General features: G+C 41.6%; 6 protein-coding genes across 10 annotated transcripts in view; 2 read left to right on the top strand and 4 right to left on the bottom strand.

Annotated features, from left to right (window-relative positions):
- Nucleotides 1–4,204: 4,204 nt before the first annotated feature.
- On the bottom strand, nt 4,205–13,133 carry LOC149298054 (putative ATP-dependent RNA helicase ddx6). Its single transcript, XM_089487908.1, has 12 exons — nt 12,937–13,133; nt 12,382–12,445; nt 12,065–12,169; nt 11,840–11,969; nt 11,463–11,609; nt 10,477–10,571; nt 9,863–9,985; nt 7,087–7,215; nt 5,822–5,938; nt 5,149–5,212; nt 4,738–4,839; nt 4,205–4,377 (listed from the first exon to the last, which is right to left on the bottom strand). The coding sequence occupies exons 1-12, from the start codon at nt 13,131–13,133 to the stop codon at nt 4,205–4,207; spliced, it is 1,446 nt and encodes a 481-aa protein (XP_089344034.1).
- A 15,633-nt stretch (nt 13,134–28,766) lies between these two features.
- On the bottom strand, nt 28,767–35,642 carry LOC149298053 (centrosomal AT-AC splicing factor-like). Its single transcript, XM_089487906.1, has 6 exons — nt 35,523–35,642; nt 32,755–32,817; nt 30,775–30,805; nt 30,428–30,508; nt 29,977–30,109; nt 28,767–28,830 (listed from the first exon to the last, which is right to left on the bottom strand). Exons 1-6 carry the CDS (start codon nt 35,640–35,642, stop codon nt 28,767–28,769), a joined length of 492 nt encoding a protein of 163 aa, XP_089344032.1.
- A 30,663-nt stretch (nt 35,643–66,305) lies between these two features.
- Nucleotides 66,306–96,013, top strand: LOC149298052 (B-cell CLL/lymphoma 9-like protein). The gene is made up of 7 exons (XM_089487905.1): nt 66,306–66,417; nt 78,042–78,164; nt 78,577–78,781; nt 85,433–85,517; nt 89,562–91,704; nt 94,670–94,834; nt 95,100–96,013. Exons 1-7 carry the CDS (start codon nt 66,306–66,308, stop codon nt 96,011–96,013), a joined length of 3,747 nt encoding a protein of 1,248 aa, XP_089344031.1.
- A 9,302-nt stretch (nt 96,014–105,315) lies between these two features.
- On the bottom strand, nt 105,316–111,779 carry CXCR5 (C-X-C motif chemokine receptor 5). The gene is made up of 2 exons (XM_089487904.1): nt 111,723–111,779; nt 105,316–106,377 (listed from the first exon to the last, which is right to left on the bottom strand). The coding sequence occupies exons 1-2, from the start codon at nt 111,777–111,779 to the stop codon at nt 105,316–105,318; spliced, it is 1,119 nt and encodes a 372-aa protein (XP_089344030.1).
- Nucleotides 111,780–131,130: 19,351 nt separating this feature from the next.
- Nucleotides 131,131–134,092, bottom strand: RPS25 (ribosomal protein S25). The gene is made up of 5 exons (XM_089487989.1): nt 134,066–134,092; nt 133,068–133,163; nt 132,051–132,234; nt 131,271–131,369; nt 131,131–131,182 (listed from the first exon to the last, which is right to left on the bottom strand). The coding sequence occupies exons 1-4, from the start codon at nt 134,066–134,068 to the stop codon at nt 131,275–131,277; spliced, it is 378 nt and encodes a 125-aa protein (XP_089344115.1). The 5' UTR covers nt 134,069–134,092; the 3' UTR covers nt 131,131–131,182; nt 131,271–131,274.
- Nucleotides 134,093–139,486: 5,394 nt separating this feature from the next.
- The window catches only part of LOC149298049 (trafficking protein particle complex subunit 4), a 6,680-nt gene continuing 1,987 nt past the window's right edge, over nt 139,487–144,179 (top strand). For 2 of the 5 annotated variants that reach the window (XM_089487953.1, XM_089487952.1), the window contains exons 1-3: nt 139,487–139,661; nt 142,906–143,080; nt 143,318–143,421. In XM_089487953.1, the coding sequence (XP_089344079.1) occupies nt 139,487–139,661; nt 142,906–143,080; nt 143,318–143,421 (454 nt within the window). Of the gene's footprint in view, nt 139,662–142,905; nt 143,081–143,314; nt 143,422–144,179 lie in introns of all 5 variants that reach the window. The other 3 variants (XM_089487954.1, XM_089487955.1, XM_089487956.1) reach the window with 3 other exon arrangements.

Genomic DNA, 144,179 nt, shown 5'->3' with positions numbered 1-144,179 from the left:
ATACACCAATGTCAGCTAAGTGTCAGGAAGCTTGAAGATGTCTCAACTCTTACTGCTAAAGTGATGGGCGAATTGAATAGGAATAAATTGTGAATGCTATTTACATATTTATACTAAGCTATGTATATACAGTTGTTACAGATCTGGGGTAGGGCGACTTTAAAGTTAGAGATTTAAAGTTGAGATCTACTTCCCAACCACAAAACTTTTCAAATAGCAAGCTGATCTAATGACCCATAAAACAAAGAACAAACACAGAAGACAATGTTTCCAGTGGGCTTTTATTAAGTTAAAATTAACAAAGTGAAACAAAAACATCCAGATTTTACCACTTCTCTTCAATATTTGTGACTCGTTTCATAACCAAAGCCGACAGCAAAACAAAAAATGGAATTCTGCCCACTGGGCCATTTTCATTAATAATGCCAATTATTTCTGTCAGCTTAATTGTGCCATTTCAGTACAGCATATGAACATTCTACCCATCATACATTTGTCCTTCAAACATCCCCAAAACTGTGGCAAACCTAAGCTGTCAAGTAAATTGTATTTTATGGAAAACGGCATGTTTAACCCTTTTAAATGGGTGGTACTACCAAAAAGGTTAGAACCAAAACTTAAATTTCAGCAGGCGACTAAATCCTTTTGCGAACAGCAGAGCAGCAAAAGTCAGTGGCCTGCACCCACCCTAACCCACCCCCCCACAGGGCACAAGTTAGTATGCAACCCTTTACTTACAGACCTGCAACACATCTTAGGACTATTGCAAAGGCACTCCTCCTAAACCAATTTGAAATGTGTGGGAGCTGGAGCGTTCATTTAGTGCAGGGAAAGCATAACAATTGTTTTACCACAAATTTAAATAAAAAAAAACAAAAAAAAACTTGATGGTTGGTAGTACATTGGCACTTCTAATTTATCCTGCCCACACCATTTTATTACAAATGAAAAATAGCTAGGAGGAGGCATTTGATGTTCATCCTAACGTGTCTCATTCATCTACAGGCTGTAAACCCCACCCAATAAAATAAAAACAGAATGAGATGATTATCCTGTGCAGTGTCAGCAGGTAGAAACTTCTTTGCCATTAGGACACTGAACAGGAATACTAGAATATTTTAGGGCTCTGTAGTCATGTTCCAACTTTTAGTCATACAGAGCAGGTTTAACAAATCAAACAATGCAATGAAAAGATGCTCCCATCTCATCCTGGGAAAAAAAAATGAATTATCTTGTTTAAATACCCACATATAGGTTTCATCCCAAACACCAGATTCAAAGATAATTTGGCTCATGTCCAGGGCAGGCAATTGGATGTTTTGTGCCCGCAGAAAGGTGCACACAATGCCCTTTGGACTGCAAAACCTTCTGGTCAGTGAAAGGTTCGTTTCTCCTGGGATTGCTGCATTAACTTGGAAGACTACAACTTAAAGAACTTTTTTCTAAACGGGGTAAAAATATATTTAAAAATTAAAGTATTTTAGAGCATCTTTCCATCTGCTTTTTAAACCTTAACTTGCAATACTTGCACAGCACCATATTCCAGACAGCTTTTTCTTAAGAGCTATCAATTTATTCCTATAGTGCTCATTCACAACTCTCTCTGCTAGAAAAGTTTCTTCCTGCAGAAGAGTTTGGTATTTTAGGGAAAATTATTTTTTAAAGGATCATGGCTTTAGCACCAGCATAAAAACACTGCCCTTCAAAATGAAGAGTTGCTGCAGATGTAAAGGAGCAGTGGTGCAAGAGAACACGATGACATGTGCTCTGTAAATATGACAACTTTGGGTGGGGAAACGCATTTATTGCACCATGATCCCAAAGACAATAAAAAAAGCCTTCAGTAGTAGAGCAAATGTAACCCTCCATTAAATAGATCAAGTCATCCACCCAACAAAACAATAAAAATGCCAATTGTGCTCTAGCAACTCTGAAGTTTTAGGTGTTGTGAACATTTCCATCACACAGCAGCTGCTAGCGCCCTGTGCTCAGGATGTACCTGGATGCATACTTATAAACTTTGACTAGGTAAAATGTACGTGTTCCTTCTAGGAAAAATCCAATTGCAGTGCATAGCGTGGAAATTCTTTGCAATCCAGGTACAATTAAGTGTTTGGGGGGGAAAAAGGTAGGGAAGAGCGGGGGAAAAAAAAAAAAAGATGGCTTCTCACTCATTTTGCCTGTAGATAAGGCCAAGCATCAAGCACACTGGGAGAGGCACAGTTCAAAGCAACACTTTGCTAAACTGAAGTGGTATTCGTTTAATGAATGCTGGTCCAAAAGCATTACTATATCAATTTAGTGTTTCAAAAAAAAAAAAAAAAAAAAGCCAAACATTTTAGATTACCATTTTCCCCTCTTATTTCCAGTCCAATAAATTGGGGTGAACGGGGAAGTCAAAGTGCCAAAATATCCCCTCATTTTGCTTTAATCCAAAACAAGCAAACCACTTCATACAGGTCAGATACCTGAAATATCTGACGTAGCAAGTATTTCTTCAAAGTGCTGCTATAAGCTGAACCACTCTCATCTTTAGCTGCTGTCCTAACCCACCCCACAATCCCTCATCAAACCATCATTTAGGGATGAAAAAAGTGATAACCCCCAACCCACCCACACAACAAAACAAAAAAAGTAAAGTATTTACATTTTTATACACTTATTCACATCAAATTCTCTAGTATCATCCCCACACCCCTTCATGCGGATACTTTGTAAGGGCAGGAGACATGGCTTTGGAAAAGATCTGAAATTCAATGATGCTGCTGCAGGGCGGCACAAATATACAAACAGCTTTTAGTGTTCACCTGGGCAATGATCTGCGCCAGCAACAGCAATAAAAAAAGTCTGGAACTCACTTAAAAGCCTCCCAAAATATTCTGACATTGGTGCAGGGTTTTGTTTTTTGCTTGTTTAAATTTATGTACAGATTTATACTACAGGGTTGTGGGACCAACATAAGTTGATTTTTTTTCCAGATGGAAACAAAGGTGGAACAAACCAAAATGGAAGAATTGTAACTGGTAATTTTCCCCTTACTGTACCAGCTTTACATGGGTTAAATCTATAACCAATAAAATGAGGGGCAATTTTAAATAATGTTTTGTTCCTTATGTTAGCATTGGAAAGGTGATTTTGAACGGTCTTAGCGTAAGGCACTTTGCACAAGTAAAAAGTTTGGTTACAGGGAAAGCAAGAAAGAAAATCACAAAAAAAAAAACCATGGACTCCAAAATGCAATGAGGACACAATGGAAGTCTGACTAAAGCTGGCATTCAATTGTTTTAACTTTTCAGCCAGGGGACTGCAACAAAAACCAAAAAAAAACTGCTTGGCTTGTCTTCTGAACAGCAGGGAAACTATTCAAGCTACGGGTTTCCCTTAGACAATGGCTTAAAGGATTTCCAGTACATATATTATCCCCAGGTAATAAAAATGAAAAAGCCTTTTAAGTGCAACTATCTGAGCACGCAGTGCCACCATTGGGAGTAAATTGAAATAAAAGGATGGGTGGGGGAGATTTCCAGACTTGAAACTATGCTTTATGTTCCAGAAGAATTAAAAAAGAAAAAGGCAGTTGAGTGGGGAACAAACTCAAGAAAATGATGCATGACAGGTCAACATCTTCTCATCTTCATCATCGGGCAGCAGAACCTGTTGAAAGAAAGCATCTGAATAAAATCTGCATACAAACCAAACATCTACAGTTCCCACAATGAGCATTATAATCTATATAAATCAAATCAGTGCCCTAACCCCTTGTCTCATACGACTGCAACACAGAATTGCGTAATCCCTGAATGTTAAACATTGACATACGTCTATTAGAGTTTTGCTTTATTGGCAGAAGACATCTAAAGCAATATTTGGTGCTAGAAAACTATAAAAATGAAGTATATGCAAGCAATACCCAGCATTGCATGCGTTTCAATTTAAGGTTAAGGTATTCAAAAAAACCTTAGCGGAACGGTCACATTCTCCAATGGCTCGGACATTACGTGTTTGGTGTCTATGGCAGCCATCAGCGCTTGTATCACAACTAAAAGGTAAACACGATTAAAGAATGTTCTGGGATGGGGCATTTCTTAAGATCTATGTTTGAAAGGCACACTTAACCTTACTTTCTCACTAAACCAAATTATTAACTCTGAATGCTGCTATCAGAAGAAACTAGAATGAGGAGGACTGAATACTGACTTGAAAGTTAATGCTTATCTTCTCCCGATTCGCTGTGATATTCAGCCACATATAGGCTCTTGTCAATGCTGCTGGGGATCGGCTTAATCTCTGTTCCCAGCTGTTCCTCAATACTTTTAAGGTTGAATCTGTCATCATAGGTGATCAAATTTATGGCAAGGCCAAGGTGCCCAAAGCGACCTGAACAAAAAGAAAAAAAAAAAAAAAAAAAAGTTACCAGTTACAGCAAGAAAAGTTGCTTTCTCCTCCACAAGTGTGGTGTGATCACAAAAGACTATAATCTAAAAACTAGTATCAGAACGAGGGCAAAATTCAGTTTACAAAGTACTTACATCATTTTACAGAGGATTGTTTATATTATTGCATCAAAGACAAGCAAGTCAAATATTCTAGTGTATGGGCATTTTAAAAAACAGGCTATTAAACAGTGATTGGCGAACTGATTTTTCACCTTCCTCTTTACATGTACATACTAAGGCTGTAAGCGTCCGTAGCTTACTCTTTCTTCAGGTTACCATTACTAACTATGCTGGTGTTTACCTGATCTTCCTATACGATGTAGATAGGTCTCTGCCAGCTTTGGAAAGTCAAAGTTTATCACCACATTCACAGCTTGGATATCAATACCACGGGTAAACAAGTCTAAAGGGGGAGAGAATGTATATAAAAAGCTGGTTAAATAAAAATAAGTCATAAATTTATACAGAAGGGTGGAATACCTGACTATTTTTACATTTTCTTAGTCTGTTTTTCATACTACCCAAATTACATTAATTGTACAGACCAAAGGTTAAGAAGGCTGGGACGATGATATAAATTCTTAATATAAATACCCATTAATATACATCATACCATAACAAGGTATAATTTAAGACTTGAAGATTTGTAGTCATTGACTAAGCTTTACGTAAGGAATTTTAACAAAATGCAGAAAATTGGTGGCATTCTTACCAGTGCAAACAAGATTGCGGCATAAGCCATTTCGGAAATCGTGGAAAACTCTGTTCCTGTGCTCCTGCAAACAAAACACTCAAGACTCTTATTGGAATTTATACATTTGCCAAGAAATAGAATGTTATGTTATTAGCCCTCGCCGAGCATAAAGCAGACTATGCAGCTTGACTCCTCAAAACAAACTATGGCCGCCCAATCGCCTCAAGATTGTAAGCTTGCGAGCTCTCTCTACCCAACATATCGGTTTGTCTTAGTCTGTCAATTCACTTGTCAGACCACTTGAATATATGTATTGTATTAAGTGCTGCGTAAATTATTGGCGCTATATGAAGATAATAAATCTTACGGCATGTAGGAAGGAGATTGACAAGGAGTTAATTCAAACTCGTTTTTTCTATTACACGCCTTGAAATTGAAGTCAGACAAGTAGATATGGGACACTTTAAGATGTTATACTCAACAGAATATTGTAGGATAAGGTAACCATAAAATGCTCAATTAAGTGCAGATGAAACCATGTGTTAATGTATATTCTTACAGACGATGACCTCAAAAGGGACAACAGCATATCTTCTGATTATTGTGACGTTAAAACGTTAGTACTAAGATTCTAACACTGTTACATATGCATGCAAGTTACAGAATAAGCAGCATTGTGTATAATACCAACCTGCCTCATCTTTGCATGAATATAGAAGCAGGAATAGCCCAACTGGGAGATCTTCTTTGCCAGCAGTTCCACCCTTTGGGAGGAGTTGCAGAAAATTATGGATTGGTTTATCTGTAGCTAAAACAAAAAGTGCGGATTGTCAGCTTCTAAAGTTCCAGTGAGAAAACCCCTACAAACTTACAGTAAGTACCGACGCTCCAGTGTGAAACACATGAAACAACCCCTGAGCTAAAGCAGCATTTCCTCAACACTAGCTCCCGAGAACATATCCAAACAGCATTTAAACAGCCCTCACAATGTTTTATACTGTGCACTGCTAGAATTGGATATATATATCTATATAATAGTAGTAGTAGTAGTAGTAGTAGTAGTAGTAGTAAACACTCATCTACAGACACCAGACTGCTTGTTTTTCCCTCAGAAATATCATGGTGCTGCCACAACCACAGGGGATTCTGGGTAGGCGCATACAAATAAGGTTAATTATCACCTTTGATAATATAATCATAAACATTGGAATCAAGATTTTTCCAGTTATGTATTTAAGCCATACTTTGCTTAGAGGTGAAAGTAGCTATTTTAGTCAAATCACCCTAACCAGCGTTAAGGCTCCTAAAATCTAAAAAATTGCATGCAGAGTTTAAAAAGTGATGCGACATCCTCTGGTTCGTTAAGATTCCACTGGGGTCTTCAGACTCCAACAGCAAAATACATTCGGTGCACTGGCTATACACATGAGCACCTAGAAAACGCCAGCTTATTTGGTTTAGCTGGAAATATTCAAACTTAAACGTCAAAAATAAGTCTCGATTTAGCGATCCTGTCAGGGTGTATTAGTATGCCCTGATGGCTAAGCAGGAAGATCTCTGTCAATACACATGATGGTGCCTGTGTAGGTATTGCTCTAATAGACATTTGAATGCCAAAATGATTTTGGGCAGGCTCTTGATGCAGTAGGAGAAGACCTCAGGTCTGTAGACACTGCTAAGATATCAGGTGACCAAGAAAAACGTAGCGAGATACACGACATTATGGACCAAACAAGAAAAAAAACAAAAAAAAACAAAAAACATGCTGAAGGGTTTTGTGCTGAGTTGTAAGACTGCCACACATTTCACCTTCAAATATGCACAGAATTTACCATACTTTAAAAGCATTTTTAATTGCTAGATTATTCAAAATGTAAATCACAATTTAAGATCAACGTAAAAAAGCAGAGAATCTGCATAAAGCACGGGCGTCCCCAACATATTTAAAATGCTTACCCTGGAGAAAAGTGTGTTGAGGCAGTGAACCTTCTGCCTTTCTGTCACATAGGCGTAATATTGCGTTACCCCCTTCAATGTCAGCTCCTCCATCAGATTAATCTCATATGGTTTTTGCAAATGAGAAGACTAAAAAGGAAATGGATACATATTACTCATTGGAAACCAACTCCTTTTGAAACAAACAGACAATCTGTCTCCAAGACTAGGGGTGATCAAAAGTTTATAATAGGTCTGAATGTCACAACCCAGCAAAAAAGCAGTATTACCGTATTGGCTCAAATATAGGCCGCACTTTTTTCCCCACTTTAAGTCTTTAAAGTGGGGGTGCGGCCTATATTCGGGGTCTAGCACCCGACGCCCCAACATGCAGTCCCGGGCGCATCCTACTCTCCGAAATGCTCAGACAACCTCCCCCGCCAGCACTTCCCCCAGGGGGTGTCGGGTGACGGCACGGGAGGTTGTCTAAGCGCATCGTGCGGACGGTCACCGGCTGCGGAGGTTGTTTACCCGCATCGCCGCAGCCAGTGACCGTCCGCACGATGCGTTTTACCTCTGCCCCCCAAGACTTACCAGAGCAGACTCCCGGGTGTCTGCTCTGGTAAGTCGGGGGGGGGGGGGGGGGGGGGGGCGCAGAGTGGCAGCATGTTTTTATGGTGCTTTTTTAAAGAAAAAAACTCTTTAAAAAGCACCAAACTTTTAGGGTGCGGCCTATATACAGGGGCGGCCTATATCCGAGCCAATACGGTATTTTAGGTAACCTTGAGTAAAGTTCAGTTTAGAGGGGAATATATAATGACAGCCAGCTCAACAGATGTCTGGTTTAGTCCTTTCCAGACAGCCACTGAAATCTGAAGGATAACTTCCACAAGTACTGTATTGGCTCGGATATAGGCCGCACCCGAATATAGGCCACACCCTAAAAGTTAGTTGCTTTTTTAATGAAAAAAGTTTATGCCCCCCCCCCCCGGAGACATGCTGCCACTCTGTCCCAAAGATGTACCCCTCCCGAGATATGCTGCCACTCTGCCCCCCCTCCCCGAGATATGCTGCCACTCTACCCCCCCTCCCCGAGATATGCTGCCACTCTGTCCCCGGTGCAGACTCCACGGGGTCTTGCGGGGCCGGCAGGGGACATCTACACAACACGTTTTCAACTTCCGGTGCCGGCACTTCCGCCGTGGGAAGTACCGGCAAGGAAGATTGTTCGCGCAGCAACAACCTCCGCTGCCGGCACGTCTGCAAGATGTGCTTTAAAAATCTCCCTTGCCAAGACTCCCCACGTGGGAATCCCCTATAGACTTACCGGGACGTCCAAAAAACGCCCACTAAGAAACCCCTATGACCATCCCCGGTACGTCCAGCCCTTCGCGCAGCGTCAGGGACACATACCCGCCCGCTGCACGGTAGACCAGGCTGTCGGTATAAGCTGTTACAGTTGAAAGTGCCCGATCGCGCAGTTGCAAACGCGCGATCGGGCATTCCCTTCCGGGTTGCACCACTGCTGACGTAACCCGGAAGGCACCTGCATAGAGCTCACAGTGTGATCGGTGCAGGTGGATCGCGGGGAGGGGAGCGAGAAACCATGTCTCACTCCCCCTCCCGTCCTGAAAGAGGAGGAAAAAAAAAAAAGTCAATTTAAAAATTAATATAAATACAAAAAAAAAAAAGTGAGCTGTGATGTCATTGTGACATCACTGGCATGTTCAGGACGTCCCTACGAGGACCTCTAACCATTTGTGTAAAAATATATAAAAAAATAAATGTAAAAAAAAAAATAAAAATCCTTACTTCCCATTGCCCTAGCATAACATCTAGCCAGTATAACCCTTCTGCCCCCGTTCACAGCCCCCAAACCCGTTAAGCCATAGGCATACAAATTATACAAAATTTTACACCTAATAGTATGCTCCCTGGTGCTGGGAAAGTCTGGAAAATCTATATAAATTAGGTATTTCTGGAATCAGGACACCTGAATTAATAAACTTGGAGGGGATTTTCCATCACTTTACCTAATTTTGCGAGGATTCAGAGTGAAAATGTAAAAAGACATTAATTTTTCTAATCTTCGCTAGTTTTTACTAAATTTCTCATTCTAAATTTTCAGCTAATCATCCAACTATGGTATCAAAAGAAAGCTCTATCTCTCCTTGAAAAAACAATATATAGTTTACATGGGTACACTATTCACAGGAAAAGAGAATCATCGCTAAACCGACATACCCCAAAAATGGCAAAATTGCTCTGGGCTTTGAGGTAACAAAAAACCCTGGGATTGAAGGGGTTAAAGCACATCGTGCAGACATGCCGGCAGCGGAAGTTGTTTATGCTCGCATCACCGCTGCCATTGAACATCTGCACGATGCGCTTAGACAATCTCCCATGCCGGCACCCCCCCCTCCCCCCGTGGGAAGTGCCGGCAGGGGAGGCTGTCTCAGCGTATCCGAGAGTAGGATGCAGGTCCCCTGCACCACTGCAGGGGATCTGTATCCCAACCCCACTGCCTGCCCGGCGCTTCATGTCCCGGGGGTCGGGCGCTAGACCCCGAATATAGGCCACACCCCCACTTTAAAGACAAAGTGGGGGGGAAAAGCGCAGCCTATAGTCTAGCCAATACGGTATATGGGGAATCTTAAACTTTACCCAAAAACCTGAACCAATGAATGCACAAAATGGGAAGTAAGAACCCTTCCAAGTAGTGAAGTGAAACATGGATGATGTGATTTAAGATACTGGTGGCAAACATGGACCAGATTAAATTATAAGATGTACTTACCATAAATTTCTGAACGCTGAGGGGAAATGTGGCAGAGTAAAGAAGAATTTGCCTGTTTTTAGGTAGCGTCATAATGATATCCTCCATTATTTGCACAAAGTCTTGAGACAGCAGTTTGTCTGCCTGCATAAAGAGGAAGCTTGTTAAGGAGTCAAACTATAGACATCATATACACTTCAATACATATGATGTGGGCATGTGCATTACACTACCAGCCAAGCTCAGGAGTGTCTAATAAGACGCCTCCACACACACGAGCAGAAGAGCTCCAACTGATCCGAAGAAAGCCTCGTATGCCAGACCGAAAATGCACATTATCAGTTACAATTTGAGAATCTGCAACACGAGCACAGAACAATTGGACAGTACATTTGTTTCAGAAAGAGGATTTTAGCAACCAACTAATTTTAATGGTCTGAAAATCAAGATAACGCTGTATATACAAAGTTTAAAATGAGTTGCATTAGGTCACAAGAAGACAACTTAAATTGTTTTAATTACATGCATGACTTATGTTAAGTTTCATTTTTGCAGAATCCTATAACACCCTGCAACAGTGTTACTAAATGGTCATTAGTTTCTACAATCTCATTCAATAACAGAGATGGTATTACCTCATCCAAAACGATCATCTGGACGTGGTCTACTTTGGCTACACCTTTTTTTATGAGATCAAGAATCCTCCCAGGAGTAGCTATCACCACATGTACTACAAAAGAAAAGTCACCAAGTCAAACAGAGCAAATATGGAGATTCCAATTAGGGCAGCTTAAAAAAAAAAAAAAAATTATTTTGACCTGGGTGCAATAAAATCCTACAGGGACCAGAAATTGAGATCACACCAGGGATGCAGAACCTATTATCTTCATAGTCACGTTAGAAATATGGTTGGGCTTTCACAGAAGCATCATAGCATGGATGTTATGTGTTGTACTTTACAATGATGAATAATCGGTTATCCACCAGACAGGTAGACTGGGATGTTCGGTACCCATACATTTAACAGATTCGATCCTGTCCCAGAATATTAGGTTCTTGCTTCAGCCAATCAGTCGTTGCCGCTGCCTTTGATTTAGAAAATCCCTCAAGATCCACTCCAAGGACTTCTACGAACGTACACCCTTCCCTCCCTTATTGCGTTAGCTTACTTTTCCTAATGGCTGATCAATTCCCAACAGTATTTTTAACTCTTGTATAATACAAACCGCCCCCCCCAACTTCCTCTAGATTTTTAGCACATCTTGACAGGGCCCTCTTCACCTGTTTCTTTATGTCACCTTGTTATGTTATATACTAGTTTTATTTCTATCCTATATATAGTTCCATCAGATTCTGGAATACATTGTGGATCAAAAAAAAAAAAGTTGAAAATTGCTGCTACCTATCAAACACGCCGCCCCATAGAGAATATCACTAAAGCTTAGTTTCTCTGTATCACTAAAATGACCTTAATGTAAATCTTAAAGACTCCAGTAAATCAGGTTTTGGGTGATTTAGCTGTGAACACAGGGGAGTCCCAGTCAGTTTACGGATACAGCCATCATGTATTACTGAATTGCTAGCAAAAAGAAAATTTTAAACACAAGCTACCAAAAAATACCTGTGTCATCTAGCCTCATTATATCATCACGTAGGTTTGTTCCCCCAGTTGTTGCCATGACTTTAACACCTCCCATGTGCTTGCTGACTTGGATGCAGATCTGACTGACTTGTAAAGCCAGTTCTCGTGTCGGTACAATCACCATTGCTATTAAAAAAAAAAAAAAACAGATTTGACATACATCTTACTATTTGGAAATTATATAACATTAATATGTTCAGGTGAACAGAATGACCCTGCTGTACACACAAGAAAACATGTGCTAGCCACATTTACAAAACCCTTCTGGTCATACAACATGCAGATGTCACATGCACAGAAATTTGCAACATTTACACTGGTAACAAGGACATTGAGTTTATCCAGACTCCTCTCACCTTGTATGCAGTCCTTCTTTAGATCTAGCCGTTCAAGTAACGGAATGAGGTAGGCTCCACTTTTGCCAGTTCCATTCTTAGCTCTAGCCAAAATATCTCTACCAGACAATGCAATGGGAATGCTCTCCTCCTAGAAAGGCATGCAAGTATTTTTGGTAATACATAAAAGCTTTCATCGCCAAACACATTTATGGACAAGTCTCTAAAGGCTGTATTTTAACTAACCTGAATTGGTGATGGTTTCTCCCATCCCATTTCAAAAATTCCCATGAGCAGCTCTCGTTTTAAACAATAGTCTTCAAACTCATTGCCTTTTGTGGAGGTGACGTCCTGCAGGAGACAGTCAATTAAGATGGCAATCTGCACAAGCAACTGTTTACAGGCACAAAACAATCATACGAGGCCAAGTGATTTTGCAGCTGTTCAAGAAAATAGAATAAAGCAAAAACTTTGAATGGAATTCCTCATCTGGTAGAAGATGAGGAATTCCTATGGAAGGCGGCTCATTACACTAAGATACAAATTCACGTATTGAATCTTACCGAAGTCTTTATTCTAAGATCTTTTGGAGGGAGTTTCAACGTTTTCTTCCAGTCATCACCAGGTCTGCAAGCAATTAACAAGTCTTAAACCTAGCTGCAAATAACTACTCAAGGTGACAATTTGACCGGCATAGAATTTACAGCCATAACAAAAACAGAGTTCTCTAGTATGCTTGAAAGTTCACCGTCATATTCAGTGAAGCGCTCCCTGAATTGTTGGCAATGTATAAATTATAGACTACAGGACATTTGTAAAATAAGGCACATAAGGCCAGAAGCAAAACAAAGTATGTAATTCAAGACTTGTTTTAACAAACATGTTACATATTCTAATAAACATTTATGGGTGCACAACTGCTGTTTTGTTTGGTTGTTTTTTTTGAACACTAGAATGCAAACATCCACCCTTTTTTATGAAGCAGGGAGAAAAATGAATGACAAAAAAATACCCAGGTGTTGATCCAGACCCCCCACTATATAGACACATAATTAACAAAGTCTTAACCTTAACATGCTACAGATGCACACATCGCTGGGCTCAGTGTAGATACTCACTTTATACCGCTGCTCATACTCTGTGCTTGCTGTTGACTTCCATTATTGATTGTGCTGGCATTTTTCAGCTGGTTTATTTGTTGCGTCTGTGTTCCCCCACCTGCAGTCCCTACGCTGGGTTTCACTGGGCCCCTCAGCTGCCCATTCTGGCTGGACAGACCCATTAAAACAGGGTTCTCTGTTCTGGCGGTGCTCATTTTGTTTTCCTTTAAATTGTCCCTTTGAAAGTTTCTTTCAACTTCAAAGTTTGAAAGTCAGTACAGAGACTGTAATAACAGTTTATTGAACTCTTCAAAATGAAGAGATAAAGTCTTGCTCAATATATGAGTCCTTATTGCAACACAAGCAAGTGCTTGTCCTTGTTTAAGTCTGAACTGTGAAATCACTTGCTTTGATGCATCAAATCAAATTTCCTTTATAAAAAAAAAAAAAAAAGCCTTGGACTAAAGACGATATATAGTTCTTTCAATGAAATCTAGAAGAGGAAAAAAAAACCAAAGTTAACATTGACAAGCTCAAGGAAGCAAGAACTGTAAAACCACAACACAAAATGCTATTCGATCACACAACTGACTTCTTCCTGCCAAGTACTGAAACCCAACCAACAAAAAGCAAATTAGCCAGATGTTGCAGTTAACAGCCAGCTACAAACGATGATGTATAAAACAGATTAAAGCAGGGCTCAGCAAACCCAGGTGCCAGGTTGGCACAGCAGCTAGAAGGACAAGGGGTAAAAACTGGCCAGGGCTACCATTGTGAATGTGGCACAGTGAAGTGTGGCGAGGCACACAGCAGGGTCACACAATGTGCATTACCTCACCCGACTGGGGGCATCACAATTGAGGAAGGCACCCACATGGCAGGTCTTTGAGGTGGGGAGTAGTGTATGTATGGGTGTATACTGTAGTGTCAGTCAGCATGTATATGTATAGCGCTGGAGTCAGACTGTATAATGTGTCAGTGTGTAAATGTATCGCAAAAGAGCCAGTATGTCTACTGTATTATGGTGCCAAAGCGTGTGTTACAGTATGTTATTAGAATGAATGTTTGTCAGAATATAGTGTGTATTGGTGTTAGCATGTGTGTACATGAGTACCATGTTAGTGTTTGTGAGCATAAGACAGTAGCATGTGTATTATACTGTATAGTGTTAGCGTATGTAAGAATAATGGTATAAAATACCCCTTGTCATGTAGGGGTAAACTGCAGTATCATACAAATTGTTTTATGTGGTATTGCCCAATAAACTTCCTTTAACTGCAGGTCAGGGGGATAATATATGAAAATAAAAACATGACTGAGGACATTCTACATCATTGCAGGTTAAACAAGGTGCGCAAATATTTATTGCACACTAATACCCAAAGACTCCTGGATAGCAGTGATCCATATGAAAGAATGTTCGGTAGAAGAAGTATTCAGCTGGGTTTAAATCCTCATGAACAGGCCAAGCCACACCTTTTTTACTTGAGCAATTATTTTGAGTTTGAGCAATGAATGCAAGGGGAGCGTTGGGCCCCAATACTTCTCCTGCACAACATTTAGATGGGGAGGAGGAACTGCACAAGGGGGATTCTGTAATTGGGAGGACAAACTCATCAGGGACCATGTAGCTATCACATGCATTAAAGTACATCCCCAGTCATTACATGCACAATACATGCCAGCCAGTAACACAGACCCCCCCAAAACAAAATCTACAGAAACCAGTTTTCAGTGGAAAGTATTTATCACGCACCCGAACGATCAAGATGGCATTTTATCAACATAAGGCAGTGAAGCGTTTAGAGTTCATCCGCTAAACCGCCAACTCCCATCATACATAGCCTAGCCTGCTTTATTTTCCACCACGATATAAGTTCTATTGAACAACAAACTCAAGCTAGAGAATGTTTTGACCCCTCTGTTAAAAGCATCCATGTGTTCATGCGAGACAAGGTTTACGATAAAGATTTCTATTAACATGTAAAGAATGGCAATGCTGCACTAACACCTGAGACTCAATTCACTAATTTCTTGTGGGACTCCTTTTCCAGTAACATAAGCCAGTCAAACCAGTGCAGCTCCCAATTATAGTGTTTGGATTGTATACATTAACACACTGAGGACTAATAAACACGCTTTATTTACGCAGAGCACGGTCAGTAAGTGAAAAAGCCTCGGATTGGAAATCTTTTTTACAGAAAGGGAATTTAAGCGTTCGTGACAGGCATATGGCTGTTCTCAATTTAAAACAAGACCAAGGACAGATCAAGGCTCGACTCTTTACAACAGGATAAAACCTACGATGATTGCATCAAACAAGACATTCCCCAAAATTAAACTGGATGTAACTCAGTACGGGACCCAATAATGGTACCATTGTAGATTTTGCAGGAAAAAGCCCTTCTTGAAAAGCAGAGTGAGCCTCATCTACAGAGACAGAACAGCTATGATCAAAACTTTCTGTAAACTATCACATAAGCCATCAAGCCAGAGTATCATTTACCTCAAAATGGCAATACCCACAACACAGTCCTAACATCCGCTCTTATAAGCATGCGACCAATGCCTACAGAGAGCATTAAAGTAAACATACGCCACAGCAGAAGATCGGTGCTACCAAGACCATCCACATTTACTTCACAAGTGGAAAAGTTATGTTTCATGTAAAGCACATAAGTCTTACTTTCAAATAAAACCACTTAAATCCTTCAATGCAGCAAAACTAAGCGCATGGGTTATGTCTGCCAAACAATGACGGGGGAAGAAAACATCTTTCGAGAACTCGGGAAGCCAGACCATGTGACCTTAAGCTCCTGCCTGGTTTGTGAACACAAAGCTTCAAACACCACGTATGAAACCAGCTTCTAACTAGAACCTCAGAGCAGTAAGCTGGGGCCGCTAGCACTCAGGTTCACCAAGGTGCCTTCTAAACAAGTCCCTCTGGCATGTTGAGTTCGCTATTTGATATGATAGCAGTTTTAGCAGTCAGAAAAGGAATCATGAGGAGAGCGTATATTTTTATTTTCATATATGACAGATCCACTTTTAATCATTTTCCCTGTGTCTATTAAAACCTTGACATTAATAAACAGAGGGGCAAACACTCTAGTACCTAGGAAATACTATTATCAAAAACATCCCAGTCAACACTAATTTGAGTTCATAGCCAAATCACAAGATCTGCACATGCTGAAAAGACTATTTTAAAGAAAAGGCGTGAGCCAGTGGAAGGTTAAGCATAAAGATAAAGTATCCTACACTGCTTCCAAGTTTTTAGATTTGACAACTTCGGCCAGTGCCAAAAGCAGGCAAATTAATAAGGTCTCTGGCATTAGCGCTCAGGGACAGTAGCTGGCAAAAACAGATGGGGAGTGAGGCCGGAACACAAGGCACAGCACGAAAAATAGACTCCCTTCTACCACAGGACATGCAGTCATAGATGTGGCTAGGAACTCTCCAGGCACTAAGTTGGAGACCGGCAGGGCTTTGGATCGATACACAACTGGCAGGGATTCCACACGTGAAGTTTGCAAGATTCTCACCAAATCTTGGTGCGCAAGACTGCATGATGTCATACCTTTAGAGAGTAAAGCCATTAAATAAGGGAAAATACAGCCATAGCCTAAAAGAAAATGCATAACATTTATTACAGCATTTTGTTTCCCAACCATTACAATGAGCCATTTTGCACTCAATTCCTTTATCGGTGAACCAGAAGACAGACTCTGTACACCAACCCAGGCATTATTGTTCCGTTTAGTGTACATAACCATCCTGTTGAAAACGAAAATGTAAAAATATCAACATCATTCACAAAAAACAAACTGTCTGGAGGGGAGAGTAGGTTCTCACCCTATTGAGAGTGCGCCTTGCTTGATGTGGCATGTGAGCTTAATTATGCTTTGGCCAATTCATATAACCAAAACCTCTCATTTATATTATGTCTATGCATTTGTTGCCAACTTTATTAGGGTAAGAAAGGCAGACAGTTTGTTTTTTTGTATACAAACAGCCAATACACTTTTTTGTAGCATGCTTACACCTGTTTGGTAGGCCTCGTATTATACATTTGTATTATTTGAGCCTGAGACTAGCTTAGCGCACCGACATTTTTTCTTATCCATGAATTCACATTTGAACTGAAACATGAAGAATCAACATGTTATGTTATAGCATTACCCTATCTACCGATATACTGGACGTTTCAAAATCCGTTTCAGGCAACCAAACCGACCCTTGCTTTGGGAGGTGGTTAGCGCTGATGCTTTATACTGACGTTTCATATAGATTTGAGACCTAGGTAATTGAAGACATTTAACTGAATATATCTCCATCCCTTTAATTGAGACCCTCATCCCCGCTGTCTCTAGCAGCATTATGACTTAAATGGCTCGACATTCACGGCCAAACAATCTTAACTCCCGGAAAAAAATAAGGTTAAAAGGGGCTCCCCGAGGACTGCACCGCCTCGATAGTCACACTGGGGAGGTATGATCTGCACTAATTGAAGGCCGCATCCCCAGCTTTTGTTTACATTACGAATCTGAAACCGCTTTTATTTACGGCGACAGGGGGCAATAATCTGAGGCCTGGCTTCAGGTATACCGCCACATTTGAGGTAAAATACTATTGCTTATATACATTTTCTCTATAAACGTAACAAGGACACCAATATAAACATACATACAGGATGAGAACATAAATCACAGCGGGTACAGCCTTACAGACCCCGGCCGAGTTTATTACCTCACGAATAGCCCCGGTACAGTAACCTCTCCGTATATAAAGCTGCGTATGTCAGCACGGGCTCTGCGGCCTACACCCCACCCCGAAGCCTGAGCGATTTCGATGACACGACTAGGGGCTAGACCTCTATTACCGCCTAGCAGCGCAACCACGGACGGCTTAGGGGCGCGCTGTTGACTAATAACCCCAGAAGGAGAGAGATATAAGAAAGACAGAACACGATAAACCGATAACCCTTTTCCTTACCCCCCCACCCCCACAAAAAAATACCCATGAAGAGCCCCCATTAACGCACCACGCGGCCCTTCTGAATCCTCGACACCGCGTTGTCCGATTTTTTTGTCAGTCGTATCTCGCAGTTTGTTTTTCGTACAATGACTATATATATATATTTTTCTTTTTTGTTTCCTCTCCGTTCGTTTTCAGACTCGAAGCTCCAAGATGGCTTCCTTCCTCCTTTAAACCCTCCCCGTTCCGCGCGTGAGAATCCTTCCGCCAATAGATAGGTTCACTGCAATGGGCTCATATTATGCCTCGTTGCGCGCACTTTTTTCCTGAGATATACATCCGCTTCACGGAGACAAAAGCGGATAGTAAATATTGTTTATGTGGGTTCGCGCAGCATATGGGATTATGGTCCGTGTTCCTGTGGCTAGTTACCAGTACAATAAAAAAACATAAATGCAATAAGCGCTCCACCTCCAACCGTCAGTCTTCTCACGGCTCGGTTGGCAATGGCGGCCGGTTCTTAGCTACGCAGTTCTTTCGAGCGCTGTATTCCAGCATGCCGTGTCTTTTGTAGTGTCGGTTTTTTGGGGTTAAATAAACCGCTAAAGCGGGATTTGTTCTGTGGGGAATATATCGCTATGTTTTGCCTCACTGACTAAACTGGAGTATAAGGATTTAGCGGGTAAAATAACTGTTACAGCAAGTAGTGTAACCGACGAAAAGTGGGATTCACGTATGAAAACGTATTTGCTGGAGCTGCCCACTGTGGACATTTATTTGTTCCCTGATCAAAAGCCACACATTAATGATACTACTTGTCTAATAAATCCATTGTGCCATAAACATTAATTAGCCAGGGGGTCATCTGGTCGACTAAGACTGAGTCATTCTATTGTTTCTCAGATTAGAATTTGATGTGTTTGTCTACTAGATTAAGTGCATATAAAAGCACATCAAATAAACATTTGTTAAAAGCAGTTTTAAAGCAGAAAACCAATGTATTTCCATGTTATTTTCAAGGATTGCTAGCATTAAAAGGCTGTTGAATCTGCGTGGAATCAAATTGAATAGTTAAGAATACAACATGGTTTCCTACCCTTTGTATTATCAGGTTGTTGCCAGTTATTAACATCCCCGGGTTTTTGGCGCCATTAACTAGATTTCCATCTTGGTTACTTTGAGTTATGTTGCAAAAGGCATTGGTGGATGTGATTGTTATAAAGTTTTCTCAAATGCAGATCCATGATGCAGTCTTTCTTATATAATAACCAGGGCCGGACTGGGACAAAAATTAGGCCCGGGCATTTAAGACTGAGCAGCCCATTTTTATTTATTTATTTTTTGTTAAACCAAATTCTGACAAATGTAATATACCATTTCTTGTCTATTAGTTATATTTAAGCATGCTTTTGTTACTGTAATCAATTAGCATTACATAAATATATAATAAATTATAATGTAATGCAATACCTTTAATGAAAGATTCAAAACAGTAACTAATCTTTGACCATTTAGTTGGTACTCCTTGGGCCATTTAGTGTGGCACTCCTTGGGCCTTGGCTGGTCACAGACTCACAGCACAGCAGGGAAGAAACTCAGACCTCAGACTACCCCAACTGAATTGCGGCGCTCAGCCAATCCTCTAGGCGGAGCAATGTGACTAAAAAAAGTCATCATACACGGAACCCCTGAAGCCACAATTTAGTGCCACTAATCCTTTTTAATAAGATACGCAGGTTGAAATAGAGTAAATAACACAATACCTTTACTTTTGCTCTCACTGATTTCTGGGCCAGAAAACAGATGACTAAATACACACCAGGACAGGCTCTTCCACCCAGACACAAACAAGGACAGACTCTGCCACACCGACACCCAAACACACACACCAGGACAGGCTCTGCCACCCAGACACACAACAGGACAGGCTCTGCCACACCGACACCCAAACACACACACATCAGGACAGGCTCTGCCACCCAGACACACGCATCAGGACAGGCTCTGCCACATCGACATACACACCAGAACAGGCTCTGCCACACAGACATTTTCTTGGGCCCTGCTGCACGCTCCCTAGCATGCAATCACTCCCTCCGCTACCACACCAACAAAAAAATTGCCACACTGACTGCAGATTAGTGGAAGACTGTGATAGTCAGTACAGTCTTCCCCCCTCTCATCCTGACCATGACTTTGAGAGGTCCTCTCCCCTGAAATCATTCCCAGTCCCTTTGTTCCTCATTCACTAAGCCATAGCTCTCCTTTCCTTCCTCCCTGTGAACTATAGATCAAACACATATATTTGTAGGTATGCATAAATGATGTATGGAAACATAGCATAGCAGGTATAGATCAACAGAATCAACACAAAACCAAGCTTTGCAGGTATAGATCAATTGAAAATCACATTAACTCAGCATTGAAGGTATAGATCAAATAAACAGAATCAGACATACCTCTATTTGTAGGTATACAGACATACCTCTATTTGTAGGTATACAATAAAAATGTATGGAAACAGAGCGTACCAGATACAGATCAACGGAATAACACACACCCAGCTTTGCAGGTATAAATCAATTGGAATTCACATATAAACTCAGCATTACAGGCATAGATCACAGGTTGCACACCCCAAAGCCAGCCCTGGTGTCCACATTGCCCACATAGAACCTGATCAGCACCCAGATTACACACACCTTACAGCCCAGCCTGAGCCAACTTTGTCCCCTAATAGCCCAGTGTCTGGTTTGTCAGCAAACCCTTCATGTACTATCTTTGCATTTCCCCAAATCACTTAATCATTCATGACAGACATAAACACTTACACAGTTACTCACTCATTCACACAAATCATTCGTACACATTCACACTACCCCCTCTCCCCCTCCTCTTCTTATCTTCCCCTTCTCAATATGTACCCCCCTCGCCCTTCTCACTGCCTTCACCACTTCTCAATATGGTCCCCTCTCACTATCTATCCCCTCTCCCCCTTTCTCACTATCTAACCCCTCTCCCCCTTCTCACTGCCTCCCCCCTCTGCCCCTTCTCAATACCCCCCCTACTTACCTTGTTGCCGGAGTCCTGCTGTGGGGGCGCAAGGCGTCCGTCTTTCCACTCTGCCGCAGTGCGCGCTTCACAACATGAAACGCCGGCACCGCGACGGAGTCACGGCGAGTGAGGGGCGCCGAGTGGTTGCTGAAAACAAAAACAAACAAAAAACCCCGATGTTTTAATTTAAGTCCCAGGCAGGCGCCCCTGTTGCAGTGGCGCCCTGTACGGCCACACACCCCTAAGGCCGGCCCTGGTGGGGGCTGCCCGGTCCCCTAGAGTGGCGGGCCCGGTCGCAGTTGCTGCAGGCAGGTGCCCCTTATGCCCTGCGTTAATGCTTCCGTAATGGTCCTGACTGGGTCTATTTTAAGTTAAGGGCCTGGAGTTGCAGCTCCATCAGCCCCTACGTCAATCCGGCCCTGGGCCGCCCGGCCCACCGGGCATTGCCTGATGGCCAGTCCGGGCCTCATAATAACCTCTAGAATAATTCAATTATTAGCAATAGCAATTGTTTTAGTGGCCCCTGCCCCATATTTTAGAGAACTTTCTCGAACAATCTTGTTGTGGCCCCTGGTAAGTAACCCCTGAAACTTGTTCTACAGACAAAGAATGATGATAAAATAATTGAACGTAGAACTTAGGTTGACTGTATTATAAACATAATATAGAACCGGACGCGCGAGTCGGAGGAGGAGGTCCTCTCGGCAGGCGGCCTGGAGGAGAGATACCGAAACACTTGGTATCCCGCCATATTTGTTTGACATCTTTGTCTTATACCTATTAATGCTGTACATTAGCTCAACTGACAACTGCAATTTGCTTGGTCTGAAAACCTGATGCTGCACCTTCCCAAATCCTATCTACTACCCCTTTTTTTGTTATTTTTTGAGGAAAAAAGAAATATTATAAAACATTTTTAAATATAGAAGCTTTGTGAATTATTTCAGACTATCAGGTGAGGCAATGGACCCAGGATCTTTTTTTAACTTAAAAACTGAAGAAACATTTACCCTGTAGAAATCTTCAGAAAATGGGACACTCCGGGCATCATATGCACTTTAATGTATATGATAGCTGTGTGCCCCCTTTTAAATTTCCATGGTGAAAAAATCCTCCAGTATGCAGAGTCCTGCCATATGTATTTGCCATTTCCACTGCACCCCATCTTTTTGCTGTGCAGGAGGTATGTTCGGTCAAAAATCTCCTTGCATGTGAAATACTCACGTCCAGGCAGCTCCAGCACTGGCTCGGAAACTTTATGGGTAGGGGTCTCTGACTTTTGACTAAGACCAAGTGAGTACCGAGAGAGGGGGAAAGCTTGGTCCTCTGGCCTTAAGGCCGAGTAGGGTTAATGAAGCCCAGGGTATGATTTTAGAGCCCCTAGTATCTGGCTACCAGGGTCTCTCTGTCACGCCAACTTGTGTAGTACATACATGCTACCTGGTAGAGATGCTATGGCCAGTTTTAGCATGAGAGGGGTTAATTCAATTGTATAGGCATGTGCATACCGGGGAACTTCTTGGGGGACGCAGCCAGGACTGCACACTGACGTCAGCAGGCGGTCCCGCTGATGTCGGTGGGCGGTCCTACTGACGTCGGTGAGCAGTCCTGCTGATGTCGGGGGCGTTCACACTGATGGCAGCAGGAAACACCCTCATTTGCAGGAAAAAATGGGCGGGGACCTTGGTGTGTCAAGACCCCACTTCCGCGACCCAGAGGATTCGGGTCTTGACCCGGAGAACCGGAGGCGCAGTGCTCATCCGGCAATCTCCGGGTCAAACCCGGAGAGTTCCCAGGTATGGGCATGTGGTGCTAAAATGTCTTATAACATGAATTTGTCTTTTAAAACTGGGACTCCAACCAGGTTCCTCTGCAAGGTGCGAAATGTTACAGAGGAGGTGCCTCCAAGTCTAGCTACAATGTAAACTGGCTGAGTAATCCACTGAATTCTCTCATACATCGTGGATTCTTTTGATATGCTAAGTGACACCTAGCAGTCAGGAAACCATTTCTTCCAGGGTCACATCCAACACATACAATAATAGCCCATATATTCAAAATCATACCTCCTTTTGTGCATATCTAGAACGGGGAAAGCACACCCCTAAAAAAGAATACAAATATGGCTGGTACAACGTAATCTGGTTGGAAGAAATTTTTAAGTCCGTGATATTGAGTCATAAGTAGCAAGTGTGACATATCTATGGACTTCATAATTTACAAGAAATTAATAGATGTGGCTAGCACAGGAGGGAGAATAAATTATTTATTTTGACTGATATAGTTCCACAACACAAGGGGGGGGTTACTTATGGTTCCTATAGGTACACCTTCCCTACTTTTATACCACCTCTGGGCCGGCTTGGAAACTCGAGATGAACTGAAAAAAGTATAAATTTAATTGGAAATTGGTCAGTGTGCTTACTAGGGGCCAAGATCTAATTTTTAGCAAGTCGCCGTCTTTCCTTGTCGGAGCCCGACGGACAGAAAAACTGTTACTTTACAATTGAAGTTTATTTGGGTTTTCTGTTAATTTCTCCTTTTTATTTTTATCTGTTCGGTGTAAATAATCTGTTTATCATCTGTTTTTGTATGCACTGTGACTATTTTATGGTTCATAGTAAATATTCCTTTATTAAGTTCTGCCTTTGTCTGGTAAAGACTCACGTTACCTTATTACACCAATTTATTGGTAATTTGAAATCCCAGTGTCAAAGTATATTTTGTGGGTTTTTAGCTTAATTCGCTTGGGGGACCAAGGCACCCAGTGGCGTCGGCAGGAGGGGGCCCTACATCATGCCGTGCCCCCCCGTGTGCCCCCTAATTGAAACGCCGTCTTTTTTTTTGTAATAGACGCGGAGGAGAGAGAGAGAGGCGGCGAACGGTCGTTGAAGAATACGTTTTCAGCAACCGTCATATTCTGGCGCTCAGCAGTGAAGCCGCGCGCACCGCGGCACAACAGGGAGACAGAGGTCTCACGATCCTGCCACTGGACTTCTACAAGTAAGTGAACTTCAAAGGGGGGAGCGGGTACAAAGTGAGGAGGGGGTAGATAGGGAGTGAGAAGAGGTAGATAGGGTAGATAGGGAGTGAGAAGAGGTAGATAGGGAGTGAGAAGAGGTAGATAGGGAGTGAGAAGGGGTAGATAGGGAGGGAGATAGGGTAGATAAGGAGGGAGAGGGGGTAGATAGGGAGGGGGAGGGGGTAGATAGGGTAGATAGGGAGGGAGAGGGGGTAAATAGGGAGAAAGAGGGGATAGATAGAGAGGGTAGATAGGGAGGGGGAGAGGGTAGATAGGGAAGGGAGAGGGGGTAGATAGGGAGGAAGAGGGGGTAGATAGGGAGGGAGAGGGAGTAGATAGGATAGATAGATAGGGAGGGAGAGGGGTAGATAGGGGAGGGAGAGGGGGTAGATAGGGAGGGAGCAGGGGCAGATAGGGTAGAGAAGGGGCAGATAGGGTATATAGGGAGGGAGAGGGGGTACACAGGAAGAGAGAGGAGGTAGATAGGGAGAAAGGAGGGTGGCAAGAATATTGAAATAAAGAGTCAGAATGAGAGATAATTAATGGATTAATGTGTGGATGCATTAATGAATATGTGTAAATAATTTGTGTGAAAGAATAAATAATGGTGTGAATGAAAGTGAATTAGTGAGTGACTGTGAATCATAGGTGTATTATTGATTTGTCAAAAAAGCAAAGATGGTATAAGCAGGGTGTTTAAGCACTGGGGACAAAGATGGTGCACGCTCAGCTGTTTGGGGACAATGTTGACTCATGCTGGGCTGTTTGGTGACAAAGATGGCACGTCCTATGTATGTGTAATTTGGGTGCTGGTCAGGTTCTATGTGGGCAATATGGACGCCAGGGTTGGCTTTGGGGTGTGCGACCTGTGATCTATGCCTGTAATTTAGGGGGGGTTATCTATACCTCTAATGCAGAGTTTATATGTAATTTCCAATTGATATATACCTGCAAAGCTGGGTTTTGTGTTTAGGGCTGCAACTAACGATTATTTTAATAATCGATTAGTTGGCCAATTATTTTTTCGATTAATCAGATAAAAAAATCAATTTTTTTTAATTTAAAATAATGTAATAAAAAACGTACAATTTACACTTTCATCTCTTTATTGCAACGGCCTCTCTCTATTCACCTTCTTATTTTACTGACATAATAATAAAAGCTACAAGAACCCAAACACAGTGTTTCTCAAACTAGGTTTTAATACAAAGTTATTAGTAAATATTAATTCATATGTTAACTATTTTTCATATTTAATAAAAACTGAGAAAAAAGCCTTGTTTATATTTTCTTTTATTTACCAAACTGCCCCCAGTTATGCACATCTGACCCCCAGCTTGCCACTCTGCCTCCATATATGCCTTATACCTCTTATATGCCAGAGATTCCACTGTGCCCTCTGATACGCCTTATACTCCTTATATGCCAGTGATATGCAACTGAGCCCCCTGATATACCTTTTACCCCCAGATATGTCTTATGTCCCCCTGATATGCCTAATATCGATATGCCTTATACCCCCTATATGCCTTATAACTTCCAATATGCCACTCGCCCCCATTTATGCCTTATACCTCCCTATATGCCACTGTGCACCCTGATATGCCACTCTGCTCCCCATAAATGCCCTGCACCACCATGAAATTCATTATACTCCCTGATTCACCACTCTGCCTCCCCCAGATATGCCACTCTGAAATTCATTATACCCCCCATACACCACTCTAACTCCCCCAGATATGCCATTCTGCCTCCCTGAAATTCATTACACCCCCCATACACCACTATAACTCACCCATACACCACTCTGCCTCCTCCCCCCTCCCATACTCCACTCTGCCTCCCCCCATACTCCACTCTGCCTCCTCCCCCCCTCCCATACACCACACTGGCTCCTCACCCCTCCCATACACCACTCTGGCTCCTCCCCCTCCCATACACCACTCTGCCTCTCTCCCGACTCCCTGGTGTTTTGTGAACCTCCGTTGCTGACAGGCACTTTCACTGCAGCTTCATAGAAGCCTCCGTGTAAGTGAAGGACAGTAACGGAGGCTGTCTGTGCGATGCAGACCCCCACCGGCTGACAGAGAGGATGATCCTCTGCAGGAGACCTGTCAGCCGGTGGGGGTCTGCACGATGTGCACAGACAGCCTCCGTTACTGCCCTTCACTTACGCTGAGGCTTCTATGAAGCAACGGAGGTTCACAAAACACCAGGGAGTCGGGAGAGAGGTAGAGCAGAGTATGGGATGGGGGAGAGAGACGGAAGTGAGAGACCGGCCGACAGTGAGGGGAATCCAGGTCCCCTGCAGCGTTGCGGGGGATCTGGATTTTAGTGTTATAATCCGATCTCTGTTTGAGGTCGGATTATATAAGAAGAGGAGTTTTCCAGAGCATTTGCTCTGAAAAAAACCTCTTTTTATAATCGATAAAAATCGATTCGACTAATCGTTAATGAAAATCGTTGACAACGATTTTAATATTGTCGATTATTAACGATTAGTTGTTTCAGCCCTATTTGTGTTATTCTGTTTATCTGTATCTGCTATGTTTCCATACATTATTTATGCTTACCTGCAAATATAGGATTTGTATGTCTAATTCAGTTGATCAATACCTGGAGTGCTGTTTCCATGTGTTGTTTATTTGATCTATACCTTCAGTGCTGAGTTTACATGTGATTTCCAGTTGATCTATACCTGCAATGCTGGGTTTGTGTGTTCTGTTGGTTTATACCTGCAATGCTATTATTTATGTATACCTGCAAATACAAGGGGTTATTTTTATCTCATTCAGTTGCATGTGCTGTTTCCATGTGTTGTTTATTTGATCTATACCTGAACTACAGGGTGTAAGTAAAACAGCGGTATGGTTTAGTGATCAGATCACTCCTGACCAACTGTTGGTTTTAAAAAAATCCTGGCTCCTAACTTTTTTAGCTGGCGCCTAGATTCACAACAAATTTGTCAAGCCCTGAGTTATATCATTATAGTTAATTAAGGGTGGATATTTTCTTATCACTATTTCCAGTCTAGGGCAGACAGTGAATTTAACCCTTTTACCACCAGAGCCAAGTCACATGCGCGCTTGGAGTAGGGTGCGTTTGTGACACTCTCCACCTTTTTGTGTGGTATGCGGGGGCACATTCACATTCATGGGAGTTAGCACTAGAATCACTTTGCTTCTTTCTTTTGAGCCTTGCACTTTTTTATCTTCACTTACACTCACTGGCCTACAGCTAGTGGTGCGAAGAGAGAATCATTTTTATAACATTAGTCTTGGGCTGGTGCCATAAACGGCACCTTATCACCTCAAGCTTGGGGCATGTATGGGATATGATTTTAGTCACATTGAAAATGCCACAGTGGAGTCGGGATCCCAAAGACTTCTTTTTTGGGGGGGATTAAGCTTTTTGGCCACCCCTCACCCCCCTTGAAGACTTCAATGCAAAAGAAGCACACAAGGTTATATACTACTCAACCAGATGACCCACAACTGGGTCTCCCAACTCCCCCAGATAACAAATCTTCCAAACTCATGTATACAGACCTGTTTGACACTCTGAGCACACCCAGCCACAGTGATGCACACTCAAACAAACATACAGCTATCAGCCAGAAATGACACGCAGAACCCTCAGCCAGACAAAATAGCACTTAAACATACATTTCAGACATTTACAGCCTCCAGAGCCTGGAAGCGTCTTGACCTCCCATCCAGTTGCCCAAAATTTTATTGTCAGAGCAGAATTAACTTATTTTATCCGTGGCAAGTGGGAAGGATCATCTCACTAGTAAGTTAAAATTATCGTTGCTTGGCTCATACAGGTTATCTCGATTTTACCTTACGCTGCAAGTAGTTACTGATCTGCTTGTTTCTGCCTGTGAGCCTTTGGCGCAATACACACCAGCAGCTGCAGTACATTTTCCTATCCTGATTTAAATAATAGACTTTGTTTTTTCCTATCATGTTATCTCTGTTGGCATTTTTACTTTTTATAACTAATGAAAGTGACTGTACATGGATGTAAAGTTTTCAGAAGATCTCCCTTTTTTCATTTGGATTTGTGTTTTTGTGTGTCTGACCCTGAGTGCTGTGCATAATGTGAGTGTCTGAGTGCTGATTTGTTCTTGTGTCTGTGAGTTATGCCCATATGCAAGTGCTGGGAGTTCTTGTGAAAGCATCGAGTTGTCTGAGTGCTGAATCGAGTTTAACCATGATTCACCGAGCGCACCCCCCATTTTTCAGGAGGTGGTTGATTGTAGTTCTTTCTTGCTTTACCCAATACCCATAACAGTGGTAACAGTGATTTTGTCCCCCACCAAGACTATGACCCTTAGGCATGTTAAAAAGACAATGGCAGGATTGAACCCCTACCGCCACCAGTTTAAACCAAAGGCACCTAAGGAAAAGGCTAATGTGCTATCTTAGTGGAAGAGGTGGATAGATTATTTCACTGAGAAATATGTAGTCTGTTGTCTTTACTAAAGTCAAATCATATCATGTGAAGCTTGCTGAATTATTTTAAATTCTAGCTACCTTTGCCTATATATAAAATCCTCATAATAAACTTGTTTTTTACACATTAAAGAACATTTTATATCAACAGCAAAGTAATGACAAAGGAAACAATAGTCCATGCCACACACAAAGTTCATTATGCTGAATGACACATACTGACAAAATTAATTACAAGACAAATATTGTCAGTATATATGTACAGTATATACAAAAACAGCAGATCCAAGTTATATATATACAGGTATAAACATTCAAGTGACCGATTTCCTTTACATTTAGATTTCTTCATACTTTCTCCTTTTTGGACCCGTGTTCTCCTCCTCTTTCCTGTACTGATGTCTGTAAGAAAGACACAAAAATAGAACTTGCAGCTTATTCTGAAAGTGTGAATTTGTTTGGCAATGCATTGTAACACATAGACAAACACTTGTTTCAAGAAAGTGAAGAAAAAAAATGTTTACTGCAACCTTTCCTTTAAAGAATATTTTTATTGCTTTACTACTTATTTGAAAATTAAAATAATTTAGTACTGGACCTAGAATAGAAAAATCTAATTGCACACTGCTACTCGACGGCTCCCAGTGCATCAGCCCTCTCGGTGCCAGAAGTTTAACAGTATCAAACAAGACTTGAGCACAAGGCTCCTTTCATGTGTAGTGCATGCAGCAGAGGAGCCTCCAAAAAGTAAAAAAAAAAAAAAAAAAAGGGGGGGGCAGGCTGCATTGTTGTGAACAATGGTTCCCAGTGCAGGGGACAGTCTCTGGGAAACGTCATTCCCACTCCCCCACGTCGGAAGTCTTGAGTGATGATGCAAGACTTCCATTACGAATGGAACAGGATGCTCTATTCCTGTGTAGTGTGTGCTGCTGATCGGTCAGAGACTGATCAAGAGCCTCAGAAAAGTAAAAAAAAACAAAAAAAAAAAAACCACAAATATAATTAAAGTGCTGTCATGCAGGTGATCCACCCCCACCCCCTAATAAAATCAGTAAGATAAATCACAAAACACATAATTACAATAAGAAAATACCGTAGACCCACATTTTGTTTGGTGGTTTTTTTTTACATGGACTGATGACTCTTTGTGGATTACAACTCTCATCACCCCTAGCCAAGCAGGTAAGAGTGATAGGAGTTGTGGCTCATAAAAGCAGGTGCACCAGAAGCAAAAGGTTGGCATGAAAATGCATCTTTTGTTTAATCAAAATTTTGTGGTGTATGGTGTATTTAACACTTTATTTTCTGTGTGTCTACATTACCTTATACTGTGTAATGTTGCACTGTGAAATAAGTGTCACGTAGTGTGACCCGGAGATTTCAACAAAATCCTACGCACGTGGGGTATTTGTTTACTTTAGTTTTCTTTTCCAATTGTCATAAAACAGTATTAAAATAAACATCTATAGTTACATATATCTGAAACAATGAGCAGAAGAAATTACAATACATACATTAATCTGTGCCCTTTCATTCCTCCCCACTTACCGAGACTGCCACCGTCTCCCATTGTTCCACACTCTGCCAAAGGAAGGAAGCCAGGCTTCGTTTGTTTGAGCATTGTGGTCAAAGTTTGCCCCCACTCGGTTTGGTGGCAGTTTCTTCAACTTCATTATCTCCTCTGTAATGAAAATTGAATCAAATGATGCATTTAGAAATTACATCCCTCATCCCTGGTCATTCGAAAAATATTTTGTAATTTCCTTATCACAAAAACAAGGAGGTCCAACATTTTTACTGTACTTATTTTCAAGTATCACAAAAAGAAAAAAAAACGCACAATCTTCATAATTGACCTGAAATAAATATATTCCAAATGGAGTAAAATGTCACAAAAAGAAAATCAAGCTAGAAGAAACATTGTGGTCATAAAGCTAATGTATTTGAAAGCATAGTAAAGGAGCTTAGTGATTCCCCCGTATGTTCCCCGTTCACTTACTATGCTTGAGAAAGCCTGCATGTGATGGTCCGATTTCCTCTTGTTCCTTTTCATCAGGTAACATCCAAGGCGGGATGGCACCTAACAAGGTGAAGCAGATATAAACAAGACAAAGCAACAAGGACTCCATAACTACTATGATACTGTGTAACGGTTAAAAATACATATAATAATAATAATATCGAGGGCATGCAACATACTGGCACAGTTTAAGCCGTTAAACATCTTAAAAGAGCTGGCTTACGCAAGAGACCTCCCTATGGGTGTGCGCATGCAGAAAGTGATTGATTTCAATGGAAGAACTTTATTTTTACCATCACTACTTCAATATAATGTCTTCTCCTCACCTGTATGTATATTTCCCTCTAGGGACATCACCTGTAGGACACAGAGAGCCAAATCAACTTAGCACCTGTCAATGGAGACTTTTATTCCGCCAAACATATTCAGATGTTTCACATATCGTAGCAGCAAACTGATTACAGACCGTTATAACAAGCTTTTTACAAATTGCCAATAAGAATAAGGTATGGAGGGGGGGGGGATATTTCAATGAAGACAGAGAGAGATAGCTTTCCACGTCTAAATACAGAACTATTAATTACCTGCTGACCAATAAATGTCAGATGTGGTTGTACAATTTCAGGTGATGTTAAATGTACACCGCTGGGTCCAGGCTCTTCCGAATCCAGATCTACCATTTCCCTAATAAAAGTGATTCGTTTATTGTGGAAAGGTCAAATAGTTTATATCGTTTTTTGCTTAGCAGAATTTGTAAACCCTGGCATTTAAGTGAGCAGAATTGGGATCGACGCTAATGCAAACATACAATCTGATGTAGTTTATTCATGTTTGCTTATTTTACAACCTGTTTACTTAAAACACGCTCTATCGTTTTACTTGAATACTGATTGCTTTTCTACTGCTGATGTAATGAAGGGTACGCTTGCAGCCTGCCAGCAAAATTGTGAGCTCACCTACAAATCAAATTAATGGGAAGAATCCAACGTTATATGTTAAATGTAGGCCGATTTATCATTATAAATAATAAGTAAATGGAGAAACAACCCCCTTGAATTTATCTAAGATCTTATTGCAGACTTATGACTATACACTGCAAAATCACTCTCTGAAATGTAGGCTAGCCTTGGACTTAAATATTGTTACATAGAAACGCATACAACACAAGTTATATATCTTACCGGGACAGGACTTGCTCGCTGCTTCTCCTGGTCACCATCTCTTTTTCTTCAGTAGGATGTATTACAGGCTGGATGTGATTCAGGAAGTATTAACACTGTCTAGTTTTTTCCCTTTTCAAAAAGACAAAATCCCCCCCTCCCCCCCTTAACAGGACAATATTCCTGCTCTTGCTCATTACATTTATAGAGCACCACCAGATTCCTTAGCAGTACTGCTAAATGTGAGAATGAAAATGTAAATGTTAATATGGTCAGCTGGATGTACAGATGCAAGACACACCGGTACGCAGGGAGAGGGCTCGGTTCTTCTAATCTTATCTATTTGGGGTTTAAGCGGGATGAGATGGAGAGGGGGGCTGCTTGGGTAAGGAGGATGGGATTATAGTCAGGGTCACGCTATTTATTGTTTTATATAGCCCCATCATATATTTTTGAGTAAGGCAGCCAGTGAACAGACTGACGGAGGGGAGAGGTGTAAAGGGATGAGAGGAAAATAAGTCTGACAGCAGCGTTCATGGTGGATTGTAAAAGGGTGACGGCGGGAGATAACAAGGGCATGGAGAAGATTCTTGGTGGTATCTCGTGTTAGCAAGGGACAAATGCGGACAATGTTTTTAAGATGAGACAGCAGCTTATTTGAGAGAGTATCTGGAGGTAAGGGTCAAGAGTTTAAATTCAATTCTGGAGGGCATGGGAGTCAATGGTGGGATTGGCACAACTGGGCAGCAGAGAAAAAGAAATGGTATAAGAAATCTAATCTGTCATGATATGTCAAAGATCTTAGAAGTACAGTTAGCTTATAGGATGAGATGTGGTGGGAGCTCCCTAATGCACTCAAATAACTGTTTTGAATATATTTTCTTCTCTAATTTGAAAAGAAGACACTGACAGTAACAGCTTATTGCCATGATATGATGTTCCTTCTGTGAGGTACTCACCAAAACAAAGTATGTCTGTGAAACGTTTAACTTTGCACATTTCAGGGCAGAAATGCATATGAAGAAGTTGTGTAGTAGGGCTGATAGGATTTAATAAAGCGAGGCGCATCCATCTACCATCTATATTTTGTATACGTCTAGAATTAGCTTTGAGTGGATACAGCTCAGAGCAGCTCAGAAAACAAACCTCTAAAACGCTCTGAAGCATTTCAAGTCGTCTCTGTTCAGCTTCTCGGATCTTCGTTGCAACCTGATTGAGAGAATGCAGACATAAGCTCGGTCATAAAGCACCTTTCTACCACAAAAAACTGCCAATAAAATAATTATTTTTACCTCTTTAATTAGCGTATCCTCTGTTTCCTCATAGTTTTCCAGAGCTTTCACCACAGATGACTTGAACCTATGACAGAGATTGTGGGCACTTTTATGTAGGGTTCCCTGAGAATTCTCCTGCTCATCAGAGTGTAAATACTTAAAGGTACACTTCAGTCAGTTTGTGTGCATGAACGATCGGCGCTTCCACTGATTTTAATGCATTTCCTGTGCAAATCATCAGACCACAGATGAGACGAGGAGCTGCAGATTCTACCTTTTGTAGTTTGCTTAGTTTTATATATTTTTTTCTTTGTTGAGGCTGCCTGGGACATTAAACTGTCCCTTCAAAGAATACGGTGTTCTTGATTCCAATATTATTTGAGAAAATCTATCTAAACAAACCTTTTAATTAAAGCACAGTAACATCTCATCATGTAATAGAGATTATATATTTTATTCCTAGAACGGGATAGTGTCATTATTTATCATCTAGGAATAGAGATCCAAAATTATCATTTTGTACCCAGTCTTATGCGTTTCAAAGATGGAGGCTTCCCCATCATCTCAGGAGTATGATTCCTTGGTCTACATAGAATTAGCCACCTCTTGTTTCTTAAACTGTGCATCTGTTTCAATAGAGGAACCGTGTTTAACTATTATATACAGCTGAGAAACCAACTCGGCACAGAAAGTACTGTGATCAATGTAAAAACCAAGGAGTAGACCCAAAACAAGCCTGAAGCTTCAGTTGAGCGTAGCCTTAATTATAAAATCTACAATTCCTCATAATAGAAGCTGCCTTCAATGGTATTTCTTTAATCATTTTACATATATTTAATTACTTTTTTGTACTGAATTGCAGATTTGAAAATAGTTTATAACGCACCCTTGTTTAAATGAAATCCACCCTGCTCCTGATGCAAATTGCTCATAGAATATTAACTAACCCAAGAGATTCCAGGGTTGAATAATTCAATTACCCCAATTATAATCGGCTAAACCCAGCATGGCAATTGATAAACCCCAGTGAGAATCGCCTGTAAGAAAGGATGAATTATGTCCCCAGAATGTGTAAGACACTTTCTGAATGTTATCATACGGATTTAACCATGAATTCTGAGACATAACAAAAATGTGTAATAATTTGTCTTTCTGGACAATGGTGACAGGATGACTCAACTACAACATTAACCGTTACCTTTCATAGTCTTCCAATGTAAGAATAAATCGCAACTTTAATTTTGCTTCTGCCTGGTGTATCCACCAGAACTTGTTTACTGCTTTTGCATGTTCTGAACTGTAAAATATTAAGAATAGTAATAATAATAATTGTGATACACAGGTATGAACCAACCCATTTGTCCTTCGTGTCAACTGTAAAATATTTATCTATACATCAGTCTCACAAACAATATTACACGCTCCTTTGGGGGGGTACAAACGTTCCAATCTTAACCAGCAATGGAGTTCAAAATACACTGCAACACTTCAAATGGTTCCAGAGGCATCCATCAAGACACAGATAAATACAGTAAGCATGTTGTAATTTATATGAAATTATGTAAAATACAGCATCATATTTCCATGTCTACTGACAAATATAAAATTCATTATGTATTACATGTTTCCTTACAGGCAAGATTAAATAAATTAGAAGTTGAATTGTAAGTAATTAGAGAGGATCTTGCAACATAACACATCTTCAAAGTACTCAAAAGTTATGGAGTTGCACTATAGTCATTTGAAGTAGCTTTCACCAGAAATCACTGGAGATCTCGTGTTATGAGGTCATACGGTGACACCAGTATTCAGATCTTAAGCTGTAAGCACTTTGGGCTGGAGCTGCAAGATGGCAGCAGCTGATTGCTTGTTTAACTTGTTTTACCCTGGATAAAGGGACAGCCCAGTCCCTTTATTTGAAGCGTATATTGGTGTCCGTTTTGCATTACCCTTAAAAGTAGATAATGGTATTTATAGCATACAGAAAAAAATAACCACAAAAGATACTTGGTGCAAACCCTTTGATACCTTTGAAAGTGCTCTAAGAAGCTCCCATACAGCACAGTCACATTCCCATCACTTGTGTGTTTGTCGACTTCCTTGCCGCAGCAGTGACACCAGAATTTCTTCTCATGTTCCTGAGGATTAAACTTTACAACTGAAGCGGCTTTAATCATCTTCCGTGCAGCATCCACCTGATCAAACACCACAAAGGAATAAGAACATGTATATATTTTTTATAAGTGTTATTAAACAAACCAGAGTCCAACTGCCACCTCTGCAGGAAACATAATGGGTACGATCACATGGATTCTACTCCAAAGGTTCTGAAATGTAACAAATCTTACTTAATTTAGATGCCGATCTTTAACAAGTAAAGAATAAGCATGACAGATTAAGCTCAGTCTAAAAGCGATCCACTAGAACATTTTACCCTGAATTATAATATTCTTATTACTGCTTCTGCGCTTTAGGGCATCACAATGTGAACACACACACACACATATATATATATATATATATATATATACACACAAACACACACACGTCTTCTGAGAGAATGTAAACAAACACCAGATAGCACACAGAGCAGGTGATGAGCACGATGGTTTATATCATAAATGACAACAGAATATCCACCTTGCTGTCAAACTCCTTGAGGACATCTGCCAGGCGTTTCTGGTGTCCCTTCTCATAAACATGTTTCCTTCTGCCAGAGAAGACAGTCCGCCGACACAGCAAGCACTGATACACCGCCATGTTCCCATGGAACCCGAGCCATCCGCTCCCGGAAGTGTAACTACAACACGAATGACGTAATCACGCACGCGGACGTTACGCAGCCTGTCTCCTGTCATCTCCCTTTTCGCGTCGCCAGCGTGAGATGAGCGAATCGCGGTGTCAAGAGACTGTAAGACGTAGTCGATGCTGGCTGCTCCGGTGAAGACAAACAGGACAATATAATAATATTAATGAATGACTTAATGACCCCGGTGCATCCGCCGTTTATGTAACGTGCTGCCGTAGTTCACGTTTGGGCCACTTGCTTAACTTTCCCTTCTTTCCTAGTGCTAATGACGGGAAAGCGTCAGGGTAAACCCTTCACATCTGGGTTTAATTGTCCCTCAGGGACCGTGCTGGGAGAACCTGGGTTTGTAAACAGATAAGCGTTGGGTGGTGCTTTTAACGCAGATGCGTTCGTTTTGCCCGCAGGGGAAAGGCGGCCCGACCTCTTCGCATGATCTGCACTCATATTCACTATTAAGCCGTGTCCAGTCATTAAACTATGGATTGGATCAAAAAGCCTCTGTCTGTGGTTGTGAAGAAGGTAGAGACCTTCTAAACAGGAGGCTGATTAGATGATCATGCTGGCCCTGCAGGTCTGAGAGTTTCGTTTCAAACCGAATATCTCCAAAATAATTACAATTATTGGCAAACAAAAAGCATAAGATACAGGTGGTTGTAATTAACAAAGGGCTGTAGCGTTGAGGGCTACAGCTGCCCTCGAAGTACTGTAGTATAGTACAATATAATTGCCCATCATTACCTGATTTCCCATGGAGATATTTTACTTGTTACAAAGAATGGAGCAAGTGATACAATTTCACCTCAATTTGTTTAAGCCAAGTTATCGTACCACTTGTCTTCTGCCTTAAACATGTTGCTGTCTTTTAATGTTGGTTCACAGCAAAGCCAATGAGTTCCAGGGAGGCAGATGGACCACCTGTCACCCTAACCCATAGTCCATGTCCAATAGCAACCATAGTGACTGGGTTTAGCCGCACATCATTTTGCCATTCCTTTGGTTCTCATCATATGAAATATTGTTCTGGGAACAGTAAATGCTGCTTGGAAATGACCAAAAGTCTGGGGGATAGCTGCTATTAATTTAATTAGCATACACTGTCCTAATTTGGCCAAAAAGAAGGACCCTCCATTTAGTGGGTATAATATTAATTCTCTGGTTTTTGAACCGCAATATACAATGTTTAATTATGTTGCCTATCCTTGTAGATTGACATTTTTGCCTCCAGCTATTGTGGATGTTTGTGTTCTTTGTGTATAATGTAGACTTCTGGTCCAGGTTGAGCATGCAACTCCACATTATTACCTGTTGTCCTTGACAGAGTTCTAGGCTACGGACCCATAATCCCTACTTTGGGATTGGGACAGTGGCTGAAAATGGGGATTGTCCTGCAAAAAAAGTGGATGGTGGGGAGTTAACTGGGTTTTGATCTTTGTAGGGAAAGACAGAAGCTGTCCAGTATATGTTATAGTATATAGCAGTTTATTCACTAAAGTGGGAGCTTTTAACTCGCCAACTTTATTATGATAATGGGCCCACCACTGCAGAAGAAGAACCAAGTTGCTCCTGAATCATGTCATCATTATTCAAAATCTCACAAATTAGGAATAGATCTTGAAAATCCCCTATATTATACATATTATACAATACCTTGAAAGTGCAAATCTCCTAAAAACATTTGCTTTAATGTGTTAATGAGGAAACATACTTTGTTAGCTGATAAAATTAAATATTTATATAGTTTGTGTCCATAGCTCATGTTTAAAGAGTGTCCCCAAACCCTATTCATATTTGTGTATACATATTCCTCAGCTCCAGATATAAAAATAGACATAAGACCTTGTGGGTGTATGACTAGGTTTCCACTTGGGTATTTTTTGCAAAAACGCCCATAATAACGCCAATTCAGCCACACTGCGTTTTATTCGTGAAAAAAAGCTGCGGCCGGATGTTAGCTGTTCTTCAATAGGAAATCGCACAATGCCATATCCGCTTGGCGTTTTTCTGTTTGGCGTTGTTTTCAGTCCTCTTTGGCGTTTTACTGCTTTTTTGGGCTCTGTGGCAGTTTTTCAAAATCGCAGCGTTTTTCTCCAATAGAAGTCTATAGGAGAGGAAAACGCCATGTGGGTTTTGCCTTGGCGTTTTTTTCCACAGTTACAAAAAAGGGGCAGGACCCAGGAAGAGGAAGAGCTGCCATTTTCCCAGTACTGTGGTAAAAATTGTATCTGCTTGTACACTGTGTGCTGTCTCTGTGTAATTTATTAGCAGCATGGCACCCAGAATTGTCTTTGATGTGTCCAAGCTTATTAAACTAGTGAGTATCCCTTGCAATTTGCACCATCATTTGGGGCCAATCTTCCTAGAGGAGCAGACATTCGGAATAAAGCGTGCCTTACAAACCACAGAAAAGAGAAAAAAGGGTCCGCCGGGGGTGTTTAAGTAGAACTCTACCAAGGAAATGACATCAGGAGGGGGCACATACTCGCCATTTATCCTAATCCCTTTTAGCTGGGTGAAAATTCTAACTTGTAAAGGCTGGCAAAAAAACGTCAAAAAAGCAATTTCCACAGAAAGGCAAAAACGCCAAAACGCAGGAATATGCAGCGGCAGTTTTCCTGGTGTTTTTCATCAGGAAGCTGAGATCAATAACATAAAGCATAGCTTCAATATTAATGATTTTCATGTTCTGAAATTCTCTTCACCCACACATTACAAATACTAGTAGGAATGGATCTGGGTGGGGAATGTAATAAAGATGGGGAGGTGAAAATTGACATAAATCCAGAGAACCATAAAACTAAAAAAAATGGATCTGCGTTTTATTGGTAATTATTTTCATTCGTGTGGAAGGTAATAGTTGTGAGCTGACACAAAAATGTAAAACTCCTCTAGAGGTAATAGCAAGACCCATTTATTAAACATGGATGCATTTTTGGATGGAGGGTAAAAGTAATTAAACTGCTGAACAGGAGTATAAAGGTCAACCAAGTTCATCACCACCTGACAAAAGGAAAAAAGGGTACGTATAACCGGGTGGGTGGTCTCTTTGATCAACTTTACACGAAGATCATCCCAGCCAACCTTTTGTACCTTTGGCATAGTAAGTCTGACACATGCCAAATTTCTTACCAAATACATGTGGAAACAATAACGTAAATACAATTATAGAATAAGTAGAAAAAACAATAAAACAATACAACAGCATATGCAATACTGAAATTAAACAGCAAATCTTAATAAACATTGATTAAAAAGGAGGGGAGAGCCTTCCAAACACATTTAGTGTTTCTCAACACAATATGTGGCGGCGATGATACCTTTAAGCTTGTTCTGTGGTATAACATGAGGACTGGTGGTTACAAAAACATTAGTATGATAAACTGAAAGGGACTGGTAAATACACCTATGAAAGAGTTAACCCAGTTACACACTTTCCGTTAACATATATATCACTAAAGATCAATGTTTAGGGGGTAGTTTTCATAGTAATAGAACTTGACCCCCCCATAAATCAGCCAGATAAAATGTCATATAAAATATGTATGTAATGTGGCTAATAAAAGCAAACACAAAAATTACCAAACACAATACAATTTACATTATAAGACATTTTGTAGTCTCGTTTTACTTTTTGATGCCCCCACCTAGTATAAGAGTGACAACGAGTAGCAAAAGAAGCAGGAACATTGCAATAGATAACAAGACCGTTATAACAACCATTCCGCCGCTACGGGCAAAAACCACAGGAGGGTCACCAAAACCTGTGAAAAAGAAAAAAATTACAGAATTTATCCTTGGAACATGTGATCGTACATAGACTAGCCTACAAATATTTGTGGTAGTTGGCAAAAAAAAAAAATTCCTTTTGGGCTTGTGTTCTGTTACAAACCATCTGTCTTTTCAGAAGGGCTTCCCGAATTTAATTTGTGTTTAGAGCCAAGGTAGATGATGGATATTATAGGTCAGCATCGATGACACATCTAAGTGTGTGTCTGCAACTCAGGTGTCATGTAAGCCGTGTAATGCATGTGCTGAAGCATGTCTGGGAGTAATGGGACACAGGGCTTGAAGAACCAGGGCCAATTTTTACTCCATCCCATGTTGGTTTAAATATTCATAAATACATATATATATATATATATATATATATATATATGTGTGTGTGTGTATCTCTCTCTTTTTAGAAACATGCTGGTGTTTCGGCACACTAATTGTCACTGTGTATATGAGCTTAACAGACGTGCCACCTTTGTTGAAGCCGCATCCAAACATTCATCATAGAGTTTACCAGGCATGAGAGGTGAACAGGTAGAACGTTTTCGGAGATATCTCTGATCTACTAGCTCCCAGTGCATTTTAATCTTGTATATGATTTCTGGATTAAAACCAATACAATCTTCCCTCATCTGTTTCATCTGTTTGCATGTGGAAACATGTCTTGCTATTTATTTCAACAATGGACATCTGGTCACTCATATTACATGGATTGTGTCCTTCGGCGCTTGAATGTTTACTTACCTTTCAATGTAGTGAAGGACAGTTCTGAGTATTTACTAGAGTCAATCGTATAGTAGGCCCTATAACAGAGAACCATGAGTAAATTTTCTTAGATGCACTTTAAAATGATTACTTTTACATTATACTGGATACACCATCCTGTTGATTGCTGTTATTTACGTATTTGATGCATATGGACACACAAACAGCAATTGCATGTATGTATAGGAACTATCATACATGTGATTTGCGGTTGTTACTCTCCATGATGACTACAGAGCATGTTCTGGAATTATACTTATGTATGCTGCCTGCTTACACTTTCCAGTTAGAGCAGAAATCCAGAAACAGAAGAACAAAATTCTATCCTTATAAGAAAATAACAAAGAAAAGATCTACACTTATTAGACGATAATAATTGAATCGTCCAAGTGATTTCATATAACGGCAAATTCTGCTCCTATTTTCAATACAAATGTTAAATAATTGGATACCAATTAAATATTAAAGCCATGTTATCATACTCTCATACTCTATATATAGTGGCAGAAGAGTAAATCTTGATGGTAAATAACATAAAGTGAGCAGATTAAAATGAAAGGCAAGGTCACATGGTAATGTGCAAATACTACAAAAGAAAAAAGCTACTTACGTGTATTCAGTGTTAGGGTTCAAACCTATGACCTGGTAACCCACATTGATGGTCGGTATATTTCCAGAGGCTGAGTTATTTAGTACAATTAAATTACGTTTCAGGCGACACTGTGGAACCGTGAAAGAAATAACTGCAAATAAAGATGGAGACTTTTGTGTGGTAGGCCCATAACTCATAATGTGTGTAACATTTATAAACATGAAATGTACTTCTAGAGAAAGTAGAATGTAAGAAGAAAAGGGGATGATAATGAGAAAGAGAGCAAAAGATATGGAAAAAAGGGAGAGATGAGATAAATATAAAGGTGAGAAAGAATGAGAGATTGGGAGAAAGGAGAGGGAAAGAGGAGAGGTAAGGAGAAAAGAGAGAAATGGGGAGATAAAGAGAAAGGGTGTGGAGATAAATAGAACAAATAGATATAAAAAAGGGTAGAGACAAAAAGGAGGGGGGATAATGGCGAAAGATGGAAGGAAGAACTGAATTGAACGGTTAGAGAAGGGGGAAAAGGGATAGATAAATACAAAGAGTAGGAAAGAGATAAAGAGAAAGGGAGGTAATGAGTAAGGGGGGAGAGATGGGCAGAAAGAGGACAGATATTGAGAAAGAGAAAGAGAGAGTGTGTGTTTGCATTTTGAAAGTGTTTGCAAGAGCAACTGTAAGTCAGGATGTTTATGTGTAGGAGCAAGAGTGAATGTGCATGTGTTTATGGGCAGGCATTTGTAGGGGTGGTGTATTTGTGTATATTGTGACAGTCTATCTATTACTGTTCCTGGTTTGGGACTAAAGGGTATAGAATGAATAAAGGGTGCACGTGACTGAGAGGAGACCTGAGACTCGAGAGGAGACCACTGTGGGTACAGTCTGGGTATTGGGTAACTCCTGTGAATGCAATCTGGGCAAGTCCCGTGTGTGCGTGTAATCTGGTTTCTGGGGTAAATCTTATTTATTTATTTGATCTATACCTTCAATAAAGGGGCCCCCTGGACCAATAGGGAAGGGGGTCATGACTGCTGGCTCATGCCCAGGGCATAAGTCAGGGTCCTTGTCATTGGTGGGTAGCTGCAACATTGTTGCAGCTATTAGGGTTATATTGGGGACAAGAGGTGAATCTTACCTCTTTCTCCTTTGTCACCAGCTACCTTGCAGGCGTTCCCCTCCCGCCCGCCCTCATTTTGTGTTCTCAATCTGATGGTTATTTTACGCTCATTCTGGTCTGTCAGGTTACTTATCTGTTTGTTAACTTTTTTATTTCACAGCTGCGGTCTGGGTCCCCTGGCCAGCACGGATTTAAAATAAGCATGGTATGTTTGCCCAATATTGGCTTGGGGAGGTGTGTCCCGTGGGCGGCTTATGGCACCTACGGGGCTAGGACTCTTGGTTCATGTGGTAATTATCTGCCTGTTGGGTTTAGTGCTTAACAGCTGGCAGGTCGTTTTAAGGTTTGGTTGTGTGTTTTTTCCGCTGGCCTGGGGAATGTTTATACAAATGTTAATAAAGCTGTGGCCAAAAGCCCTTTCCCCACTAATGGTGTCTGTGTCTTTATTTGGGGGGATATGTTGAGGTTAAGCTTCGTGTTGGGTTCTAGACCTCGGGCTATGGGCTTAAGCAGTCAAGAGTTTGCTTGCGTTTTTTTAGTTGATCTACAGGGGGGAGTGTAACACAGTGAAGGAAAGTACAAAGGGCGCTGTCAAAGCAGGGGGGCCATGTCATGTGTATTATCTGCTCACATGACCCTGCCCCTAAGGGGTGGAGCCAAAGGGCAGCAAAACAAGGTTTTGCCTAAGGTGGGAATAATCCTTGCATCAGCCCTGGGAGATGGCATAAACTCAATAATTAGGAGGGCGTCCACCTACTTTTGACCCACCAGCCCAGAGGATGACAGGCATTTCATGGGTGGTACATGTAAAATAACAGCACAAACACGCAGACACGTGTGCAGGAAATGTACACCTTTCCTTCTGTGGGTATATTGTCATTCCCATTAATGACGATAGAAATCGTAGCGTTATCTCAAACCATATCTCAGTATTAAAAGTGCAACTGAAATCGTACCTTTAGGATTTGAACTGTTGGTTTTGCTGGTTACAGTTAAACTTGCTGTTTTCCCTGCAACTTTACATCCTGGATCAGCAATTACTACCGACTTGGCAAATATTTGGTAAAGCACTTCAGTTGAAAGCAGTGTGCTCTCTGTATTCTCTACAAAAAATAAGGAAAAGTCTGATTAGTGTTTGGTTTTCTAGTTTTGGACACAACTTACTGTATTATTTTTACATCTTATTACAGTATTACTGTTTTTTAGCATCATAATAGAAGACCCACCTTTGTTTTAATATAACCTTCATAATCTATAACATTGATTGACTTATTTCAGGTTCTCTGCCCATGGAATCAAGAATGGTTCTCTTCCATATATAAAACGCTGCACATCGCTTTAGTGTATATGAGCAATTACTCAGCACACCTTAGGGTTAGGGTGTGCCTGGCTTCCAGAGGCCGCTGCTAAATATGTCTATAGAGTTTTATGAATTCGCTACATATACCTTAGATTTAAAGGGACAGTTTCCTGTTACTGACAGACCCATTAGAAAAGAATGCTCACACCGTACTTCAATACGCATGCTTCAAAAACATTGATGCTTGCCACTGATTGGCTGCTTGAAATGAATGATCTGAACAGACCCTCGACCCCAGGGTTTGCAGAGCCAGCATTGCTGGACTGCTGATAATCATATCACATGCAAGGACATGTGTATAGCTGAACATATCTCATGCATGGAAAATAGCTTGGTGTGGGGAAAAGGCCAAAGGAAACACGGGACCACACAGCTATCATATGCATTAAAGTGCGTACAATGGGTCGTGTGTCCCTATAAGATCTACTGCAGATCTTTAAATTGTTTTAATGTCATTACAAATTCTGAAAAACCTGGATTTTTTTGCACAATAACTACTCTTGTATGATTGTTGGCGTCATCTAAGAGGGACTACGTACTTTGAATAATGTTGAATTTTACTACATGAAGTGCAGAACTGTGCTTATCATAACAGATTTATTATGTTAAAAACTGCCTCCATGTATCTAATTTTTGAACAGATGTAACCAGTGTTCCCTCTAAGCTGCGCGCGCACATAGCTTTTTTAGAGAGCGCAGACGTCCAAAAATTGTGCACACAACAGTTTTTCCCCAAAAAAGAAAAAAATAATAATTTTTTTGAAACTATATGCGGCGCAGATATGGTGCGCACAAAATTTTTGCTCTGAGAAAATTTTTGCACAAGAGACATTTTCTGCACACGCCAACTAAGAAAAATTAGATGGAACATTGGATGTAACTAGTACCTAATATTTTCTTCTATAAAATTAAGGCAAGTTTTTTCTCAGAGGTGGTATATAATATACTCTAATTCAGTTCCCTTCAAGTAAAATACCCGGTTCAATTAGACTGTCAATGTATTCCTGATGCTGGAACAGACAAACCAAACTGGAGCTTATCATTTGAAATGCAGAAAATATAACATCCATAACATCCTCAAGTTTGGTTAACCCTTCAATCGATTAGATATGCGGTTAACACAATTCCCTTTAATTTAATGTTACATCCTCTCATTAGTTAAATTATATTTATGAGTACACTGCTTATCAACAAAAGCAGGAACCATAGACTGGGTTTATAAAAATCCTTAGACTTACGTGCTGTGGCACTTGAGATGATGAAGAGTGCGGCTACTACTCCCAGGAGCTGCATGTTGACACCAATCTGTGTGCACTTATCTCCAGCCTGTACGGAAAATGCCTGATACTCACATACACCTGTCTAACAGGTGAGTTTTACCTGCCAAAGCAAACCAATCACAGAGCAGGAAGGTAGAGGAATGTGGACATGCTGGATATTCTCCTTACCCACCCTCCCCTGCATAACCTGCCCCCTGAATCCATTTTTCCCCCTCTAAACCTCACACAACAATCAAGCTTTCCCCTCAAACACTCCTAAAACATGCATTACAAACCCCTACACTCACTAAACTATAACATGACGGGCTCAACTGCCACTGATTCTGAATCCTAACTATGGTTACAGACTTAAGGAAGTAATGGGTTGAGTTTGATGCATTGGCCTGCTTTGTCCACCTGTTCGTAATCTAGCTCAACAATTTAAATGGACAACATGCCCCATTCTTTAAAAAATTATTTGAGAAAACAAGAACACACATGTGCAACACACATACAGCAAAAGTAAATGCGGTGTCTGGTATTGTTATTGGGCAGGGTATAGATACCCATGTAAAACACCAGATGAAACAGTTATGGACAAAGGGCACAACACGGAGAGCATATACTTCAATAGGGCAAAAACATGGTAACGGTATTATTATTATTTATTATTTACTGCCCTCCCCATCCATGGTTTGACATTTCTTCCCACTGATTGGCTGCTTGAAGCCCCAACTTGGTTTTGTATTTTTCCTTGTAATTGATGGTTAAGTGGTTTGGAAATTCTTACACTGTTGTATGATACACTGATTTATGTTTATGTGCATTTGGCCTGAGAATTGTTCATTTGCTTTTAGTTAGGGTGGCTTACACACTGTGTACCGAAGGACCATATTATAGTTTCTGACTACCACTAGTTTTAGTCAGTTCAAATGAATTGAGACCATTGTTCAGATGCCTTAAAAATACCCATATTGGCACAAGTGTATTTTATTTTACTCGCTGAAAAGAGAAGAAACTACCGTATTTGCTCGATAATGAGACGACCCCCCAAAATATGAATATTAAGCCTACCTGAAAAAATAAAAAGCTATGATTGAGAAAAATGCATTTCTTGTTTTTATTTCCTTTTATTTGCCAACCTGCCCCAGCTATGCACCTTTGTCCCACGGCTTGCCACTCTGCCCCCTAGATATGCCTTATTTTTCCCTATATGCCACTCTGCCCCCCTGATATGCCTTATACCCCCTATATGCCACTGTGTCCCCAGATATGCCTTATTATTATTATTATTTGTTTTATATAGCGCCATCAAATTCCGTAGCGCTGTACAATTGGTGGACAGGACATAACACGTAGTATGTAACATAACAGTTTGACTTACAGAAACAACAGGTGAGGAGGGCCCTGCTCAAAGGAGCTTACAATTAACAAACAGCTCTATATTACTACATTTTATTTATTTATATATATATTATACATATTGTATATATATATGTACTGTATATTATGGAAATAATGGTGTACTTAATGCAATAAGGCGAGGATCAGTTCACATCATTCTAACTTACCACCTTTCACCTTTATCTAGGCAACACTTATAGAACACGTATAGAACTACATTGAAACGTATTTCGCTCTGCCTACATGACGTATTTATTAAAAGGACACAAATCTTTTTACCCGGTCATTTTCATCTTGATGTGTTCTTAGATTTTAAGATTGCGGATGGTCTGGTGCCCTCCCCCATTACCCTTTGTTGATGGGAATGTCACTAAACTGGTTCCAACAGCCACATTCCCACACTGTGTGTAACAAGGGCATCCAAATTACACAAATAACTGACATATCTCAGATCAGGAAGATTGGTGCAACAAAAAGCCAAAAACGAAAACGTAACATGTAAAAAATAAATAAATAAATAAATAACGCAGAACTAGTATTAAAAGGAGTGTTATGGAATCTGACATAAGTATGGGTTGTGTACTGTATGAATCGGATCTACTGAAACGTTCTAAACACTTTTAGTACAATGGATTAAACGTGTTAAATTTATACATACTACTCGTATGTCTGAATAAATATACTATCTTTGAATATACAGTATATAAATGATGAATTTACACTATTTGTCATGTAATGTGCATTCTTCCCCTATCCTAGGTATAGCTGGGCATCAGCCAAATAACAAACTTGGCCAAGCTCATCAAAAGCTGGGGCTAAGAGAACAAACGTGCCGTAGCTTATCGGTCTACAAAAGCAGTTACTACTTAGAGGAGGTGAACAAGCCCATGTCAGGTACCTGGAAACCCATCCTTTTTTCTGCCTACTGGATTTTGATAATCAAAGAAGCAAGTTGGCTCCTGGAAATATCCATCAGTCTGTATAATGTACATATGTGTAGGTAGAGATGTGTGTTGTAAAGATATATGCATTGGAATTAAAAGCTTTTGAGGGCCTATTCACATAACCCATGAATTTGGCCTATGATAAACCTGTGGTTAGTTTGCACAGACCTTAAAGAAAACTTTAGCTGCTCAATGAGTTCACAGTTTAATGACCAAGTCCTAAATTCTGTTCATTGCAACAAATTCAGGGGCTTTGACTTTGCTGGAAACTGCACTGAAGAGCACAATCTGTGATAGTCAACATAAGTTTATTTGTGTTACTTTCACAAACAAGCAATGTGTTCCTGTAAATGTAAACCGGTTTGATGAAGGTCTGTGAAGTGCTAAGTTTCATCTTTAGATATTCTTGGCCAATTCAGACTCCTTTATGTTATTTATTCTCCTGCATGGATTCCAGGCTTTTTATACAGTTATAAAACAAACCAGAAAGCCTGGTGAAAGGGAGCACTATCATTTCAGAAATTATAACACACACAAAGTATTTTATGTTATCTTCTATATAGTCTTTATTGCAGACAGTTATCTTCTATATGGTCTTTACTATTGGGGCTATCCTTACTAATTGAAATTAGATATATTATATATAAACAATTTTGGATCAATAATCACCAGGCTGTGGACTGGCGTTTCTCAGGTCAATTCTCATGGGTCCAGAAGTAAGAATACTTGCAATCAAAGAAGTCAACTATTTATTATATCTACTATGTTAAAGACCCCTATAACGGTTGGTGAGCAGCATTTTGCTGTATGGGAATCCCAACCTCTTTGAGGCTATACAGGAGTCATCATACATTTAAAGAGCTTGGGAAACACCTCTTTACCCACTGATTCACAGTATAACACAAACGTTTTTTAATGACTTAAGACTAATCTTAGCTGGTGGCATGCCTATTATATTTCACTACCATGTCTACGTAGTATTGATTAGTAATTTTTGTTCACTTGATTACTGATTTTTTTTGTACACATTTATGGGCCACCTAAACATTGGTAGTTGGCGCCTGGTATATTAATTATCTGTTGCGTGGAACACACAAATTTATATTCATTTATTATTTTTTTATTTTAGTTTTTGTGAACTACAAGTGCCATGCACTCAATCAGTAAAATGATGAGGGATATGAGAGTTGTGGAGATGTATATCTCCCCATATTGTGTTTGTATAATTATGTATAATAATTAGTATAATTATGGCATATAACCTCATCTTTTCTGTCCCTACACTGTGATATGTTGTGTACGATCACCTACATGGACTTTCTGTACAATCATCCAGGTATGTACAACTGCATATATTGGATAGCTGCGTGGTCCCTTTACAGTTTTGGGGTGCCCCCTTGTATATGCATTTCTGCCTTCCTCCACCCCCACATATTTTCCGTGCACAAAATGTGTTCAGCAGGACACATCTCCATGCACACAATATACTCACTTTCAGTCAGCTCCAGCATTGGCTTGAGGAATTATTTTATTGTATTATTTAGTTGCATTTGTATCATTACATCAATGGGATTTGCGGTTTCCTTTAAAAGTACCCAAATTTAATGTGTCCTGAAAAAATAATAATTTCCTTAGGTAACACTTAAATAGCTTGCTTATAACATTGTCAGCTAAATAGAACAACAGAAAAACTATGAATATTGTCCTGACTTCCCAAGGGGAAATATAAGTCCAGACCTCTGGCACTCAGAGGGTTAAAGGGCTTTGTAGAGCCCAAGTCTATCTATGAACGTAGATTAGATCTTGTATTTTTGGACTTGTTTAGCAGGTATTTAACAAGTAATTTTACTAACAATGCCTTTCCTGGTGGGGTCGCTGGTTTTCTTTCAGTCATTCTAATGAACATTTGTTTTTTTTATAGGGTGTCTTTCTAAACTAAGGTATCACAACTCAGGCCACCAAACATATATGTCTACTAAATAATCAATTAAAATTAGACTCAAACAGGGCTCTTGGACTCTTTGAGTCCAAGCTAACTTGTTTCTCAGGTTCTTTCTTGCCTTTGGCAGAAGAAGATTCTATCATTATAAAAATGAGGAACAGGGTGCTTGTAAAAGGAGAGGAACAATTGAATTTTGCTTTCAGGTCTTCTAATGGACAAAGAAAAACTGTTAGTTTATTTAAATAAGAAATGGATTTCCAGGGTAAGTGTCCCGACTGGGAGTGTCCTACAGATTCATCCTTGGGAGTATAGTTCCCAGCTTCTTCGCGCTGCGGCACATTCAGAGTCCTCAGCCGATTATAAAATGAAGAACAACTTGCTTCAATGGAATTCACCACTGTGTAAGGTAGAGGAGGGCCATGGTGAATACCCTACATGAGTAGGTGAAATTTACATGGCAGTGAAACTGCCCCAGGTGAAAGGTTTAAAACTTGCATGTTAGTGAGCAGACCCAAAAGAGTGTGTGATCTAAGAAACCTGACAATCTACCTGTAGCTTTACTATAACACGGATCGGTCTCCCACGAGTCTTGGTTCTATTTTTGTTTTTTTAAAAAAAGGAGTGAGCCTACTGCTGCGAGAGCGCCATGTACGTTGTACTTCCGTAACTTCTGGATAGCTGCCTTTAGGCTTCCAGTCCTCAGACTGGTGGGACGCTGATTCACAGATCCAAATGTGCTAGGACTGTCATGTCTGTCTGTCTGTCTGTCTGTCTATCTATCCTTTCTCTTTTATCCAGTCTGTTTACCTGCACGTCCCTTAAGTCCATTCAGGCCTTTTGGTTAAAAAAAACTCCTAGTTTTTCACTGACCCCATATACAGTATATATCGTATATCATACTTCAGGCCTGTTTATATCTCTCTGTCTTCTGATTTGGAGTTTTTAGCCCAACCTCCTTAATTTAACATATCTGCCTAGCTCTCTTCTCTCTAGGTTCAGGTTCTGCGTTTCCCTGACTTCGGGTCTCTAGTTCTCTGTGTGCCTCTCTCTCCAACGCACTGATTTTTCTCTCTCCGGCCTGCTCGGTTTTTCCAGTTCCTATCTGGGAGGGAGGAGGTGGTTGTGTCACAATAAGAGTCCTTCTGTCTGCGTAACCTCCCCGCAAGTCGCATGCTTTTCCATAGAAGACATCTAAGTGAGGTGCATAAAAGTAATGGAGAGAAGAAGTGTTGGTTACGTGAATATATTATTATATATATAAATGTATGAAGCAGATGCATGATACATGTGTAATGTATTAATATATGTCAGACTAACAATGAAACGTGCCAAAATAACAGTTTAACCACAAGGTCATTTTTCAGGGCCATGCATATTCCATATACTCTTTCCCTCATATGTTGGTTGGGAGCTTAAATTGGTACAATCTGGTGTTATCGAGCCCTTGGTGAAATCTAAGCCTGGCTGTGATGTAGCACAATAATGCGAGAGTGGTATGTAATCTGAACTATTGTTTGAGATACGTTTCTTTTGTGTTTATAGATTTCTTCTGGAGCAGGGCTTAGTATATTTCTAAATCGTAATATATAAACCATTTGGATTCCCGAGCACTTGCCTCCATTTTTCATAGAAGTGAACCAAGGCACCACTGTCCATTATACATTGTTTGGAAGTCCACAGTGAATGTGGGGCATTACACCGTATGTACAGCATAGATTACCTGAATTTCAAAACGTACACGATAATGTCCATCCACGCCCCATGCTAGCTAAATCATTTCTGTTGTCTCGTGATATGTAGCCTCCGGTGGACATATGTCACAGTTCGCCTGATTTATATTGTTAAAAATCTTAATACAACCAACCAACTAATACACCACAATACAGGGCACAAAATATCCGTGATCCCTACTGCTGCTGATCACTAAGCAGAGGTCCATTGTATTCCTGATTGCAGTACCTGAAATTTCAGGAGGGTCCGTTCGGGCATTTTCTGTTGCTTCTTGTGTAACCAGCGACCACGTTGAACTCCGTTACACTCTCTTCATATCCACATTACTATGAAAAATAATTACATCAATGTAATATAGTTTGTTTTAAAAAAAAAATGTACATGTGCTGCAAGATTATGAGAAGAAACTGTAGTAATCTCCACTTCCAAAGTACCTTCTGTGATAGCCCCATTTGTTTGTCCCACATGGGTTTCTGGCCCTGCTCTTGTTTGCATGTATTGTGCCCCATCCCTATGTCTTTCCCCCTCACTCAGTGGAGTATATTAACAAACTTTCCCAAGAATTAGGGGCTCATAAACTCTGTGTTCCCCTTGTGCTTGTTGGATTCCCTTTCCTCCCTGCTTGGTGCTTGACCGGGACCTAGCTGCAAATCCATGGAACTGTGGGGCGGCTAGGAATCGTGCAGTAATGACCCCTCACAAATGGTCAGTGGAAAAAAATGTTGTCACAGCTTACCGAGGCATGTGGGCTCTGAGAGAGATTTCCTGAGAGAATATAAACAATTTCTCACAGAAGTAATCAAATATAAACACAGATAGTGAATGAATAGCATCCTACAGTTACGGAATGAACAAATAATCCTTTAAATGACTAAAAACAGCATGTAATTAGAACTTTTTAGGTGCAAGTATAAAAACTCCAATACTCCTGACAGGAGTGTTAAACAGTAATGGACACCCATAGACATACTTCAACTGGGCTCAATACAGAGCCAAATTGAAATGATATGGAACTGTATTAAGGGAAGATAAAATTCAAAATGGCAGACACAGAGCAGCAAACAATATCCAAGCATGGGGCTCTGCAGGATTTGTTGTACAGAGGGGGCATCTTCCCCAACCCTTTTCCTTTCTTACCCCAATAACTCCTTACCACTTCCCATTGCCTACCTTTGTTGTCTCAGGAGAGGAGCTCCTGGTAGGAGGTGGGATTTTTGTTACCTATTTATAGGAAACATGATATGAGAACTTTAGTTTACAATATCTGAGGTGGTAAAGATAGGCCACAACTACTCCAGTCTACAATTCCTATGGTGTTCAGTCAATAATGGCTGACTGTATATCATGTAAGCTGCAGTCAACAAGAAAACTATTAGTATGCCGTGTGAACTAGACTTGTGCATTAGTCTTCGGGCGAACATGGAAACGAACACGAAGAGTGCGTTTTCGTGTTCGTTCCGAAGACACGCCGAAGAGAAGAAGGCGGCGGTAAAACGTAGGCGAAGACGAAGACACACACCACGAAGATCTTTGTGATTGTCTTCGTCTACCATTCTCCCCCCCTCTTCTAACTTACCTTGTCTTCGCGGCAATTCCCGGAAGTGGAAATCCGCAGGTTCGCCGTCACGGGTTACAGGGCAGTGCGAATGAGCTTATTGGTCGCCTACAGGGACCTCCTCTGGCATCAACCAATTGGTTGATGCCAGAGGAAGACCCTGCAGGTGACCAATAGGCTCACTCGCACGGTCTTTGTAACCCCTTGACAGCGAACCTATGGATTTCCGCTCCCGTTAACCCCTTCGATGCTGCGTTATCTAACACAGCATCGAAGGGGTTAATGGGAGCGGAAATCCATAGGCCAAAGGGCCGTGCAAGCGACCAATAGGCTCACTTGCACGGCCCCTTAACCCTTTAAAAAACAAAGTTAACCCCTAACTAATTGAACAGGGAGGGAGACCAGTGGGATCTGCCAGGTAAGTTGCAGCATTGAGGTTTTAAAACCCCCAATGCTGCAACTTACCCTGCCGATGCCACTGATATCCCTCCCTGTTCAATTAGTTAAATAAAGTCGCTCGTACGGACATTTAATTAATTAAACAGGGAGGGAGACCAGTGGGATGTGCCGGGTAAGTCTCCCTGTTCTATCAGTTAATAAATGATAGAACAGGGAGACCAGCGGGATCTGCCGGACAATTACGGCACCAGGAGTTTAACAGTCTGTACGAGCGACCCTATTGGTCGCCAGCAGGGGGCTCGTCTGCCATTGCTTGATGCCCCTGCTGACGACCAATAGAGTTGCTCATACGGACATTTAAACTCCTGGCGCCAGAGCGGCTTTAACCCCGTTTTAACCCCTTAACCGGGGAAAACGAAGAAAACCCGAACACGAAGAATGTCCGTGAATATTTGCCCGAAGAGAAGACAGGACCAGGCGAATATTCGCGGAATACAAAGTTTTTTTTTTTGCCGAAGACGAGCACGAAGAGCCCCCTGGTGCCCAAGTCTAGTGTGAACCACAACAATCCCCAGTAGAGTTCCCATGAAGTTCAGCTAGCAATATGGCTGGCTGAATATTATTGTAAATGCAGTCCACAAAAGGTAGTGTTTGTATTGCAGATTTAGTGTAGCCCCCACCCAAAGCCAAATCTACATTTACTGGCTATATTCCCTAATAATCAACTAGCAACATTGCTGCTTGTCACGGTAACCCCCTGAAGCTGACCACACATGGGGCTAGGTGTAGGTTTGAGAGGGGGGCCATAACTGATTCATGGGGAAGACTCCTTGTCTGCCTGCCCTGCTCCTTCTTATGTCTAAATCACCTTGTGGTCAGTGGGGGCACAGGGTGACCGGAAAACCCAGTCTGATCTGCCCTAACCAGACTTCCATTGACGAGCCGGCTATGGCGGCTCTACGTGGCCAGAAACACCTGACCAAGTCACCAATCCATGGAACTATATGGTGGCTAGGAACTGCTGCAACGCCCACCAACATTTGGGGTTATGTTGTGCTCGTGTTGGGTCACTATCAGAGGTGGTTACTTGGGAAACCTTGTTTTCTCACCGGGGTTTACCCAGCCTCGGCTCTAGTCAGCTACCCAGGGAGGTTCCCAGCACTGTCAGTACCCTGGGATTGCCACCACTCCCTCAGGATCACCCCAAAACAGTAAACCTTTGTCAGGGGGCATTGCTGGCCATAAAACTGTATAGAGGCGCCGGGCTGCCTTACAGACCTAGTTGATGGGATTATACTCCTGATCTAATTATGTGTGTGTATAAATATCTGTGCTGTTCCCAATAAATCTAGATCTGTTTGCACCCTACACTAAGTCTCAGGATTAATCCGTTGAGCAGTTAAGCTCTCTACGGCAGAGTACAGGTCTCCATCACACGTTCTTTGTGGGTGCTGCGTACCACCGTCACACATAAAACACAGACCTATATCAGTATCACGCACTCCAAAATAACCGCATACTCACCGTGTCACCTTATCAATTGCATCGCACCAGCCACATTTGCAAACTTTCAGGGCTACAAGCCCATTCTCAATACGCCCCCCGAAAGATGTGCCCTTACCCTACCCCTTAAATACCCCCACAGTCTTACACATGCCAAACATTTTTAAGCTTCAGTGTGACCAAATCCATAATGTGTGTAGGCCTTCTAGTTTGTTTTATGCGTACTTGTCTGATTAAAGCAACACTTCATATTAAGCACCTGTAAAGCCAAGGCATTTTAGGGAATTGCATGTGTGATTTTGTATTCTAAGAAGCAAGAAATTAAATAACACATAGATATTTCTTTATGTTCATCACAGGCTTTTAGCAAACAATGCAATACTTAATAAATCAAGGTTGATGATCTACAAAAATGGCAACAGTATCATTTTAGCTCTGTGTATGATAAACTGACATAAATTTTTTTTTAAACTACATGCTAATCCATGAAAAGGTATTAACCACTAACAGCGATACTCTTTTTCATGTTAAAAAAAGGATTAAAGTGTGTTAAGGATTAAGCGTATCCAGCAGTATGTGGCGATGTGCCACTAGGACATTTGCCACACAATTGCGGTTGAGTCTGACCTCTGAAACATGGGTTTACTGTGTTCAACTACCTTGAGTTTTCAAGCACATTATTGTAGAAGGACATGGGGTAGATTGTGAATATCGTCTGTAACTGCCATGACCGAGGAAACGAACAATACGCCCAATGGGTTACTAGTTATAAGAGCCACTGTGACACCGAGTTATCAAAGGACTGCACAACCAGGTTTATAAAAGATGCTGCTCGGGGAATATGGGAGGATTCTTTTTTTTATTACTGCAAGGTAGCACTTTGATTGACATAGGTCAGAACGCAGGAAACATTATATGTGGCATTTGATAAATTTTTGAATATTGGTAGTACTTTTTCTTTACACCAGTCTTTTAAGCACCATTTCTATTGCCATTGGGCTTTTCGGTTAGCCAAATGAGACTCACGTTTGTGCTCCAGGTTTCTTTTCTTGCACATGCGCTGGCTAGCATGCTTGGAGTCCCGCCACCTACTCCAGTTTGAGTGCAATAGTGACTGTTATTGGTTTTATACTGGTGAGTACTCCAGTGCCCAACACTACATGCAAAGAAGCTTGGTTTAGAGTCAATGTTCTATAAAATAAATAATCACACACAGTGCATATGAATTTGTTTATTAACCTATAAGATACAGCTCAAAATAAGATGTATACACATTTTGCCTTTGTTACTGCTTAGTACATTTCGAGGATATTAGATGTGAGCATAAAAGAGAGATGGCAGAAGAAACTCCATGGAGTATAATTACCTCCTGTGGCGAATACAGCTAACCAAAAAGCTTGCTGATTTTGATTTTCTTTATTGCTGCCACTTAAATAGAAATGACCCAAAAAGGCATCAGGCTTAATTACCTTTAAAATAGTTTAGAACAGTCTTGTTAATTTGGCAATAATATACTGTATAATGGCCGCATCTAATCATCAGTTTTTTTGTGAATTAATCTTTCCTCACGGTATATAACACATCATACTTCCCAAGTGTCCCTCTTTGTGAGGAATAGTCCCTCTGTAGGGCCTAAATCCCTTCAAATCTTTAACCACTGATGTCCCTCATTTCTAGAAGCTCAGAATGTTTGGTCTGATCTTAATAATGTGTATAGAATCAATATAAAAATGTTTGTAAATGAAATTGTGTAAATGCAATGCAGATTTGCTTCTTCTTCAGTCCTTGATACAAAGCTACCAGTAGGTCACAAAGTTAGATTTACAGCCTTGTTAAAGCTCTGACACCAGCTACGTCTGTAATCACACACCCTGGTAAACATGTGTCCCTCTTTGACTACCAAAAAATTTGGAAAGTATGCAACGACTGTTTAGTAAAAGAAGTACCGTATTTGCTCAAATATAAGAAAAGGTTTTTCAAATGCTCTGAAAAATACCCCTTGTCTTATATGCAAGGTCGTCTTATAATCGGACCTCAAATAGAGGTCTGACTACAAGACTCAGATCCAGATCCCCCGCAGCGCTGCAGGGGACCTGGATCCTCCTCTCTGGCAGCCAGTGAACATCTGTGCGATGGAGACAACCTCCACTCCTGCCGGCAATTCTGCCAGGGCTTCTATGACGGAGGTCCAGTGGAAGCCCCGGGAGGCAGCGGAGGTTGTTTGTGCGCATCTGGCATACGTCCACGGGGCAAGTCTAGGGATTCATCGATTACTCAGGAGGCATATCGGGGTATAAGGCATATCAGGGAGGCAGAGTGGCATATAGGAGGTATAAAGTTGTAAGCTCATTTGAGTAGGGCTCTCCTAACCTGTTGTTTCTGTAAGTCAAATTGTTATGTTACATACTACTTGTTATGTCCTGTCTACCCATTGTACAGCCCTATGGTATTTGATGGCGCTATATAAAACAAATAATAATAATAATAAGGCATATCTGGGGACACAGTGGCATATAGGGGGTATAAGGCATATCAGGGGGGCAGAGTGGCATATAGGGAAAAATAAGGCATATCTAGGGGGCAGAGTGGCAAGCCGTGGGACAAAGGTGCATAGCTGGGGCAGGTTGGCAAATAAAAGGAAATAAAAACAAGAAATGCATTTTTCTCAATCATAGCTTTTTATTTTTTCAGGTAGGCTTAATATTCATATTTTGGGGGGTCGTCTCATTATCGAGCAAATACGGTAGTTTCTTCTCTTTTCAGCGAGTAAAATAAAATACACTTGTGCCAATATGGGTATTTTTAAGGCATCTGAACAATGGTCTCAATTCATTTGAACTGACTAAAACTAGTGGTAGTCAGAAACTATAATATGGTCCTTCGGTACACAGTGTGTAAGCCACCCTAACTAAAAGCAAATGAACAATTCTCAGGCCAAATGCACATAAACATAAATCAGTGTATCATACAACAGTGTAAGAATTTCCAAACCACTTAACCATCAATTACAAGGAAAAATACAAAACCAAGTTGGGGCTTCAAGCAGCCAATCAGTGGGAAGAAATGTCAAACCATGGATGGGGAGGGCAGCTGCTGCAGCAGGTCTGCAACTTTGAGGTCAGGCAAGTGTTTAATTTTGTTTTGGAGGAATGTACACTCAAAATACTCATATAGATTACCATATTTGCCTCGATTATAAGACGACCCCCCAAAATCTGAATACTAATTTATGAAAAAAAAGAAAAAGCCTGAATATAAGACGACCCTATAGGAAAAGTTTTACCAGTAAATGTTAATTCATGTAAACTATGTGAACAATTGTTTGTTAATAAAAGCTATGATTGAGAAAAATATTTTGTTTTTATTTCCTTTTTTTCAACCTGCCCCCCCCAGTTATGCACATCTGCCCCCAGGCTTGCCACTCTGCCCCAGAAATGCCTTATACCCTCTAAATGCCACTGTGCCCCATGAGATGCCTTTTAACCCTCTATATGCCACTGTGCCCCATGATATGCCTTTTGACCCCCTATGTGCCACTCTGCCTCCAGAATTGCCTTATACCCATATATGCCACTCTGGCATTTAGGGAGTTAAAAGGCATATTATGGGGCAGAGTGGCATATAGGGGGTATAAGGCATTTCAGGAGGCAGAGTGGCGTATAGAGGGTTAAAAGGCATTTCTGGAGGCAGAGTGGCATTAAGGGAAGTTGTGTACGCGAATCGTGTAGCGCTCTACACGTTGCCCGGACTAAGCACGGGGGACTCAGAAGCACCGGTAAATTGAGGGGGAGGATAACACAGGAGGATCCGGGTCCCCTGCATCTGAGTCCCCAGTGCTTAGTCCGGCCAGCGTGTAGAGCTCTACACGATTCGCGTACACAACTTCCACGAATCGCGTAGAGCTCTACACACTGCCCGGTCTAAGCACCGGGGACTTAGAACCACCGGTAAGTTGGGGGGGGGGGGCATAACACAGGAGGATCCAGGTCCCCTGCATCGCTGCGGGGGATCTGGATCTTAGTCTCATAGTCAGACCTATTTGAGGTCTGATTATAAGACGACCCGATTATTAGACAAGCATTTGCTCTGGAAAAAACCTTGTCTTATAATTGGGCAAATACGGTAATTTAATATGGAGTACTATTGGTGGAAGCGCTTATAAGGGAAAGAAAGTGATTCTACTATAGTGCACTCCGTGTCAGAATGCATGCTCATTCCGGCATTTTGGTTCCTCCTCTTGAAACACAGCATCTCTGTAAGAGTGTACTGCATCTCCAGAGCTGCAGCAGAGTGCCTTCTCCATGGTCTGTTGTTTCGCTCCACTGATTCACTGCTTGAAACAAAGAATAAGTAGCAGGAGATTTCTGTGCATGTCCATGCCTGGTCTTGTTAGGACCCTACGTCCTGGGTAGATGCTGGAGGTAATCACCAGTAAAAATGCCATTTGGCAGTAGATGTGTTTTACAAAAAATCTGGGGGGACAGATAAAGGAACAACTGCATAGGAGGAATCTGCAGAATCTCCCCATATATTTGCAGTAGGGACTACATGGAAATTTAACTGCTTTGCGACCTTACGGTACTATAAAGGTACTAGGTACTATAAAGCAGGCCCTAGATGACCAAGGACATTCTATTCTATGGTTTTCACACTGGTGTGACTTTGGAGATCCCGGAGTCTCCACTTTCAGCAAGAGATAGCATCGCTAGCTGACCAATCCTGTGGACGGCGCTTGTCGCAAGCACTGGTTACACCAGAACAACTGGGAATTACCAAACTGAATTTCTCTGCCGGCGGTGTCAGTCCAGAAGCAATATTAAAAATGAAAAGGTTCCCAGAGGACCTTTCTGAGACTCCCTCTGCTGGCTGGTCACGGGTACTGTGATCAGCAATGAAGGGCAATGGAGCTCTGCTTACTGATCGCTCTGTGATCACCAGCAGTAGGGATTAAAGTGAAAAGAGGGAGAACTTTGTTTCTCTTTTTTCAAAAAATTAAAAATGAAATAAAAGTAAAAATAATTATCATAAGGGGTACCATCCTGCTCCAAGGACATTAAAAGGAATCTACAGTTAAAAAAAGTTTAAAAAAATTCTAATTGAGAAAAAAGAATAAAAATAGTTGCCCTAACACCTCTTACCCCTCCCACTAGAGAAATATATTAAAAAAATAACACCCCTTCTTTGCCCCCAATGGCACAAGCAGTTATTAGATTTAAGAGGGCAATTACTTTCTCACATGGGTAATATAGGTTTTGATGAACTCTTTACCTCCATTAAATGTAATGATCATTTAAAAGCTGCCTTTTGGGTTTACTCATGTTGTCTTTGTCTTATATTAAAATCAGTTAGATGAACTTTAACATTTAAATGTGCGAAAATAGAAGAAATCAGGAAGGGGTAAATATTTTTCCACAGCACTGTATTCTTCATTAGGCAAAAACGGTCAGGTAGCGAGGCTTTCAGCGACTCCGAACACCCACCCCAGGACGCACTGTGACCGCTCCGGAGAGAGATTTTGCCACTCACAAGACGGCAGCACGTCCTTTAAAAAAAGAAAGTTGAAATAAAAGCATTTCAAAAACGCAAAGGGCATCTACTTAAAAAAAATGAATGGTTTGATGGGGGACATTGGAGCGGCTGGGTTCAAAGAAGACCAAAACGGAAAAAAGCACACTTCCCAAATGTGGCCTTTTAGCCCCCAAACAACCAGACAAACCCCATACGTGGGTAATGTCACTGAACACATATTGGGGTATTTGACACTGACGTATACCAGGAGCTGTAAATTCACACCTGAAGTACAATTTGTAAAAAATACAACAAATTACTACTACAAACTTTGCCAAAGGCTGGTGGTAGAATCTCATGCATGGACAGGGTTAAAATACCAGCATTTGAAATATCTTTGGGTGTCTAATTTTCAAAAATATATGGTTTGATTGGGGTAAGTTGAATTAGCCGGCTTCAAAGATACCCGAAATAGCACATGGGGCAGAATTACCAGATTTGGAAAGAATGGTTTTGAAATAGCAAAACGCTACTTGCACTTATTGCCAAATAAGTTAAAGAAAAAAGCAAAAGAAAAAAACATAAAAACATTGGGTATTTCTAAACTTTTTCATTAGCTTTTTTAGATAAGTAAAATATTTTTGAAATAAAAGTGAGAAAAAGTGTTTTGTTTTTTTTCCGTTTTTTCATATATATATTTTTTTTTTTATCAAACTACGATCAAAATAGTATCTGAAGAAAGCCCTTCTTTTCCTGAAAAAAAACCAATGTATTACATGTGTGGATACACTAAATGGAAGAGGAGAAAATTACAGCTAAACACGAGCACCGCAAAAGTGTTAAAACAGCCTTGGTCACAAAGGGTACAAAAAGTAAAAAAACAGCCCGGTCCTTAAGGGGTTAAGTTACAACCTTCTGACTGTCCTGACCATGTTGGAAGCGACCATACCACAATATCTACAAAAAACATGCCAAAGATTGCTGCTTGGTCCTAAATATTGTAATTTTTTGAAGTTTTAAAATATATATTTTTTTAAATTATAAAACATACGGACTCTTAAAAAATGTAAATATTAATTCAAAATGACCCCCAATTCAGTACCAACAAAAAAATATTTCATGTGCAGCGGAGACTTGCAACGGAATAATTTAGCAAATGATATTTGACAAATACCGGTAGGTTTTGTTATTCAATTATACAACAGTAGGTGTCCCTGCTGCATTGGTGGAGGCATGCATCGCATAACGCAAACATGTAAGCATGTAGAACTCTTGTTTTATCCCCTTTTTGAGAGATTTAACCATTTATAGCTAAGGTACACTTACTTTACTAAGGGTCACAAAGGATGCAACTGCAACAAGAAAAGGACTTCAGTAATGTACCAAAAAACCTAGCGCATGGTCAAAACGGCAAATAGTTTGCTAGAGCATAACCTATATAAAATACCTCTGAACTTTATTATTAGCACCATAGGCTTTGGTAATCTCGTAAAACATCACCAAATGCATTGGTGATAATGTGACTTCTGAGCAGCAAAAGGCTTGTTCCATAATTTAACAAACACTTTGACAATAACCCTCAGTGCTTGAGTGGTTGTGAAACAATTTCTTTGTTTTTAAAATTGTCAGTCGGTCATACTATTACTTAACGAGAAAGAACATAGTACTTTTCAGACCAATAATGATAGGCTTTAATACAATATAATACAATATACCATATTGGCTCGAATATAGGCTGCACTTTTTCCCCCCACTTTAAGTCTTTAAAGTGGGGGTGCGGCCTATATTCGGGGTCTAGGGCAGGGTTAGGATACAGATCCCCCGCAGCGGTGCAGGGGACCCGTATCCTACTCCCCGATACGCTCAGACAGCCTCCCCTGCCAGCACTTTCCACCGGGGGGGGGGTGCCGGCACGGGAGGTTGTCTAAGCGCATCGTGCGGATGGTCACCGGCTGCGGAGGTTGTTTACCTGCATCGCCGCAGCCGGTGACCGTCCGCACGATGCGTTTTACCTCTGCCCCCAAGACTTACCAGAGGAGACTCCCGGGTGTCTTGCGGGGCCGGCGGGGGACATCTACGCAATACGCGTATCCAACTTGTGTACGCGTATTGCGTAGATGTCCCCCGCCAGCCCTGCAAGACACCCAGGAGTCTCCTCTGGTAAGTTAGGGGGGGCAGAGAGGCAGCATATCTCGGGGGGGGGGGAGGAGGACAGTGGCAGCATATCTCGGGGAGGGAGGAGGACAGTGGCAGCATATCTCGGGGGGGAGGACAGTGGCAGCATATCTCGGGGGGGGAGAGACAGAGTGGCAGCATATCTCGGGGGGGAGACAGAGTGGCAGCATGTTTTTTTGGTGCTTTTTTAAAGAAAAAACTTTTTCTTTAAAAAAGCACCAAACTTTTAGGGTGCGGCCTATATACGGGGGCGGCCTATATCCGAGCCAATACGGTAATTCACTTTAGGCATACTGTTCAAATTTAAATTTGGAATTTCTGACTTTTACTTGAAAAATCTTTTACTTATCTTCAAAAGCTAATGAAAAACCTGCTTAATAGATTCTAACATTTGTCCTGAGTTTAGAAATACCCAGTGTTTCTATGTTTTGATTTTGTTTCAAGTAGCATATTGCTATTTAAAAAACATTTTTTCTCCAAATCTGGTCATACTGCCCCCATGTCCTATTTGGGACTTATTTGAAGCCGGTCAGTTTAATTTACCCTTATCAGTACCAATCATAGACAGCCCAAGGTATTTCAAATGCTAGTATTTTAACTAACTTAAGTTTCCTTGCACTAATTCAACTACCAGCCCATGTCAAACTTTGCGGTAGTAATTTATTTTGTATTTTTTTCACACAAATTGTACATCGGGTATAAATTTATAGCTCCAGGTATACGTCACTATCAAACAATGTGTGTTCAGCAACATCTCCCGAGTACAGTGATACCACACATGCATGGGTTTTTCTGGTGTTTGGGGATAAAAGGCCACTTTTTGGAAGTGCGCTTTTTCCCCCCATTTTGGTCAGTCTGTGCCTATGCCCTATCTTTGAGCCCAGCCACCAGTGTTCCCTCTAAGCTGTGCACTTGTCCAAAAATTGTTCGGACAAAAAATAATAATTTTTTGGAAACATTTTTGCGGCGCGGATATTGTGCGCACAAAATTTTTGCTCTGTGAAAATTTTGGCACAAGAGAAATTTTCTGCGCATGCCAACTAAGAAAAATTAGATGGAACATTGCCTGCCACTCCAATTTACCCCATCAAACCATTCTTTTTTTTTTTTTTTAAATAAGACACCCCTTCGGTATTTGAAATGCTTTTACTTTAACTCTTTCCATGTCAAGATTTTTGGGAAGATACAGTGCTAATTTTAGCACTTGCTCATAATAATAAACGTTATTAATTATTTTATTCTTTTTGGACTGTTTTTTACATTTTCCTGGAACTGGATGGTTCCTCTGATGCATAATTATTTTTAAATGTTACCACTTTTTTTTTTTTAAGCTTTTTTTTTCCTTATTTTTTAAACATTTTACTAATCACATTGTGATAAGAAAGCTGGGCTTTATTGACTTGCATGGTTGAATGCAGTACCTGTATTCAACCTGCAAGTAGAGCCAGAGTTCTCCAGAGGGTCTGGAGACCCTCTGACAAACTTTTCCAACTTTGTTATTTTTTGTTTTTAAAGGACATGCCGCCATCTTTGGAGTGGCAAAATCACTCGCAGTGGCGGTTGTGACTGCTCTCCAGCACGTCCTGGGGTGAGTGTTCAGTGTTGCTGAATGCCTTTGAAGTTTGATTGCCCCCTAAACTCTTTTAAAACGGGCGTCCACCCCCATACAGGCCCCGGGGAGGGGCCAGACATCTTTGAGGCATTACAGCAACACCATTTAAGAGAAGAAAGTGCTTAGAAACAAGCTTAGAAAGATCACTTTCTAAGCTTGTTTAATGAAATGACATGTCAGGCAAGTCATTGGTCGTTAATTGACCGTCTTTGAGTGACGTGCCTGACCCGTCAATGGATGTTAAGGGTTAAAAGAGTTTAGTGGTATACTAGCAGAACTGTTAACTAATTTAGTTAATAAATCATTGTTAATGGGAGTAGTTCTAGGAAATTAGCGAATGTTGTGCCCATTCACAAAAAAGGCAGTAAGGAGGAGTCGGGAAACTACAGGCCTGTGAGTCTAACATCTGTAGTGGGGAAATTAATGGAAACTATGTTAAAGAATAGGATTGTTGAACATCTGAAGTCACATGGGTTTCAAGATCAAAAACAACATGGGTTTACCTCAGGAAGATCGTGCCAAACAAATCTTATTGATTTTTTTTGTTTGGGTGACTAAAGTAATAGATCGAGTTGGTGCAGTAGACATTGCGTATCTGGATTTCAGTAAGGCTTTTGACTCTGTCCCACATAGAAGACTTATCAATAAACTGCAATCTCTGGGTTTAGATCCCAATGTTGTTGAATGGATCAGGCAGCGGCTGAGTGACAGACAGAGGGTTATAGTGAATGGAGTATATTGGGAGCGATGTTTTGTTACCAGTGGGGGAACACAGGAGTGATAGGAGTGACAAATGGCCACTGGAACACAGGAGTGATAAATGGCCACTGGAACACAGGAGTGATGGGAGTGATACATGGCCCCTGGAACACAGGAGTGATGGGAGTGATACATGGCCACTGGAACACAGGAGTGATGGGAGTGGTAAATGCCCATTGGAACACAGGAGTGATGGGAGTGATAAATGGCCATTGGAACACAGGAGTGATGGGAGTGGTAAATGCCCATTGGAACACAGGAGTGATGGGAGTGGTAAATGCCCATTGGAACACAGGAGTGATGGGAGTGATAAAGTTACTCTGTACTCCAAGGAAGAGATTCAATTGAAATTCAGCCGTTTCCAGCTAAAATAATCATTCACAGAATTAACATCGTCTGCGCTGGATTTCTGATCCATTTCATAGTTTATTGGACAAAATTTGCTTTTCCTTCAAACACAAGGACGTTTCTAAGAGACCCCAAGCTTTTGAACAGTAGTATATATATATATATATAATATGTATCTATATATTAAGCGATCGTTCCAGTGACATTGAACTTTAATGGTTGTATCAAAGAGCTGATAAGAAACACTTGCACCATCGGTGTGCCCCTGTTTGCCCCTATGGTGGTATACAGTATGAACCATAACTGCAGCAGGTCCATGGAGAAAGGACACTGATTAACCAGAAGAAACTTAGCGAATATTACATGAGAGGTGAAAGAGTTAAAAGCAAAGTACTGGAGACGATATGGTGTGCGGTGATACGATGCGGGAAGCGATATACAGATATATATACAATATACAAAATCATATACAGAGAGATCTACTCTCTGTGCAAAGAGACACCAGCACACATAAGGTTAATCCGCGATCTAGCGCTATGCACTATAATAACGCATGTTTGCAGATACTCACTACTCCCGTGCAGCGGGAATACTTCCAACTGACTCGATACTTCTGCCGCAGGGTCGCCTGGCCCTGTAACTACACGGCTTTATCAGTGAGGTGAACCCCATGAACCGCGCCGCACGGCCCGATTACCCCCACGGCGCTCTCCCCCAAGGTGTGCGGCAGTGCGGGGAGTCTGAGGACTTTGTACAGGAGGGAGAGGGAGAGGGAGAGAGAGAGGGAGGGAGAGCAGGAAGCACTTAAAGGAGAGAGGCTCTTATTTTGACAGCGGGCAGCCTGAGCGGCTGGAGGATCCTGTGTCTTCCCTCATCCGACAGAATAAACCCCGGAACAGGGGAAATACCCGACGAACCCGGCGGGGATACCGACCATAAACCCGTCTGGGGAGCCCAGCAGCCCCGGACACCCCGGACTCTTTCATCCCGGGTGCATGTGCGGAGAGTGAGTACAGGAAGCGCGGGGCGGGCTCGTTACATGCCAGCCGTGCCCGGCGTCCCGGAGGAGGGGGCACGATGAGCGGGGGTGCCCGGCTGGCCTCAGCTGCGGCTCTCTCCCCCCCTCTGCTCCCGCGCTGCGGGTGCTAAGAGGGGGGACCCAAGAATCCGACACAGGAGGCCGGAGGGAGAACCATGGGAGGCCGCGGGGGAGAAGCCTGAGGAAGGTAAGGGAGACACGGCAGGGTGACACGGCCAGTCCCCTCGCCACACTCCAGGCGCTTCAGCCGTACACTGGGTATACTAACCGGGGCGCTGCATCCGCATTACCCGTACTACGCGTCTGTGTTTCCACGTCCCTGCTATGTCACCAGCGCCGCACATCCTGATGTGTCACGGAAATGATGGTGGATCGGCGGGGTAATAGGGGCCGAATTCCCGGGGCATCATTTATTGTTTATTCACGTTTCGGGGGCTTTGCTGATACAAAAGGCTCGTTAATCACATGGCATTGACGGTCTGCTACAGGCAGGGTAAGCGAGCCAGTCAGGGGCCATCCAAGGTAAAGCCTGTGATTGTTTTCCTTTCTGCAGTGAACCAAAAATGAATAAATAATATAATAATAATAATAAACAGCAACTCCCTGAGGGCCATAAAGGGCCAGAGCAGCCTTGGCATTAAACGGTTAAAGTGTCAGAACTCTTTATGTTCTTACACTTTATGTTAAAGTCGCAGGCCCGTTGAATCGCGTGCCGGTTTACCTCGTATAACGTGTTATAACATTGCGTAATATACACGGTACGTTTCCGCCATTTCTATGTATTTCAAATTTTTTGTGTAAATGTCTGCACGGTTGTGACGTTTTACTCGTCATGCCGGGACCAGGAGTACGCCTGGCATGTGTGGTCACGGATGTGTCGCGTGGCGCTCTCAACACACATATGTTGCTGTATACGTTCTGTGCACTGCGTCAGATGCGTACACGTCAGGCGCACTGGTTACATTGGGGGTCACACAGGAGACGTGGCCCCGTCAGTAGGGGGCCCCCGCTGTCCTACGTTACACGCTATGGTGTGTAGCAGCGACGGCGTGTCTGCGCTGATTGTCCGTTAGCATGGAGTGTCGGCCTGTATTTTTGGTGAACTGATGCTGCGTTTCTGGCATGTGTGTGACAGTGTCACGTGTGTGCCGGTGTGACAGTGTCACGTGTGTGCCGGTGTGACAGTGTCACGTGTGTGCCGGTGTGACAGTGTCACGTGTGTGATCCATTGATGATATAGTCGCGGTTGCACCCGTTTTCATGAACGTGTCGGTCATGGTGCCTGTCAGGTACATCTCTGAGACGGAGACGTCACCAGCTTATCTTTGGTGGCCGGAGTTTGCATGAGTTGTAGATTATGGCTGGTTTATAGGTCAGACGTAGAAAGTCAGCGATAATATACAGCGAGTATATCTGGGGCGCGTTCCATCAAACTTTATTCACTAAAGGCTTATAAAAGCACGGCATGTGTGACACCCAAACCTAATGTGCTAAATATGGAGCCATTACCAGGAATATTCTTATAACCTATATATATATATATATATATATATAAGTGCGGTCCAAACACCCTCGATATCCGCGGATGCCTTTCTCCCCGTTGTCCGGAGCGCCAGGTGAGAGAGGAGCGGCACTGAGTCAGCCGTGTGAAAGCCACGGCCATACACTCCATACATGACTGCGGTACATACACCACGGATTTATCTCAGTATGTTTACAAATGCAGGACAGAGACGTAAAGTGCAACTCTAGCATGTTGTGCACCTCCACTGTTTTGATTGTGGTGCAAGTGCTCCTGTCGCCATGGCAACCAATGTGATTGCCCCTCTGGCCGCCCCAGAAAACCTTTTTGTGCCTAGCCCATGGTGGGGAAGTGATGGCCTATTTTCGGGTTATTAATGGATGTGTTTATTGGTTATATTAAAAGGGAATCACATTGAATGTTAGTGCAGAACGTTGCTGAGTCCATAATCCACACGCCTGGTGAATACACGGGTGCCTTTCACGTGTAGGATTCAGTTAGGTGGAACTTAACCCCACAGCGCCAGTTGAATCAGTTATGCCGCTTCCAGAGTCTATTGCCAACATATATTATATACGGCATTATTGTAGCTATATCAGTGACATTACGTCTAAAGTGCAGCGACAATATGCACAACATATAACATAAAGTTCTATGTGCCTCTGTGGGCCAACACGGCACGTCCAAAATCATAACGCATGATAAAACATGGTAGAGGTCCAACGTTTGAAAGGTGGTTTGATCACCACAGTAACCAATTGAACGGTCCATTGAGCAAGGACTAGTTTATTGTTGGTTTTGTGCCCTACAACCATTCTTTTAAGATTTTATAGACAGAGGTCTAAGACCCACATCTGCTGGGATATCTGGTCTACTACGCCGCTTCACAGAGGTATCCGTGATACTCGCACACGCATGAAGTGACAGCATGGTTGTTGAGACCCACTTCCTCACTGAAAACATTGAGAGACGTCCACGTTTGGCCTTAAAAAATACATCTTTCTGACTCCAAAATGACATTTGAGGGGTTTGGAAGTCAAACTGTAGCAGATGATTGTTATATGCAGTTTATATGTAGTGTGTATCAGTGGCTTATATTAATAATTCCTAATTTAAATTGACAGATAATGTGGACGTAGGTCCTGCTGCCACCATAGATCCATTTTGTAAGATGACAAAATATCTAAAATGTGTTTATTCTGACAGGTTACACATTGAAATGAAACACAACGTGGAAATAGCTCCTGCGCGCCTCCCCGTAAACATCACTATGGACTGCTGAATGCGTTTTAATGTAAAGAGGCATTGCAGGCGTATGTGGGCATTAGTGATTTGTCTAGTCGGCGAAATTACAAGTTTAAAGCATTCCCCTCCTTCTGCAGCTAATTAGGATGTATTAAGTCCACCCTTTGGGGAAATTATCACATTATTATAAGTCGATGCAAATTGAATGGGGCATAGCCAGAAATTCAGTTTGACACAGTCCTTATGATGTGAATCTAGACCACTTTCGATGCAATATGTGTGAATTTTGGTCATTATTACTAATTCCCTGCTGCGATAACACGATAACGGACAACATAATCTTTAACACAGCTGAGAAGTGGCCAATAGTGTAGTAGATTTTATGCGTGGGGCATTTTCAGCTGGTTGCCTTTTAGGACAGTCGGCGCATGCATTAAACAGTGGCAGAAGTGTGTGTGCAGTAAACCCTGTAGAATCTGCTGGTGCCCCGCAAATAAAATGTAATCTAATGGGTTCCCTACATAGAAGATATCCGAGCTCCCCATTTATAGTATGGCGGACTGTGTGCGCGCAGAGTCCATGGTAATGACATTGCATATACCTGTATACAACACCCGTATACACAGTCCCCCCCACATATAAACACACAATTCTCACAATGATTAAAACGACACATTTCATATACACTTGGGGACCGTAGTGTCCTGGATCCGGAGTCATTCCCAGGGTCTCCTGCTAATGTCCATGCCTCAATGGGTCAGGGCTGTTTTGGCGGCAAAAGGGGGGACCTACCCAATATTAGGCAGGTGGTCATAATGCTATGGCTGATCTGTATGTGTATATTAATATATATGTGTACTGTCCAAAAGATTTTGCCGGGTTTGAAAAATGCTGTAAAGTAAGAATGCTTTCATATATAGACAGGTTATAATAGTTTATATTTTATCGTTTAACCCCTTAAGGACCAGGCTGTGTTTTACCTTTTGTACCATTGGGACCGAGGCTGTTTCAACACTTTTGCGGTGTTCGTGTTTAGATGTAATTTTCTCCTCACTCATTTAGTGAACCCACAGAATTTATATGTTGTTTTTTTTTCAGGACAAGAAGGGCTTTCTTCAGATACCATTGTTTTGATCATATTATCTAATTTCCCATAAAAAAAATAATAAAATATGATGAAAAATGTAAAAAAAATAAAAAATTCTGACTTTTACCCCAAAAATCTTTTACTCATCCAAAAAACCTAATGAAAAAACCTACTAAATATATTCTACTATTTGTCCTGAGTTTAGAAATACCCAATGTTTTTATGTTTTTTTGCTTTTTTCTGCACGTTATGGAGCATTAAGTACAGGTAGCGTTTTGCTATTTCAAAACCATTTTTTCCAAATCTGGTAATTCTCCCCCCCATGTGCCATTTCGGGTATCGTTGAAGCCGGCCAACGCAATTTACCCCATCAAATCATATATTTTTGAAAACTAGACACCCTAAGGTATTTCAAATGCTAGAATTTTAACTCTTTCCATGCACTAATTCTACCACCAGCCTTTGTCAAACTTTGTGGTAGTAATTTATTTTGTGTTTTTTATCGCTAAAATTGCTCTTCAGGTATGGATTTACAGCTCCTGGTATACATCACTTTCAAACAACACCCCAATATGTGTTCAGCAACATCTCCCGAGTACAGCCATATCCCCCATGCATGGGTTTGTCAGGTTGTTTGGGAGGTAAAACGCCACATTTAGGAAGTGCACATTTTTTAACTTGGAACTTTTACATCTGGTCATTCTGCCCCCATGTCCTAATAGGACCATCTTTGAAGCCGGCTAATTCAATTTACCCCATCAAACCATATATTTCTGAAAACAAGACACCCTAAGGTATTTAAAATGCTAGTATTTTAACCCTTTCCATGCATGAGATTCTACCACCAGCCTTTGCCACACTTTGTGGTAGTATTTATTTATTTTTTTACACAAGTTGTACTTTGGGTATAAATTTATAGCTCCAGGTATACGTCACTATCAAACAACACCCTAATATGTGTTCAACAACATCTCTCGAGTACAGTGATACCACCCATGCATGGCTTTGACTGCTGTTTGGGGTTAAAAGGCCACATTTGGGAAGTGCGCTTTTTTTCCCCCTATTTTGGTCAGTCATTGCCTATGCCCTATCTTTGAGCCCGGCCACTACAATTTACCCCATCAAACCGTATATTTTTGAAAACTAGACACCCCAAGGTACTTAAAATGGTAGTATTTAACCCTTTCCATGCATCAGATTCTACCACCACCCTTTGCCACACTTTGTGGTAGTAATTTATTTTTTTTTTATATTTTTTTCACACAAATTGTACTTTGGGTATAAATTTATAGCTCCAGGTATATGTCACTATCAAACAACACCCCAATGTGTGTTCAGGAACATCTCCCGAGTGCAGTCATACCCCACATGTATGGGTTTGTCTGGTGTTTGGGGTTAAAATGCCACATTTTGGAAGTGCGCTTTTTTTTCCCCATTTCGGTCAGTCTGTGCCTATGCCCTATCTTTGAGCCCGGCCACTCCAATTTACCCCATCAAACCATTAATTTTTTCAAATTAGACACCCCTTGGGTATTTGAAATGCTTTTATTTAAATTCTTCCATGTCAGGATATTTGGGAAGATACAGCGCTAATTTTAGCATTTGCTCATAATAATAAACTTTATTTTTTTATTTTTTTTATTTTATTCTTTTTGGACTTTTTTTTTACATTTTGCTGGAACTGGATAGTTCCTCTGATGCATAATAATTTTTAAATGTTACCATGTTTTTTTTTAAGCTTTTTATTTATTTATTTTTTCATTATTTTTTTAAATATTTTACTAATCACATAGTGATTAGAAAACTGGGCTCCATTGACTTGTATGGTTGAATGCAGTACCTGTATTCAACCTGCAAGTGGAGCCAGAGTTCTCTAGCGGGTATAGAGACCATCTTGTGAACTTTTTCAACAGCCCGTCCTGGGGTAAGTGTTTGGTGTCCCTGAATGCCTCCTGATCGAGGCATTCCAGCAACACCATTGAAGTTTAGGAGGTGATCGTTGATCGCCTCCTAAACGCTTTTAAAACGGGCATTGACGCCCCAGGGAGGGGCCAGACATGGCCCATGATGCGGATCTCGGTATCGAGGCATTACAGCAATACCGTTTAAGCTTAGAAAGTGATCGTTGATCACTTTCTAAGCTTGTTTAAGTCTCATGACGTGTCAGGCACGTCATAGGTCGTTAAGTGACCGTTTTGCATGACGTGCCTGACCTGGCAATGGACGTTAAGGGGTTAACTAAATGCAAAGGGAGTGAACAGATGAAAAAATGTAAATTAAATCAATATTTGTTGTGACCCGCTTTGCCATCAAAATAGCCTGTTTTTTTCTAGGTACACTTACACAGTCTTTTAAGGAACTCTTCATGTAATCCCAGACAGACGCCACAATGATGTTGATATCAGGGCTCTGTGGGGGCCATACCATCACTTCCGCAACTCCTTGCTCTTCTTTACACTGAAAGTTTTAAATGACTTTGGCTGTATGTTTGGGGTCGTTGTCAAGCTGCAGAATGAATTTTGGATGCCTCCCTGATGGTATCGCATGATGGATAAGTATCTGCCTGTACTCCTCTATTGAGGAGACCATTACTTCTGACCAAATCACCAACTCCGTTTGCAGAAATTTGCAACCTGCTTCACTGTTGCCTGCAAACACTTATTCTTGTACCGCTCTCCAGCCCTTAGGTGAACAAACCGACTTATGCTAAAGCCAAACATTTCAAATTTTGACTCAACAGCCCAGAACACCTGCTTCCATTTTCTTGCACCCCAGTTCCTGCCTTTCCGTGAATCGTTGAGTCATTTGGCCTTTTTTCCGTGTTGGATATATAGCTCTTGGACCGCAAGTCTTCCATGACAATTGCTCCTGACCAGACTTCTCCGGACAGTAGATGGGTGTATCCGGGTCCCACCGTTTTCTGCCATTGCTGAGCTGATGGCACTGCTGGACATCTTCCGGTTGTGACGTAAGCATTATGTGTCTTTCACCTGCTGCACCTGTTTCCTTGGCCGACCACTGTGTGTACGGTACTCAACATTGACCGATTGTTTGTGCTTCTACAAAAGAGCTTGGTCAGAACATCTGCCTTGAAATTTCTGGGAGAGACCTTGATGATAACGTATAACCTTGTGGCTTGTTGCTGTACGCTGTCTTACCATGGTATGGCTTTTGAAATTAAACTTCAGCCACATCACCTTGTTTGTGAGATCGGATGCTCCTCGCCCAGTTTTATTCCTCCTGCACAGCTGTTTGTTTCAGTTAATGATTGTGTTTTATCCTGCATATTAAATTGATGATCATTAGCATCTGTTTGGTATAATGGTTTAATCATACATCTAACTATATGCCTACAAAATCCCTAAATGTGTAAACGTGCCTAGAAGAATTAATGCTGTTCACACCAAATATTGATTTAGATTTTTCTTCTGTTCACTCACTTTGCATTTTGCTAAATGATAAAAATAAACTATTTACATGTCTATTTTTGAAAGTATTACGACTTTACCATTGTTTCACAACTGCCTTCTTTGGACAGTACTTTGTGTGTGTGTGTAAGTGCATCCATACATGCATATTTTAGAAATGCAGAATCAATTAATTTTGAGTTGGGGTTTATTGTTGGTCAATATTGAGGGTCACGTCATCCGTCTTTACTTCATATGGAAGTACATATAAATACACAGTATGTACATTTTGATAGCTGTAACTATCATTTATTTATATACTCAACCCTTTTTCTAGTGTTGTATAAAAAGGCATAGAAAGTTAATGGTAGATTTCAATACCACCTGGTTTTTTTGGGGTTTTTTTTTTACCTTTTGGTAAATTAATTTATTAAAACTATATATAACTTCCATTATATTTAGAAGAAAACATTGTAAAATGTATAAATTTGGGAAGTTATAGGTCCACTTTGAACATAAATATAAACAAGTAAGAAAGCATATTTTATATGTAGCTATTTATTTCTCCTAAATTGGAAAAATCCCTGAAATTGAAGTGTATGTTGACATAGACTAGGTTACACCCGTCTAGGAAACAAATCTACTTGTCCTTTCTGTGTAACAAAAGCCCATTGTCTGCTTGTTCTATTTATTATTATTAATAATGAATAATTTACTGTTTTTAAGAAACTAGCATATTCCTCAATGGAGCCATGGAGCAATGCATCTTGTGCGTCCATGTGTATGTTTACAGGCAACATTTAAACGTGAAGCCGGTTAGACACTTTTTTTTTTCTCACGCGCGCACATCTGTTCCTTCTTTCCCTCCATCTGTTTTCAATATATGCTATGCTTAAAGGATATATTAATTTACTGTTTAAAGGCTAAAATGACATATAATGAAGATTTGCGTTGTTGCTGATTGCTGATGGATCTTACAGCAGGTTACATAGCGTCGTTATCACTTGTACAGTTAATGTAAGCTTTGCTTACGGTAATCAGTGTCTCTGTATCCCGGTTGGAGTAGTTCCTGTCTGCTTTGTGTGGCTCGCTTGTTTTCTGTAATGTTTCCAAACACTACGGTTGCCAGTCAGGGTCTGTCTTAGGCTACGCTGCAGACTTGTTTACAGGTGATGCCATCTCTGTTTATCATTCATTCTGTATCCCGTGGGGGTGATTGACTCCTAAATCAGGAAGGAAACTGTTCCTGATGTGGCAACATTTCTGTACCTCCCTTGCCACTGCACCATGTATAAAGTGCAATCGCTGTCTCTGAGGGAAAAATTGTAAATGCCTTATACTTGTGAGTTGGAAAACAATGCAAGACAACAGTCCAACTCACATATTTACTAAGGTTAACTCACATTAGTTCTTGATAGAAAGAAAAACAAATTGTACACACTTGGCTACATGAGCGTGCATGCAACATTCATCTCACAAATTCACTAATGTGCAAGTGACCTGTGACTTTGCAAGGAACCAATTCCGAGTCCCTGATGCCTGGCATCTGACTCTTCAGATGTTATCACATATTATCACATAACACTAATGCTATTAAGAGATGTGTTACGAGCACAACTGACTCCATCCCCTGTCCCTGTGGTTGTGTATTTCTGTTCATTCTTGTTCATGACTGTGGTGGCGTTATCGAAACGTCTCCGCACCTAAAAACGGCACAAAAAGCATTTAGAAAATTTTAAAAAGTAGTGACATTTTGATGGAGAATTGTCTACTCTAGAATTTTATTTACCTTGCTGATTCAATAGAGCGAAAGAGGCATCCAATAATGTTCTTGGATATAGTTGCGGCTGCACTGGATTTCAGGATTGAGCCAGTGTGTCTTGCCTTATAGGACAAATCGCTATAATGGCTATAATAATATAATAATAATGAACATGTTGTGTAAAAACTTTAACAAAATGTGTCTTTTTTTAAAATATGCTTTGTTGAGCTGAACTCCACCACTTGTTAAGATCACGCACCGTGTCCTCCTTATTCTGCTGTATATACTAGGGGGAGTCCAAGATTATATTCCAAACAACCCGACCTGGGACTGTACAGCTGACAGGAGCTATATATAGGGACCCAAGAAATTGAGAGGGAGAGAAGACGGGAATAGATAAGAAGAGCAGGTTGGAAATAGTGGGGAATGCAGCGAGCAAACGATAAAAAGAAAAGGCAGTGGAAAGAACTGGATTAGACTGAGGATACACAGCATAGTTAACAATAAAGTAAGGATAATAAAGCAATATAACTGATTTATTATTAATTAGAGTTAACAGGAACACGGGGTTGAAATCACTGTGAGGGCATTCTGGGAATATCGTATGCCCAGGAAATAAGAGAAGGAGGCAGATTCCGACATGGATAATAGAAGACCGCGGGAAAGACTGAAGTAGAAAACCACTAAGCCCCCCCAGTCTTTTTATTGTCACTCTAATTCTTTCCCCCATTCCCTGACTTCCTAGCCATATATATTGTTTTTCGTATGACTTCCTGGAGATATATTTTTTGGTATGACTGGCCAATTCTGGACAATTTTGTAGCAAAACGATGCATTATGCAATTCTACTTTTTTGAGCCTTCGCTCCAATATCCAAGGAACAATTACACATTTGGAAATCAAAAATAGCAATATGCTGATAGTTTCTTTGAGTATCCATACCTAATTCATAATATCTGAATAAATACTGGATGACTGCACTTTCTGTACCCCCTCTATTATACTGTAAGATGTAAAGCACCAAGCACATTTATTAGGGCTAAGCAAATAAAGATATACATACATTTGAGCTTTGCAGCTTCTGTCTGTCGGCAACTTGTTCTTCTTGATACTCCCTAGTAAGAAATGGTACAGACGACATTTGTTGTAAGACTTTGCTAGTACTTGTGAATTGGGCATTTGTGGAGTGTATATCTCAACCTTGTCACTATGTTTTAAACATTGTTTCAATAAAAACTATTTGAAGTAAAGAAAAAAAATATATACATACATACATACATACATACTGTAAAATGTTGTGTGACCTGGTATTGTGTTACTATTTAGTAATTGTCTTACACATCTGTGCAACTGAAACAAATGTGACTGAAACTGCATTAAGATACTTTTAAACTAAATATAGTAACCGTCAGTAAAGCATTTGAATTGGATACTTTAATGTTGTTACACCACTGGTTAACAACTAAAGTTAAAACAATAAAAAAGGTAAAGTGTATTAAAAAAAACATTTTTTTCTTTTACTGCTTGAGGAAGGTAATTGTATCTTTCTCGTGTTCCAGTCACACCATAGATTCTGCTGACTGGTCTGATTGTACTGCAATATATTTTGTTAGGTTCTCTGAGACCTCCGCTGGCAACCACAGCACATTTTCAGCAATCAAATGCACCCAGAAGGCAAGCTGGCCAATCATGGGAAGACGTCCAGCAATGGTGGCCAATCACAACCACCAAATGTGAGCCAAGGACCCAAAGGGACAGGGCTCCTGGGCCCTAAAGCCAATCATATGTCTCCAAGTGGTGTGGGTTTGAAGAGTGGACAGAATCAAGGTTCCAATCATGGTAAAGGTCAAAGAGACACTGCAGAGGATGTGGGAGACCAAAGGGAGCCAGGGACGCCATTGCTTAATACTGATAACAAAGGTGAGACAACTTGGTTATCACATATACCCAATTGACATGATTCCCTCTCACACTGCACCCCTACATGAAGTGGTGTTAGTCTTAAACATCTTCACTCACCAACACCGGCAGGTTGTAACACAACTCTCCCTTTAGAGAATAGACCCCAAATCTTTATATATTCGAGGTTTGCCATTTTCATTGGGGCTGTGCACATGTACTAGGAATGCTCATGTACCTACTGGCTGTTTCCCTTTGGTTGGGTTTTGGAGTAGTATCAGTAGATTACAACAGCTTAGACTGTCTTAAATACCATGGAGTACCATGGAAAAAAAATTATTGAGCATAAAATACGATGTTATATACAGCACTGATAAAAACTTGATTGATTTTTTTTTTATCTCAAATAAACTTGCTTTGTGTGCTGACCTGGAGGCTGCCATTGTTTTCAGTCAAGTGATATTTTGGGTTACTTTTCTTCCTCAAACGTCATACCCAGCTAAGCTTAAATGGTGTCTCTGAGATACCTTGACATGAGCAATGGAAGATACTTTGCCTCTCACAAAATGGGAAAAAAAAAAGTGGTCATGGACAGTCAAGGCTCATTGATGCACACAGGGGGGCGACGGATGGCCCGTGTGGTCAAATCCAACAGATCAGCTACTGTAGCTCAAGTTGCTGAAAAAGTTCATGCTGGTTCTGATAGGTTTTAGAATAAAGTCACCAGTCAGGGTGCCGACCCCTGTCCACTGCCAAAAGCGCCTACAATGTGCACATGAGCATAACTGGACCACGGAGCAATGGAAGAGGGTGGCCCTTTTACATCACATGGATGGCCGGATGCGTTGCTTACCTGGAGAACACATGGCACCAGGATGCATCCATGGAGGCCCCACCTTGCAAATTACTAGATCTGCTGCTAACGTCTTGGTGCCAGATACCACAGCAAACCTTCAGAGGTCTAGTGGAGTCCATGCCTCGACAGGTCATAGCTGTTTTGGAGGCAAAAGGGGGACCCACACAATATTTGTGTGGTTACAGTAGATGAGAGAGAAGAAGATTACAGCTAAACACGAGCACCGCAGAAATGTTAAAACAGCCATGAAGTGTAAAAGCAGCTCTGTCTTTAAGTGGTTAATTAGCCATAGTGTCCAGCTGGGTGATAATGGCCACTATATTGTTTATCACCGGTGGTATGATAAGAAGTCAGGTCTAGGAGACTGGGCTATGATAACAAAGCTAGAACATATACAAATGGCGTATATGCTGCTCTATTTTTATCGGACACCAGTAAGAAAAATGGTGAGAGATCCCATTTAAGTATTTTACTAAACAAAGACTCATGCATTGCTGTATCTTTAGCCATTACCCTTATTTAAATCACTGCCACTATACACAGCTTTTACAGTGCTGTATGTTCAGATTTCCACACACACACACACACACACAAGTTATTCTTCTTTGCCGTGTCACCATTCTGTCAGCTGGTAATTGCTGGAATGTTGCTCTGTACTTTTATTCCATATGAATTAACAAACATGTACACAGGTTGTTGACACTGATATGACCCGCACTGACCCCAGTTACAATGCACACCGTGCCTCTCATGCTATATAACATGCTTCTTTTTTGTTTCCTTAATTTAGCAGAGTTACCAACCCGAAGTAAGCGCCGATGTGTCCTGGAGCGAAAGCAGCCATACAGTGGAGATGAGTGGTGTTCAGGACCTGACAGTGAGGAAGATGAGAAGACTCTCGTGGCTTCCCACAGTGAGTGTTGCACCTCTCCAATTTATTTCACTTTCACCATTTTTTTTTTATTTTTTTTTGCGCACCATAGCCTTATACCACTGGAATGGAAAATTAACTAAAACGCCAATGTGTTTTAGAACTTTGAAAGATTAACCCTGGCTTTGTTATAAAAATGTTTTACAATAACAATGGTATAAATAAACGCTAATAATAATTTTTAAATAAAACTGTATTGTTTTTTCTTCTGCGCCTCACTCCCCATCTACTTCATCACTTTCTCATCGCTTACATCACATATTTCTCGCCTTACATTTCTGTTTACCCTCATCCCCACTCCTTTGACTTTTTATCAATTTGCTTGTTTGATTAAATAATTCATTCTCTTTTCAAGTTCTTAACTAGGTCTTTTTTTTTTCTTTCTATTTGTCAGTAGACTCTAATGCAGGCGATTCTGTGATGTCGGCGCCCACGCTTCCAGGCTCAGGACCTGCTTCCCTTCATGGACTCAATGACTCCAGTTCTTCCAGCACCCCTCACGGAGTTAACTCAAATGTTCGTGAGAGTGGGGGACTTGTGGGTCCATCCAAACCCACATCACAACTTGTTTATGTCTTCACAACAAATATGGCCAACACGTGAGTATTTTTCATCGTAATGGTGAAAGTGATAAATGAGAATTTATATGTATGAATCTACTGCATGTATTCATTACCCACTGCAGATTATACGAACATACTAAATTTCACTCCTGCACTATTACTTGCAGGGTAAACACCCATCAATTATCAACACTGGCATTCATTTCAGTATCTCACTTTTCCAAAATCCTGCATTTTATAGTTCAGTACACTAAATAAACTAGTGTGAGTATGTATAATATATAATATATATATATATATACACACACACCAATCAGCCATAACAGTATGACCACTGACAGGTGAAGTGAATAACACTGATACCTTATCATTAAATGGGGGGGATATATGTGTTAGACGCAGGAAAAATGGCAAACGTAAGGATCTGAGCGGCTTTGAAAAGGGAAAAAATTGTGATGGCTAGTGGGGTGTTCCTGCTCTGCAATGGTCAGTACCTATGCAAAAGTGGCGAACCGGCAACAAGGTCGTTAATACACGTGAGGGGTGACGGCTGGCGCGTGTGGCCAAATCAAATCGAGGCGTTACTGTAGCTCAATTTGCTGAAAATGTTAATGCCGTTTCTATCAGAAACAGCATTAACGTTTTCAGCAAATTGAGCTACAGTAACGCCTCGATTTGATTTGCCCACACCACAAGGTGTCAGAACACACAGTGCATCGCAGTTTGTTGCGTATGGGGCTACGTAACTACAGACCGGTCAGGGTGCCCATGCTGACCCCTGTCTGCTGACGAAAGCAACTACAATGGGCATGTGAGCATAAGAACTGGACTACAGAGCAATGGAAGAAGCTGGTCTGATTTGATGAATTATGTTTTCTTTTACATCACGTGGATGGTCAGGTGCGTGTGCGCGTTGACCTGGAGAGCACATGGCACCTGGAAGCACTATGGGGAGAAGGCGAGCCGGCGGAGGCAGTGCGATGCTTTGGGCAATGTTCTACCTGACGGCCTTTGGTCCTGCCATTCATGTGGCTGTTATTTAACACGTACCACCTACCTAAGCATTGTTGAAGACCATGTACACCCATTCATTGACTGTAAGGTTCACCCTTCGCTGTATGGACTTGTTTAACCCCTTCGAGACAAAGGCTGATTTTACTTTTTGTACCCTTTGTGACAATGGCCTTTTTAACATTTCTGCGCTGCTTGTGTTTAGCTGTAATTTTCTTCTTTCCCGTTTACTGAACCCACACACATTAGATATTGTTTTTTTCAGGACAAGAAGGGCTTTCTTTAGATGACATTGTTTTGATTGTATCATATTATTTACTATTAAAAAAATTATAAAATATGGTGAAAAATTTAGAAAAAAATGACTGTTTCTAACTTTTAGTTGAAAAATCTTTTACTCATCTATAAAAGGTAATGAAAAAACCTGCTAAATAGATTCTACTATTTGTCCTGAGTTTAGAAATACCCAATGTTTTTATGTTTTTTTGCTTTTTTCTACCCATTATGGGGCAATAAGTACAGGTAGCGTTTTGCTATTTCAAAGCCATTTTTTCCAAATCTGGTAATTCTTCCCCCCATGTGCCATTTCGGGTATCTTTGAACCCGGCCAATGCAATTTACCCCATCAAGTCATATATTTTTGAAAACTAGACAGCCCAGGGTATTCCAAATGCTAGTATTTTAACTCTTTCCATGCACCATATCTACCACCAGTCTTTGTCAAACTTTATGGTAGTCATTTTTTTGCATTTGTTTTGTCATACACATTTTACTTCAGGTATGAATTAAAATGTTCTAGTTTATGTCACTATCACAAAACACCCCAATATGTGTTCAGCAACATCTCCTGAGCGCAGCGATACCCCACATGAATGATTTTGCCTGGCTGTTTGGGGGCAAAAGGGCCACATTTGGGGCATGCGCATTTTTCAATGTTGAACTTTGGCATTTGGGGATCCACTGCCCATGCCCTATTTGGTACATCTTTGAGCCGGGCCATTTCAGTGTGCCCAATAAACCCATATATTTTTGAAAACTAGACACCCCAGGGTATTTCAAATGCTAGTATTTTAACTCTTTCCATGCACCATATCTACCACCAGTCTTTGTCAAACTTTGTGGTAGTCATTTTTTTGCATTTGGTTTTCCACACACATTTTAATTCAGGTATGAATTAAAATGTTCTCGTATATGTCACTATCACAAAACACCCCAATATGTGTTCAGCAACATCTCCTGAGTACAGCGATACCTCACATGAATGATTTTGCCTGGCTGTTTTGGGGCAAAAGGGCCACATTTGGGGCATGCGCTTTTTTCAATGTTGAACTTTGGCATTTGGGATCCACTGCCCATGCCCTATTTGGTACATCTTTGAGCCGGGCCATTTCAGTGTGCCCAACAAAACCATATATTTTTCAAAACTAGACACCACAGGGTATTTTAAATGCTGGTATTTTAACTCTTTGCATGCACATATTTTACCACCAGCATTTTTTCAAAGTTTGCAGTAATATTTTTGTGTGTGTATTTTTCCCACACACACCTACTTTATGTATGAATTTACAGCTCCTGGTATATGCCGCTGTCACACGACACCCCATAATGTGTTCAGCAACATCTCCTGAGTGCAGTGATACCCCACATGCATGGGTGTGTCATTTTTGGGGGGAACTAAAAGGCCACATTTGGTACGTGTGCATTTTTCTAATTGGAAATTAGATGTGTGGCCATCCTTCCCCCCGTGTTAATTGGGACGTTGTTGAACCTGGCCCATTCAATTTACCCCATCAAATCATACATTTTTTAAAAGTAGACACCCCACGGGCATTTAATATGCCAGTATTTTAACTCTTTCCATGCGAGAATTGTTTTAAGCTAATATGCTAATTTTAGGACTTGCTCACAAAAATATATTTTTTATATATATATATATATATAATTTTTTTTTTTATTTTTTTAAAAAAAAAATTTAACATTTTTTTTCAACTTGGAGGTTCCCCTGATAGTGACATCAGTGGGAAATGATTTTTACATTTTACTGTTTTTTTACTATTTTTTTCTAATTATTAATTTTATTTTATTTTTTAATTTATTTTTACTAATCACACTGTGATTAGAAAGCTGGGCTCCATTGACTTGCATGGTGAATGCAGTACCTGTATTCAACCTGCAAGTGGAGCCAAAGTTCTCTAGATGGTCTGGACCATCTAGCGAACTTTTAAAATTTGTGGTTCCTGTTACAGGACGGCGGCCATCTTCCTTGATGGCGAAGATTGCCGGCAGCTGCGGCTGTGACCGCTCTCCGGAGCGGTCACAGCCCATCAAAAGGTTAGTGTTTGGTGTCGCTGGATGCCTCCTGATCGAGGCATTCCAGCGACACCATTTAAGTTTAGGAGGCGATCATCGATCGCCTCCTAAACGCTTTTAAAACGGGCGTCCGCCGCCATACAAAGTATGGCGGATGTTGACGCCCCGTGGAGGGGCCAGAGATGGCCCCTTCGTGCCGATCGCGGCGTTGCTGAATGCCTCGAGGTCGAGGCATTCAGCAACGCTTTTTGGGTGCAGAAAGCGATAGTAGATCGCTTTCTGCACCCGTTTAAAGACGTGCCGGTCCTGGCACGTCAATTGTCGTAAAGCACATGCTTTTCCGTGCCGTGCCAGGACCGGCAATTGTCATTAAGGGGTTAAACTTGGTGCTACTCATTTTACGTTTTCAGCCACTAGTGGCCGCCCTTGCCACTCAGAACCACTCAGACTGATTATCAGGTCCAGCTGCAGTTGATTACCTGATCAAGACAGCCTTTATAAACCTGCCCAGCCCTGCAGTCTGGGCCTTGACATTGACGTTATAGGACTGCCTATTTGGTTCCTGCTTTGGTTCCTGCTTTGGTTCCTGCTTTGGTTCCTGCTTTGGTTCCTGCTTTGGTTCCTGCTTTGGTTCCTGCTTTGGTTCCTGCTTTGGTTCCTGCTTTGGTTCCTGCTTTGGTTCCTGCTTTGGTTCCTGCTTTGGTTCCTGAGTTGCGGCCAGCGCCCCACTAAGTGGACTCCCAAGTAGAGTGCCCTGCAAGAGGGCTTCTAGCTGTGCCGTGTGTGCCCTGCAAGAGGGCTTCCTGCCGTGTGTGCCCCATCCCGAGGGCTTCCTGCTGTGTGTGCCCCATCCCGAGGGCTTCCTGCCGTGTGTGCCCCATCCCGAGGGCTTCCTGCCGTGTGTGCCCCATCCCGAGGGCTTCCTGCCGTGTGTGCCCCATCCCGAGGGCTTCCTGCCGTGTGTGCCCCATCCCGAGGGCTTCCTGCCGTGTGTGCCCCATCCCGAGGGCTTCCTGCCGTGTGTGCCCCATCCCGAGGGCTTCCTGCCGTGTGTGCCCCATCCCGAGGGCTTCCTTGTTTGTATGTTGTACCATCATCTACAATACAACTCTTGATCCGCATCTTCTGTCCGTGGTTTATTTCCCGCGCCTGTCTGTACCAACCCCAAGTCATCATGCATCATGGGGTACAGACAGAGCCCCTCGTATCCCCTGCAACTGGACTCCTATCAGACCTGCTCCCCCGGTTCGTGACATTGACACTGTATTCCCTGATGGCATTAGTCTATTTAAGATGGACAATACACCTTGCCACAAAGCAATAATGGTTCAGGAATGGATTGAGCAACACAACAATGAGTTCAAGGTTTTGACATGGCCTCCAAGTTCCCCAGATCTCAATCCAATCAAGCATCTGAGGGATGTGCTGGACAAACAAGTCCGATCCATGGAGGCCCCACCTCGCAACTTAAAGGATCTGCTGCTAACGTCTTAGTACCAGATACCACAGCACACCTTCAGAGGTCTAGTGGAGTCCATGCCAAAATGGACAGCAAATGGGGGACCTACATAATAAGCAGGTGGTCATAATGTTATGGCTAATCCGTGTATGATAGACATATATGATACTTATGTGTGTGTATGTATATAATGTATATTTGGCCTGTATTTGAGGAAGGAGTCAGGATCCTCTCCTTTAGGGTGTTATATTTGCTCCCCCCCCCTTCCCCAGTTCACTCTCTGCTCCCTCTCTATATTCTCTCTTTCCTATCCCTCTTCCTTCTCCTTTCCATAAGGTAAGCCTACTAAGGAGGTGTTTTCGGGGTCTAGTCATCATTCAGACCCACTGGGCATTCCATACATGTTTCACCCCTACCAGAAATATATAAAGTATATAAATACAGACAAACAGGTGTGTGTGTGTATGTATATTATATATATATATGTGTGTGTGTTTATACACGTATGCGTGTCTGTATACATATAGATAGATATACATGTGTGTGTATATAGATATAGATGTATATATGTAACTGATACATCAGGTAAAGAGGGCCCTGATTGTAAGCATATAACCTAGTGACTATCTTGCCAGCTTTTGTCACCTGCTATAAAATGGTTCCTTAATGTTAAACTGAGTATCTCTTAAGGATTACACTGATAGAAAAAATAAATGTAGAAGATACAGGTATTTTTAACATATGAATTGCTATTTTAAAAGAGGAAAGTTCCTGTTTAACTGAACTCGAGTGCACTCAGCAACTCATCTTGACGAGGCTCTGCAGTTTTGACCTTTTTTAAATAAATTTTCACAGCCTCGGTAAGCCCCTACCCAGTGTTCATTCCATTCAACCAATGTTCAGGGAAAACAAAACCAGTGGAAGCACTCGCTCCCTTTTTGAACACACTCCTCGTAGAATATGCACACGTAGGTATTCATTAACGCACCAGCATAATTACGTGCTATGGTGTCCCCACAAGTCACATGCTCTGCAGAGTGGACCCAATAGGGTGTTCTATCACCATCTGCTGGTTAGGAACTATACCACCATGATGTCTTTACGTCCCACGTCCATTCCTGATTGAGGAAGAATAGAATGCATATTTGTTTTTCACTGTTATGCTTTATGGGAGTGATGGCGCCTTGAGAAACAGCACAGATGTAAACATTTACTCTAGATGCTTGCGTGTAGAGTGTCAACATGCTGTCAAGATTTGTATTCTTCCGATTTCTCTTTATAAGCATCTGGTACAGAGCCCACTCACTCACCTTTGCTGTATAAAGAGAACAAAAGAACCCAGCATCATATTCAATATACCAGCTAATATTTGTGTGGACCTTGCGAAAAGGTGTTGTTGTACACTTATGTGTGTTGTTAAGTCTCTTGGCTTGTAACTTACCTTACAAATACGTTTATTGCAACATCTCTCTGATAAAAAGTTAGACAAAGAAAGTGAATGTTCTTGTATGAAAGCATCCAAAGAAATATTAACATATGAAGCTTTCACTTTGCTGTAAAGGGCTTGGTACCCAAGTGTTTTTTGTTTGCCAGGCATGGTAAGCGGATAGTGCTGGCTTTATGTTTCTCATTAATATTATCTGTACAATAAGATGGGGAATGGACATGATGGATAAAAAGGTAATCCTGTTGCTTGCCACATAAACGCCATATGTGCCAAACACCAATCCTAGTACAGTGAATATTCAATAGCTACTTGCGTTGTCACAGCACAGCATGGATTCAGTGGTGTATGGTAGATAAACCCCTTACTTACTTGTCGTGGTCGACATACGGTACACCTATGTATTAAGTAATGATGCATATACATTGCTTTTGCCTAATCACTAATCACTTCTCTGTTGCAGGGCTGCTGAAGCTGTTTTACAGGGCCGTGCGGACTCCATCCTACTTTACCACCAGCAGAATGTGCCTCGAGCCAAGCTAGATGAGGTACAAGTCTTTATATCTTGCACTTACCGTTTACAAAGTTCTCAGTTGTAAATAGCTTTAGTGCTACTCCCAAGCCTTTTAAGGTGTGAGGTACTTGTAGGACTTGGTACTACGAGTCCTTGGTAGCCAAGTCTTACGAGTGCCCCACCTTTTGTGGACTGGTGTGGGTTTGTGTGTATATTTGTATACATTTATGCACACAAACGATCAGCCATAACATTATGACCACCTGCCTAATATAGCGTAGGTCCCCCTTTTGCTGCCAAAACAGCCCTGACCCGTCGAGGCATGGACTCTGCTAGGCCTTTGAAGGTGTGCTGTGATATCTGGCACCAAGACATTAGCAGGAGACCCTTTAAGTCCTGTAAATTATCCTGCTGAAATAGGCAAATGCCATCAGGGAATTGTGTCAATGAAAGGGTGTACATGGTCTGCAACAATGCTTAGGTAGGTGGTACATGGTCGAAGCAACATCCACATGAATGGCAGGACCCAAGGTTGTTCGGTAGAACATTGCCCAAAGCATCACACTGCCGCCGCCGGCTGGCCTTCTCCCCATAGTGCTTCCTGGTGCCATGCCTTCTCCAGGTAAGCGACGCGCACGCACCTGACCATCCACGTGATGTAAAAGAAAACATAATTCATCAGACCACACCAGCTTCTTCCATTGCTCACGTGAACAGGGGTCAGCATGGGCACCTTGACTGGTCTGTCGTTACGCAACAAGCTGCAATGCACTGTGTGCTGTGACACCTTTCTATCAGAACCAGCATCAACTTCTTCAGCAATTTGAACTACAGTAGCTCGTGTGTGTGTGTGTGTGTGTGTGTGTGTGTGTGTGTGTGTGTGTGTGTGTATACATATAATTGTAATATCTCTAATGCTTTATTCCCAGCCTTTCAGTTTTGCATTGTTCACTATGTTCAATATGTTATTATGCATACCTCCCAAAAGCAGCCCAAGTGGGGCTCAGCTAGAGGTAGGGCTAGGTTTGGAACACTGAGCTTCCATCCACCTTGCAGCCTATAGAGGCACATTACATGCTGTGATTGTGGTCTGTGCTGCAAAGCTCGACTGGCCAGTCATGAGAGATCCTCTTATTGTCCCAAAAGGCCTGTAATCACCACTGTCCACAAAAGCATGACAGGCTAGGTAGGGCGGGGGTGGAAAGGCTAACTAAAAGTTTCTGCTACAGGAAAGTTCTAGTTGGCCATTCTTTATACATAATTCTCCGTATATCTCCCTAGTGAAGCAAACCCATAGTGTTTGAATTATCACAGTTCTCCCAAAAAGTCTAACAAATGAAAGGTTTGAGCAGTGTTTGACAGTATATTTCCCAAAGCAAGGCAACATTTTGAAGAAGAGCATCAGAGGCTGAGGTATAATGTAAGGTTGGATTTTTTTTTTGTCACTGATGGGTCCTAACATTCTAACTGACATGCCAGGACCGTCATGACTTTAAACTGGTGTAGAAAGCGATCTACGTTTGCTTTTTTCACCCAAATGGTGTTGCTGTAATGTAATCAACGATTGCCTCCTAAGCTTGAATGGTGTAGCTGAATGCCTCGCTATCGAGGCGTTTCAGCAACACCGAACACCCACCACAGGGCACGCTGTGACTGCTCCGGAGCGCTATATCAAACAATTCAATGGAAAGAGTTAAAATACTGGTATGTTAAATGCCCATGGGTTGTTTACTTTTTAAAAAAATGCATGATTTGAATTGAATTGGCCGGGTTCAACAATGTCCCAATTAACACGGGCGGAATGATGACCACATGTCAAACTTCCAATCTGAAAAATGTACACGTCCGAAATCTGGCCTTTTAGCCCCCAAACAACACGACAAACCCATGCATTCGAAATACCCTGGGATGTCTAGTTTCCAAAAATATATGGTTTTATTGGGCACATTGAATTGGCCAGGCACAAATATGTACCAAATAGGGCATGTCAAATTTCAACATTGAAAAATGTGCATGCCCCAAATGTGACCCTTTTGCGCCAAAAAAGCTAGGCAAACCCATAGGTGGTATCACTGTACTGTTGAGATGTTGCTGAACACATATTGGGGTGTTGTGTGACAGTGACATATACCAGGAGCTATAAATTTATACCTGGAGTAAAATGTGTGGGGGGGGGGGTATGCAAAAAATGACTATCACAAGGTTTGACAAAAACAATGAATCCTTTAGTATCTTGTTTCTAAAAACAAATAATAAAAGAATTCCAATGGCACAATATCACATTTCATATGTTAACAATCTCTAGAGAGACACAGGATCTAGTGCACAATATACTGAGCAAAATTGCAAACCAGCAGCAAATACTTGCAAGTTTGTCCTCAAATAGTGATGAACTGTAATCCTCAATGTGTTTCACCAGACTTGGTAAGTTGCTAAAAATATATATATAATAGCTAAATGGCAAAAAAAACCTATCATAATGATTTGTGTGTAAATTAACTTCCTTTTAAACTGGAGGCCACATAACCTTCATGGCCATGTGACCGCTAATGCTCCAATCAAATAGTGATAAACAAAACCCTATACCTAGTTATCTATATCAATCACGTGATACAGAAGGACTCCTTGACTCTGTCCTCGTCGTCACAATGATGGGCACACTATATATTGTCCATTTCCACTTTTCACCGATTGTATGTATGTATGTATATATATATATATATATATATATATATATATATATATATATATATTGAAATATTTAAGCCCATAATATGCATATCTTAATTTTATATTTGGAGAGAAGTTGAAGTGAAGATAGAGGAAACCATATATAGCATGATACAGTATAAAAAAAAATATATAACACACAAAATACGAGGGACGTACAAAAAGTTTCCACACTTTTACATTTTCACTGGAAACAGAAGGTGTGGGCAGAAGGTGTGCCAGGAGCACAAATTCATCTTCACATGTGTGCTCAGTACGGGAATAAAGTTCTCTCTCCTAGAGTTGTCTGAGTGGATGGAAAAGTTTGAAACTGGCCGTACTGATGTGACGGATGAGGAACGCTCTGGATGTCCAGCTACAGCCACAACCACGAGGAGTGAAGAAAGAAGCCTGGAACTGGTTCCCGAAAACAGAAGAATAACAGTTGAAGAGGATGCAGGAAAGCTGAATATGAGTGTTGGATCTGCCTGTGCCCTGATTCATGACGGCCTTAAGTTCAGTAAAGTTTGTGCCTAAGCCGTGCAAGCACTTAGATGTTTGTAAAGTTGATGTCGACTGTCTTCTGGGGAAAAGTCATTACAACACTGGGAAAATTGCATCGCAAAAGAAGGCGACTACGTAGAAAAGTAATGTGATTTGTTTTTAAATAAAAAGCAAGAGTTTCCACGTTTTTTTTAACGTCCCTCGTATGTACGTATTTATATATTGAAAAAACAAATATCCACCTTACTCTGTGTGTGTGTGTATATTGCTGCAAAATAATATATATATGCTCAATTGCCATTTTGTGCAATGTATTGTACACTACATCCTGAAAGTGTCTCTAGAGATTGTCAACATATGAAATGTGATATTGTGCCATTGGAATTTTTTATTGTTTCTTTTTAGAGACAAGATATTAAGGGACTGATTCTGAGGAGCCTGGGTCATTTTGGATTTTTGTGAATGCATAGAAGAAAATCATTTTATACATTGAGATCTGACATGGGAAACCTGACATGCCTAGTTTTAGCTAGTTAGAGCCCCAATTAATTTCTTTGTTATAATTTAACAAAGGTATAAATAAATACAAAGTTCGATGTTTCAGTTTTCAAGTGGACAGGACATGGAAATGAGTAATGATGGCACACCCAACCAGGAGCTATCAGAAAACATGATCAATCAATAGGAGAAGAAATCTTAACTTGAATATGAAACTTAAAATGATGAAAGGGGAACAAAGCCTATATATAACAGGAAACAGCATGGTTAGATCTGTGTTCTTGAAGGCGATTAAAGTTTTTTTTGTTTTTTTCTTAAAAAAAACAAAAACTTGTTTGTTTGGTTTTAATGTAACTTTTTTTTTCAGGCTACTCTGCAGAGGCCTTCAAGTGCACCAGATCTAGATGTAGCAGTCTCTACGTCCAGCATCCCTTCTTCAACTCCTATCAAAACACAGAACTTGCCCTCACCTGCTAAGATACAAGCACCTCCTGCTGCATTAGCAGAAGATACAGGCCCTGAAGAGGTGAAACAGGAATTGACCCCCAATCCAATAGGCAATGGTAATAGCCGCCCTGGCAGTAGCCATTCCAATCCTCCACCCCAGTCTGCTGGTCCTTTACCAGGGGTGATCCTAGAACTCGGTGACACAGCACAAGGAAATGATGTCACACTGAATCAAGAAGGACTGTCAAGGGAACAACTTGAACACCGGGAACGTTCATTACAGACTCTGCGAGACATCGAAAGGCTTTTGCTTCGTAGTGGGTCGGTCAATGAATCCTTTCCAAAGCACACACAAAGCCCTACTGAAGGCATCCCTCTTCCTCCTCCTCCTCCTCCTCCTCCGCATCAAACCAACTCTACAGCCCCTATGAAGAAGTATGAGGAGCCCTTGCAATCCATGATTACACAGACACAGAGTTTGGGAGCCCCTGTTATAGAACAAGATGTTGGAGGCACTCAACCTGGTCCTGACATGGGTCACCAAATGAGTCTAATGATGCAAAGACTGGGGCAAGACAGTCTTACGCCGGAGCAAGCCGCATGGAGGAAACTGCAGGAAGAATACTATGCAGAGAAACGTCGAAAAGAAGAACATATGTCTATACATGGAAGGGCAGCACCTGACATAATGCTCAGGGGGCCTCCTCCACCTTACCATAGCAAGCCTGGGGAACAGTGGATTGGCAGTCGGTTACCATTAGAAGGGCAGGAACCTATGCCATTAAGAGGTAGTGGGATGACATTCCAGGGCCCACGGTTCCCAGGAAGGTATGCAGCCATGCAGAACATACCTATGGATACAATGAGTGTCTTGCAGAGGCCAGCCCGTTGGACTGAGGAAATTACACCTGTGGGAGGAGGACCAGCTGGATTTCCACAGGGTGGAATGGCCTACCCAGGGAATGGTCAAGGGGAAATGGAGAGATTCTTGAATCCACGTTCTCGTGATGAACTACTGCGACACCAGCTGATGGAAAAGCGTCCAGCTGGGATGCAGAGGCAATTGCCTACTGGGCAGGGCTTGGAAATGGAACGAGTAATGATGACACATCGACAGAGCGAGCATTCAATGTTTGCAGGAGATGGTATGGCAGGGGGTCCTGCCATGGGGATGGATTTTGGGGGAGCCAGAGGCATGCTTAGCCCCACCCTTAGCCAACCAGGAACTGGGAGAGAACTTGACCCATCAATAGGAGGCGGAAATCTTAACATGAATATGAGCGTCAACATGAATATGAACCTTAATCTTCAGATGGCTCCTCACCAGCAGATGCTTTTGTCCCAGAAAATGAGAAGTGGAGGTGACCAAATGGGCCCTCAGGGTTCAGAAGACCTGATGCGCGCATCACGGTCACATAATGGTGGTGGAATGGCAGGAGGACCTCAGAAAATATTGATTCCTGGTCAGTTTCCTCAGGCGCAGTCAGGGTTTCCTGCAGGGCAGAGTCCATATTCCAGTATCCAACAAGAAATGAGCATGGATATGTTTGGAACAGATCAAGGCCCTCTGGGCAACACTTCTCGTCTCAGCCACATGCCTATGTCTTCTGCATCTGGCACCAGCTCAACCAGCATTGGTCCAGTCCATATGACTTCCAGTAGAGGCATGGGCCGCCGACCTACAGAATTGACAATCAGTGTCAATCAGATGGAGTCTCCTATTATAAGCCACCTCAAGTCTCCTACAATTGGCCAGGTCAGTTCCCCTATTGTCTCTTCACCTTCTGCCAACCTTAAGTCACCTCAAACTCCAGGTGCTCAGATGGCTGGTCTCCCGTCTTCAAACCCATCTAGTTCTCTTAAGTCCCCCCAGATGCTGAGCTCGTCGATAAGTGGCCGTTCACCCAGCAACTCCCCAGGAAGGTTAAAATCACCTCAGCTGACTGTACCATCTCCTGGATGGGTTCCGTCTCCAAAAGCAACTATGCCCAGTCCAGGTATTCCATCAGGCAAGCCAGTTATAGGAATTAACCCTACAACGTCTCTTGGTGCAATAGAACAGGGTAAGGATCTTAAGACTATATGTATTTTAGTGTGTTAATCTATATTTCTGTCCACAGGTATGTCTGGTTTTCTAGGCATGCTTTTGCTTTGGTTGTATTTTGTATGCTAATTCATAACCCTCTTTTATATAGAGCTGTAATCAAAAGTTTGCATACCCTTGGAGAATTGGTAATATATGTACCATTTTTAAAGAAAACATGAGTGAGCAGGCAAAACACATTTATTCTATTTCTTATGGCATTTATACTTAACTGTAGGTTATAACAGAACGGCACAATCATAAAACAAAACTGGGCAACAAAGAAAACAATTAAATGACCCCTGTTCAAATGTCTGCATACCATTAGTTCTTAATACTGTGTATTGCCTCCTTTAACATCAATGACAGTCTTTTTTTTAATGGTTGTCTATGAGGCCCCAAATTCTTGCAGGTGGTATAGCTGGCCATTAGTCATGGCAAAATGCCACCAGGTCGTGCAAAGCCTCTGGTCGTCTTGCATGAACTGCACGTTTGAGATCTCCCCAGAGATTATATTAAGGTCAGGAGACTGTGATGGACGCTCCAGAACCTTCAACTTTTTCTGCTGTAACCACTGGAGGGTCATCTTGGGCTTTTGCTTAGGGTTATTGTCAGCTTTCATCCAGAAGAATGCAAAGTATTTTCTGATAACATGCTGCATTCACCTTGCCATCTGTTTTTACAAGATTCCCTGTGTATTTAGAGCTCCCCCCCCTTCAAACATCAGTGAGCCACCACCATGCTTCACTGTGGGGATGGTATTCTTTTCGCTATAGGTGTGTCAGAAGCTGTGAAGCATGCCAAGGTGGTGTTGGGCATATTGTAAGCAAGCTCTTTTTGTTGTATTGGAGCAGTAAAGGCTTCTTTCTGGCAACTCAACCATGCAGCTAATTTTTCTTCATATACGGTCATATTGTGCTCCTTGAAAGAACCCCACTGTCTTTGTCCAGAGCAGGTTGTATTTCTCCTGAGGTTACCTGTGAGTTTTTTTCTTTGTATCCCAAACAATTCTTCTGACAGTTTTGGCAGAAATTTGTTCTTGGTCTACCTGACATTGGCTTGGTATCAAGAGATCCCTGCATTTTCCACTTCTTGATAAGTCATTGAACAGTACTTTGAATATCTTTTTATATCCTTTTCCATCTTTAAAAAGTTCCATTACCTTGTTACTTAGGTCTTTTGACAGTTCTTTTCTGCTCCCCATGGCTCAGTATTTAGCCTGCTCAGTGCATCCACATGAGAGCTAACAAACTCATTGAATGGGGCCTGACAGTGATACACACTATTTATACACAGACACTAATTGCCACTGGTGTGGGAAATTAACCTTTTAATTGGGGTTTTAACCTGTGTGTATCACTGTCAGGCCCCATTCAGGCTGCGGAGCTGCTTATCTCTAGTTTCCCGTGTCTCGCTACAGTTGCCCTGTCTCGCTACAGTTGCCCTGTCTCGCTACAGTTGCCCTGTCTCGCTACAGTTCCCCCTTGGCTGTAATCCATTCCTGGGTTTCCTTATGCTCTGTCCTGAAATTCTGATACATTGTTCCTGTCCTGCTCTTAGCTTTAGCTTCTGTGTCCTTTCAAAAGGTGTGCCCCACCCATTTGTTATGTTTGTCTCAGTCTGCAGTCTAAAGGTATGTCCTTGTCTGTCTTGTGTTTAGATTTCATGTTTAGTTTCAGCTTATTAGTAATTCAGTAGGCAGGGTTTAGTGTTAGGACCCACTGAATATTGGAGTACTTTGGCGTAGTGGTGGGCTAAGCATACTATGGCCATAAGATGCAACTAAATCTCCAATTGTTATCTTATAGTCTTAGGCTAGTCCTTTATTTATGTGTGTCAGTCTTTTATGCACCTTTGCCCTCTTTTCCCTGAATCATCTGAGGATCTCGGTTCCTCTCTCCTCCCCCCATGTCTCAGTTAAGATATCATATCCTTGCTTAAAGGAGAAGCGTCTGAGCATCTTGGCTCCTCACTCCATCCCCTGTGTTCCTTGCCTTGTTCCCTGTCCTTTGTTGTGTCCTGTACCATGTATGTCTTGTCTCCTTGTTCCTCGCTCTGTCTCCCACACTTGCTATGTTTCTGCTGTTACTCTGCTTAGCTTCCCTACTCGCAGCATCCTGCACATTTCTCTGTCTCATGCCTGCTCCAGGGTGCCTGGACATCTGCTGCTATGTCAGGGCCCTGGCATGGGGCTGCACAACCCTAGGTGCTCAACACCCTGGAGAGTGCAGTCTCCCTGCACCAGGCCCTGTCCGACTCTGCTACTGTGCAATATCTCCTGAACACCATCTTTGGGTACTCTGGGTCATTAGTCGTCTGTATGGACCCAGTCCCTGACATATGGCCACAGGCAAAAGGCCCAAAGATGGTGTTCAGGAGATATTGCGCAGTAGCGAGGTCGGAAAGGCAGAACTGTCAAAAGACCTATCAGGACAGAGGATAATGAAATCTAGGAATGGATTACAGCCAAGGGGGAACTGTAGCGAGATAATCAGCTCCGCAGCCTGAATGGAGCCTGACAGTCATCTTGTGTGTCTGTAACAAGGCCAAACATTTAATGCTATGTAAACTTTTGATCAGGGCCATTTGGGGGATATCTGTTAGAATTATGATTTAACAAGGAGACAAACAGCTATGTAAATGGCTTCATATGATCACTAGCCTTAAATAAAAGACTGTTTTGCATGTTCAGTCATATTTTCAAAATCAAGCCCAACATTTTACAATTTCTGCCAGGGTATGTAAACTTTTGAGAACTGTATGTACTGCCACATATATCCACTTGTAAACACTGTTTTGTGTCTGTATAGAGAGTTGAACTCTGTATCTGTATACCTTTTATATACTTATATAGACGTGTGTATATGTATATATGATATATTATACACACATGGAACATTAAACTATATATGGTCTCCTCTTGTAATCTGTGGATTTCTTTCTAGATGGAACACATTCTCAGAATCCCTTATCCCTAATGATGTCCCAGATGTCTAAGTATGCCATGCCTAGCTCCACACCATTGTATCACAATGCCATAAAAACTATTGCGACCTCTGATGATGAGCTTCTTCCAGAGAGAGTACTCCTACCGCCAGGTGCTCAACAGGGTAAGACCAACATTTGATGCATTTATGTTAGGGTGGGCTTCTGTTGCATGGGGATTACACAGATGGAAAATAAAAAAACACATTTTGGGATTATCTAAAAGCAAGAAAATATAACAGATATCTTAAAGGTTATTAGTCTGAGAAATGAGGCGTGAGAAATTATTTTAGGCATATAGCTAAATATACAAATGTATTATAGTTACAATACTATATGTAATTACATACTGCACTTAGTATCATATATTCTGTGTGATCTGTATTTCAGGTCCAGGGATGAACCAACCTATGTCTCTGCACTTAAACCTAAATTCTTCCCAGAGTCCCATGGGAAACATCAGCCTTCCAGGACAGGCACCTCTCTCCCATGACACACCTCCCTCTCTTCTCACATCCCCTGGCCCACCTATGCACCCAACCATCATTCCACCCATGCAAAACAGCTTGATGATTCCATCGGTGACTCAGGATCCTTGCTGCCCAGGCCCTAACACACAAATGATGTCCTCCAACCAGCTGGTCTTCCCACCACGTGTGCAGCCCAGACCCCATCATAATCCTCCTATACCCCAGGGTGGAGGGGGCAGTTCAATGCAGCAACACTATCCGGATGATGTACACACTCAGCCACGTCTATCCCACAGAATGTCTGACCCTTATGGCCCAGGTCTACCCTCTGTACTCAGTGACCCGGATTTAGGAGATGTCATCCGACCTTCAGCTAGTGGCATACCAGAGTTTGACTTATCCCGAATCATGCCCTCTGAGAAACCCAGCAGTACTCTGCAATACTTTCCGAAGGTTGGTAATCAGACTCCCAAGCCACATCCCACCAACATGCACCTTCTAGGTCTGCAGAACATGATGGTTGAGCAGCATGCAGGCCATCTAGGCCCCAGTCTTCCAGGATCACAGAGAACCCTGGGAGTACCTCCTATGCCCACCATGGGTAGGACGGGACTGGCGCCTCCACCTCAGATGGCGCAGCAGAACTTCATGCTAATGAAGCAGCGTAGTGTATCAGGGGAGATGTACCCACAGAATGCCCATATGCTGTCTCCACAGGGTGCTCTTGGGGGCCACATACCCGGACAGCAGAGCATGATGGTTGGACACCAGATGAGACAACGCAGCGTATCCTTGGATACCTACATCACAGGAACAGGGCACCTGCCATTCTAACTGCACAGACTTGCCAGCTATAGCCTCCTCTGCCAGCATTTTTTCCAACTTTACCGACTTTTTCTACCAATAAAAAAATTCCCTTTGAGTCAAAGCTCCCTTCTTCCCTTTTCAAACTTTCACAGTAGTTACTGCTTCTCTTCTAGTGACCTTGGTTTTCTACTACACCACACCAGAAAACCCTGCTATTGTATTCCCTAATGATGCAGGAAAACAGCTTTCTTAAATGTGCCATGCCCTTCAGTCACAATGTCTTTTAAAGCATCCTTTTGTTGGCATCATCTCCCAGATGGCCACTTACCAATTGTACTCATCTCCTTGCAGTGTTGTCTCTGAAAAGCATTCCTGTATGCAAACTGTTAAAAGGTTACTGATGCACCAGATAGCATCTTTTCAAACTGCATTGTATAAGCTTTTGTTTAAAACATACTCTCCTAAATATCCAGAAAATGTACATACCCTTTACTTTCCAATTGCCTAATTTGTCTGTAACTCCATTCTGTTCCTAAACACATATTGCTTCTTCTTCATGATCCCTCTCACATTGCTTGTTCTTTAAGACATCCATGTCTGCATCCCCTTCCCAGTATGCTTGAGTGACTTCTCTAGCATCTCTACCAAGTGAACTATTTCCCACAAAGTCAGCACCTACATCATGGTCTCTTTGAGATTACCCCGCTGTATGTATAATATTGTCTGTTCAATGACTCGCCGGTCATAATAGGGTCTGTCCCTACATGCACCCGTGTGTAGTGTGGTTACATTAATTATCCCCACTGTTATGCTTAATCACAACTCATTGTACTTAGTGCTCTGTTCACTGAGTCATTCCTTCAATCTGTCTATTCCTTTTTCTGACTGTGTCTCCATCTAGTTACCGCTGGCAGGGATTGCTTACATCGTGGCAAATTGCAGGAAATCTGATGCAGTGTCATATGTCTGCTCAGTGTGGTCTCCTCTGTATAGCATTTTTGTGAGTGTGGCTTTTTTCTTTTTTCTATTAAAGCAGTGAAAATGTGCTAAGATTTTTGAAAAAATGTAAATATAAGAAGTAAAATGTGAAAGCCGTCTGCATTGTCCAAGTTTTTTTTACTTAGCTTGCATGTTAAATGAATGATTCTTTCTTGGAGTCAGTGTATGAGAGTCCTTGACTAGAAAGAGTTGACAGGAGAGTTGTGTTCTTGTGCCAACTTATGTAGCAAGAAGGGGGCTGAGCTTGCCCTGAATAGTGCATAATGAAATGTGTATGGAGGCTTTGGAAAAATATTACTCATTTAATAATGCATAACTCAGGTTCTCACGCTCTTTCTGCAGTAGAGGCTCACTTAGGTGTGACCTTCATAACCTAAGTTAATTAGTGACTGTAATGATATTGATAAATGCAAACAAGTAATCTATGTATTAGAAAGCCGTCTCACTTGTATCCAGCAATGAGCTTAATATGGTGACTCCTGTTTGGCCTGCAGTCTTGGGTCTCACTGGGTCTCTAGGTCAGTTTATTGTGTTGCTGGACAGGGGAGTAATGTTTGGCTGTGTCCCCCACCTGGTGTCTGGGGCCCCACCTCTTCACAGAACTGCTCCCCCAGAACAGGCAGAGCTCTGGGTAGCCTACCCTGGGGAGGTATGCTTGCCTACTTGCCAGATAGTAACATAGTAACATAGTTCATAAGGTTGAAAAAAGACCAAAGTCCATCAAGTTCAACCTATATACATATTGTGTCCCTACTGTGTTGATCCAGAGGAAGGCAAAAAAACCCTTATGAAGCAGATGCCAATTGCCCCATACCAGGGGGAAAATTCCTTCCCGACTCCAAATATGGCAATCAGAATAAATCCCTGGATCAACGTTCTGTCCCTATTAATCTAATATCCATAACTTGTAATATTATTGCTTTCAAGAAACACGTCCAGGCTCCTTTTGAACTCTCTTATTGAGTTTGCCATCACCACTTCCTCTGGCAGAGAGTTCCATAATCTCACCGCTCTTACTGTAAAGAACCCCCGTCTGTGCTGGTGTAGAAACCTTCTTTCCTCCAACCGTAGAGGATGTCCCCTTGTTATAGATACAGTCCTGGGTATAAATAGGTCCTGGGAGTGATCTCTGTACTGTCCCCTTATATATTTATACATAGTTATTAAATCCCCCCTAAGCCGTCTTTTTTCCAAACTAAATAACCCTAATTCTGATAATCTTTCTGGGTACTGTAGTCCTCCCATTCCCCTTATTACTCTGGTTGCCCGTCTTTGAACCCTCTCCAGCTCCACTATATCTTTCTTGTACACTGGTGCCCAGTACTGTACACAGTATTCCATGTGTGGTCTGACTAGTGACTTGTACAGTGGTAGAATTATTTCCTTGTCGTGGGCATCTATGCCCCTTTTGATGCACCCCATGATTTTATTTGCCTTAGCAGCAGCTGCCTGACACTGGTCGCTACAGGTAAATTTACTGTTAACTAAAACTCCTAAGTCCTTTTCCATGTCAGTCGTCCCCAGTGTTTTCCCATTTAATACATATTCCCAGCCTGGATTTTTCTTCCCCATGTGCATAACCTTACGTTTATCTGTGTTGAACCTCATCTGCCACATCCCAGCCCAAGCCTCCAACCTATGCAGATCCATTTGTAATCGTGCACTGTCCTCTATTGTGTTAACCACGTTACAGAGCTTAGTATCGTCTGCAAAGATTGATACTTTACTATACAATCCCTCTACAAGGTCATTAATAAATATATTAAAAAGAATAGGACCCAAAACTGACCCCTGTGGTACCCCACTAGCAACAGTAACCCACTCAGAATATGTACCATTAATAACCACCCTCTGTTTCCTATCACTGAGCCAGTTACTTACCCACATACACACATTCTCCCCCAGCCCAAGCATTCTCATTTTATGTACCAGCCTTTTATGTGGCACCGTATCAAATGCTTTGGAAAAATCAAGATATATGACATCCAGCGATTCACCCCGATCCAGTCTTGAGCTCACCTCCTCATAAAAGCTGATCAGGTTAGTTTGACAGGACCGATCCCTTGTAAACCCATGCTGATATGGAGTCATACACTTATTTTCATTGAGATACTCCAAAATAGCATCTCTTAGGAAACCCTCAAACAGTTTACACACAACAGAAGTTAAACTAACAGGCCTATAATTCCCCGGGTCACTTTTTGTCCCCTTTTTGAATATTGGCACAACATTTGCTATGCGCCAGTCCTGGGGAACAGACCCGGTCACTATAGAGTCCTTGAATATTAGAAATAGGGGTCTGTCTATTGCATTACTTAACTCCCTTAGAACCTGGCATTTCATTTTCCTCTGTGAATACAGCAGAGAAGAATATATTTAATAGATTAGCTTTTTCCTGATCCCCGTCTATAACTTCTCCCTCATTACTTTTTAAGGGGCCAACGCTTTCATTTTTAACCTTTTTACTATTTATATAGTTAAAGAACATTTTGGGGTTTGTCTTACTCTCTTTGGCAATGAGTCTTTCTGTCTCCACTTTTGCTGCTTTTATCTGATTTTTACATATTTTATTTTTTTCCCGATAGCTTTTTAGTGCTTCCTCACTGCCTTCCTGTTTTAGTAGCTTAAATGCCTTTTTTTTGCCATTTATTACCCCCTTTACATTTTTATTTATCCACATTGGTTTTCTCTTGTTCCTGACTCTTTTATTCCCATACGGTATGTACCTTTCACAGTGAGAATTTAAGATATCCTTAAAAATCTCCCATTGAGTGTCTGTACTCTTGTTTTTGAGGACATTTTCCCAATTTACAGTGTTAAGGGCTTCTCTTAGTTGATCAAACTTTGCCTTCCTAAAGTTCATGGTTCTTGTGGCTCCTCTAAGAGTTCCCTTATTGAAGGACAAGTTATAATGTATCATATTGTGATCACTATTTCCTAGATGCCCCCTGACCTGCACATTAGTTACTCTGTCAGGTCTGTTGGTTAATATTAAGTCCAGTAGGGCGCCCCCTCTGGTCGGGTCCTGTACCATTTGGGACAGATAATTATCCTTACTTATAGTCAGAAACCGGTTTCCTTTATGAGATTCACAGGTCTCTGTTTCCCAGTTTATGTCGGGATAGTTAAAGTCCCCCATAATAACCACCTCGTTGTGATTTGCTGCCTTGTTTATTTGCTTTAATAATTGATCTTCTGCTGCTTCCATTATATTCGGTGGCTTATAGCAAACCCCAATCAGTATTTTATTATTTTTCTTTCCATATATTTCTACCCATAATGACTCCACATTATAATTTCCCTCACATATATTCTCCCGCAGTGTGGCCTTTAGGCTGGACTTTACATAAAGGCAAACTCCTCCCCCTTTTCGTTTTTTTCGATCCTTCCTGAATAGACTATACCCCTGTATGTTAACCGCCCAGTCATAGCTATCATCCAACCATGTCTCTGTTATACCCACTATGTCATAGTTTTCTTCAGACATTATTAACTCCAGTTCGTCAGTTTTATTGGTCAGACTTCTGGCATTAGTAAGCATACAATTTAGAGGTGTATGTTTTTTTTTCCCTATGAAGCCTATCCCTATTGACTATTCTAACCCCTCCCTCCGCTCCACCCCCAGGTACATTTATAAGCCCCAGCTTTCTATCTACACTATCTTCCCCTTCTATATTGTAGTTTCCCTCCCCCCCTTTACCTAGTTTAAACACTCCTCCACCCTTCTGGCCATCTTCTCCCCGAGCACAGCTGCACCCTCCCCATTGAGGTGCAGCCCGTCCCTACCGTAGAGCCTGTATCCGACAGAGAAGTCGGCCCAGTTCTCCATGAACCCAAACCCCTCCTTCCTACACCAGCTTCTGAGCCACTTGTTTAGCTCCCTAATCTCCCGCTCCCTCTCTGGTGTGGCACGTGGTACAGGTAATATTTCAGAAAATACTACCTTGGAGGTCCTTGCCTTAAGCTTGCTACCCAAGTCCCTGAAATCATTTGTAAGGACATTCCGCCTACCTCTCACTTTGTCATTGGTGCCAATGTGCACCATGACTGCTGGGTCTTCTCCAGCCCCCCCCAGTAATCTGTCAACCCGATCCGCGATGTGCCGAACGCGAGCGCCAGGCAGACAACACACTGTTCGGCGATCCCGGTCTTTGTGACAGATCGCCCTGTCTGTCCCCCTAATAATTGAGTCCCCCACTACCAGCACCTGTCTGGCCTGCCCTGCGCTCCTCCTTCCCTCCTTACTGGAGCAGACACCCCTCTGGTGGTCAGAGGCAGTGACTTGCTGCAGTACTGCTAACTCTGAACTAACATCCCCCTCATCTGCCTGGCGCTTTTCCCCCTACCCCGCCTTCTAACTGTAACCCAGCTAGCTGCCTGACTGTCCTGTACCTCCATCCCGCTATCCTCCCCCACCTCTACCCCCGAGAGAGCTTGCTCAGTGAGCAGCAGACTCCTCTCCAAGTTGTCAATAGATCTCAGTGTTGCCAGTTGCTCCTCTAGACTCAGGATTTGTGCTTCCAAATGAGCAACCCGCACACATCTCGCACAGCAATATGCACCCTCGAAGCGCTGATCAAGGATTGCATACATTGAGCAAGATGTACACCTGACCTCTTGGCAATGGGGATAGCTCAAATAACTGGCAAAAACAGACAGTAAGGTGCAATATATATATATATATATATATATATATATATATATATATATATATATATATATAAATATATGGAATCACAAGGATTTATACTTTACCCTCCTTCTTGCTTTTTAACTCCTTCTTTGCTTGTAACTCCTCACTTAGAGATGTCACTTAGGAGATTCGCCCCAGCTCAGGATTCGCTTGTGTGTCCAAGCTAAATGCAACTGCAAAAGCCAAGCAGAACTCACAGAGACACAGATAGTTTGGATGGTTAGTTTAACCCATAAAAGGGACACTCCAGCCATCACGCATTTTAATGCATATGATAGGTGCATGGCCTTTAAATGCTCATGTGCTCCTTTTTTCAAATGTATGTATCCCCAATATGCATTTGCCACTTTCCCCACCACTCAGCTAAATGTCCTGCAGGACATGCATTTGACCGAATGGATCTCCCTGCACGTGATGTACTCTCTTGCAGTCAGCTTCAGTGCTGGCCTCTCTCTTGGACGCTCCACCTTTTCCCTCCTATTATTACCTTTTCTCTGCCCCCTCTCTTTCCTTTCCCCTGCTTTTCTTTCTCCTTTTCTCTCACTTTTACACCTGGGCGGGCTCGGCTCCTGGGACTCGGAGACTGTGATGGCCATTGTTCCCGCAGACCTGGTGCTGTGTTGATCAACAGCAAAGGGTTAAATCAACCAGAAAAAATGTTTGAGAGATTTTAGGTTCCGTAGGGCCCAAGTTGTGTTTGTGCAGGAAACTCACTTTAAAGGGGATGGCAATCCCTTTGTACATAACCACCTTTTCCCAGTAACTCACTATAGCAATAATCATTTGAGTAAATCCAACGGTGATTCTGTTCTCCAAACATACCCTGTTTTTACTGGTGGATAAACTAGCGGATTCGGAGGGTAGGTGTCTGTTCCTCAAAGGGACTATAGCGTGAACACTATATATCTACCAAACAGGAACCAGCATAAAGCTTTTTACTCTTTCATGAGCTGCCTAGCTAGGTTCGGGGAGGGTGTGTGGTGTTGGAGGGGGCGGGGGATTTTAATATTCTACTTAACCCTGGGGCAGATACATCGGGTGGGGATCACTCATGTCCCAACATCGTTTCCGACTTCCTCAGACAGATTTTCTTAAACAGAAGCACAAACGTAACGGTGCTAGAGACCTACGGGGAGCTTCCTGCGCTCAGTGATCTCCCGCTTGATGTCTAGAAAGATTGAATTAATGAATTATTATTCGTTCCTATATAACATACGTTCGGGGATCAATATGGGGGTTGGGGTAACATTTGATGCTGTTTGGAGACTCAGCTGCACAAGACAATTAACCCAGAGAGGCCTTCTGAACTGGAGGACCCAATTACAGTCGAGGAAGTGTCCCTAGCGCTCATGGGAGGGGAGAGACCGTGTGCTGCCCACTAGCTACCATCCAAATTCATTGGTCAATGCAGACATCAAAATCTTCGCCATGGTCCTTGCTTCCAGGATTAAATGGGTGTTAGCTCACTTGGAACAACCTGATGAAACAGTCTTTGAATTATTAGAAAGAGCCTCTACTCTATCTGCCGTGTTCATCATGGACCACAGCCTGTCAGGACCCTCCCTTTTTTGCACCCCCCTTACTATTTAAACCATCTGTATGATGCCTATCCTTACCGGTTCCTATGTTCTTTTTCTTTATTTCTGTATCCCTTTCCCCTTCCTATTCTCAGAAAAAAAACGAATACATTTCAGTTTATAAAACAAAAATGTACTTTTGTTGCGTCAGAGACATTGTTTGCTTAGCATGCTAGAAACCCTAAGATTTGCCCTGTTTGGAACTTAATGATTTTAATTTAGGCTAATGTAAAAAATGTACTGATGTGCAAATAGCCAACATGTACATCAGGTGTTTCTAAATTACCAAACGTTTTACTAAAAAAAAATCCATTCACTGGGGTCATCACTTGTATACCTGCACAGTCTACTAACTGTCACAGCGCTGCGGAATCTGCCGGCGCTTTATAAATAAATGTAATGTAATGTAAAGTATAGACTTGGGCACCAGGGGGCTCTTCATGTTTGTCTACGTGCGCATCTTTGTCCAAAAAATCTTTGTATTCCGCGAATATTCGCCGGTTGCTGTCTTCTCTTCAGGCAAATATTCATGGACATTCTTCGTGTTCGTTTTTTCCATTTTTTTATAAGTGGTTAATACGGGGTTAACGCGTACTGCAGCAGCTCTGGCGCCAGGAGTTTAAATGTCCGTATGAGCGACTCTATTGGTCGCCAGCAGGGGGCTCGTCTGCCATCAACCATTGGTTGATGGCAGACAAGGCCTCTGCTAGCGACCAATAGAGTTGCTCATACGGACATTTAAAATCCTGGTGCCATAACTTGGCTGGGAGAGACCGCTGGTCTCCCTGCTCTATCAGTTAAATGTCCGTATGAACGACCAATAAAGTCGCTCGTACAGACTTTTAAAATCCTGGTGCACCTTAAGGAGTTAAGGGGCCGTGCGAGTGAGCCTATCTAACACAGCATCGCAGGGGTTAACGGGAGAGGAAATCCGTAGGTTCGCTGTCAGGAGTTAAAAAGGCTGTGTGAGTGAGCCTATTGGTCACCTGCAGGGTCTTCCTCTGGCATCAAACAATTGGTTGATGCCAGAAGAGGTCCCTGTAGGCGACCAATAAGCTCACTCGCACTGCCCTGTAACCCCTGACGGCGAACCTACGGATTTCCGCTTCCGTCAACTCCCGCGATGCCGCAAAGATGAGGTAGGCTAGATGGGGAAGGGACCGGGGAGATTAGTAGACGAAGACGATCACGAAGATTCTTTGTGTGTGTGTCTTCGTCTACGTTTTACCACCGCTGTCTTCTCTTGTTCGTGTCTTCGGAACGAACACGAAAACGCACTCTTCGTGTTCGTTTGCATATTCGCCTGAAGATGAATGTACAAGTCTAGTAAATACACACCAAACATTCAGTAATCATGCCACTGTTTTTTATTAGTCAAATGCATTGAGTATAACAACATTTTATTATCTACAACACAAATTACATTAAAAGGGCAAGTGATTCCTTTAGCATGGTGTTATACCGTAATAAAAGGAAGAAAATGCATAAATGCTCATGACAGAGCAAAAAGTACATTTAAAGTGGAAGAAGCTGCAGAGATGCTCCGTATATTTAAAGTCTGCAATATATGCCGGACAGTATTGGTAGGCGATGCTTGACATTGTGTGATAATATTGTCTGTTGTAGGTATGCCTAATCTGATGAGGGAAATCCAAATCTTCTTAACCAAATAAGTTTATTGGACAGTAAAAAATAACACCTTTTTAAGAAGTTTTTCTTAATAAAGTGTACTCGACAGAAGCCTTTACTGCAAGCTTATTTGAAATTAAATGCAGAGCTCTTGAGAATAGCTAAGCAAGTTTGCTGCAGATGTCATATTTCATTTGCATAGCAGTCGTCACACATTTATATCCAAAGTGCCCTAACACATTAACAAATTTAGACCCTAATAAGTTGTACACATTCACATGTGCTCATTGCCAAACTGATTCTCGTATCTGTGCATTTCTACTGAGACTGCCAAACGCACAATAACGTATTCACAGAAACATACGCAGTACGTATGTTTTTATACAATTTTAGATTGAAATGTACAGCTGTTCCCATATTCAACATTGGAACTAGAAGCTAGATAAAACTGTTCCAGCCTCCGAGTCCATGATGCTGCTTTTCCTGTCTGGTGTGTGAATTTTGCCCAGTGAACTCAGGCACCCTGTACGTTGGAGGACCTGGAGTGCATAATTTCTGAACTTTACTCCAACAAAGGCATAGAGAATGGGATTCAGGCAGCAATGTACAGATCCCAATATTTCTGTAAGTAAAATTGCTATGGGAAGATGATCCTGAAGCATGCAGCTCTTAAGTAATCCAGACTGATCAAGTGTATCCAGAAAAACAACAACATTGTATGGGGTCCAGCACATGAAGAAGACCCCAGTGATGACAATGGCCACCTTCACTGCCCTTCTCTTTTCTCTTCTCTTTGACTTGTATAGGACAGCCACAATATTGGCATAGCAGAATCCCATGACAAAGAGTGGACACAAGAAGCCCACCACATGATTGAGGAATCTATTTGCCTGCCACCAGGCATTGCTGGGGAAGTGGCTCTGGTGATAAGTGCAATCAGTCATATTTTCATTATTCACTGTCCCTAAGAAGAACAGGCTGGGAACTGAAAAAAGGAAGCACAAAATCCATACCCCAACGCAGGGGAGATGTACAGCAAGTACACCTCGTGCCCTAAAAGAATATACAGCATGGATGATTGCAAGGTATCGATCCACACTTATGCATCCTAACAAGAGACTGCTACAAAGGAAATTGAGACGACTGAGGACGCCTACCATTTTGCACATAAAATTTCCAAATACCCAGCCGTAGGCAGACTCTACCACAGAAAAGGGAAAAGTTATGAGCATGAGGAGGTCAGCCACAGCCAGGTGCAGGAGGAAGTTGTCTGTGGTGGAACGTGTGCGATTGTGTCTCAGAAGAATTATGAGAACAAGGCCATTGCCCAAAGACCCCAACAAGAACACCAATGAGTAAACCACAGGAATGATGAACTTCTGGAAAATCTTCAGTGTGTCTTCTGGATGATTTTCTAAGGCACCGGGACACACAAAGCCACCCAGGCTATCTGATGTATCTTGACTATAGTTGAGAAACAGTCCATTAAGGCTCTGAAGAACAAAACACATGAGTTATGATCAATCTGCATCTCTGACTACATATATCTTAAATTCTATTCTGTTTATTATATTAAGAGTACTCTAGCCCTATTTTTAAGTTTAATGCGCATTGAAGGGCACTTTGGTGCATTTTACTCTATGCAAATCAGGGCAGGCATTTTTTATTTCTTAGCGTTGGAAAAGGACATCTGTTTTATTTAAAGGCTCCCCAGCTGCCTCTACTGAAAGCAGAGGGGGTTTGCACATGCTCAGTAGGACTTCCTTTCTAGACAATTGGTTCGGAGCTCATGTTGAAATCAAAAGGTGTTGCAGCAGCCAATCAAATGTATGCTATCTGTACATTGGTGCTATCCTAGCATACAGGTGATTGCTGCTAATCCTAATTATTTCAATTGGCAACTGAGCAATATGCAAGGAGTGTACATACTAACGCTTCTATACCTGGCAGCACGTTTGGCTACCTAAATAACTTTTGGGTCAGCTGTTTACAACATTGTCTGCTGATTCCTTTTTTAACGTTGCATTTGAGGATATGCTTGACAAAGAACCACTATACAGCCCCACCAAAAAAAGAATGTACATTAAACACTTTGCAATTACTCTAAAATACATCGATTTCCTAACCGCAAAAAAAGCTTTACCTGCAGTATACCGACTCCTCCACTGCTAGCTTTTGGGGCCATTTTTGACTACGTGAAGCAGCCAATCGCCACCAAGAAATTACTCCTTTAAAGGAGATAGATTAGGCTGCACTGTAAATAGCTGCAGCGCAGGGGGAAAGAGCAAATGCATTAAGGCGATTCTCTGGAATTGCTTTATACATATCCATGCAAAACAAAATGATAATTTAAAGTTGACCCTCAGCTATGATGTGGCTCTATTTATGAACCTCTCCAGAAAGCCCAAAAGGTCACATAACCTTGGGAGCGCAGCATGTGCAATATTCAGCATTTGCTGCAGGATGGTAGCCCACTTCTCTTTCTGAGGTGTCATTTCTTGCTATAAGGGTATTATTAAATTGAGTCTATCTATTCTGATAATATGCGCATTTATATATATAATCTTGTAACATCACCTGTTTCATGACCCTCCTGTGTGCCTCGGTGCACCTGCAGCACTTGCCTTCGAATTAATTTTGTTAATTTAAAACTTCCCATATTTCTTACAGGATCTAGCACAAAATTGACTCTAAACATCAAGTTGGACTATGTGCCTGCACATGCTGTACACCTATGGACATCAATATAAAGTGGCACAAAAAGTGGAGCCGGATCTAAAAAATCTTGGAGCCAGGGCTACCCAGGTCCTAGATTTTTTGGTGTAGTTGCCAGCAACTGTCCATAAACACTATACCTACCTACCTATCGATGCTCTTTCATACCCTCACATCTTACTCTCTGTTATGTAATGTGTAACACCCCAGTACCAATAAACTCCCACTGATGTGTAATTATGTAGGAGGGGAAAACCTTGTTTGAGGAGTCATAACAAAAGACTAGCAGCATGTTTAACAGTAACTCAGCTGTTGTGGTCAGAACTTTAGGCTGTTTTCGGGAATAGTATTGTGATTTTGCTGAGTAGTGTTTGCTAACAATAGTTGTCGATGTAATTAAGTCACTCTGAGTACTTGTTGCAGTATATTATATTATAGATATTATAAGTATTTGTGGGACTCCAATCCTCTATTCTACGATGGTGGGAAGTCCGCCGATAGCACGAGCAGTAGGTATCAATGCAGATCTTCTTCTATTCCATTGGCGTTCTGCACACATGAAGTCTCTGAGCATTGAGTTGTGTCCAGAGTAGCTTTGGCAAGGAGGCAGCCCTCTAGTTACTCTGATTTAAAGAGTATCGAGGACTTCAGCCACCATTTATTTTCCTGACTGTATCCTTTCTACCCTCTTTTTGTTTTTATGCAGTCTCTTTTGAGAAATGTGTGAGAGGAAAGTACTAATAGTGGTGCTCAGATAGTATTAAATCACAGAACATCATGACTGTGTGACCCTGAGATTCTGCTCATTAAACCTCAGATCAGTGAAGAAACCCTGAGATTTTGTGGCAAACTCTGAGCGTCTTCCACTTCGTTATGGCTCCGTCACTGGATAACTATAACTGGTGCAAAATGTGAAGGACTTAACTTAAAAACCAGTGGAATATATGGACTCATCGTTCCGAATCTAGCTGGTTCCACCAGCCGCGCCATGATAAATACAACTTTTTGTCCTACACCTTTTGTATAACACAAATTCACTAATTACAGCATTCAACCGTTTTGAATTATATGTAGTTTTCATTTTAGTTACATTGTAACTAATTGCTTTGCAGATTATATTTCTCCATTTCCTGTCCCCTTATTCTATTACAAATTCTACCACATCAGTTAGTATGACCACCATTGTGCCCCAGATTTTTTCTCTGTATCTTATAAATATTTCTGTTGGCTACCTCCTGACATAGATTCTTTGTTACGAGCTGTTAGGAGGCCAATGGTTTCTTGGTCAGATTATGGTGGGTACATGATTGTGAATATTTTCTCAGCGGCAGAGCACACCTCGCTCTCTGTAGGTGTGTTATAGTTTTGTAGCACTTTATCTGTTCCTTGTCTGGTCTTATGAGTTACTCACGCAGGATATCACCCCTACTCTCTGTGGCAGTCAGAGAGAGCATCTATCCTTACATGCAGCATACCGTTCTTATCATGGCCGTTGCAATGGGCAACTAAAGGGGCTGAAGCCTGATTGTTTTGTTTACCAACCCAGAGTAGAGACTGGGGCGTTGATGTATACTTCAGCACTTCTTTGTTCAGCCAGATGGTCCCATTTTTTATTTATGTTTTCCCTGACTAAAGGCAACACTACACGTGGCATTGCTTGATACAGGGAGGGGAACCAGCGCTGGAGTCCAACAAAGGTAATCTGAAAATCCTTTCTGCTTACATTTATAATAATGTAATAAGATGTATAGTTACCTGCTATTTACAGTTGAGCGTTGGACAATAATGTGAATTCTCGAGACATAGTAAGGAAACAAATAAGTTATGTTATGTTAGGAAGTTTAATGCACAAAATAGTTGAGTGTCCCTGGTAGACCAGAGGGTCCCTGGCTGTCGTTGCCATTTTTTGTTTTTTTGTTGTGGCTGCCTTCCTTGTGGTGAAAACCCGATACAAGCTGGGAAGCCGCTACTGTTCTCAGAGTAAATGTGCCCTTCCAAGGAAAGAAATCTCCTAAATAACCATACCATCAGTCACGACACGACACACCAGACAGGATGCTGGGATCGGGCATGGTGTATATTGCCACAATGCCAGAGTGATGTACAACAGATGAACACAAATGACACATGACAAGACAATGATAATACAGACAACAATTGCACCAGACAACAATGGGATATACACAACAGTAGTAACGGGATTAGAGACGTAACAGACAAATCAAACACAGACTAGATCATGAGATATTAAAATACATACTAATGGAAACAAGGGTGAAAACACAAAATGCTACAACCTAACCTTGTAAGTCAAGGATACAGTCGGAGGTTGGGACATATTTCCCTTTAGAAGGCAGGGCCATTTTTTTTTTATAGCTTTTGTGTAGTTATGTGAATATCTTATAAGCACCCTTACACTTTACCTAGAGAAACCTATATTTTGTAAAATATGTAAAATGGACACTCCAGCCATAATATGTACCTCTAATTCATATGATAGCAGTGTCCCATTTAAATTCATGTCCCCCCCTTTTAAATACATAGGATTTATCCACTTTCTCTCCCATGCATGTTCCCTCTTTCCTCACCACTAGCTCCTTGGCTTGCGGGAGATCCTTTGACTGAGGGTCCAGGAGTTTAAGACATTGCCATATGCAGAAAGTGTTACCATTGATTGTGATGGGGGTGCTCGGCACATATCAAAGTTATAAAATGGCTTCTAGCCACTGAACCTTATGGAATCTAACAACTCCCCTGCCTCTGGTGTTGAATTCTATACCTTTCTCCTCTGTGTGTTGGAGCGTAGCATTTTTTTAAAATCTTTTACAACTTTGGAATTTTTCAAGAGATACATTTTTGCACAATATATCTCTGTAGATAACCTCTTCTACCAAGTGTTCATCAGAAAAATTCTCTCAATCTATGCTATTACGCAAGGTTGAACATTTCTCATCTGACCTCTGTAGTCTAAATGGTATTAACTGTGTTTTGCAGTCAAGTTTGTATTTAATTTGATACAGGTTATGGGGCTGCAGGACTTTGCCTGGACATAAGCTTACATTTAATTTCACTGGGTCTGATTTAAATCTGGTCAGGCCAAGATAGCACCTTGGATCCTTTCAGAAAAAATCTGGCAAGTCTTGAAGGAGAAAAGAGTCTGTCCTTGCAATCCAGTTTGGGATTCATGTTCTCATCATTAGCATCAGTCATTCTCCATGGGACATCAATGAACAAATAAATGGCATCCTAAGCAGCAGAATACATGTAAAACATGATACTTTCCAGTGTCTGTAGTGTAAAGGAGATATGCTCTACAGTTCAGTAGAGACCCCAAACCACAAACAAAAGATCAGAATAGCAAATGTTTTACTTCCCCATAGGGTGATAACCCATACAGACTGATTCTCTTCCCTTGCTTATTTTGATACATGAGATTCTTCCTTCCCCTCCTCCATTAACAGTGGCAGGGTAACACGCAGGCCCTATGCAAGGTACTGAAGTATACCCTAATAATTAAAGGTTATAAAATACAGATGAGATAGTCTTAATGCCCCATTACACTTGCCATGGACATTGCATGGCCATTCTTTTTTAATCCACCTTTTCCCACAGAATTAGATCAGCAAAGAGTCCGAAAGCTCTACCTAGTGCTTTACTCTCTCCATATGTGTAAGGCTCATCCACAGATTACTGTACGTTTTTCTATATTTATCCCTGCATGTAAATACCTTTACAATTTGTACACTTCTTGCGCATCTTTGTGAGTTATTTACATTTAGTCTTAGTGATACACATACTCAGGAACTTTTTAAATGCTTGTAACTTATCAAATGTGTTGACCAAATAACTCCTTGACCTGTCATTATTTAAAGATACACTTAATTGAGCATGCCAGCATTAAAACATGGATATAAACCATGGCATACTGGAAGCAAACCCACTAATTATGAGTCACAGATATCATCAGATCAATACATAGTATGAATAAGTTAGCTCCAGTGACTCTGTGGCCCTGAGGTTTTGCCCCTTCCCCCACTAAAACCCTGAGATTGGAGCAAAAGCCCTGAGACTCCGGGTCAAACATTGAGTGTTCCCAGGCATGGTGATACGATATCATACTTACAAGATCTTCAAAGTCTGTGATCTCCACGCTCGCCAGATTCACCAGCGATAACTCCATGGCCTCACACTGGACAGTGATATGCAGTGAACCTTAGGAGAAGCAGATGACTTTGTGACAGAGAGACACTCAGTCATCCAAGGTCTTCAAAGTGATGAACAGTTAATGTTTCAGGGGAAATGAACAATTGGTACAAATCTCTGTCTTTGAACTCATCAGAATACTGTAGGCAAATTAGGTTGAAGGGTTGGTGCTGAGTAAAGAGATAACATCTCAGTAAGGCATTGCTTACCTGCAAAGTTATGCTGGCTGTAGGCTAATTATAAAAGCACTGAGAACCTGATCATACACTTGCACTTGAGCTGGTGCTTTTATAATTATACTTTACAGTGAGATGGGGTGTACAAATTACTATATAATATATATATATATATATATATATATATAATTTCACAGTTAAATGTGTGCTACATTAAAATGATATCCAGTCATGTATTTTAGTAAATTAGTCTCATTTTTTACCTTGGTTTAGGAATATACAAACATGAGTAATCAAAATCTCATCTTGTCCTTTTTTGGTAAATGCGGCCTTGGGCCTGATTGAAAGTTTGAAGGTGTGAAACATGTTTTGTAACCACGTAGGTAACGCAGCACACTTTCGTTTTTGTGGCAAACATAAAAGAAATACTCTACAAGAGGAAGCAAAGTCAGCTGAGGATTAGGCAGGGAAAGCAAATTATTAAGGGTAAACAAATTCAGAAAGCATGCTAGATGACTAGGCTCAGGTTTTCTATCCTTTGCCTGTTTATTTTTGTCAGTTTGGTTATTGGTTGAAACTGTGTTGTTTGTGGATGTCTTGTGAAGGATCCTCTTAATGCAAACATCAAACCTAACCATCTATTACATTTCGATTATCTGTGGTCTTCTACAATGTGACTCCACAAATGCACAATATGTATGACTAAAAATGTTGATTGGTGTTCCCTATGGACACAAAACTGACAATTAGGGCTGCAACTAACGATTATTAAAATAATCGATTAGTTGGCCGATTATTTTTTCGATTAATCGGATAAAAAATTTTAAATTTTTTTTCAATTTAAAATAATGTAATAAAAACCGTACAATTTACACTTTCATCTCTTTATCACAATGGCATTTCTCTATTCACCTTCTTATTTTACTGACATAATAATAAAAGCTACAAGAACCCAAACACAGTGTTTCTCAAACTAGGTTTTAATACAAAGTTATTATTAAATATTAATTCTTATGTTAACTATTTTTCATATTTAATAAAAAGTATGAGAAAAAAGCCTTGTTTAAATGTTTTTTATTTACCAAACTGCCCCCGGTTATGCACATCTGACCCCCAGCTTGCCACTCTGCCCCCATATATGCCTTATACCTCCTATATGCCAGATTCAACTGTGCCCCCTGATATACCTTTTACCCCCAGATATGTTTTATGCCCCCCTGATATGCCTAATATCGATATGCCTTATACCCCCTATATGCCACTAAGCCCCCTGATATACCTTTTACCCCCAGATATGTTTTATGCCCCCCTGATATGCCTAATATCGATATGACTTATACCCCCTATATGCCCTGAAATTCATAATACCCCCCATACACCACTATAACTCACCCATACACCACTCTGGCTCCTCCCCCTCCCATACACCACTCTGGCTCCTCCCCCTCCCATACTCCACTCTGCCTCCTCCCCCCTCCCATATACCACTCTGCCTCCTCCCCCTCCCATACATCACTTTGCCCCCTCCCCCTCCCATATACCACTTTGCCCCCTCCCATACTCCACTCTGGCTCCTCCCCCTCCCATACACCACTTTGGCTCCTCCCCCTCCCATACATCACCTTGCCTCCTCCCCCCTCCCATACTCCACTCTGCCTCCTCCCCCCTCCCATACTCCACTCTGCCTCCTGTCAGCCACAGAGGTTCACAAGACACCAGGGAGCCGGGTGGAGAGGCAGAGTGCCGTATGGAAGGGGGAGGAGCCAGAGTGGTGTATGGGAGGGTGGCTCCCATACACCCCTCTGACTCCTCCCCCCTCCCATACGCCGCTCAGCCTCTCTACCCGGCTCCGTTACTGACAGGAACTTTCACTGCAGCTTCATAGAAGCCTCAGCGTAAGTGAAGGTGAGTAACGGAGGCTGTCTGTGCGATGCAGACCCCCACCGGCTGACAGAGAGGATGATCCTCTGTCAGCCGGTGGGGTCTAAACGATGCGCACAGACAGCCTCCGTTACTGCCCTTCACTTACGCTGAGGCTTCTATGAAGTCAGTAACGGAGCCGGGTAGAGAGGCAGAGTGATGTATGGGAGGGGGAGGAGTCTGAGGGGTGTATGGGAGGGGGGAGAGAGACGGAAGTGAGAGACCGGCCGACAGTGAGGGGAATCCAGGTCCCCTGCAGCGTTGCGGGGGATCTGGATTCTAGTGTTATAATCTGATCTCTGTTTGAGGTCGGATTATAATTTTTATAATCGATAAAAATCGATTCGATTAATCGATAATGAGAATCGTTGACAACGATTTTCATTATCGATTATTATCGATTTTGTCGATTAGTTGTTTCAGCCCTACTGACAATATAGGCCCAAAGAACCACATCATCATTGATGTCAAAATGTCTTCTGCAATGGTGATGGGGCAGTTGTATAGTATAATAAATTTTAAACTAAATGACTACAGGAACTTTTGATTTTGCTCTATATTGGCATACCTGGGAACTTCTTCACTCCGACTACCTAGACCCTTCCCTTGCAGGACGTGGCCAGGACTGCCCACTGACATCAGAGGGCGGTCCCACTGACTTCGATGGGCGGTCCTGTGACATTGGTGGGAGTTCCCGCTGACATCTGTGGGAGTCCCCCCCCCCATTAAAGTGCAAATGGGCAGGGTGTGTCAAGACCCCGCTCCTGCGACCTGGAGGATTCGGGTGTTGACCTGGAGAAGCGGTGTCAAAGCTGGAGAGTTCCCAGGTATGTATATTGGCAACTGGCTGTGCTAGACTACAAATGCACAGGGCTGTATTGACATGCATGCTTGGATTTATATAATGCGATAAAATCAGAAAAAAAAGGACATGCACTCAAATATTGAATAAATATAAACTATTTCTTGAATATGAATGATGCCTAAAGAGTAATTCACTCAGGAGTTTGCTGGTGAGTTGCACATTTTTAAATAATATTTTTTTTACATACAGTTTGATTCCTACTGCTGTTCAGTTAACTTTTCTAGACCTGGCCTAGTAAGACTTTCACAACTCTTATACTTTTGTGTGAGTTATAAAATGTTTGCTCCAATTACAGAATTTAATTTATACTTAGATCTGCATATATAAGTTTCACTTCCTTGTCCTTGACCTATTGTGTATAACAGCTGCTGAGTCTTAACTTCCACACCATTAGAACATAGATATACCATTTATCAAAGATACCTTAATGGTTCCCATTATATTTTCAACTGCTATTCAATCCACTCAGTTTATAATAACTAATAATAAATATATATTTAATCATTTAATAGAATACAACTCTCTAGCCTTAACCATTTCTGTATTTGTTGGAAGACTATAATAGCTCTCCATAAGAGTCAGAGGGTAATCCAGATATTGACCCCTTTGTTCAGTGTGCCTAGAAGAATACCAACTGCACTGGCAATGCCAGGTCAAACGATATGTCTGCGATTCTTGATTCCTTCTTGCAGAGGAAATTTGCCTCACATTTTAGTGTTGGACTTGATTCATTTTATATTATAGCTTTAAGGCACTCAATCTTAAAGTGTTGTGTATATGGTTATTTTTGGTTTATGGTGGGGATTTTAAGTGGCGGAATGACAGGCATCTCTTATTTTCATTGTAATTAATTTTATAAGGGAAAAGGTGCTATTTTAAGGAGGTCACAGATAAGCCAGTTTGGCAACATCTAAGTAAGAGACAGGTAAATGATACTCGCAATTAGCTTCAAGGTTGTGTGGGTAAATCTCATAGGTTTATAGATGGAAACAGTGCAGGACTGGGGATTACAACATGCCCTGTCACTTTAAGGCCAGCTGCCAAGAAATGATGTACATCCAGCTCCCAGATGGACACAGTATGTGTGAGAGCATGCTTTGCTTTTACGCTCTGGCAGTGTGCGGCTGTGTATCTAGCCATCAGCCACTTGTCATTTGCCGGGTTTGCCAGGCAGCCAATCCAGGCATGAGTGGTAGTCACCCATGGGGGCAAGGTTTTCCCCAATGACACTTCTTACCAAAGTGCAGGATACCAATGAATAGACAGGCTTGTGGTCAGGAATTGCTGCTGCTGAAATTATCAGTAGCGCTTGGGCCCTGGAACCCTAATCTTTTATTTAAAGAGCTAAATAGGGCTTACACCTCTTTCGTTAGAGTAACCATCTGTAAGTGTGCTGGTAGTCCTCTATATATGCGATGCGCAACTTTTTTATGTCCTGTTTACAATGTTGTGGAACATAACAATGCTATGTAAATCAACAAATACTAATAATCTCCTACCACATCTCTTTCATTTGTTTATTTGTATATATTTATTTTCTCAATGAAGAATAATAGATTATATGATGGAAAGATAATAAAAAAGAAATTGACCTGTCCACAAATTACAGGTTTTGCTGGTAGCATAAATGGGCAATTTTCTTAATCAACTCAGGAATAGGGGAAAAATGTCTGCTGCAGTCCCTGTAATACACTACAGCTTCTCCAGTCCACCCTATAACAGTACATTTTATGCACTAAAATAACCTATTATAATTAACTTGCAATATTGTATATGAGTAATGAGAATCAATTTCAGCCTGTGCTAAGCTGTCACTGTCTCACACTCACACTCCCATCAGCCTGTAACTGCTGTTACTGACAAGTTAAATGGTGTCAGCTCACTTAACTCTACCGCTTGTCCCTTCTTGTAAATGCTGATTGACCCGAGTGAGAAAAAAAGTAAGGAAGAACTCCCACAGGTTTTGGACCCATTGATCACAGCCATAACCATCAATGAGACCCCCTCTCCGATAAATGTCGGCAGGGAAAATAAGCTCTCCATCCGAGCTCCTGCAAGGTGTTGACTACTCTTGTAGGATGAGACTGGAGGACAGAAGCCAAACAGGCATGAATAAGCCAGTCATCCAGGTAAGAGATGACTGAAATCTCTTGAAGCCTGAAGTGAGCCGCCACTACCGTCAGGTGTTTTGTGAAGACCCTGGGAGCTGCTGACAGACCACATGGAAGGGCCTGAAACTGGAAATTAATGCTTGTCTGCCGAGGGATGGCTATCCGTAGGAAATTGGGGCTATCTGGGAGGGGAGGGGCTTTTAAGTGTCCTGCCCTATCTCAGTTATGGAGGAGGAGTCTATCCGTAGTATCACCTGGGATGGCAGGTAAATAGAATTAACCAGATTATATACAAGTACTGAGTTTTTACCTGCTGTACTAGATGTAGATAGATCAGTATGTCTGGCTGCAAGCAATTTTCAACATAAATGGCACCATAAAATCATATGACAGGGGCCACTTGTCGTAATTGTCCAATACTAATTCCCAGCGTGGTCAGATTTGTGCTTTCACCCCATTTTCTGCACAGTGACCTGTAAGCCACGCTGGTCGGCACAGTCTATCTCCACAACTGATGTGCGCACCCAATTCTGTCTGCCCTCAATCCAATTGACGGGACCTCAACGGATCATGACGCCCCTTCCCCATATTAATCAACTTTTTATCTTTACTCTGATCAAGACAAGATCAATGACTAAATAAGAAATTGGAGTTCTATGTAAGGCTTAGATGGGCAGTGCAGGCAGACTAAATGGTTCTTAATTGCAGGCAAATTCCATGATTTTATGGGTACTGTCTGGTTTCATTAATGAGATCTCTCTCAACTAGCCTGCATTGCTCCTTGTGATAAATAATTGAAGATGCTATATATCAAACCCATATCCAGTAACTATATATATATATATATATATATATATATATATATATATATATATATATATATATATATATATATATATATCTGGAGAGTAAATAGGGGAACAAAGACGAGTAGGATTGCAAAGGAGTCTTCTGCCCTTTGGACCCACACATAAAAATGGGGTTGGTATCCGCTCCGACTCGCTCTACTTGACTTATCTCTTTCTCCTCCTTTTTCAGTTTATAACTTGCTCTTTTTTAACCTTACCATTGTGAAGGTCAGACCTTCTCTTTTGGGGCCTTGTTGAATGGCAATTATTTTTGCCATAAACTATAATCATTTTATTCTTTTTAAGTTTGCGTTTCAACCAAGTCACTATATTCTTGTGGTAAACTGTGTAAGATCTTTGGTTGTGATAAAAGATTCATGTATACCATGAAACTGCTTAAACAAAAACAAGAATATAAAAAAACTAAGTTGGAAAGAGTTCCAAAATGTTTCCCGGCTCTGGGCTGGTCAAAGCTGAATTTCCAGAGCTTGTGCCAATTGTCACAACGCTAATGATCATTCAGATATTTTGAGCTTAAAACGGAACTGCAATCTTTGTCGAATACAAACTGTACTTTCTGTAGAATTGGCAATGTCTTTCCACTAGTGTGCAGTGTGCTTAGCATCTCAAAGATAATATGTAGAAGTGGGTTCTTGCAATGAACAAATGCAGAACCACAAAAAAAGCAAGTAATATTCACCCACTCATATCCTTTGTTCAATGACTTTCTGCATCACTGGATGCCGGAGGGAGGATACAGGTGCAGTAAACATACCTCTGTAAGATCATCTGGTTGCAAAAAACACAAATTGCACAAAAGGTGAAACTAGCAGAAGTCAGCAGAACTACCAGCTTACACTTCAATATAACCTTCAAGTCCATAGATAAGAAAACTGGAAGACGGTGGTGGTTTTGCACTTTAGCTGGAGTTTTCCAGTGATTGCAACTTGCTGACTACATTATGCATTATACGAAGAACAACCCCCAAAAAACTAAGAACTGGTTCAATCTGAGCTGACTGCAAAATGTATAGTTAAATCATTGAGTTCATGTTTAAGAATCTTTTTTTATTAAAGTATGCATTATACAGGGCCGACTAAACTGTTTTGCAGTAAGTGAGATGAAATTTCAGATTTCAAATCCCCACAGATTGCAAGTGCTCACTATACTTACTATTACATCAAAGAATCCGTAAAACTATAGTTGTCTGCCATAGAAACATGTAACTAGGGACAACCATATGGTAGGTGAACCTTGTCTCTGGCTCTGTTTTCCTGCATGATATGCTTGCTAACAGGGGAGAACATTAATTAGTTTGTTTTGTCCTTGTTTTGAAGGATATTATTTATATTCAAAAACATTTTAGTTATTCCAATTTTTTATCAGCTGGATCATTTGATTTATTTTCCAATGCATTTTCTCTTTTATTCTCAACCATAAAAACATATTTCTGATTTACACTTTATATTTCCAGGCTCATCGGGGAAAAATAATGGTCTGGGCCTGCATGAGTGCTGCCGGGACTGGGGAGCTACAGTTCATTGAGAGGAAAAATGAATGCCAACATGTACTGTGTCCAGTGGCGACTCTAGAAACAATATAATGGGGGGCACATAAGATTCCACAGTCAAAACTGGGGGACATTAATAATTTCCACCATTAAATCATATTACTGAAAAAACATATATATACATATACATACATAATACTTGGCCATTCAACATGGGAAGCCTGAAGCCGCAATTTAGCGCGACTAATCCCTGAAATAAATATTATAGAGTAAATGACACAATACCTTATCTTTTCCACTAAATGATTTCAGAGTCTTAAATGTTTTGTCCCCTGAAGTCGCTACAAATTCAGGAGGGCATGTTCTCTCTGGATAAGTAAAAATGAAATACCGTATTTGCTCGATTATAAGACGACCCTGATTATAAGACGACCCCCCAAAATCTGAATATTAACTTAGGAAAAAAAGAAAAAGCCTGAATATAAGACGACCCTAAAGGAAAAAAGTTTTACCAGTAAATGTTAATGCATGTAAACTATTTTTTTAATAAAAGGTATGATTGAGAAAAATATTTTTTTGTTTTTATTTCCTTGTATTTTCCAACCTGTCCCCCAGTTACGCACATCTGCCCCCAGGCTTGCACTGTGGCCCATGATATGCCTTTTGACCCCCTATGTGCCACTCTGCCTCCAGAAATGCCTTATACCTCTATATCCCATTCTGGCATTGAGGGGGTTAAAATGCATATTATGGGGCAGAGTGGCATATAGGGAGGTATAAGGCATTCCAGGAGGCAGAGTGGCATTAAGAGAGTTAAAAGGCATTGTATAGAGCACTCTGCCTCCAGAAATGCCTTATATCCCTATATGCCACTCTGGCATTTAGGGGGTTAAAAGGCATATTATGGGGCAGAGTGGCATATAGGGAGGTATAAGGCATTTCAGGAGGCAGAGTGCTCTATTAAATGCCCCCTTAATGCCACATTTCTGCCTTATGAAATGCCTTATACCTCCTATATGCCACTCTGCCCCATAATATGCCTTTTAACCCACTAAGTGCCAGAGTGGCATATAGGGGTATAAGGCATTCCAGAAATGCCCTATGCCCCCATTTAACACACACACACACACACACACACACACTTACATACCGGTGCTTCCAATTTCCTGCTGTATTGCCGGGCAGCGGGTTGACGTCTCCTTCCGCTGCAGCCGGAAGGAGGTGGAGTTGGCAGCGGGGGTTGTCTGTGTCCGTTGCGCATACCTTCCCCGGCTGTCAGAGATCTCTGACAGTCGGGGAAGGTCTGCGCGACGGACGCAGACAACCCCCGCTGCTAGCCACACCTCCTTCCGGCTGCAGCGGACGTTGTCAACCCGCTGCCCCGGCAATACAGCAGGAAGCACCGGTAAGTGTGTGTGTGGGGGGGTGTTAAATGGGGGGGGGGGGAGACAGGAGGATCCAGGTCCCCTGCAGCGGTGCGGGGGATCTGGATCTCAGTCTCATAATCAGACCTCTATTTGAGGTCTGATTAGAAGAAGACCCCGATTAGAAGACGAGGGGTATTTTTCATAGCATTTGCTCTGAAAAAAACCTCGTCTTATAATCGAGCAAATACGGAAACAGATAACCAAACACACACACACGCCAGAACAGGCTCTGCCACACCGACACCCAAACACACACACCGACGCACACTGACATCCAAACACACACCCCAGGACAGGCTCTGCCACAACGACACCCAAACACACATACACCAGTACAGGCTCTGCCACACCAACACCCAAACACACACACTAGGAAAGGCACTGACACTCAGACACACACACCATGACAGGCTCTGTCACACCCACACACACACACACACACACACACACCAGGACAGGCTCTGCTACACTGAGACACACACCAAGACAAGCTTTGTCACACCAACACCCATACACACACAAGGACAGGCTCTGCTACACTGACACACACACACACCAGTACAGGCTCTGCCACACCAACACCCAAACACACACACTAGGAAAGGCACTGACACTCAGACACACACACACCATGACAGGCTCTGTCACACCAACACCCACACACACACACACACACACACACACACCAGGACAGGCTCTGCTACACTGAGACACACACCAAGACAAGCTTTGTCACACCAACACCCATACACACACAAGGACAGGCTCTGCTACACTGACACACACACACCAGGACAGGCTCTGTCACACCAACAACCATGTATACACCAACACACACACACACACAAGGACATGCTCTGCTACACTGACAGCCACATGCACACACCAGGCCAGGCTCTGCCACGCCAACACCGATACACACACACCGGGACGGTCTCTGCTATACCAAAAGCACACAAACAGCAGGACACAATCTCCGCATTAAAAAAAAAAAAGCTTTTCTATTTTCGCTGCCCGGGACCCGGGACATGTGGTCACCCTAGGGTGGGTGGTTCCAAGTTTGGTAGCGACGCCACTGACTTTGACATACTGAAGCAGAGCATGATCCCCTCCCTTTGGAGACTGGGCCGCAGGGCAGTATTCCAACATAACAACCCCAAACACACCTCCAAGACGACTGCCTTGCTAAAGAAGCTGAGAGTAAAGGTGATGGACTGGCCAAGCATGTCTCCAGACCTAAACCCTATGGCGCATCTGTGGGGCATCCTCAAACGGAAGGTGCATGCATCTAAATATGAACCAGAATAATTTTCATCACATAATGTAAATGTAGAGGCTTTTAATCCTGTGTCCATCTGCAATTTCAACAGCCTTATTATTATTTTTATTTATTGTTTTATATAGAGCCATCAAATTCCGTAGCGCTGTACAATGGGTGGACAGGACAAAACAAGTAGTACGTAACATAACATTTTCATTTACAGAGATTACAGGTGAGGAGGGCCCTGCTCAACTGAGTTTACAATCTAGATAGAGATTACATTTGCAAATCTAAATATCTCATTTTATATCTAAATAAATTGTCCTCCACCAAAACAACACAACCCCAGAAGGGCCCCAAGGTTGAGAGATGTAAATGCCCTTTTGGTTATAGCTAATCAAGAAAGGGTGAGAACAAAATTTTTAATATGACAAATTATTAGTTATTATATTAGTTAATAATTAGTTATTAGTTATTATTAATATTAATAATAATTAATATGTCATATGTCATATTAGCCAGAGTTGAAAGATATATTCTCAACTCATTTTAACAGTTTAGCAAATAAATCTAATTAACAGCTACATAAACAGTATTTGTCATACAATATACTATAGATTATGCAGGGAAGGTCGGCCAGTAAAGAATACTCAACAGAAAGTTTTGCCTAAATGTTTAGTGCGAAAACCCCTCTGGTGACAATATAAATAACCCAGACAGTATAGCACTATTTTCAGATGGGGAATCCCTAGGTATGTTTTAACATGTAAACTTTTTTCTGTCCCATAGGAGTTACATCCTCTGAGGGCATAAGTTTTGTTTATAACACCTACATCCTCTCAGAGCACATTTGGTCATTTGTTTTGCAATCCGTTCCTCCTTTCCTTATTACATTTTGTATTAGGGGTGTATTTTAGTGTGTTTTAGGGAACTTAGAACATTACCATAAACAGTATACATACAATGTCATGTTATGTGTAGTATTACATTTATTTTTATGTTATCTGGTGGGGATGATCATTTTAATATTGCAATAAAGTTCAGCAGATAAAACAGTGCAGCGTAAAAACCTCTCAAGATCTATCACTGGCACTGCTCCGGGTCTAGCCCAGTACAGCGTCGCCAGCCATCCCCTTAGCCCTGGCTACTTTACTGCTTAATGCAGAGATACAACGTCTTTCAAGGTGCTGAGCAGAAGTCAACTGTGGAGGATCATGCTGATACAGTTTAGTCATCCATAGGGTTAACAGCCCAGAATGGGAGATCAATGATCTACACTCACTTTATTAGGTACACCTTGCTAGTACCGGGTTAGACCCCCCTTTGCCTTCAGAACTGCCTTCATTCTTTGTGGCATACCTTCTACGAGGTGCTGGAAACATTCCTCAGAGATTTTAGTCCATGTGCACATGATGGCATCATGGCACATGATTTGTCGGCTGCACATCCATGATGCGAATCTCCCGTTCCACCACATCCCGTAGGTGCTCTGTTGGATTGTAATCTGGTGACTGTGGAGGTCATTAGAGTACAGTGAACGCATTGTCGTATTCATGAAACCAGTTGGAGATGATGGTGCATTATCCTGCTGGAAGTAGCCATCAGAAGATAGGGCTGAAACAACTAATCGATAAAATCGATAATAATCGATAATGAAAATCATTGACAACTATTTTCATTATCGATTAGTCAAATTGATTTTTAGCGATTATAAAAAGTTTTTTTTCAGAGCAAATGCTCTGAAAAACTCCTCTCCTTATATAATACAACCTCAAACAGAGATCGGATTATAACACTAGAATCCAGATCCCCCGCAACGCTGCAGGGGACCTGGATTCCCCTCACTGTCAGCCGGTGGGTGAGTAACGGAGGCTGCCTGTGCGATGTGCAGACCCCCACCGGCTGACAGAGAATCGAGGTCTCCTGCAGAGGATCATCCTCTCTGTCAGCTGGTGGGGGTCTGCGCGATGCGCACAGACAGCCTCCGTTACTGCCCTTCACTTACGCTGAGGCTTCTATGAAGCTGCAGTGAAAGTGCCTGTCAGCGATGAAGGTTCATAAAACACCAGGGAGTCGGGAGAGAGGCAGAGGAGTGTATGGGAGGGGGAAGGAGGCAGAGTTGTGTATGGGAGCCACCCCCCAATACACCACTCTGCCTCTCTACCCAGCTCCCTGGTGTCTTGTGAACCTCTGTTGCTGACAGGAGGCAGAGTGGTGTATGGGAGGGGGGGAGGAGGCAAAGTGGTGTATGGGTGAGTTATAGTGGTGTATGGGGAGTATAATGAATTTCAGGTTAGCAGAGTGGTGTATGGGGGGTATAATGAATTTCAGGGAGGCAGAATGGCATATCTGGGGGAGTTAGAGTGGTGCATAGGGGGAGGTAGAGTTGTGTATGGGGGGTATAATGAATTTCAGAGTGGCATATCTGGGGGAGGCAGTGTGGTGAATCAGGGAGTAGAATTTCAGGGTGGTGCAGGGCATTTATGGGGGGCAGAGTGGCATATCAGGGTACACAGTGGCATATAGGGAGGTGTAAGGCATAAATGGGGGCGAGTGGCGTATTGGAAGTTATAAGGCATATCAGGGGGCACAGTGGCATATAGGGGTATAAGGCATATCAATATTAGGCATATCAGGGGGGCATAAGACATATCTGGGAGTAAAAAGTAGATCAGGGGGCTCAGTTGCATATCACTGGCATATAAGGAGTATAAGGCATATCAGGGGGCACAGTGGAATCTCTGGCATATAGGAGGTATAAGGCATATCTGGGGGCAGAGTGGCAAGCTGGGGGTCAGATGTGCATAACTGGGGGCAGTTTGGTAAATAAAAGAAAATATAAACAAGGCTTTTTTCTCATAGTTTTTATTAAATATGAAAAATAGTTAACATATGAATTAATATTTACTAATAACTTTGTATTAAAACCTAGTTTGATAAACACTTTGTTTGGGTTCTTGTAGCTTTTATTATTATGTCAGTAAAATAAGAAGGTGAATAGAGAAATGCCATTGTGATAAAGAGATGAAAGTGTAAATTGTATGTTTTTTATTACATTATTTTAAATTAAAAAAAAATTGCATTTTTGTATCCGATTAATCGAAAAAATTAATCGATTATTAAAATAATCATTAGCTGCAGCCCTAGTACACTGTGGTCATAACGGGATTGACATGGTCAGAAACAATACTTAAAGTAGGCCATCGTGTTTAAATGATGCTCAATTGGTACTAAGGGGCCCAAAGTGTGCAAAGAAAATGTCTCCCACACCATTACACCACCACTCGTGTTACTGTTGCCTTTCTGTCATCCCAAACCAGTCTGCTCATTCTCCTCTGACCTCTGACATTCATAAGGCTTTTTTGTCCACAATTGCTGCTCACTGGATATTTTCTCTTTTTCAGACCATTCTCTGTGAACCCTAGAGACGGTTGCACGTAAAATTCTCAGCTGATCACAGTTTCTGAAAGACCAGCCTGTCTGATACCAACAACCATGCCTTGTTCAAAGTCGCTTTAATCTCCTTTCTTTCCCATTCTGATGCTCGGTTTGAAGTTCAGCAAGTTGTCTTGACCACGCTACATGCCTAAATGCATTGAGCATGTGATTGGCTGATTAGCTATTTGTGTTGACAAGCAACTGGACTGGTGTACCTAATAAAGTGGCCAGTGAGTGTACCTTTTAACCTGACTGCTAAACAGTGGTGCTGCAGGGAGCTTGGTCACCCAAGGTATAAGCTGCCCGTTTTACGGCAGAGGGGCTGTTTACACTGATCACAAACACTTCACTGTTGCTGAAGAGATTGATTTGCCCAATGTGTACAAAATGTACAGTTGACACTCCGCATACCTTCTGTTGGCTCACCTGCGCTATAAAAACCATGAGGCTGCACGTGTGTTCATACCATAAATACGAGGCAGTGAGTTGGCCCCTACCACAGAAGCTGGTAGGAGGCAGTGCCCTTAGGTTCTTGTCTTTGTCAGCAAGAGGCTGCATGTAGAAGGGGTGCAAGGCAAGCATTGGATAGACGATGCCAGATTACCTGTTTACTTCTATATCCTCAATATTTGTTGTACCTTTATATATTTAACATCCTCGCAATGCAGGGTGCATTATTACACCCTGCATATCCTTACCATTAAGGACGCAGGACAAATTAGCACGTCCTGCGTTTAAGCGTGCTGGTTCATTTTGGCCAATTTTTTTTTTTTCAACCAGTGAGAACTTCAATTGTGAACGGCAATGTTCTGTCTGTGATCTTTGCCCCTCAACATTCCACTTTCATCTTGAGCCAAACACCTGCATGCTTTTATTTAGCCCTTCTATAATAAATTGTTGTAATCACATCTGTAGCATACATATACCAGATTCTTTACTTCAGACCCCATAAGTATGACAAACCTAAGCAGGTAGGGCATTAACTAGAGGAATGTCATTAAATGCAACTTGGAAGATGATTGTGCGAATACAGTTACACGAAACTTGCCGATGTGCCACTAGATAAATAGCTTGGCTGGCCTAGTTTCCAAAAATATATTGTGTTTCTGGGTTGAATTCACTACACTGCCTCAAATGAGACTTCAGACCAATAAATCACTTTGTGAAAACTGTTTGAAAGAGGTTTCCGTTTTTAATTTGGACAACATAACGACCATGCTCTATGCCGATTAATGTTCCTGTATTTGCACATATTCTGTTGAAGTTTGTTGCAATCCCGTAAAGAGTCTTTTGCCTATTTTTTTTACATAAATGAAAGAAAAACTTCCTAAGTCGGATTTGTCCCAAAGAAAACAATAATTTCTAACCGTAAATTTTCTTTTTCCTAGTATAGTGGCAGTACGTATGGTTGTTCTTTCCCCTCAGGACAAGCTTCTGAAAGACCAATCAAAAAGTAAACTCCTCCCCTCTTACCAATAAAAGCCGGCAAACTGGTAGAGTCCTCAGTAATAGCAAGAAGTACTACTCACTCCAAAGGTATAAGGGAGGGAACTACGTACTGCCACTATACTAGGAAAAAGAAAATTTACGGTAAGAAATTATTGTTTTTTCCTGCGTATAGTGGCAGTACGTATGGGATATAGAAAGATCCCTTAGATGGGTGGGATAGAGGCATTGACCGCTTGAAGAACATGACGGCTCAAGGCAGCTTCTGAAGCTGCAGAAAAGTCTAGCCTATAATGGCTGACATAAGTATTCCATGAAGACCAGGTTGCCGCTTTGCAAATTTCTTCTGGGGAAGCTAAGGCCTTAGCTCCCCAGGAAACAGACATAGCTCTAGTAGAGTGCCCCTTAATATGAGATGATACATCCACTTTACAGGATACATAGGCTAAACGAATAGTATCAGCAAGCCATCTAGCCAGAGTAGATTTGGACACCTCCTAACCCGTGGTTTTCTCATGAAACTGAAGAAACAGGTGGTCTGGTGCACGAACTGTTGCAGTACGTTGTAAATAGACATGAAGAGCTCTTTCAACATCCAAAGAATGCCACATGATCTCTTCTGGAGAAGAATGATTAGGAAAAAAGGTGGGTAACACTATAGGCAGGTTAATGTTAGTCCGCGACAAGACTTTAGGGAGGAAAGACGGTCGGAGATGCAGAACTCTTTTATCCTGATGAACTCACTGGATGACAAGAGATCCTGAATTTCACCCCCTCTTCTAGCTGACGTGATGGCGACCAAAAATGCAGTTTTTAGGGAGAGTTTTAAAAATATCTCCTGTAGAGGGTCAAATGACGCAGAACATAAAGCTTTAAGAACTAGAGATAAATCCCAGGAAGGAACGGATGACCCGGACAGAGGCCCTTGTAAAGTAATAGCCTTGCAAAAAACGCCTAATAAAAAGGGATCCGAGGCCAAGTCCAAAGCAAGAAGTGGCTGAGGGCGGACACTTGTCCCTTCAGGGTAGCCACCTGGAGACCTGCACTGAACCCCCTCTCGAGAAACTGCAAGATGACTGAAATACATGGAGGATAGGTCAGGAAATCTTGATCCTGGCACCATTCCAAATACTTGCTCCACGTTCTGAGGTAAATTTCTGACCAGCCATAGCACGAGAATACCTTACTCCTGTAGAATTAGCCTTGCAGCATCTATGCCGTTAAGCGAAACATCTGGATGGAATGTATATGGACAAAGACATTGAAGCTTCGAACAAAGACATTGAAGCTTCCAAGCCCTTGTGCCTCCTTGTCTGTTGGGGTAAGCTACTACAGTTGCATTGTCTGACTGAAGCTTACTTGGTGGAACATAATCCAAGATTTGAACGCCTTTAGGGCTAGAAAGACTGCAACCAGTTCCCTTTAGTTGGATGACTGGCTTGTCTCTTCTGGAGACCATCTTTTTTGGGTCCTGTGGAACCAAAGGTGAGGACCCCAACCTGTCTCTGACGCGTCTGTTGTGACAATGGACCAGTCTGCTGTTTGAAAACAAAGCCATCAATTGAGCTGTTGGAGAACCACTCTTGACACCTGGATCTTAGAATCTAATTCCTCTTGAGACCTGGACCAGCTGGAAAGGATCTGCCACTGAACTGGCCTCATTCTTGATCGGGCCCATCTTACTGCTGGGATGGTAGAAGTTAATAGACCCAGGAGACTCATTGCTTTCCTGATGATACAAATTGGATATCGTTGCAGATGGTTTACTGCCTGTCTGATTTTCTGAAAAGTAAGGTGCAAAAAGAGGGATACAGAGTCCACAATGTGACCTAGATTGATTCTCCTGGATGGAGTAAGATAAGATTTTCCTATGTTTATGATCCATCCGTGCTGTTCTAAAAAGGCTATTGAAGTCTTCAGTTGGTGATTTAGTTGACTTGGAGAGGATGCCTTGAGTAGCCAGTTGTCGACATACGGGATGACGGCTAAACGGTCTCAACTGCGCCGCCATTGGACAGAGAATAGACACTCCTCTCCATATTCTGAGGGCACTTGTTCGATGACCTCTTTCACTAACAATTTCAACACTACTGCCGACAAAACTTTGTTCTTTCTTTTAGTAAGGTCAGAGGAACACAGGAAGTGGTCGCGAGGAACAGTGAAAAACCTGATCTTGTAGCCTACAAAAACTTTGTCCAGACCACTCTGTTATCCATGTGTTTTCTGTAGACTGAAACCCTGCTCTCTTGCCTTCCAATGGTGAACCAAAAAAGTCTTCCTTGTTCAATAAGCAGGTCACATAAGGCTGCTTTAGAGGCTGTAACCACCTTCCAAGATCTTAACCATACTGCCTGTCTGGCCACTGATGACAGCCCCATGGATGGGGCGGGAAGCCCAGGTTGCTTTGATAACAGCTGCTCCCGCTGAAGCTGCTTTACTCTGAAACATTCTCCCGCTATCTCACCTATAGGAAGCACGATTTACTTAGATACTGTGCAACTTGCACCTCTACCTTTGGAAGCTCTTCCCATTTAATATATTCTAGAAACTTGAATAATTGTTTAAACCGCTTACAAAAAGCTCGATTGCTGGAGTTATTACTCTTCCTCTTTAATAAACTTGTGAATTTCTTGAGGCAGAAAACCGAATCCGCCCTCTGAATCATAAAAATTAGTCTTAGAAGATGAGCGAGAGCATTCCCCCAAATAAACGGTCAGACAAAGCCTTTTATGCCTTTTTTGCAGGTGACTCAGGTGCAGGAGATTTAGCCGCATCTTTAAATGCTGAAAGGTCTGGGATAAATTATCTTGGAACAGCATAAGAATGACTGCATGTCTTTTTGCTTTTCTTTTGCCAAGATTTCCGCAGCACACTGTTGGCCAGTCTTTTTTCTGTAGCCGTCCGGGAGCGGCATATTACACTCTGCACAGGCTACATGTCTAGCTTTAGAAGCAGCTATCTTAGCAGGAGGAGCAGGTTTGTCTTTTTTGGGAGATGAAGGGTTAAACCCAAATTAAATCCAATGCAAGACACCAGTGTGGACTCTAGTGGTCAGTCAGGTTTGCACAGCTTAAAATAGGCTGCCAAATCATCAGAATTGGTGCCATAAAAATGATCCGTCCCGCACATGCTCATATCGCGCTACAGGATCACAGTGGAACGAACAGCCACCCGGACATTCGTTCCACACAGCTGCATATGCTCCTCCTCTGTAACCAAACAGGATAGAGTGAATGCTGCCTCTGTAAGCCAGTTACGAGGCACGCAGCACGGAACTTCCACCCGGGAAGTTTAAACCGCAGCCACTCACCCCCCCGGCAACAACCCGTGTGCCGCACCATCAGAAGAATCCAAGAAGCAGTTCACCCTACGAGGGACAAGAAAGAACTGAGGACTCTACCAGTTTGCCGGCCTTTATGGGTAAGAGGGGAGGAGTTTACTTTTTGATTGGTCTTTCAGAAGCTTGTCCTGAGGGGAAAGAACAACCCATACGTACTGCCACTATACGCAGGAAAAAAAATTGTCGCTGTGGGTAGAGATGGGAAAGAGCTGAAAAGTCCTCAAGACTAAATACCTGCATTCAAGACTCGACATTAAAGACTAACATTCTGCAATCAGTGTGTAACAAATCCTAATAATTACTCCTCCAAGCATTGCCAATGGGTGCTAAACTGCCCTGGTGTCGGCACCAGACTTGGTATTCCATTGCAAGCCCCCCGGATCCTACCAAATCTACTGTATTAGTGAGTCTGGGTACCATTTTACACTGAGAAAAGAAATGTTGGTGCACTAAGCGAGTTCTAGGCTCAAATACAAATGTGTAAAGTGAGGCCTACGAAGCGGTGTAAGCGTGCTGCAAAAAACAGTGTATTGGCTGCACAATGTATATATAATAAAAAAAAACCAAAAAAAAAACTGTCTGCGCTTCTCCCCTAATAAAGTTGCCGACATATAGACGTAACAAATGAGAGAAATGGGCACAAAAATGTAGGAGGTGAGAGTAGGTTCTCACCCTATTGAGTGTGCCTTGACATGGCGGGTTAGCTTAATTATGCTTTGGCCAATTCATAAATATGTTTATGTATTTGTTGCCAACTTCATTAGTGTGCGACGCGCAGACAGTTTTTTGTAGGCAGTTGTTATTTAATAGTTAAGCTAGGGGTTAAGTTTCAGCACTTTAAAGCCTCAGAAGGGGGAATACATTCCTATATCTAGTGACCTATTTCTCAACTGTTATCACTACCCTTTTGCAGAGTGGGTTTTCATTACCAACATACACTTTAGATCAACTCAAAGAAAATAAACAGACAGTTGACATTTTATTCAGAAATTTTTATTTTTTTGGACATAGAATAATCTGGCACGAGAGGTTCAGCTCCTGCAGAGAAAGCAGAATGAAGGCTATTACTAGTATTACATCCAGAGAATATTTTTATACAGAGTCAAATGTAAAACCAAAAACTCACCAGCTTATGCATCTTCGCCTCCTCCTGGTGCATCTCCACCCTTTGTATTTCTGGTGTAGATTACCTGGGCTCTGTGTTTGGACACCAGTTTAATCAGACCTAAAGAGCGAAATAACTTGTTAAATATTCAACTGGTCGTAGGGAAAAAACTAAGTTTCATCATCAAGCAAACAAAATAATGAAGGTTTGTTTTTAAGAAATTGGCATAAAGTATGCCACTTTAAATCCTTACCCAAACCAGACAGTTTAAGAGGGAACATAAACCTCAACTTAATTAAAGGGGATATTGCATGGTGAGGAATCCCAGTAACGTTATTTTGGAAAGCGTTAGAGAACATCGATTAACATAGTAGAATTTTGTCACTTTAAAGGAATTTAATACATAAGGCAGCAAAGGAGAAAGTGACAGGTTGTCATTACAATCAAAAGGTATCTGAACATTTTGCCTAAAAACAGTTTCCCATCTTGCATTTATTAACCCTCTCTTCGCTCATAAGAAACTAAATTCAGGAACATATTTTTAACACAATGTTAAACAATGTTCTTGGACAGCACTTACATGAGCATGAATTTCAGGCTGCCACAATGGTAGACCAAAAAAAAAAAACAAAAAAAAAAAACAAACTATTGTGACAGATCTGCTAGAGTTTAATAGGAAGGAGCTGCTGGTTTCACAAAGCATTAATAATTAACAAAATGCACTGTGGCACTTCCACACGGGAGTCATAGCTGACGGAGCAAAACCACCAACTCCCTACCCACCAATACACCGGTTCTTACCTTTGTTAAGCAGCTCCTGTAGCGCAGCCCGGGCCAGAGAACCCCTGATCTTCAGCCTCTCAGACACCACGGCGGGTGTGATCAGCTTGTAGTTGGGGACTTCTTTGCACAGCTTGTCATATGTGGACTTGTCAAACAGCACAAGATTGTTCAGCTTATCTCTGACTTTTCCCTTGGACCACTTCTGCTCAGGACAAGAAAGGATTTGTATTAGTATGCCTTCCATAGTTAAAGAGTCATACTAACAAAATCTAACTACCAATTACTCCCCCCCCCCCCAACAGTATTCAGAAATGACCAGAGGACTATAAGAAAAATTTATAGCTATATTATATATCCCATTTCCGACATATTCCCATTTAGATAACACAAAACAGGCAAGCCACGGTATTAAAGAAAGTGACAATATTGCTTTAGGGCTTTGTTTTCACAACAATATTGTGCACCACCGAAAGGGGTGTAGGAAAGACCAGGTGTATCTGCTCACACACCGGTACTGGGCATAGCTAACCATGAAGTTAGTGAATATTCTGAATGCAAGGTGGCAGTGTGCTGAAAATTATACTCAACAGATCACATGACTGACTATATGTGTGTAGGACTCATTAGCCAACCTACCCGATCAAGGAAGGTAGTACCTAAAGAGAGTTTAAGCTGTAGATGTGTTGATGCTACATGCCACCGACCAACACAACTAGATTCCAAAAATGGCAGTCTTATCAGCCTCAAATAAAATTATTGTAAAAAGAACATGATATGATGAACCAAAGAATGGACATGTTAACCCCCCACAGAGCTGTCATACATCTACAGCAGTAACCACATTTAAATATTTATAATGCATCCAAAAAAAAACACCAAGCACTTGGATAAAGAAGCCACTACAAGAGCCCTAAAAGGATCCATGTGAATCCACCTAGAATATTATTAATTTAAAAGGCAGATTTTTGTGTTTCACAAGTTTAGTAGATCAGATGGAGAGAAGCGTCTTCCTAGTTCTTCTACAGACACACGTACCTTCTTCTTGGCCTTGCCCCCGGACTTGTTGACAGGATCCTTGTCCTTTTTGGCAGACTTGCCCGCATCCTTCTTCTTCTTATCGTCTTTAGGTGGCTGAATAAAATTATAGAAAATTAATCAGCTGCACATAGATTTGCAGAGAGATGCAGTAAGCGCTGGTAGAGCCCCAAAACCACTGCATCGAGAGCAGAGGCAGTTTAAGGACAGCTTATAATAGGTGCGTGTGTATATATATATATATATATATATATATATATATATATATATATATATACACACATACACGCTAAAGAACCCCCCCCCCTCGTCACATACTCGCACCCCGAAAGCGTTTCGCCCCAGTGTCAGACTCCCGGGAGTTGAGCGCACGCGCCCCATATATATATATATATATATTTGAATACTTAATTGTCATCAGCCAGTCTAGCACCGCGATAACGACACCGGCCCATCCCTTACCGGGTGAGTGCGTGACCGGGAAATATTACAGGTATAGGAGATGCGGCTTCGAGGTGACCAACTCCATACCACAGGCCCATTAACAGGAACGCGCTTAGAAACAGAATTACTTCTGCCTCGCTGAGATCCTCCCGTAAAAAAAGTCAGGGCCAGACCCAAGCATGCAAATTACACAACGTAAGCGAACACACAAAACGACGTTACTGAAGTAGAACGTGGACTGTAGATGTGCACGTTAACGCAAACAGGTACGCTGCAAAGCACTTATAAACATCTTGCAGGCCAAAACTATTCATAAAGTCACAGTCAATAGCGATCACAACAGTAACATCCAACGCAAGAGGCTTCCGCAGAGCCCAGGCTGACCGGGCCCGGTAATGTGGCCGCCGCCGCCGCTTCGCTCCTTGCATCCTCATTCTAAAACTAGACTCATAGCAGGGTACGCGGCACTATGGCTACTTGTAGTATATTCCATCGGTTGCCAATTTTCCTCCCCAGAGCCCTCCTAGACCGTTTCCGTGTCCCCAGGTTCTCACCATGCTGCTGCTCTTTCAAAGATGTCGGACAGAAAGGAAGAAGCCCCGTGAAAGCAGCTCAGGAAACCCCGTGCGAGGAGTGCTCTTCCGCCGGACAGAACTATAGAATAATTAGCAATGAACTACAGTTCCCGACATGCTTTGCTGCACGCTCTCACATTACTTTGTCAGCCATTTTTTTTTTGTGTAAGGGAAATGCGTAATGCGCGAGTTGTTATCAGTTATCGGTGCGTGGAGAGAACGTACGATGTCTGTGACGAATAATGTTCTTTTTTATTTGAATAGCAATCAAGACAATGTATTATAGAAAAAGAAAATGAATAATACACATCAGAATTAAAATAATAATTAAAATGAACTTAGAATTTCGGTTTATTCTCCAGCCAGATGTTCCAGAGAGCGTTTATTCTATAATAGCCTTTCTCTAACAGAGCCTGAAAGTCCAGCCTTCCAACAGATCAATTCGCATGTCCGTTTCATCGCAAACATTGTCTTGGAGGCCAGAAAACTTATCAAATATTTATTTTGTAGGGTAAAATATTTTTTTTGTTCATTCCTCCTAAAGAAGCCGTCTTAAATTTTGACAATGGAGGAGAACCTTATTTAAAATCTCCCTCTCGATGAAGTGTTAAACTCGCACGTAATTAAAGAGTTGGCTAGCATCAATTTTATAATCATTCTTCAAGAATTCATAGGAGAATACTTTGTTTTTTCTTAAAAGTTGAGACACAAAGATTACAACATTTTCCCTACATAGCGTAAGATCAATATTCTGGACTACTCTTATCAATAGGCCCGTACCATTCGCAGTTAAGATTTTTCCAATACTTTATTTTTCACCAGTTTTTACAGTTTTTTGCTATTGGATTTTTAAAGATCCTTTCACTTCTATCCCATATAGCGGTGTTTATATTAACATCTTTTAAATCGCCCTCTTCTAAGTCGAGCCGTATTGGGTATTTAAAGATATGTGTGCCCACTTTGCTATATGGGCCAACATTGCTGCTCCATGAAGTTTCCTAACATCTGGTAAAGAGTTCTAGACATCAAATTAAGCGACTAGATCTGAATATTAATGCAGAAATATATAATAATTAAGTAAATTTCCAAGATATGTATAGGTATTTCCATTCATTGAGATTGAGTTTATAAATAATTCCTGAAGATGTACATAGTTCAATTTAATCAGATCTTTTGAATTCCTAGATATTTAACACGTTTAATGCACCAATTAAAGTGGAATTGTCGCTACAAGGAAGCTTTCCTTTGGGTCCATATTAAAAAAATAACACCTGGCATTTCTCAATATTACATTTATATTTTAATATCTTAAAAATTCTCAATTGTATTCATGAGTTGAGGAAGAGAGGTGATTTAGTGAGGGACAGAATGACAGCATGTGCAAATAGCTAGATTTTGTATATATTATTCCCTACTCTTATTATCAAAAGACTTTTCAGCATGGACTCTCCTCGAATGCTTGCAACAAACATATTATTCAATATTTTTCTTATGCTGTCCCTTGCATTTCTTAAATGGATAAACCCTGCTTGGTCTTAAGAGATGACTCTTTAATCTTTCAGCTAATATTGCTGAGTATATTTTTATATTGACATCAATTAAAAAGATGGGTCTACTTTTTTTATAAGGGTTTTGTCTTTATCTGTTTTTTGATAAAGCCTGCAACCAAGTTGTGGGGACAGGTATAGGTTAGTTAGCAGCATTGTTAATGGTTAAAGGTTTCATAGAAAGGTCAGGAGTTTAAAAAAAATGGTTATATAAGTTATTGGCGTTTGCGCCTGCGCTAGCGCCTTGCCGCGCTTTTCAGCTGCCTCGTGCCGTCTCGTGAGTGCCTCGCGCCGCGTTTGGTGTGCCTCGCCCTATCTCACGCTGCGCTAAGGGCGGGAAAATTAACTATAAATAGAGGGCTCATGAGGGGGCTTTTTCACTTACCTGGCGAACCGCTAAGCCGATACTGCACTGTCCTTGAGGCTGGTGAGCAGTGGCGAAGTGGTAAGCTGAAGATGGAGGAATTAATGAAGATGCGCCCTCCCACCCTCCCTTATGTTTTATATGTATTGTTTTTAAAAAAAAAAATATATATATAATATTATAATAATAATAGTAATTTTATTTGTCGTGGCTTTTATTAGGGTATGGTCACCCTATACATTTTATGGGGTGAACTGGAGTTTTAAGTTATGCCAGCTGGCTTATAGGGCGGTTGGCAATAAGATTTGAGTTTGTATGTGCTCTGGGGCTTGTGCCAAGGGCTAAAGTTTTTTGGTTATATGTATCAGTTATAAGTTACAAGTTATAATTGGAAGTATTTGTTATGTGATGGTAAAACTAAATAAAAGCCCACGGCCTGATTCATCCAATATACGTTGTTGCGTTTTTATTCTCTGGTTGTTTAAATATTGGTTCATTACATTTCGCTTGAATTAGGTCCCCTACAACTTCAAGTATGGGGCTGATATTTGCCTTTTGCATGTCCATTGACATCTTTTTATTGTTTTTAATTTCATTGAAAGCATCCAACATCATGGGGGTTATTTCAGACTCAAATGTGTCATTAAAAAAGTTAGAAAAACTATCCAGCCCCAGACCTTACTTTTCTTTAGTGTTCACTACTAACACTCCAGTGTGGTTCCATTAAGACTTCTTGATAATTAATCTTATTAATTATATTCTTAGCTGTTTGCTTTTTCTAATCTATTAGAGAGACGTTTAAATGCCTTCTTACCTTGGCTGTACCAGTTCTTTTTATAGTTTTATCTTTTCATTTCCCCTTGATCTCTTGCAATTTGTCCCAGCCTGCTTTGTTAATAGCATCGAATCTTGCTTGATGTTTTAGAGAAGTGGAATGTAGGTTCCAGCTAGCTCACAGTGACATTTTTACCTGGGAGGGGGCAGTTCCTGCAGAAACAGTGCATAATACACTTGGTTCAAATGGATTTAAAAGCATTTGCAGTTGGTGATTAGGGCTAATGTGGATTTTATACTCCGGGTGGATAATGGATCTATGGATAATAACTTTGTTACCCGAAAAACAACATCTCAGCTGTCAGTGCTCAGTTCAATTTTAGTTGTGGACACTCAAGGGATTATCCCAAACTAAGTGGGGAATCACTAAAAATATTTCTAAATTTATGGGAGTAGTGAGCTATAGTTTCCAAATTGTCCCAAGTTGAATCTTCATTGAACTCAGAGCATCCAGGATGTCACACAATGAACAACCTAGACAAGCACTAAATTGGGTTTCCATCAGGTCTTGGATCAAATTGGTCAAGACAGTCTTTATATGTGTAACTGCACAGTGTCCCTATTAACCCTTTTATCATTTGCAGGGAGATCCCCCGTTGCTGACTCCAAGTTGACTGGGTAGAGTGGCAAACCTGGGGTCAGATGTGCATAACTAGGGGGCAAGTTGGCAAATAAAAGGAAATAAAAACAAAATTTTTCTCAATTATAGTTTTTATTAAATATGAAAAAACAGTTAACGTGTGAGTTTATATTTACCAGTAAAACCTTTTTTCCTATAGGTTAGTCTTATATTCAGGCTTTTTTAATATTCAAACTTTGGAGGGTTTTCTTATAATCGAGCAAATATGGTATATAGGGCAGTTTCCTTAACTCCAAAAGAATGCTGGACGTCTTACACTTTGTTTTTGCAATAAAGAACATCATCTCTTTTTGTACAAATAAAGCTTTAGACAATGCCACATCGGCCTGTAGCTTCCGCAACATAAGCAGTTTTTAGAGGATCTGGAACATTCTGGTATCTGCTGAAGAGGCCCACCTGTTAGAACTAAACCCTATGTTTATAATATTTAATATTAGCTTTTTTCGGGTGGGAGGGGCTAAAGGCTAAGAGATTTTTCATTCTACCCCCTTAGGTCTAGTTACAGCATTCAGCTGCAGGTGTCATTTAGCTGAACTAGGGCCCCCATAGAGCCCAGCATAGATGTATGTCGCTGCCTTCCCACTTCCACGTTCTTGAAGGTTACGTCTACCTTCTCGGTTCCATTCCCTGCCCCTTGTGTCTTTTTTCCTCTCTAGAATCCTTCACCCTTTGCCATACCCTGAGACTTTTGAAATGGTAACCTTTGAATAGCCTATTATGAAGAATCTATGTAGTGAGTAACTAGATGTGTTACCAAATGTTTCAAATAGTGGTCCATCATTGATACCTTGTCCTTGATATATTTAAAGATATACTTAATTTTGTCACCTGAATTCAAGCAGGGCTATCAACCAGAACATACTGGTAGCAAAAGCACCAACTGGGAGTGCAGACATGATTCAGTAGCTGTAAATGGGAAATAGGAAGTGCCGTTGGCTACACGCACCTTCTAGCTAGGCTTACTTGCTTTTAATAACATACTTTTGTGAATATTTTGAACTCGGTTAGTGCTGTTATGGCTACAGTCCCAACTAGTCAAACTTGAAAAACGAATAGTTTGATAAAGAAGTGCACTTTTTGTATTTGCCTTGTAGGTTAAAATCCTAAGAAATTAGGTGTTTCTAAATCAGGATAGAATTGCAAGTATATTTCTGAGATCTATATCAATTGGGAATTTCTTGTTTGAAGAAGTATTTGGAAGAAAACCCTATTGGTCCTTAAAACATACACCGATCAGCCATAACATTATGACCATTGACAGGTGATGTGAATAACACTGATATCATGGCACTTGTCAGTGGGTAGGATATATAAGGCAGCAAGTAAACATTTTGTCTTCAAAGTTGATGATGGCTAGATGACTGGGTCAGAGCATTCCCAAAACTGCAGCTCTTGTGGTGTTACCTGGTCTATCAAAAGTGGTCCAAGGAAGGAAGTGGTGAACCTGCAAATGGGGTCATGGGCGGCCAAGGCTCATTAATGCTACTGTAGCTGAAATTGCTGAAAAGTTAATGCGCGTTCTGATAGAAAGGTGTCAGAACACACAGCATATGAGGCTGCATAGCTGCAGACCAGTCATGGTGCCCATGCTGACCCCTGTCTATTGCTGAAAGCCGCTACAGTGGGCACATGAGCTTTGTATGGAGCACCGTCTAGTGAACGCGTCACAGCCCAAGACTTATCTGCCGCCGGATTATGTGCCTGGGAGTACCATCCTCCACATCTGTTTGTATCCACACTATTCCTGGGATGTTTGACTGGGCCTCCCCAGGGAGTCCTCCCCTGACTCTGCAGATACAGAAACCCTCTAACAAGGGTTTCAAACAGTTATCACAGTCTGTGAAAGATTATGGGATTTCCTCTTTCAACTACATTTCCCATGCTGCCCTGCCCTCAAACCTGTTAGGTAAGTGATGTCACAGTTTCAAGGATTTTCTCTTTGGACTACATTTCCCACGATGCTATGCTCTCAAATCACATGATTGCTTTCAGACGTTCCAGGAACCTCAGCCAAGATGGCGATCTTCAGTGTGTATGTGGTGAATAAAGCAGGCGGTTTGATTTATCAGCTGGATAACCAGAGTCCGAGGGCAGAGACAGAGAAAACCTTCAGCTACCCGCTGGATCTTGTACTTAAAGTACATGACGACCGGGTGCAGGTGTCCTTCGGGCAGCGGGACGGCATCCGAGGTGAGGAAACCTAGGCTTTGGGTTATTCAGTTTTCTCCATCTGTGCTCCCTCAGGATGCAAAGTGTGCTCCAGGTCCGTGTCAGTCACGTCTGGTGTGCTGAATGTTATTTCTACCATTTAATAGTTTGGGGTCACTTAGCTGATTTTGTGGAAAACAAGGACATTTCTAGCTATAAAGTAATTGCAACAGGGTTTTCTTATATTATATTAAACTTGGATCACCAAGCACAGCCTTCCATTGGATGGGAGCGATAAATGGCTATTTGAACACAGGAGTGATGGGGCTGATGAAGGGCCTGAGTACGCCTATGAAGAGATTCCATTAAAATCAGTTAAAAGTAACTTCCAGCATTAATGTTATTTATGGGGGTCAGGTGTTTGCCTTTTTTTTTAATTACTGTGTTTATATGGCCCTTATATCTGTTTTGTAGTATTCATTCTGATAACTGGTGTGTATTTATTTCATTTGTTATTGATCTGTACCTTACAGTAGTGTGTGTGGAAGCTGTAGCAGTCTTGAAGGGAAACAGTGATGCCATAAATATACACAATTACTTTTTTTAGTGGTAAACAGCCTTTTTGCTTGTTACCCGAGTATGGTAGTACATAAAATATTAAACACCAGAATGACTGTGTTTTGGGGTGACCACATTCAGCCATTTTCGATAGACATACATGTAGTTTATGCGCTGAAGTATGTGGGATGTATAACCGTAATGGGAACCAGTGAGAAACCGGAGATCCCTGGCTGTTGACAGATTAATCACAATCTGAGCCGACTACACGAGTGGAACCATTCAGAATAAGGTATGAGAAAATGTAAACCGGCACTATGAAACCAGTGGGTTTACATTTTTGTAGGCATATGAAAGGCACTAAGCCTTTATAATGTCAAATTATAGACACAGGTGGTGATTGGATGAGAATACTTTACCAAAGGTGAGTCGGGCACCCATATACCAGCAGGTGAATGGAATGTAAGCAATGTCTTTCAATAACTCCTATAGGGCTGCAACTAATTTATTTTCATAATCAATTAGTTGGCCGATTTTTATTTTTTCGATTAATGGGATGAAAAATAAATGTATGTGTTTTGTTTATTTAAAATAATTTAACCCCTTAACGTCTATTGCCGGGTTAGGCACGTCATGCAAAACGGTCACTTAACGACCTATGATGTGCCTGACACATCATGAGGCTTATACAAGCTTAGAAAGTGATCAACGATCACTTTCTAAGCTTAAACGGTGTTGCTGTAATGCCTTGATGTCGAGGCATTCAGCAACACTGAGAACGGCATCATGGTGGAAGCCTGTTTTAAAAGCATTTAGCTGCCTCTCTGGCAGCTGGCGAACGTTGCGCGCAGACAACCTTCACCGCTGCTGGCCTGTACTTCCGGAAGTGCCGGCAGCAGCGGAGGATGTCTACGCGCATCGCGTAGACGACCACTGGCTGCCAGAGAGAAGGATCCGGGTCCCCTGCAGCGCTGCGGAGGATCTGGATCTTAGTGTTATTATGTGACCTTTGAGGTCGGATTACAACAGGAGGGGTATTTTAGGGAGCATTTGCTCTGAAAAAACCCTCATCTTATATTCGATAAAATTGATTCAACTAATCAATAATGTATAGATTCTATTTTTGTATACAACAGCATCTTAAAAAAGTATTTATTTAAAAGAATGTTTATAAATACCTCAAATATTATATTTACTTGTTTTAATTCATGTGAGATAGTGGCCCACGTTATACCCCCCATTATATTTACTATAAATAGCACCTGGAATGGATTGGTACCTATGCCTAAATCCAGCAATATAGACGAAATGTGTCAGGGACCCCTACTCTGTTAAGGATTTTTTGTCTTTGTGTGTCATGGAAGAATTTACTATTTTTATATTTGAAATAAGAAATAAAAGATAAAATAGTTTTTACATAAGGGATCTCTCACTGTTCTTAAGAGCAACAACATATCCTGAGCTTGTTTGGGGACTTTTGCTTTTTTTTTGTTGTTTTTGTTTGATTTAATTGACAGCTCGAGGCACCGTACCTAGAAGACAGCAATAAATATTTTAGTGGAGTTGCTATGCTCCATGGTACATATACAAACGTGAACGCCGTATACTATAGCATCACCCCTGTAGAACCACGTCAATATGGAGTCGCCATCATTTTCCTAAAATAGGGAGCTAGCATTGCGTTGGGTGTTTCTACATCCCACATACTGCAGGCCAAGTACAGGAACTAGATATCGGGTGCTATGTATGAAAGTTGTTTTTGGTGATGAGAAGGAAACAGTCTTACCACCATAACAAGTCCTAAAAAAAAAAAGACGTTGGATGTCGTGGAATATACCGTATTGGCTCGGAGATAGGCCGCACCCTAAAAGTTTGAATTTTTTTGCTTTAAAAAAGCACCTGATATGCTGCCACTCTATCCCCCCCTGAGATATGCACTCTGCCCCCGAGATGTGCCCCCCCCCGAGATATGCTGCCACTCTGCCCCCAAGAGGTCCCCCCCCCCCGACTTACCGGTGCAGACTCCCCGGGGTCTTGCAGGGCCGGCGAGGGACAGCTATGCAGTACACGTACTCAACTTCCGGTGCTGGCACTTCCGCCGTGGGAAGTGCTGGCAAGGAAGTTTGTTAGCGTACATCGCGCAGACGTTCACCGGCAGCGGCGATGCAAGCGTTAACAACCTCCGCTGCCGGCACGTCTGCACGATGTGCTTTAACAATCTCCCGTGAAGGCACCCCCCTCCCCTGGGGAAAGTGCTGGCAGGGGAGGCTGTCTGAGCGTATCAGAGAGTAGGATGCAGGTCCCCTGCACCGCTGCGGGGGATCTGTATCCTAACCCCGCTGCCGTCGGGCGCTAGACCCCGAATATAGGCCACACCCCCACTTTAAAGACAAAGTGGGGGGGGAAAGTGCGGCCTATATTTGAGCCAATACGGTATATTGTGTATATATAGTGAAAAATTATTGCTAATACACAATCTTCTAAATTAACACATCAATATAGGAAACACAGGTATCGCAGTACAAAAGAGAAAAAAAACACAAAATGAAAAAATACAGAACAGTTGCAGAAACGAAGACGCTGTTGATCAGGACCACCTTCCTTTTGATTATAAGCTTCCGCTGCAGCATTCAATCCCATTTATCGTTTTATGATCATAACCGTTTTTGTGTCCGTGTTATTAATAATCCCATTGTCTGTTTTTGTATTCTCCCAAACATCACTCCAGTCGGACACGCCGTTCTCTCTATTAATGGGATCGATGTGAATGGCAGAAACACGGCAGACGGGAAAGAAGTTCTTGAATTCCTTAGTAATCCCAGCAATTATCCTCTCTCCATAAGGTTTGGCCGGCCCCGTCTTTCTTCAAATGAGAAGCTGATGTTGGCCTCTATGTTTCACTCGTAAGTTGTTTTTTTTTTTTTATCCATCAGACATATGCAAATATGAGTTTATATAACAGTATTTTAAATGAAGGACAGATGCAGTGCGAGGATTTAAAAAACTGCTTGGGAAATTGTGATTGTTGTGTCGTTTTAACAGTATTGCACATTTAATAAGTTCTTCATTGTATCATAATTCCTTTTCACAGAAAAAAACTGATTCTCTGTACTTTTGTGCTTCTTATCCATGTATTTTAGATTATTTGCCATTGGGTCCCAACTATCTCCAGAGCTTGGAAGTTCTGGTATAGAAATGCTTGAAACGGATACATTCAAACTTCACTGCTTCCAGACTCTAACCGGTGAGACACGAACTTTTTAATGTATACTATATTCTTTTTTAAAACTTTTTTCCCGTTGATTAGGTGCATTCACCAATAACTGTGAGCCAAAATGCTTCCAGCTTAACTGGTGTTTAGGTTAAAATGTGAAGGTTGTCAAGTAATCAGTTTTTCATTTTTCTATACTTTAGTTCTAGTAAACATTACAAATTTGAACTTTAACCCCTTCATGACAAAGCCCGTACATGTACAGGCTCTCACAATGCTTTGTTTTTAATGGTTTTATGGATAACCCATTGTCCTTAAGGGGTTAATTTTATGAAATTTTGTTAACTCATAAAAACTAACGACAAATAAAAGACCCACAACAAAGCAAACAAAAATGGAAAAGCTCAAATATTTGTTTGATTTTTTAATTTGTTTGTCTGTTGTGGAGTTCCTGGGTGCTTTACTGACAGCTATTTAGCAACTGTGGCATTTATTGGGGGCTCAACAGGCAGAACTACTTTAAACCCTGGTAAGCTTTTATAACGCAAATTAGAGACCACTTTTAAAATTACAACCAAAAGACCAACTTGTAATCGAGAGTTACAAAAGAATGGGAAAAATAACTACTAGAGACATTAAATGGGTAGAGCAAATGCTCTGAAAAACTCCCTTCCTTCTATAATCCGATCTCAAATAGAGATCGGATTATAACTGTAGAATCCAGACCCCCCCCGCAAAGCTGCAGGAGACCTGGATCCTCTCTGCCACCCGTTGAGGGTCTGTGCAAAACA

The sequence above is a fragment of the Sceloporus occidentalis genome, unplaced genomic scaffold (assembly GCF_023333645.1).
Source record: "Sceloporus occidentalis isolate IW3139 unplaced genomic scaffold, rSceOcc1.0.p SCAF_35, whole genome shotgun sequence".
NCBI lineage: Eukaryota > Metazoa > Chordata > Lepidosauria > Squamata > Phrynosomatidae > Sceloporus > Sceloporus occidentalis.
This window is presented reverse-complemented; position numbering and strand designations above follow the sequence as displayed.

Bases quoted from the DNA above. Each gene is read 5' to 3' on its own strand.
- LOC149298054 (XM_089487908.1), bottom strand. From the start codon at position 13,133: ATGAGCACCGCCAGAACAGAGAACCCTGTTTTAATGGGTCTGTCCAGC. The intron at 12,446-12,936 runs GTGAGTATCTAC...AATTGCTTGCAG, and splicing joins AGTATGAGCAGCGGTATAAA to ACCTGGTGATGACTGGAAGA. The intron at 4,840-5,148 runs GTAAGAATGCCA...CTCCCCCTTTAG, and splicing joins CCGCAATCTTGTTTGCACTG to ACTTGTTTACCCGTGGTATT.
- LOC149298053 (XM_089487906.1), bottom strand. From the start codon at position 35,642: ATGGCGGTGTATCAGTGCTTGCTGTGTCGGCGGACTGTCTTCTCTGGC. The intron at 32,818-35,522 runs GTGGATATTCTG...TCTCTCAATCAG, and splicing joins TCAAGGAGTTTGACAGCAAG to GTTGCAACGAAGATCCGAGA. The intron at 30,110-30,427 runs GTAAGTGAACGG...TTTTCATTACAG, and splicing joins TGCAGGCTTTCTCAAGCATA to AGGAGATAATGAAGTTGAAG.
- LOC149298052 (XM_089487905.1), top strand. From the start codon at position 66,306: ATGCCGGGACCAGGAGTACGCCTGGCATGTGTGGTCACGGATGTGTCG. The intron at 78,165-78,576 runs GTGAGTGTTGCA...TCTATTTGTCAG, and splicing joins GACTCTCGTGGCTTCCCACA to TAGACTCTAATGCAGGCGAT. The intron at 91,705-94,669 runs GTAAGGATCTTA...ATTTCTTTCTAG, and splicing joins TCTTGGTGCAATAGAACAGG to ATGGAACACATTCTCAGAAT.
- CXCR5 (XM_089487904.1), bottom strand. From the start codon at position 111,779: ATGGAGTTATCGCTGGTGAATCTGGCGAGCGTGGAGATCACAGACTTT. The intron at 106,378-111,722 runs GTAAGTATGATA...TTTGTTCTTCAG, and splicing joins TCACAGACTTTGAAGATCTT to AGCCTTAATGGACTGTTTCT.
- RPS25 (XM_089487989.1), bottom strand. The intron at 132,235-133,067 runs GTACGTGTGTCT...TGTCCTGAGCAG, and splicing joins GGGGCAAGGCCAAGAAGAAG to AAGTGGTCCAAGGGAAAAGT. The intron at 131,370-132,050 runs GTAAGAACCGGT...TTCGCTCTTTAG, and splicing joins ACAGGAGCTGCTTAACAAAG to GTCTGATTAAACTGGTGTCC.